At 50.3% G+C, this 141,668-nt stretch overlaps 3 protein-coding genes and 1 non-coding gene across 8 annotated transcripts; 1 reads left to right on the top strand and 3 right to left on the bottom strand.

Moving 5' to 3' along the window:
- Positions 1-32,846: 32,846 nt before the first annotated feature.
- On the bottom strand, positions 32,847-64,332 carry UACA (uveal autoantigen with coiled-coil domains and ankyrin repeats). Its single transcript, XM_030497790.1, has 19 exons — positions 64,203-64,332; positions 50,052-50,185; positions 49,463-49,551; positions 48,452-48,516; positions 47,845-47,902; positions 47,271-47,341; positions 47,054-47,160; positions 45,926-46,107; positions 45,463-45,500; positions 44,968-45,054; positions 43,732-43,839; positions 42,672-42,704; positions 42,083-42,181; positions 41,851-41,887; positions 41,144-41,196; positions 37,039-39,726; positions 36,332-36,484; positions 35,425-35,490; positions 32,847-34,699 (listed from the first exon to the last, which is right to left on the bottom strand). Exons 1-19 carry the CDS (start codon positions 64,257-64,259, stop codon positions 34,628-34,630), a joined length of 4,197 nt encoding a protein of 1,398 aa, XP_030353650.1. The 5' UTR covers positions 64,260-64,332; the 3' UTR covers positions 32,847-34,627.
- Positions 64,333-77,486: 13,154 nt separating this feature from the next.
- Positions 77,487-98,872, bottom strand: MORF4L1 (mortality factor 4 like 1). 5 transcript variants are annotated; one of them, XM_030497442.2, is made up of 14 exons: positions 98,700-98,843; positions 95,538-95,584; positions 94,038-94,105; positions 92,195-92,260; positions 91,688-91,774; positions 91,072-91,152; positions 88,497-88,559; positions 83,250-83,275; positions 82,581-82,669; positions 82,196-82,297; positions 81,294-81,382; positions 80,329-80,501; positions 79,909-79,993; positions 77,487-78,138 (listed from the first exon to the last, which is right to left on the bottom strand). In XM_030497442.2, exons 1-14 carry the CDS (start codon positions 98,737-98,739, stop codon positions 78,054-78,056), a joined length of 1,101 nt encoding a protein of 366 aa, XP_030353302.1. In that variant the 5' UTR covers positions 98,740-98,843; the 3' UTR covers positions 77,487-78,053. The 5 variants fall into 5 exon arrangements, with proteins under 5 accessions (XP_030353302.1, XP_030353303.1, XP_030353305.1 ...); XM_030497443.2 differs by having other exon boundaries at positions 92,195-92,221; XM_030497445.1 differs by lacking the exon at positions 92,195-92,260 and having other exon boundaries at positions 98,700-98,872.
- A 158-nt stretch (positions 98,873-99,030) lies between these two features.
- Positions 99,031-99,103, bottom strand: TRNAK-CUU. Its single transcript has one exon. It is a non-coding gene; the product is annotated as a tRNA-Lys (tRNA).
- Positions 99,104-99,663: 560 nt separating this feature from the next.
- On the top strand, positions 99,664-139,243 carry ADAMTS7 (ADAM metallopeptidase with thrombospondin type 1 motif 7). Its single transcript, XM_030497441.1, is given in 24 exon segments — positions 99,664-99,756; positions 100,364-100,716; positions 102,058-102,229; positions 104,320-104,516; positions 105,541-105,624; positions 106,278-106,402; positions 107,360-107,509; positions 108,321-108,464; positions 111,897-112,041; positions 112,200-112,292; positions 113,163-113,308; positions 115,700-115,869; positions 116,094-116,227; positions 116,980-117,100; positions 117,604-117,848; positions 120,342-120,483; positions 121,842-121,968; positions 122,804-123,017; positions 125,059-126,861; positions 127,431-127,583; positions 128,000-128,173; positions 128,835-128,981; positions 129,134-129,293; positions 137,545-139,243. Coding segments are annotated over 24 exon segments (5,433 nt in total). The 5' UTR covers positions 99,664-99,680; the 3' UTR covers positions 137,703-139,243.
- The last annotated feature ends 2,425 nt before the right edge of the window (positions 139,244-141,668 follow it).

The raw sequence follows: 141,668 nt of genomic DNA, 5'->3' as shown, positions 1-141,668 counted from the left end.
CACCTCAAATAAAGGCTGGTGAGCCCAGGGGTTGGCTCCTGCCCTGTTGCAACTCATGGGTGCAATGCAGGAGCCTACCCGCAGCCCGGGATACAATCACAGAATCCCAGACTGGTTTGGGTTGAAGGGACCTTAAAGCTCCTCCAGTTCCAACCCCCTGCCATGGGCAGGGACACCTTCCACTAGAGCAGGTTGCTCCAAGCCCCATCCAGCCTGGCCTTGAGCACTTCCAGGGATAGCAGATCTCTGTGTAGACCAGCAGCATCCAAACCCATTTCAAACACGCCACCTCGCCTCCAGGGCAGGAATACTCACCACCCTTCTTTTTTGTTTTATTAGAGCAGCAGTGCACGGAGTTTCTGGGAAGAGCCACGTGCGCGTTATCCCTGCTCAGGAGCCTGCTCTTGGCTGCAGGTAACAACCTGTGCCCCGAGTTGGCTCAGCAGGAGCAGCACCCACTTCAAAACAGAGGCTGTGCTGGCATTCAGCAGCACTGCCCCGAGCAGGAGCCGAGGAGCCTCTCCCCCTCCCTTCACCTCCCTTTCTCTGTGTTAACCTTTTTGGCTCCTTTATTAAAGCAACTGAACAGTTTAGACCTTTTTTTCCCTCTCTCCCCTTTCTCCTGTGTGGCTCTCAGTGTAATCTGCTTCGAATATTTGATGTGGAATCCCTCGTGAGAGCAAGAAGTGTTTTTATGGGCGCTGGAGGAAAACTCTTGCAAAGCAGAAGTGGTAATGAGTACCCCTGAGTACCCTCTCGCTTCCACAGCCGCCTCTGTTTAAAAATGAGCAGGAATTGGGCAAGTGGTTCTCGCTGGGGAGCGGAGCAGCCTCTTGCTCCCAGCAACGCTCTGCCTTCCAGTAGCTCAGCACAGGCGAGCAACGCTTGTTTATTCCAATTGAAGCTGACACCAGCAGCAGTCCAGCCCAAGCAGATGAGCTCATGTGTGTCTTGTTTTATTTCCAACACAGATTAACAGCACCTCTTTAATTTCTAATGGCCCGGCCTGGGAGTTGCAGGCAGTGTTCAAACCACATCAGGGGCTGTGTCTCCGCACACCCCTCCGTTCCCATACCCACCCTGTGACCAGCATGGTGATTTTGCACAGTGCAAGAGCTCTCACCCCAATTACACGGGATGAACTCGCAGGAAGCTTTTCATCACACGCACACGCATGGGTGTTTTTCACCTCCAGGTCTCTGAATTTAACACAGCAGACACAACCCTCTCCTTTTCGAAGGCAAGATATTCTCTTTCATTTCCAGACCCCTTGTACATCACCACCCAGAGTGAACTCGGTGCAGAGCTGCACAGCAATGCTGTGGCTCGGTGTCAGAATAAAGAGCTTTGACAAGTCCTGGAGGTGTCTTGGCTCACCTCAGATGGAGTTTGCCCCCAAAAGCACACACCTCGGATCCTTCGAGGGCAGCGGGGTCCCATTGCCCTGGGAAACCCAGTGAAAACATCGGAGCAGCGGATGCTTTTCAAGAGCCATGGCTCATTCATAGGGGCAACTGCAAACCAGCCACAGAGTGTGAGGAGAGGCAAACCCAAGGGAAAAATGAGGCCTCGCTGGGGTCTTGCCAAAGGCTTCTTCCTACCCATACCGCCTGCAGGAAGAGCCAGAGCCAGGGCTCAGTGCCACGGGGTCGAGGCACCGCGGGCAGTGCGGCACGCTCGGCTGGCCTGGCCAGGCACCGAGGGCACGGGTCTGTTTGCACACAGAGAGTTTCACTGTTTCAGTGAGGTTTAACAAGGTGATTAGTGCAGGTTGGGCAGGGCCAGGGGGGCTCCCGCTGCTGCTCGGGCTTTGTGTGCCAGGACCCCAGGAAATGTCCCCTTCCTGTGCCTGGGGGGGGTCCATACACAACCCCTCACCCATGCAAGACCCATAGCCCCAGCCCAATGCTGGGATTATCCGCCTGTTCCTGGACAAGCCACAGCTGCTGCTCTAGGGAATGGGCTGGTGGGAGGAAGCACTGACAAAGCCACAGGGCTCATTCATGGTGCCTGCAGCTTCCCAGCCCCTGGTGAGGGCTCATAGAGTCCCAGGCTGGTTTGGGTTGAAGGGACCAACTCAAGCTTTCTCATAGCCCCTTTAGGCACTGGAGCTGCTCTAAGGTCTCCCCTTCAGGAGCCTTCTCTTCTCCAGGCTGCCCCAGCCCAGCTCTCTCAGCCTGGCTCCAGAGCAGAGCTGCTCCAGCCCTCGCAGCAGCTCTGTGGCCTCCTCTGGACTCACTTCAACCGGTCCCATCCAACCCAAAATGATTCTGTGTCCAGCACAGAGGTAGCCCCGTTTCTGCCGACAGCCCCCAGGGCAGCCTGGGCAGCTGGAAGGAGAACATCAAGGATCAGTTGGGGTCTCAGGCAAACCAGCATGTTGTAGCAGCAAGGGAAAGAGCCTTGGTTTCCCCTGAGCTTGCTCCCGTCCCGCACTGCTGTGCTGCAGCAGGATCAGAAAACATTATTAAAACAGTGTCATGTTACCCATCAATAATAAATGACCAGAATAAATTCGCTGCTCTCTGCTTAATAACCCTCCCAGATTTCCATTTAAATATCTGCAAAGAAACGGGTCCTCACTCAATGAGCCTTTCAGCTGAATGCAAGTGCTGCATTCCAGAGAGCCGGCCCAGGAGAACCGAGCCCAGCTTTTAATGGGAAAGAGCTCTTCTCCTGCCGCAGGACTGAGCTGCAGCAGAGGGAGGAGGAGAAGCTTGGGATGGATGAAATCAATTCAATATCAGTGACATGCTCCTGTTTAGATGCAGCCTGAGCTTCCCCACCCTCAACTCCCCATCACGCATTTGCCAATCCCTGGCTCCCTTGGCCAGCATCATGATTTCATGCCTGGGGGCACAACCTGGGGCTATGGCCAACAGCGACGCAGCAGAACAGTGAAGCTGGTCCTGAGATGCTCCCAGCTCACGAAAGGCTGCAGCAGACCCCAGTTTCCCCAGGCCAAAAGATGAAATTAAGCCACCAAACCTCATTTGACCTGCCCAATGCAAGGAGCAGTGATGCTGGGAGAGCACAGTCCATCCTGCTGCACACCAGCACACAGACAACCTCACTGATTCCCAAACCTCACTGTCCTTGGGGATACTCTGCTCCTTCCAGGGCATGTTTCAGCTCAAGTGGCTCTTGGCCTGTGGGACGTGCATCAGAGACACAGCCCCTGGAGACCTCATGAAGGGCTTCACCCTGGTCTTTCCAGCAGGGAAGACATGTGCACAGGTCAGCCCAGATTCTCTTATCTCAGCATTCACATAAATGCAAATTCAAAAGGGAGAACAAATGGCAGAGGGGATCTGGGACTACAAGGAGCTCACCCAAGGGGCCAAGGAAATGGTGCTGCTGCTTTGAACACCAGCATCACCCACACAGCTAATCCAGTGCACACCAAAACTGGGCGAGGGGTGCAGCACGGGAGCATACCAGGAGGATCCTTACCCCTGCCTGCAGCAGAGGCTTCCCACAGGCACCAGCAGCCAACCCAAACCCTGCAGGAAACAGAGCACATTGGGCTGGGATTAACCCCAGACGACCAAAGGGGTTGGTTATTTACAGCTCTTGCTTCTATCTGACAGAAATCCAGATTTGGGAGCTACTTTCTCTCCTTGCTACATGCCTGAACAGTACGAGAGCATTACACTTTCCTCTAGGAGCCTTGTGGTAAGGGTGGAGGACTCCTGGGTGCTCCTCATGGCATCCCATCGCCTGCTCTCCTCTTGCTTCCCTCACCACTCTGCTTTCGAATTGCTTTGCTTTCTTCCTCCCTTCCACAGAGCCTGGGAACCCACACAGGGAGCACAGAGCACCAGTGCTAACCAAGATCACTACTGCAGTGTGTGGTCACCTTACTGGTCCCCAGCAGCAGGGCAAGCCCAGCTCATCCCATCCACCTTGCAGCAGGACACGAGCAGTCACCGAGAGCAGCGTCAGGGACATCCCAGATACAAGAGGAGCAAGCCAGCGGGCTGGAGAGCTGAGCCCCCCCATATCCCACCCATGGCTGAGCCTGCAGCCCATCCGTGCACAGCAGCATGGCAGCGATGCTGTGGTGTGTGCTCTATTTTGCCTTTCAAGCATGTCAAAGCAGACCAATCCCTCCCAGCGCGCTCAGATGTGGTTGGATTGTTTTCGCCAGAACTTCCTAAAAACAAAGTTTCAACCTAAAGCAGACATTGCCCACAGAAAGTTTTCCCCCAAGCTAACTTCAGAGTCATGAGCAAATAAAACTGGAGTTAATAATGGGAAATATTCATCATTCTTGTGCATACGCCTCTGAAGTAAAACCACCCTCGTAGAAGACATCCCTCTCCAGTAAAGCAGAGTTTGGGCTGGATGCTCACTGCTTTTTGGACCAAAGCACATGGAAGACAGGGTTTATTTTCCCTTCATGTGGGCAAAATCTCATGGCAGGATTCAAATCTGCTTTCGTTATAGCCCTAAAAATTGAGGAGCTGCTTTGTTGCAGCCTGTTTTCAAGAGGCCCCCAACCCAGCCTCCCCCAAAAGCTTCCCAGCATAGTCTACCAGTATTTGAAACCCCACCAATTCACAGGCATAGAAGATCCTGTTCTATTTTTCAGTGTTTAAAGTGTTTAAGGCACCCTAAAGCAGCTGCAGGAGGGCGGTGGGATCACACACACCCAAGGAACAGGTCTGCAGCATCCTACGCTTGCTCCCGTTGCCCCTCCACAAGACGAGATGATAGTGTGGAAATATCAATAGGCAGTGAGCATCCCTGGCAGTTCCAATTTGCTAGCTCCCCATCATCACTTCCACAGCGAGCACAGCTTTAATTTGATGTGGTCCTCAACACCTCAGAGCTCTTTGTTCTTCAAATCTAGAAACTAATTAAACCTGACCGAGGCAGGGTTTCAGATTCCCTGCCTTCCTTTTTTTATTGGAAATCAGGAGAGAAACACCACCGAGCACAAACACAGCACAGCCCCAGCAGTGTCGCAAGGGGAGCTTCTCATGACATGCAGTCATCAGACCTTTCCTTAATGCTCATCGTGAAATTGCTTTGGATTCTCCAGCCTCCTCCACGCAAAGCTCCCACGAGAGCAGGGCATAGCGCCTGAGCCCCAGCGGGCAGGATCAGGCAGCAACATGTGTTTGGAACGCGAGACTCGGGTTTTGGGATCTGCTGTGATTTGTTGTGGGACATTGTGCAAGCGATGCCAGGCTGAGGTTTGGGTTTTTCCAGGGAGGACGTAAAGCAACCCCTATTGCTGGTGCTCTGGGAAGGGCAGCCCGAGGTGTGCACAGCCCCACAGAGCCCATCCCCACGCCCCCCCCCCGTGCCCCATAGGCTGGGGTTTGTTTGGGGTTTCACAGTTTGCGGTTTTCACCAGTGCACGAGGCACACCGAGGGGGTTGGAAACAGGAAGAATAAGCAGGAAGATAAAAGTCCACTTCAATCAAGTGTGGTGTACAGCCAGATCTCTCCCAGGATGTAAGGGAGGAAAACCAACAATGCTCCAGGTTATTTTTCTCTCCCAGGGATGTGGAGCAAGAGAGAGGACCACAGCAAGCCGAAACAGCACTGCACGCATCAGGCTCTTTCCAAATACAGCACTGAGGCAGCAGGTTGCCTTGTCCATATACAACCTCCACCCAGCACCCTTGGGCCACAAAGCAGGGAGACTGAGGTGAGCAACGGCCTGATCTGCTGGAGGTGACACTGGGGGCAGGTCCTCATCCCCACACGGACCTGGTTAGTGAGGGGACATCAGGAGGTGCAAGGTTCAGCCTCTCTGAGTTCTGGCTCTCAGACACAGTTTGTGTCATTCTTTCCCAATCGCATCCACCACACACTCTCACACTCTGCCATTGCAGGGACGGGTGCCTGGGGGAAGGTCGTGCTCTGTAACCTGACATCAAGGTACCTCCCCAGCCAGGGAATTTATTATGCTCACTGACAAGCTGTGATCCCAGAAAGACACTTCCCTGTATCCTTCCATCTTACACAGCTCTTCTCTGCCAGCCTGGGAGGTGCTGTTAGATGCTGCCTCTGGTTTAAGTGAAGGATCACACGGAGCGGGTGCAAGCGCAGCTTATGGAAGTGGCAAACCCCTTGTTTCCCCAGGAGCATCTGCAAAGCACAAGCCTCCAAGCAAAGCTGCTCTTCCCCACAAAGGAAGAGAAGGAAAAGAGCAATGCTTAAAAAAACTAGAGCTTCCTTTACAGTGATTAAAAGGGGAAAAGACGCAAAGCATCCCATGAATTCCCAGCTCTCCGAGGCAGAGCTGTGGAGCGAGAGCACACAGCATGGTATGGCACAGTCCTCCGTGACCGGAACGCCTTCTCCACAGAGATTTGAGGCCAATTCATTCCCATGCTGGACACAGAGTTCATTTGTCAGCTTTAAGAGGGACAACATCACCTCCCCCACCGTCAAGCCACGGCAAAGGTGGATGGCTTCATTGGAAAAGCAAGCATCCCTTTGAGTTTGCTGGGATGGATGTGGATAAAGAGGCTCGAAGGAGGGGGAGGAGGCGGTGGGGTGGGCTGGAGAACATCAGCATCCCACTGAGCTCCAGGTTACACTGCTTCTATATGGAAGGGATAATACACATGGCACCGAGACCCTGTGCATGCTGCAGCCTCTGGTCCCTCATCATGTGAAGGGCAATTGCAGGGGTGGGTAATGCAGAACGCAGTCACTGGCCTGGCACTGCCACAAATGATGTTTTTGTGTTTCCCATACTCAGGCTAGGGAAATAGGAGGGAGGATCACACACTCACCCCTGCTCCTTATTCATTTTGGATGTGAGTAACCACTGCAAAACAAGACCCAAGCCGTGTGACCCAGCAGCCCACGGTAACGAGCTTCCCCACATCAACGTTATTCAAGTGAAGGACAGCACAAATGCTCACAAAGAAAGGAAATATTTGTAGAAATCAAGAAATCCAGCCTGTGCATAATGGATCAATCAACAATCTCTTCTTCTGGGCTCGACAAGTGCTGCTCAAAGCAATCAGAAAAAAGTCGTTCATCTCTGATGTTATTGTTAAAATCCACACCAGTTTGTTTTAACAGGTATCGAGAGCTCTGATGAAGACCACCAAGAACAAAGTCTTAAAAAATTAGTCATTCTTTCTAAAGAGTAAGCTGATTTATTACACTTTAATCCTAAAAAGTAAAATAAATCAGAACACTTTGTGCCTCCCTGCCCACGCAGCTTGGCACAAGGAACCCAGTTCAGCACCCATATGTACCCCGAGCATCCACGGCTGATGTTTAATTTAATTGCAGAGAGAGCAATAAACCTTCCTGGCCTCCTAACACATGCATTTAGTTCTCAGCATAGCCAGCCTTGCTGCTGTCTATGTGAGAAACAAGAAGGAAAACCAGCAAACCCCAGGGATGAGCATCAGGAATGCTCTTCACAGGGAGACACCTCTATGGGGCTTGCACATGAGTCCCTGGCAGGTACCACTGTGCCCTCCCAGCCCCAGGCAGCTCCAGGTCTGAGCCTGCCCCTGCAGGAGCTCCCAATTTCTGGGTCCTCCACAGTGTGAGAGGGATGAAGACACCAGTTTGTGGTGGCCACGAGCCATCAGTGACACTCATCCACTTTGCTGACTGCCACAGTCTCTGCTGGGCACTGCAGGCAGCTGAGAGGGGCTGATGGGCATCAGGACCCACAACGTGCTACACATCAGCTCAGATGTGGGGCTCCCGAGCAGTGAGGGGCTTATACAAGCTCTGCAGGCTGCTGGTGAGCGCTGCTGCCTGGGTTGCTCCTGCAAGGGCACCCCATGGAAGCGCTCTGCGTGGTGCTGAGCACTGGCACAGCTCAGCACAGCTTGGCATGACCAAGAACGCAAAGTCTGGGAGCCGGGCCCTGGAGAACAAGCCCTTTATTAACCCTGTCTGTGATCCTCAAGGCATCTGATGGTGAAGCTGTTGTGTGTCGAGGAGGGGATGGCAGGGCAGTGAGTGCCTTTTTGGGCAGCAATCCCAATGGCTGCATTCCTTCCTCCTACCCCCTTGATCCTCATCCCACATGGGCAGCACCACATGCTAATGCAGATGCCAGAACTGTGTAAAATACACGCTGAATTCTGGGGAATTAGGAAATTTCCATTTCAATTCAAATACAAATTAAACGCAAAGTTGTCATCAAAGAAAAGAAGAAGATGAGGATCAAAGTGATGCAACACTCTGGGAAAGGAAAAGATTAAAGAAAGTAAATTGAACAAGATTTTAAAGAGATATTAAAAGGTGTTAATGCAAGCTAATGCAGCTAATGAAGAGAAAGGCAGGCTATTCAATTAACATTTTCAGCAAGGAGAGGAGAGCTTTCTACACCTCCGCTATAACATCAAAGGGTGGATGCTACCTCTTATTAAAAAGGAACATAGAATATTTAAAAGGCAGAATAGATTAAAATAGATTCCAGATAATTATGTCTACCTCCATAATGGCAACAGTTTATCATTATATTCCAAAAACAAATCTAATAATACGTGCCGCATACTGCGGTTAGAAACAGTCTTTGAAGTGTTGCAGAAAAGCAGCAATTAAACTAAAGTACAGACGGGCCTGTGGTTTCTCTGGATAATGGGAAAGTGGGATTGTCCGGCTGGAGCTGGGAACTTTGCCCATCCCCTGGCTCACCTTCCTGGCCTCCTGTGCGGGGTGGGCAGGATGCAAGAACTTGGAACTGGATGGGCTTTAAGGTCCCTTCCAACCCAAACCGTTCCATGGTTCTATACTCCATGAGAGGCATGAGCTGTGATAGCTCCCGCAGAGCGGGGATGCAGCCAGCCCTGCTGCTTGGTTAATGCGAGGTGACGGCCCCATGCTGCATGCTCTATGCTCGCAGGGACCTTCAAGTGGTGTTAAGAGAAGCGCTATAGCCAGAGGACCCCCAGCACTGTCACAGCAACACCGCTGCCTTCCTCCAGGCTTCCCTCAAAGCGGATGGGGAAGAAGGGGGGAAAACCCCAGGGAATACAAGCTGGCAGCCACAGCAGCTCTGACAACCCACAGGAGCGACGTGACAAGCCAAAAGCCTCCGTGGAATCACGCCTCCAGGGTTTTGGTCCTGCACCCACCACACATCAGCAACCGCAGCCGGAGCCGCTGCTCCAACACGGGAGATGTTGTTTGCTTGGTTTGGAGCAATAATTAAAGATAATTTTAGTGTTTGCCAACACCTCAAAACTAACCAGGGCAGGCGAAGGCCAAGCGCAGCGCTATCTCCCTGATCGCGGTGGATGCTGTGGGGATTGGTGTGCTTTACCAGCAGGGATTGCCTGCAGAGCGCTGGACTGCCACAGGGATCCTGCTGTCACAACACTGCAAAGGAAAAGACATGGAAAACCTGTGCCCTGGGAAGAGCAGAGGGCTGGGATGCTCCCACTGCACCAGGAAGCATGAGAGCAGCCAGGGCAGGGCTGGGAGCACACTGGGAAATGGTGGATTTCTGTGCTGGCAGCGTTTGTTAGCTCCAAACTGGAATCTGGTTTAGAGGCTGCAAGCGTGGCTCTGTGAGAAGATGAGCCATGGGCAGCCTGAAGCGATGCCTAAGCCGTGTTCCCTCATCCCAGAGCTGTTTCTCCGTGTCTCTGCATGCACAGTGCCTCCCTGTCCCCGGGATGTGGCCAGAGGGATGGAGGCTGATCTCTGCCTGGCTCAAATCCTCTCCACATTTTAAGTCCTGCAACAGCTCCTCCTGTGCTCCCTCCCCAGCAGCCCCCCCATGGGCAGATCATCCCATCCCATCCCATCCCATCCCTCCAGCACACTCCCACAGGGGAGATGCTGCCAAGGCAGAAGCAAACACCAAAGCTTTTTGAAAGTTGTTTTCTTTCTGGTTAAGGGGGAGACAGAAGCAGACACTGCATTAACCCTCAGGCAAGATGTCTGAGAATGAGAACCGATGTATTTTTAATTTCCTCTTGAGAGGCTCAGCACCATTCTGGCTCCCGGGAGCCGGCGGGCTGCCTGCTCTCTATCCCTGGGTGTGGAGAAGCCAAATCCTCCCAAACCAGCCAGAACTCAGACAAATCTGTCCTCTGCGTCTGGAGCCATGAATTGGTGTCTTCAGAGACTCAGTGTTTTCACTAATTTGGCCAGGAAGAAAAGCAGGCATCAAGGAAGGCTCTGGTTTGGGGATGGGTTTTTTGCTTCACTTCATACAAGTAGCAGAACAGTGGCCTATATCAAAGCAGAGGTACCACGAGCAAACACCACCCAGAGCTGGTGCTTTAAAGATGTTCAGGCCAGCTCCAGTCTTGCTCTCACCCCAGACCCCTGGTAGCACCAGGCAGCTCCTGCCCTGCAATTGCTGTCTGACTCGGAGCTGCCTCCATCCAACAGGGAGGAAGAAGAGGTGGAGTGGTCCAGACTCATTGAGAGCCATGGACCTGCTCCTCACAGCAGGGACACCCTGGACCAGGCACAGATCACCACACAGGGCAGCACTTTGGGCACCTCCTGCATGTGCTGCCCCTCTCCATCTCCTGCAAGGGGCACCCCAGTGTGGTGGCCACAGGGAAGGACCTTCCCCACGCTGCCCATCCTCATGGCATCACTCAGACCCCATGCAGTAAGGAGATGCTCCCACCCTGTGATGGGCTCTGGGTGCAAGAGGTGTCACTGCCTGTCTCACCCCACTCCTCCCCATCCCAGGCTGGTCTGGGAGCTGCTCCTGCACATCACAACCGCTCAGCTGTAGACATGTCCGTAGAGCAAAAGCAAACCATGCCCTTGTGCCACGGGAGCACAGTGGGATTAGGAAACCTCACCGCTAGCACAGGTCCAGTGGCGCGGGTGACCAATCCTCTTCATTGCCTTCGATTCTCCATTCCCTTCTCCCTGGAAATCACGGTGAAGTCCAGCTGAAGCCCTGCAGACAGATGTCTCGCTGCTGCACAACGGGGTGCTCCTGCAGATGAGGCTCTCCAGCCAAGCAAACCTGGGCTTGGCAGTAATTGAGCACTTCCTCAAATGGAATTAGCAGAATCCACAGGCTTCGGGATGCACCACGCGGCCTGACGAGCGCAGGGAAGGCAGGATCTCTCCATCTAAGCAAGGGCATACAGAACACACTGAATTAGCAGAGCTCATTATTTCAAGTGCCAGAGGATTTGGTTGAGATGCAGCAGCTTAATAGCACAGCATTAGCCCGGTGACCCGCTCACCTCCGCCGGAGGAGCGCTCAATCCACTCCTTCCCTGCTATGAGGAGCAGCCAGCGTGGGTCTGGCTAATGACACACCTGGGGACACTCCTGCTAACAGCACATCATCTGCAGACCCTCTTCAAACACTCACCGTGGAAAACTTTCGCCCCTGCTTGGAGAAAACCCCTCAGTTTGGGATTCTTTCACAGGCAAATGTCAGCTCGGATGAAGCATTCAAATTCTCCCATGGGAGATGTCTAAACAAAACATTAACATTTTGACTTAAAATGTCATCTCACTCCGGTTCTCCAGTTAAAAACAAAATGACATTTCAAGTCAAAACGTTGATTTGAAACGGATTTCTCTTTTTTTGTTTTGTTTTACTTTAGAAACCAAACTTACATTTCAAATCAGAGAGACAAGAGAAAGGCTTGTTCAGGAGCGCTGCTCTCTCCTCAGTACCTCCCTGGGAAACCCAAATTCTGGGAATAACCTGGGTTGAGAAAGGTTAGATTTCCTGCTATGGAGATGCTGGTTCCTGAGCTAACCCACAGCATGGCATGAAGGGGAAGGAAAGCTCACTGGGCCGTCGAGGGGGCTGGGATGGTGATGCTTAGCTCCCCACCCTGCACTGGCACACTCCAGCCCTGGCTCCTGGTTGAGGGTAACACCATGATCACAGCCAGATTTTTCCTCTGGTAGAAATAGAGTTGAGCAAAAATTCCTTGAGCAATTTACTGGAGGAATTCCACATCCTTCCCCTGGCCTCTTTTGTTCTCTCTATATAAAACATTATTTTATGTACTACAAAAATACTCTGAAACCGATTTATCCTTAAGCGTTACAAGGCTTTTCTCCTTCCAGCTGCAAAAACATCTGGGAGCAGGTTCAGCTTGTCCCCTGGGATGGCTGTGGTGTTGCTGCTCAGTACCTCGTGGCAATACATAAAGCCAGAGGAAGATTGCAGCCTGCATGGCAGCGGGTGTATCCGCTGCTATAATTTAAACATGGAATAAGCAGTTACCAGAACAAGTAATGTAGATGTTAGAACCTGGTGAGATGTTCACAATAAACTCAAGCCCATGCAGAATCCTCTTGGTTTTGGTGCTCAACCCAGACTCCAGGCTCTGGTTATACTCATCATGGGGTGCACAGAGGCTGGTGTGTGAGCAGACTCAGCCTGCTGGGCTGGCTGTCAGGTGAAGATCATGACAAACTCCACTTTGTGGTGTTTGCACATGAAATTCAGCCACTGCAACCAGGTTTGTTGGGCTTCGGGCTTGTTGGAAAGCAGCAGACCCACCACTGTGATCCTGGTCCTAAGCAGCAGTGAGAACTGGCACCAACACACAGCTTGAGACCACTCTAGATGAGAGGGGTGGAAGGACAGACCTTAGGAGCTCCTCTGGCTCTTCCTGCACTGTGATTTTGGCTTATCTAGAGCTTTAGGATGGAAGAATGCATTGATGTACAAAGACATGAGGTTGTAGCACACAACCTGAAAACCCTCAATGCTTCTATAGAAGTTTGGTAAGAAGGTACCTACACCCCTGCTGCTCCCTCAGAAGCTGACCCAGATGTCTGCTCTGGCCCTCATGGATCTCAGTGCACCGAGGTCCCTGGATATGACAGCTGGGAACACCTAGTCCATGCATCCCGGGATGGAGGCAGACACGAGCCATTCAGCACACAGAGGGTTAAATCGCACATGAACAAGGGCTTAAATTCCAGGTCTGGGTGCTCACAGGAATAGTAAGGCAGTATTTAGACACCCAAGTCATTTTGAGATGGAGTGTAAGTGGCTTCAAACAAGATCAGAGCTCTATGTGGGTACACACAGACATGGGTTTGCTCCAAGGTTACTTATAATGCAAATGTTGGCAAAAGAGTAGAAAAAGTGGCCCAAGGTTGCGGAGAAACCTGCTGGAGGCCACACCAAACCTGTGCCAGGGCAGAGAACAGCACCCAGGCCTCCAGCTCCCACCCCAGGCCCTCGACAGCCGAACCACATCCAACAGCTTCCCAGAGACGCAGCCAAACCAAACCACAGGCTCGGGCAGCGCTCGCAGCTCCCTTTGTCTGAGGAGAACTGAAAGATGGTGAAAGTCAAATCCATCCTTTCCCTGTGGCCCTTCCCAAACCTTCCTTCAAGGAGGTACACCAGCAGAGCCCAGGGGAAGGGAGCACAGGGTCTAGGGAGCAGCACTGTGCCATGCTACAGTCACTGCCTCCAACATTGTGTCTGCAGGCTGATGGCTCCTGATGTCCTGCTTCTTTGTGAGACCTTCCATGCTGATCCAGCACAGCCACAGCCCCAGAAGCTGGCAGGGCTCTCGCAGCCTGGGATTCGTGTCCCTCCAGACAAGGCTGACGGGGCAGCCAAAGGACAGCACCGGCTGATGGCCTCACCCAACACCTCCTCCAGCACCGCGGGTGCTGGCAGCGAGCAGCTCTGCAGATTCCCTGCCGTTACACCGTGTTCCTTGCCGGTGACACGAAGGAGCTGTCGCATTGCTCTAATGAGCCCGTTCAGGCCATAATCAGCTGATGTAATTACTCCGAGGAAGTGATTTCATTTCAGAAAAGCTCGACTGAACACAGCCGGAGCCAGGCTGTCACCAGCAGGAACAGCCACCGGTGCCGACTCCGGCTTTGGATCGTGCCCGGCTGCTTCGCAGGGCCGGCGGAAGCCACTCGGCACACAGGGAACAAACAGCACCATCCTCACAGCCGGAGCAGAGCCAGTGCCCAGCTCGAACCCACAAAGACATCTTCCATCAACAACTTGTTCTGTAGCAAAGGATCAGATCATCCCATCAGTGCAGCTCCATCTGTCGAAAGGACAAGGGGACAATGAAATAATACTGCTTCGTTATCTTTTTTCCCCTTTCTTGATGTAACTTCTACATCTAATCAGCACCAAGCTGTGCTTTAAATGGAAACATAGAGCAGGCGTGCACCGCCCTACAGCTCATTTGTTTCTTCAGTGCAAAAACCCAGCAGTTAAGTGGACATGGTGGCACTCAGCATCCTCCTGCCTGGCCTGGGATGGGTCCTCCCGCTTCCAGCAGGAGCTGGGGCACAGCTGAGTCCCCTCGTGGCTCCTTCCTGTGCCTCTCAGGAGCCTGAAGATGGAAGTGAGTTGCTGGAAGGGACTAGGTCTGTGGAATAGAATCATAGGATCAACCAGGTTGGAAAAGACCTTTAAGCTCATCAAGTCCAACCGTTCTCCAGCACTGCCAAGGCCACCACTAACCCATGGCACTGAGGCCTCAGCTACACGGGGTGTGAACACTTGCAGGGACGGTGACTCCAGCACTGCCCTGGGCAGCCTGTTCCAATGCCTGAGCACCCTTTGGGGAAGGAATTTTTCCTAATCTCCAGTCTAAACATCCCTGGTACAGCTTGAGACCGTTTCCTCTTGTCCCGTCCCTTGTTCCTTGGGAGCAGAGACCAGCCCCCTCCCGGCCGCATCCTGCTGTCAGGCAGCTGTAGAGAGAAAAACTGGCATTGTGGTGCCCAGCTCTGGAGGCTGCAGATGGCTTTGCCGTGGCTTTGAAGGCTCAGGTGAGCCCTATGTTCTGACCCATGGCAGGCAAAGGAGCCTGAGAGCAACATGTCTTCCCCAGCACGAGAAAAGCTCTTTCTGTGTGACCCAGGAATAGCTGCTCTCTGCTGAATGTGACCCGACAAGCACAAGATCTCCCCCGGCCCTCCAGCAGCCTCAGCTGTAAAAGTCTCTGCAGATACCGTGACCTTTGCAGACGGCGCAGCTCTGCGAGGTTTAAATAGCACCAGCACTGCGAGGCAGAGCCGCTGCCAGGCAGCTCCGCACAAAGCTCTCCAGGAACCCTTTCCAGGTCAGAGAGATGAAGGACACACGGTGACCCTCCAACAGGGAGGATGGAAGCGCCCAGAGCCCCTGGCCTCGGGCAGACCTGCCGGAGTGATTGGAGCGAGTGGAACAGCCCGAATCCAGGTCACACCATCTCATTTGCTACCGACAGTTTTGAGCTGCAAATTAGCAGCCAAAAGCTGTTAAGTGCTTGAATTCATCCGCAGGAATGAGAAAGGGATCAGGGACAAGGACCAGACACCCTGTCTGCTCCCCAGAGCATCGCATCAAGGCAGACGATAAGGCATGCATGCAAGGCAGGTCATTAGAGGACATGGATGTTTGCACTGCTCCTTTCCCACAGCCCTGCTGGTGGCGAGGCTTGAAAAATCCCCAGGATGGGCAAATGCCAACTCGCTAAACCGCGGTTTGTGTCACCTGGAGAGGTTTGCAAAGTCTCAGTGATCTGCAAATAATTAAAGGAGAAAGCAATCAATCTTGTTGTTCAACACAGTGATTAGCCTGGGAGAACCCGGCATTGTAATTCCACCGGCACCCAGGGAGGAGATGCCGCATGCATAATGAGAGCTGCTAGTCCTCACAAGTTCAAGGACCACGGGGTGTTCTCCGGTTGTGATGGGAATTTCCTATGCGTCTCCCAGGCTGTGTCATCCTGTGTTTCACAAGTGCTTTACCAAAGGAACAGAGGGACAGCTTTGCTGCTTGTCAGGCACAGCCTGAGTACAAGTGAGCTTGTACACGGCTCTTGCCGAGGACGTGACCCGGAGCTGAGCAGGCAGAGATGCAGGAGGTGCGAGAGGCAGAGCATCGCCAGCCCCCGGGCAGGCTAAAACCCATCACACATAGAGCCAGAGCGGAGAGGGCAGGAGAAGGCTTCCCCTGGGCAGGCGGGATGGCAGTGGAAGTCCTGCCCCACTCCAGAGGGGTGTGCAGAGACAGAGCCGAGGGGAGCAACCTGCTCTAGTGGAAGGTGTCCCTGCCCGTGGCAGGGGCTTGGAACTGGATGAGCTTTAAGGTCCCTTCCAACACAAACCATTCTGTGATCCTAAGAGAAAGAAAAACCCCTCCGCAACCAGGAGAGCCCAACACACACATATGTAGGTCTGTGCAGCACTTCCTACCCACCTTCTGTTGTGCATTTGGATGTCAGACTTTGCATCTGTGGCTAAAGCAACCCGCAGTGATTCAGAAGTGATTGCACAGCGTTTCGTGCAGGGTTAGGTGGAGATGTCTGCTCTGTGTATCATCGCAGCAGGCAGCGGTGGTTTCTCAGCCTCGGATCTGGCCTCACCACAAGGCCAAGAGGAAATTGCAATTATTTGTTGATGGTTTTTCAAAGGCCTCATCCAAGCACAACACACACGGAGCTCCCCTGAGCCCATCGCCAGGCAGCCCAAAGCCTTCCCAAGAGCTGCCAACAGGAGCTCCTTGTTTCTGCTCCACCAGAACCCACTTCACCACGTACCTGCTGCTCCCCAGCACGAGGAAGCACGCTGCCAAGCCAATTCCCAGGCGCTGTGGGAAGACTTCAGCTTGGAAAAAGGTAATATTTCAAAACCAAACAGAAAACACACAAGGGGAGAAAGGTGGAAAATATTCCTTCAGGCGCCTGCCCCTCCACAGCCACTGCTGAAGGGAGGACTTCCCCCAGGAGATGAGGGTTTCCGTGCCCAGATCCACATTCCACAGGGCACAGACCAGGCTTTTCATCTGCCTCCAGCACACCAATGTGCTCCCCCAGGAGCAGGGCTACAGGAATACATGGATAATCGCATTGCACTTGGAACCAGGTCTCACTCTTTCACTCGGCAGCTGTTGCTGCTGCCAGTGTCCCCATTAGGGCAGAAATTTCAGACAAAGCAGGCAGCACAGCAGAGCCAGGGCTCTCTTTGGCACAATAGAGTCTCCCCATGATGGGTTTCTTCCTTCAGCTCCACAAGGGAACAATAAGCCACAATATCTTTACCCAGAAGAAATTCCACCTCCTGAAATCCAGTGCTCCTGGATCAGATCAAGGTTTTGGTGATGCTCGGCAGCACACCCAGCCTCTGGCAGGACCTGCAGGTTGCTTCCAGCCAGCCCTGAAGGCAACACAAGCCTAAGACTGACAAAGCTGACCATTTAACACAGGCAAACCAAGAACACTGCACGTTCACCGGCGCTTTAACACAGCGCCCCGCAGCAAGAAAGCGCTCCGGGGCACCAGAGCTCCCGGTTAGCACAGACTGAGTCAGCTCCAGCCCCACACAGAGCTCCTCAGCACTCCTGGCACCGAAAGGCCTCCGCTCAGCCCCATTCAGCTGCAGGATGCACCGGTTACCTGGCCCTGCCCTCGGAGCACCCCTGAGCTCTCTGCCCCCTGCACAGGCGCTGGCAGAGGCTCCGTGCCAGGGTGGGCACCCACAGGAGCGTCCATGTGTGTGGGTGCAGTGCGGGAGCAGCGCTGGTGCTTGGCACAGGGCAGTGAGCAGGGACGGCTCCCGCTATGAGGAAGACCGTTCTGTGCAGTGTTTTCATTGGGAGGGTTTCACATGCCAACAGTCTCCAGGGGCAGGATTCGTGCCTGCGAGGTTTTGCTTCCCAGCCCATGCCTTTGTGTGATACTTACCCTAAGCTGTATCTGAAAGAATCAGCCTCACTTATTATCAAAGCCACAAACCATCTGGTTCCACTTTCCCGGGGAAAGGGAACGAGTGGAAATCTGGTTTCACTTGGGTTTCCCTTCCCTGGGTTCTGGTTTGCTCTGTGTTTAATGTTGTTACTGCAATGTGATAGTTGGGCAGTGGGTGGCCTGTTTCCCCCATTTGAAACTAATTTACAGCTTTGTCTGGCAAAATTGTTGCTTCCAATCAATTAGTACTGACACAGAAATTAAACCATCCTGGGGGCTCCACGCGGAGGGAAGCAAGTCCTCATTTGTTGGAAGGAATCCTCTATTCCATGGGGAATCCAGTGCTCACTCTTCCTCTGGGCCAGGCTGAGCTTCTTTTTAAAGATCCAGGCTGCATCTTTAAGAGAGATTTAATAGAAAGACTGGGATCCATTATGGATGCTATTCTGGTTTTACAGCCATGACCTTGTTAAGGAGATGGACAAACAAGCCAAAAATGGAACATTAATAAGTAAAGCCTGAATCCATCAAAACATCCATCGCCACCACACACTGCAGGGTTCCCAGCACCTTCCTACCAGCCTGCTAAAGGACCAGCCCCCTTCCCGTCAGACACAGTTCAGTATCTTTCCAAAGGCTTCAGGTTGGTGGCCTGAGGATGGTGTGATGGGATTCACCATCCAGATCCCCTCAGGGCTGCTGTCTTTGTCCCCTTCCAGAAACAAACCCTTCAGTGCCTCCTACTAACAGCACACGGTGTAACCTGCAGCCAGGAATCCAGCATCCACTTCTGCTGTAGCCCTACAGGATGCACCAGCACCAGATATCGACAATGAGCTTTAGTTCAACACAGGACCCCAAACCCCTGCGCAGGGTTTCAGATGGAGACCCAGGGGCTGAGCATCCAGACTGAGCACCCAAGCCCATGCTGAGCATCTGCAATCCCAGGGGAATTCCTGGGTTTGCCTTTCACTCCCTGGGCTGGGGGCACAGCCCCAGGTCCTGGGATATACACGCTGCAGGACAAGGCTGACATTAGCCTTGGCAGGGGACCGGTGGCCCAGGACAGGCTTGTTTCCCATCACTTCCACAGTACCATGACCCTCTCCGCTCCACCTCCCTCCTGCACAAGTGAGATGGGTCCTTGAGCAACCCCAGCCCCATTCAAGGCAGACTGTTCCATCTGGCAATTAGAGCATGGATGTTAGAGCCAGCTCGGGAGCTCTCCTCCTCCCGTGTGCAGGCCGGCACATGAGCCCATGTGCTGCTGCTTTGAGATGCTGCCATATGGCACAAGCACAGCACAGACAACAACTGCAAGAGCTCGGCAGCAGCAGCTCCTTCCCCAGACCCAGCAGCCAAAGGCTGGGGTTTCTAACCCTTCCTGGAGCATTCAGGCCCTCGGCAGCGTGAGGATGGTTTATAACAAGCAAAACAACACAGAAAGAATAACATTTCTTAAAGCATTGAAGTTTTCACAGCTGGTGAGAGCAGCGATGGGGAAGGCGGGAGGGCAGCCCCAGCCAGCAGCCTCTGGCCAAAGGAAGAGCATGGGAGAATACTGAACCAGGGAGGAGATGAAGCAGCCGAGATAAAGCACAAGATAGCTGACAGTGTGCTGCCCATGGAGGAGAGCAGCAGAGCCTCAGAGCTGAAGATGCACCAGCTATAGCTGGGAAAATTCCCTGGCTTTGAAGACCAGCTCTTTCTGGAGACAAACGGCTCTAATCCACACTCCTGAGTAATTCTCTCTTTGGCACCACATCATACCAGCCTGGATTCAAACCTCAGGGCAGCTGCACTGGCTTTAATCTAGGTTTTATTTCTGTAAACTACAGTTTCAAGGAGAACGCTGGCAAAGTGGAGCTGGGGATGGGTGGCAGGGAGCAGAGCCAGGAGCACTAATGTCTGCAGTGGAAACACTTGAGCTTCTTCAAGTACAGGGCCCAAATGTGAAAAGCTTTGATCCTAAAGAGCTAACAGGCCTGTCAGAGAGAAAAGGGATCAACCTCTTCCACTGCTGCTGGGGCAGCTCCCTCTGCTGTCTTTGCTCCCCAGCTGTTGCCCAAAGACGCAGGTCAGTTCCAGATGGGTTCACAGCAGCAATTCATCAACATGTGGCCATTAGTCTCCTCTGTAAAGTTATCACCTATGAAGAAAATTGGTCTCCACAGAAATCAGACTTGAAAAGGAAAATGCCATCCCTGCTGCCCCATTCGGCAACCAGCTGGGCTGGCCACGGAGAATAAATCACATTCGCAGGCTATTGCGAAGCCAGATCAGAGTCGATCCAACATCCCTTTCACACATGGCCCCATCAGCAAGCATTCAGCAGAGGAATCGTGGTGGACACGTGTGGCATGGCAGGAGCACTGCCAATGAGTGTGTTTTGACTAAGAAAGCCAAGTTCTTGGAGGCTGGTTGGGTGCTACCCACAACCAGTTCACCCAGTTGGTCCCAGCTTCCTCCAAGGATGCTGCCTCTGGTAAGACGAGGCCCTGGTGTGGGGGGACATAGCAGGAGGTTTCACCTCCTCCAGAAGAGAAAGGGGCATCTCAACTCTGTATGATTAATGTTTCCCCTTAGGTTGTGCTCAGCTGAGCAGGCCCGCTGGTTCCAGTATGAACAGAGCTTCCATGCCAGGCTTGTACTGGGAGCAGACATCCCCTGCAGCACGAGGGACCAGGGATTTCTTCTATTGCAAGCTGTTGTTGACCCCAAATTCTTACCAGCTGCATGTGCTTTTAATAGGAAAACAAACAAAATCTGACACCTTTGGACATTAAGAGATCGACTGCTTCAGCCTTGTGGTAGCTGTGAAGCATGGCAGAGATACTGCTGCTCTCCAGACATCCTGGCTTCTCAGTGCAAGAATAATTCAGTAGCCTGCCTCACTATCCTTCGTTGTTTTGATCTGTGTTAAACACTCTTGCATTGGGAGATTAATGAAAATGTCTGCAGGGACATCCAGACCTAGGGGAGATGCCCATGAAGCCACTGAAACATGAGGTGGGATGGGTAAGGGGTTTGGTGTGCAACCCCTGGCACACAAGACTGACAGTGGATGTGCTCTTCCTTTAGGTATAACCCTTCCCAGGGCAATTCAAGAGCAAATCTTGCTGCTTTCTTTGCATCCATCATCTTCCACTGCACAGGATGAGGACCAGGACCACTGGTGCTGGAGCACACACAGCACAAGAGTGATGAAGCTATTAAGAGTTATTTTTTATATAAAAGCAGGAGACCTTCTCCCCATCTCAGTGTTGTTTCAATGCTCCTCCTGCTTCAGGCAATATTCTCACCCCGTTGAAGCAGGACGGTTTGTAACAGCTTTCCCTGATCTCCGGAACCCTCTCGGTACAGATTTCCTCTCCATTTCCACTCACCTCCCAGCGTTATCTTTGCCGCCGGGCGCAGCATCCCCCAGGAGCAGCTTTTGGGTTGCAGCACAACCGGGAGACTCTTGTCCACGGCGCTGGCACCATCTGCAGGTTTCGGTGCCATCCGCAGCCCAGGGCTCCGGCTCTTCCCCAGGGACAAGCAGAGGGTGCGTAGGGAGGCAGGAGCTCTTCAAACCCTGCCTTGAACCACAGAGGATTAGCACGTGTGGTAGCTCCAAGCCCAGCCAGCACAGGAGCTGCTGCAATCCGCAATGTAATAGCGTGTGTTAACATGGGAATCACTGCACTGAGTTCATTCAGGGAAGCAAAACAAAGTAAGAGTGTATGTGAAAAGGGCCGTGTGGTGCTTCAGGATGGCTGCAGAGCTCCCTCCGCATGAGCCAGACCCACTTCTATCACATCCAATGTTCCACAAACCTCCAGCGTGTTTCTGCTCCCAAGCCCCTGGAGAGACACAGCGCAGAGTTTATCATCAGCACACAGACAGGGAGCCAAAGCCAGGAGAGAGTTAGGGACCAAAACCTGCCTGCAGTCAGTCCAAAGCACTGAGCATCTCCTTCAGCTTCTCAGCACACACAGTCCTTTGCAGCAGGACAGCCAGGACTGCGCATGAGCATCCTTCAGCGTGGGATAAGTAGATGTTTTCAAAGCTTGTGAGCTTAAACTGGCTTGTAGGAGTCTTACAGGGCTGTAGGTCTGATCCCACATGCCCAGCTCTCACCAGGGTTCACTAGAAGTGCTCACAAGCCCATGACAGTATGTATAAGTCAGGGCTGAAGGATGCCTCACGAGGTTCAACCAGCACCAGGAGGAAAGAACACACCAACTTACAAAGCCTGAACTCCCCAAATCAAGCCCAATGTGGTTTTATTTTCCATCTCCTCTATTCTCATGTCCACAGGGCAAGTGAACAGGCCAGGAAGAAAGCATTTTGGGGAGTGCACGCCCACTGTAACCCTCCCTTTGATCTGTCTCCCCATGGCCAAGCCTCTTTCATGAGAAGGGGCCAAGCCCTCCAGCACCGGGTAGCAGCACGTGTCCATCCCTGCTCCGTGAGCAGGGTTTCACTCACACCATCGCCTGTCGCAGGCCCTGCTGACAAGCCACTTACCAGCAGTTATCAGGCTTTGGCTAGAGCTTGTTTCTCATTCTTTGGAGAGGGAAGGAGCTGTGAGAGTCACGGGGAAGGAATCACGGTGGAGAGCAGCCCCTGGCACAGGGATGAGGAACTGGAGCGGTCGGGAGCAGAGGAAGCCCCGGTTTGCTCAGGAGATGGTGCGGTTGGGCTGGTCTGACCCAGGGCACCTGGCTCCATGCCCATGCAGTGGAGCAGCCCCAGGATTCCCGGCTCCGATGGGAAGCCCCGGCGCTGAGCAAAGCCTGCTGTGGAAGGCAGGATTGTCCCAGCTCTGGTCCCACACCTCGCGCCGGGGTGGGAGCGGGCAGAGGGAATTCTGCACCTCGCTCTTTGGCACGGCCAAGTTTCTCTAACAGCTCCAGGTCGGTTAACCAGCACCTCCCACAAGGCAAAACAAACACACAGACATGCCCCTGAGCAGCTTTTGGCTCCGGTTTTATCATGGAATGTGCTGAAGATTTCACATTTCTAGTCCTGCTTTTCTAAACACCTGTAAGTGCTTCCTCAGGTACCCACTCAGCATAGCTCAGTCCTGAGGAAACTCCAGAGCCGAGACCTGCACCACAGCATCCTGCATCTCTCGGCAGCATTGAAGTTGTTCTTCTGATGATGGACACCAGCCTTAAGAGGCAGAGCGCAAGCATGGGAATGGAAAAAGCCTTCCTAAGAAGCTGTGGCTGCCCCATCCCTGGCAGTGTTCAAGGCCAGGTTGGACACAGGGGCTCGGAGCAACCTGCTCTAGTGGAAGGTGTCCCTGCCCGTGGCACGGGGTTGAACTGGATGAGCTTTGAGGTCCACTCAACCCAAACCAGTCTGGGATTCTGTGATTCATTCCACTTTATCACCCTAAAGATTTCAGCTGTCCCTGCCCCCCCGCACTCCGGGAGCCGCAGCACAGGCACGTTTCCTTCCTGAAGACTTTGCAGAATACACTTTATTTCCAGCGGCAAAATCAAAGCCAGACTCAGCATCAAATGATTAAAGGTTAACTAAGACTTCAAACAAGCATCGTACGATGGGTCATTCTCCAAAGAATTATGGAACATAAACTAGGCTTCACTTTTAATATCTGCATTTAATTATGGCCATGTCTGAAGGCGATGAGCAGAGGAGCACAAGCTTTGTTACAGATGTGCAATCCGCTCTGGAAATCCTTTGGAAAGAGAAATATTGCTGCACCTGCTAGGTGAAAACCACTAATGACTCCTCAGCACCAGGGGAAGGTGTCCTGAGCTTAGAGCGAAATGAAATTGGAATTGGTTTGAAATGAGCAGAAGATTCCACTTCAATCCACTGCTTTTTTTATTCTCTGGGAAACAAGGTCCGCTGGCTGCAGATGTGAGAAGGCAAACACAGAACAGGCTGGGAGGGAACACTGAGCGTGTGGTGCTGCAGATTGCTTTCTCCTCCAGAAACTTGGCCTCTAGAAAGCACAAGTGACTAACACAGCAAAGAGGGGAGCAACCCCCATCCCCAGCACTGGAACCCAGCATCTGCTTCCAGGCACATCCTCTTCACACTTCCCTCCATCCCTCACCAAAGCCTAATCACAGCAGCCTTCTAATTAAAGAGGTGGCTCAATGCACCTTTTTTCCTCTTGATCTGGAGTCAACACGAAACCATAAACCAAGAAATTAAAATACTAATTTATAGCCCGTGGCCGGGCTGGCTGCTGGCTCTGTTTGCCATATTGTACACAACGGCTTCCTGCCTCTGCCAGTGTATTAACTCAATGCAACCGCTCCAAAAGGGGGGAAAAAAACTCAATTCCACCCCCCACCCCCCCCCCCAGCCCTATAAGGCTTCCTCTAGAAACCAGCTCGGAGGATGGGTTTCAGCTCACCCCTCGTCTGATCTGGGGCCAAGCCTTGGTTCCAATCATAACAGCAAACAGAAGATGAAAGGCCGAGTCCTGCTCCTCCGCAGCTCGAGCCAGGTGTACAACTGGCACTCGCAGCTCCGACGGGGCGCGTTCCAGCGAGGACATGTTAAAGCAATAAAGGAAAATGAGGAACATGTGCCTGAAAATGTCTCCTCGTTCCACTTCTTCGCTATAAATGAGTTTTCCCAGGGCAGTGTTTGGGGTTTAGCAGCGCTCGGTCCCACAGGCAGCACGGGGCTTCCGCGACAGCGCGATCCCTGCGAGAGCCCGCAATGCCAGCGAGCACGGCTCCTATAAACTAATAGCCTGTCATTGACTGTTGTGAGTGGCTCAAATTGCTGATTTAAAACCTTCAAATGACAAGAATTCCTCAGAGGCAAGATGCCAAAGTTGAGCAAACAATTTGTATGGTATGTTAAGTGTAGGGGGAAGCCACGGAGCTTGTAATGAAGCCACGTCTGGTGTTTCCAATCAGAGGCAGGCAGGACGAGATGGGTTATGGCAAGCTACCGAGTGGAACAACAGACCACGGGGGGTGGGAGAAGGGGAACCAAGGGTGGATTAAAATAGTATTTGCTGCGGCTTGTTGAACAACATGACGTCGGTGCTCCTCGGTATGGAGAGGATGGGTGCTTGCAAAGAGCACGGAGCCATCTGCTGCTCAGCACATTCCAAAGCACGTTATAGAATCCGGGTGGTTTGATTAGGGAAAAAAAGAGATAATAAAAATAAATCACTTATTTCTGTTGCCCAGCCTATAGAGCAATGATCAAGTGACAGGATGAGAGGAGGGAGTTGGAGCCAGATGAGCTTTAAGGGCCCTTTCAACCCAAATCATTCTGTGATTCTGTAAGAAGTATTGAGGTCAGCCCCCCCGTGACACTTCAGAGCAAGTTTCAAAGAGCAGTTGGAGTGATGGAGATAAATGGGAAAGAGGAGCAGAACCACATGGAGAGCTTCCCCCGCCGCCTGTGCGGGGCTGGTTCTCAGAGGCAGGACAGCAGCAAGGCTCAGCTGTACTCAGAAGGTACCTGGTCCCATAACTCCAGGGAAATACCCACCTCTGGTATAAAAGGCAGTGTAAAGAACACCTAAAAGCAGAGAGCAGGCATTGGAGTGGCTGCGTCAGCCTGCTCCTAGCACACACCAGAGACCTCCACAGCTCAGTCTGGGGATCAACAGGAGTTAACACGGAGCAGGTTGTTGAGAGCAGCTCAAGACTGAGGAGATGAAATTGAGCCGCTGCCAGTGCTTGTGGAGAACAAAGTTTCACAAGCCTGGAAGAGCCTCACCACCCAGGGAGCACTGCAGAGCTACTCAGAAGCCAGAGGAATAGCAGCACTGAGAGTGCAGAACAGCATCTCTGCTGAAGGACAACGTCAGTGTGAGATGAAAACGGGTACAGAGCTGGCCATGAACCAGCTCAGGCCAGAAGTGATGAGCATCTGGGCCACCAAGCAACAAGGAACAACCTCCTGAGAGTGGCTGACAAGGGGGTCCAACCTACAAGGGGCATCAGCACCACATCACCAGAGCCAAACCCCAGCAGGAACCTGCACAACCTACTTGCACCCGCAACTAGAATCTCAGAGATGCTCTTGTGAAGTGCCTCTCACAAGCTCTCCCCATGCAGGAAGGCACACACGTGAAACACTCACATGAAACCTGCACATGGAACAGGGTCAGGGAGGCTTCAGCAGGGCTTTAAGGAGTTTATGGAGCAGACCTGAAGCGTTCAGCCTCAGAATGCTCCCAGCAGCATTGCCAGGGTTTGTGGGAGTCCAAATCCCAGCCATGGGGAGCGTGTCGGAGCAGGCACAATCCAGCTGCTAAGTACATGCCAAGTGTTAAAACCTGTGAGTAATCCCAAAGCACACAGCTTCCCGTCGGCCTGAGCAGCTCTGCTTCTGCCAAGTCAGTGCTCAACCATCCCTCCTCTTCCAGTAGAATCCAATCAGGATGGGGCAAGCTACCTTTAAATCACAATTAAAGCAATGCCTTCCCCTAAGCATTCAGAAGCCCTTCTTTCCCTGAATTGCTTAGCAATGGGAATTCTCATTGTGAGTTTAGAATTATTTCTTTTAAAGGAATGCATCTCCCACTTACTCCCCACCTCTTTCTCTTCATGTCATGCACATTCCCATAGCAAACATGGGAAGCTTTGAAGTGCCAACACGAGCACTTAGAGAAGGATCATCTCTTCAGAACACCTTCTGACCAGAACATGCCATGCAGCACTCTTCTTCCTACGTAACTTTTTCCGCCTGACAGCATTCATTTCCTATTCATTCCCCTTGGTTGCTGTAAGAGTCAGGACATCTGCCACCTTCTTATTGCCTGATACTCCTATTAGGGAACACTCAGAGCACTTCAAACCACCCGGCTCTTCCCAGAAGCTTGAGCTGAGAGCTGCCTGCACAGCCAGGCCCTTGCTAGTCTGAGCTTCCCCTGACCCACAGTTAATGAACAGAGACTTTTCCTTTCCCCTCCCACAAGCAGCATTAACAGAGTTTTCAGGCTTGTTTTGCTGGCCCGGTGGTTTGGGGTATATTAGATCACAGACTCAGTGACAGCCCAGGACAGCAGAAGTCCAACAGCCTGAGCATTAAGCTGGTTGGAGGCATGCAAGTCACAGCCCCGTAGACAAGCTGTGGCTGGGCCAGACCCAGCTCAGGGTGCTGTGCAGCTTAGCACCCATCAATCCCCCAATACTGAGCCTCAGGGGGTTCCACATCCAGCCACAAGAACACCCATCAAACACCGGCCCACTTTCAAAGCTGTCTTACTGTCCAGCTCCAGCCTGTTGTGTTCATTTCTTCTCCTCTTATCCCCCTGGAGCACATTCCCAGGATTTCAGGACAGTCACATACACGCCTTGCAGACACAGGTAACCTTATACCTTCTTGTAGCCAAAGGGAAGTCCATCTGCAGCATTTCTAACCTCTCCAGGGCATCTATTTCAACAGAGACACAAGAGCATCTCATGCCTGAGATGGAAACGCACCAGATAAGCACATTCCTGGGTAAGTGTTTTGTGTTCAGGCAGAGCCAGAACCCTCTCTGCCCAGCGTGCCCTCCCCCGGAACACTTGTTATGCAGTTTCTGCTGTGCTGCATCAGCGCAGAGTGAACACTGGCAATTAGGAAAGGCAGCTGGCACCAACCCCTCACAGCCACAGGGCAGAACAGCATCTCTGCCAGAGCCTGCAGGCAGCAGCTCTGTAACTACACGGCAATTAAATGCATTTGAAACTAACAGGGGGAAGTGCATCTTTAGAGACAAATCTGAGAGGAACCTTGACATGACAAGCAGGATGCCTTCTCCCCCCTCCCCAGCAGTCCAGCAGCTGGAATAGCAGTTTTGCTAGTAAGGGTCTACAGCCCCTTCTAGTTCTTTATCTGGTCTAGAGAACTGTACAGCCTTCCTCCTCCTCCTCCTCCTCTCCCCAGCCTCCTTCTGGTCCCAGAAAGGATGGTTAAGAAACTGTCATCTGAACAATGATATGGCCAAACCCAGCCCTGCACAGGAGAAAGCATCATCTCCAAATCCCACCCAGCTTCAAGGAAAGAATAGGAATAAAACCAGCTTGCAACACACCACCAGAGATGTGCTGCACTGGAGACCCTCTTCAGGGGTTTTCACTCACCTTCCAGCTCTGAGGCCTGACACAGGGTGCACACGTGCCATAAGCACATAGCCCAGAACTGCTGACCCAGTGTAAACTCCCTGAGCCAGTTCAAACACATTCCAGAAGCGTTGGCACATCAACTTTGTCCTGGCAGGCTCTGCGCCAACCCAGGTAACCTCTGTCCTCAGCCTAGCTCTATGTGATTGCAGAGGGCAGGTTATGCCGGAGCAGGTACCATCTGTTATCCCACAGCTGGCACAAGCCCCACGGAGCAGCCTGAGCCCAGGACTGCCTGTTCCAGCAGCCTGACAAACGCGATGACAGGCTCACGCTGGAGGTAGACAAATGTGCGCTGCCAGGTGATGCGACGGCACAGGCACGTTGTTAGTGATCACTAACCCGCAGTGGGAGCACTTGGAGCACAGCCCACGGTGTAAAGCTATTGCAGTGAGCTCTGACTAACCCCAGGAGACAGCACTAACAAGCACAGACATCACTGAGTGGTGGAACTCTGCTACAGAGCAGGGAGGCCAACAGCGTGTTCAGATTTAAGAGGTAGGAAGACACAGAAGAGCAGATCAGGTTGCCCTGACCAGGGTGATGCTCCTCCCTCGGGCTTCCCTCCCTTCCTTCCACACTGGCAAAGGGACAACAGCCAGAAGTGGCTCTGAGGAGGCTTTTCCTTGCTGCTCCTGACCAAGGGCATGGCCGTGCCACAGGAGCTGCACCAGCGACCAGAAGAACTTGGATTCTGGGGTAGGCAAAGCCTTTTGCAAGGGAGCAATCGCAGAAGTGGCTGGCTGAGCAGCCTGGCAGAGATTAAAACCTGACATCTCCTCAGCAGACACACACATCGCTGGATGGGGTATTTGTGGAGTTGTTGCCTTTTGTTTTTAAGGTCAACTCAATTAGAATGAACCAAAATACCCTTAAAAACCCCGCAGACAGTCCGCGTGTTCAAAGGCACAAGAGCACTTCAGAAGCAGATTGGTTTATTTGTTCCATGTAATTTACTTTAAAATGTGTCCCTGGCTTCCCCATCAATTGCAGTTGAGATACTGCAAAGGTGACCTGGGAAGTTTCTATGTCACACGCTCTATGAGATGTCACATGCCACGAGGCAGCCAGAGCTGGGTGTGTGGATCAGGGCTGGGGCTGTGCTGGGGGGACGGCAGGGTCTTAAATACCCCACTTTGGCTTTCCAAGGTCAGGTGAATGCCTGCAGACTGCCTGGCCTGTTTGAGATTCAGAGGAAGCATCTGTAAAGTGGAACAAGACAGACATGTGCAATCTGAAGCTGATGATCTGTTGAAGCCCCCATAGTTTTAAAGCTCTACATCGCCCTTCCTTTATCCCCAAAGTCCTCAGCTCTAGAACAGCTCAAGACAATAAGCAGATTAAATGCTCCTCTAACATTTGCAGGGAAATTAATACTCAGCTGAAGTTGCCCCGAGCAATGTCACACCTCTGTCCTCTCCAGACACATCCCCTGCGAGCAACCCACAGCTCTCATTCAGAAGAGAGGAAAAAACAAGAGAGGAATGCCAGGATTCCTCAAAGCTGCCCAGATTAACACGGATTTGTACTTCCCTCACTCTCCCAGGTAAATCTGAAGCCCTTGGAGAGCCCTGTTCTCTTTTCCAGACCCTGCTCTCTCCCTCCACCCTCACCTCCTGTGAGGTTTGCTTTCCATCAAAGAACTCCCTCTCATCACAGCGTCTCACTACTTAAATGCCCACTGATTTTACCTTCCAGCAACAGTAGGATGTGAGAGACTCAACTGCCTGAGGCTGGAGGAGACTGCCAGCAGAGGGTTACCATCTCGCTGCCTCAGTTCTCATACAGAAATACGCCTGAACACCAAAGGCCCCGTGTTTTCTGAGCACATCACACCCACTCCTTGTGTGTGTGGAAGGTATCAACACAGCACCTCCAGAAAAACCCCCAACAGCTTGAGTGTGTCAGACTCAAGAGCTCAGATGCCTACACACAGTTGTCTTCTATTCACATGTATAGGAATTTGATAACTCTGGTGAGCTTCAGATCAGAGCAAGCTGCCAACAGTCCCAAGAGGAGACATGGCCTTTTTCTTCCAGGCAGAAGACAACAGGGATACCAGCATTTGAACATCCAGACCCCACTGCAGCTGATGCTGGAATTCCTAGCTCCTGCAAGATCAGCATTTAGAGGTCTCACACCTATCACCTACCCTTTAAATATGCACATCTGCAGCCAAGCACTTCCCCTTGTGGTCCACTGCAAAAGCTCCAGGTGTCCTGGCCAGCCAGCAGCAAGGAATTGTTCCAGAGCCCTGGTTTCAGTAGGGACATGCAAGATGAGAGCAGCTCCCTCTTTATCAGGAGGCTTTCTCCCCGCTCTGTTTCAAACTGCTCGTCAACATCCTCACCCCTTTGGAGGCATGACAAGAGAAGCACTGCAGATAAATGCATGATGATACACGCAAGAAGTCGCAGCCATGGGGCAGTGTGTGCACTGCAGCAGTGCTGCTGGGGGAGCAGAGAGCTCCTCAGCAGGAACACATCTCCAAGCAATTAAACTCACCGGCTTTGTGCCTCACCCAGGCACACAGCACGATGCAGAGTGCTCTGCTCTGTGGCTGGTTTCAATACATGTCATGCTAGCATCAGAAAGCACTCATGCATATATTATTTCAGCATCCTCCGAGCAGAAGCAGATATTCTGGAGTCATTTCCACTTCAGATTTGATATATAAAAGGCAGAAGTGGGTGTACTTCCCTGTCTTACTGAAGGAGATTGAAGACTTCAGTATTTCCTCATGTGTTACCATGTAAAACTCAGCTGAGGTTTCCTGTGTTTTTCCAGCTCTAACACACTAGTAGCAATGTTGCATTTCCTCACTGACAAGCCAACGCTGCGTCCTGCTCCAAGAGATGTAGGCTGCCAACTACTTAAACACAACTTGACAGGTCTCTTGGTATCTCCCAACCACCACCACCACCAGAAATCAGCATCTTCACAAGTTTCTCTCGGCTGTGATTGCACAGAAGCAGTCGGAGCAGGGAAGGCCAACTGCCTGTGAATGCTTTCTTCAGCTAAAATTAAAGCTTTCCAGGCTGGGATGGAACCGAGTCCACCCACAGACAGCTCTCTCCTTGCTGCAGCTCTCCAGCCTAGAGGACAATGTTCTCTCTGATTTTAGGCCATGCACTGGTAGCTTTAATATCATACCTCACCACCCATCCTGCTATTTCCAGTATATCCCTGTAACAGCTCACCCACTGGAACATATTCCAGTTTCATTAGTTCAAGTCAGGCCCATAAATACTTAATGGGTATTTCTCAACCCATTTCTTCTAAAACCCTGTCCATTATTCTTGCTTGCAGCAAGTGCTCCTTTTAAGCCCTTGGCCTCCTACACCCACACAAATAAAACCCAAGCCAGCTTTGGCTGTTTCCCTGAAGTTCAAGTCATCCTCATTCTGGAGAGGTTTTTATCCTGGTATCCCACAACTGGCACTTTTTTCCTCCCAAATTTCTACTCCTATCTTTCCCTAGGGAATTCTTCACTGGCAGAAGATCTACTTCACCTCTCCAATCCCTGCTTCCCTCAGAAATACTTATTTTCAGAGGAATTTAGAAGTTTGACTACATCTGCATGGTCAGATCACCCCCTTTTTCACAGTTGTGTTTATAGACAGCTTTCCTAAGCCAAAGGCACAAGTATTTCTACTCATAAAGCTCAAGAGCTGCTTGAAGACAGAGTCACTTGTCCAAGTCTGCCCTGACCAGGCCCCAATACAACTTTGATTTATACTCATCATCTCTTAAGTTTGTCCATGGGTACATAAGCCAGTATCTTACAAGACAAAACTCCAGCAGCAGCATGGCAAGAAAGACACCAACTAGAAGTATTTTTGCACCCAGAATAATTCTTATACTACACCTGACCCTCAAGATGAGAGTAAGATCCCATCTTACTCTGCACTTCCCCCATTACATTATAAAACTCTAACTTGATGCCCTGCTGAGAATGTTTAAAGTCTTCCCCACTGTATCCTAAGAGCACATAAGCACAAATCCCAACATTTAATGAAGTGTAAAACTAATTATTATGAAATAAAACTAGCTGTTCAGCGAGTGGAAAACCTTCACATTTTCATGTCCTATTTTCCTTTCAAATGTATTCCCTTCCCATCATCCAGCATAGTCTGCAAATGTAAAAATAAATACCCTTCACAGCGGAGGGCTGGCTCGAAGGCTGTGAGTCCAACAAGAGAAAGCTTCGCAACTTAATGGCCCTTAAATGTTCAACATCTTTTTCACTTAATGTAAAATCCATCTGATGTAATAGCTGCGACAATTACATGTATGTTTTTTCTATTAAAAGTTAATTTTCTGAGTTGGCAGAGCAATGCAGGCATTAGATTAAGAAAAAAAGCAGTAATCTCTCTGAACTTCCCAGGATGCAGAGAGATTCCAAAGGCAGCTACTCCAAACCTAAAAAGAAGTCACATATTCGCTATAAAAAGTGCTGTTGCATAATGGGAACATTGTGCCAACAATCAGTTATGGGCTGCATTACCTTATTGATGTTGCTTTACTGAGGCATGGAGCAGCTCCCAAAATCCCCCAAACCTCTTGGATGCATTTCATTTACATTAGACATTTTTGTGACCTCTCATTTCTTCCTTCCACTTACCAGCTATGCTTGTCCATGAATACACAAGTATTGACAGCTTCTTCACTGGGGAAGAGATACTTCATGGGTGATTTTACCAAGCACATGGATTATCACTGTCACAGGAACTTCATGGCCCAGGCTTTACCTTCACCTTCATGCATCAAAGTTCACAGGTTCACTCCGAGAACAATCAGCCACTGGAATAATCTCCCCAGGGAAGTGGTGACTCCCCAGCACTGGACGCTGCTAAGGTTCAGCTGGACAGGGTGCTGGGACATCCAGTCTAGGTCATGCTGTGCCTGGAAAGGTTGGACCAGATGGTCCTTGAGGTCCCTTCAACCTGGGATTCTATGAAACTATGAAACTCTGGCAATAGATAGAAAAACCCAATAACCCCACAGTGGACATCTAAACCCCAAATGTGTTACCTGGTACTCGAGAGCATTCAAGTGAGTTCAAGACCCTTCACTACCCAGACTACATTTCTTTGCCTTTTACAGAATTGACCACTACAATAAGAAAAGAAGAAAACATTTTATTGATGATGTAGTAAGGGAGAAACTTAGAAAAACATACATAGAACTCCCTCAAGAAGGAACCATACAATATCAAAATATGCCGGAGTTAGTATATCAAAACAAATGCTCTCTAATAAGAGTTTCAAGTAATGCAATCATAAAAGAATTTGGCTAAAAAGTAACATATATACTGAGATGTTTTCTGTAATAGTCCTCTAAGAAATTAAAGGAAAGCAGCAGTAGATCTGTTTAACTACAGACACATATTTAGTAGATATATTAAGTGTATTTATATAATAAAAACTGCCCTGCACATTCATCCCTATGTCTGCATCCTCCTCCATGTGGCAGTTGTCTCTTCAACTCTTCAAGACTCTGCCCAAAAAGGGACAAAAAAGGAAACAAACATAATACTACTAAAACAATGGGACCTAAGGCCACAGCTTGGTGGGAAGCTCAGTCACCACTCAGCAGAGAACTCCACGCTCTGACTTAGGTCCTCACTTCTCAGGAACATGGAAGAGGAGGTTTCTCTCTTCTGCATCAGGATGCCAGGATCCTACTTGCTGGTTACAAGCAAATGCTTTCAACCACGTAGACTGAAGTTAACACGACTACCAACAGCCCTTACACTGTTGGCTCTATTAGAACCACATACCTTATCAGGCTCATCTTCCAATTACCTCCTTTGAATAGTCTAAAATTTCATGTTTTCTTTCATAAAACTTATGGGAACATCATCCTTCAGTTAGAAATAAAGCCCTGTTTGGTTTAATAGGTAGATTTCAAACAGATCAAAATTCTCCTTTCATTAATCCTTACTATTTGCATCTTTCCCCATAAATAAGATTATAGTACATAATTTACAGCTAAGAGGAAAATACCCTAAACTTCCATGAGATAGTGTTCGAAAATCCAATACCTGAATTGTCTAGTGTGCAGCCTCAGTAGCTGCTCAGTCTGCACCCATAGGCCTAATGAAGAATGAAATTATACAGGAGCAGGACTATTGAGTTTAGCTCAAAATGCTGCTCTACAAACCGTGCCTCTCCAGTCCCACTGCTTTAGCCTACAGTAATCAGTATTACAAAGCATTCCTGAAAAATCTTGGAGGGAAGAGGAGGCAAACATACAAGTTAGTGTTTTGATGGAAAACCTGATTTTAAGTCTTGCAATAAGCAAAAGGCACTACAGCTTGAGCTTATATTTAAATATAAAGCCTGTAACTTGGCCAGCCAAGTTACAACATCGACCTAAACACCTTTCCTCTACCTTTGCAGCTGACTCACTAAACATGTTGTAGTATGCCTTGATCAGCTTATGTGACAAAATAGCCACTTTCTCTTAATCATTAAAGGAGATATACAGCTACAATACTCAGCCAAACTCATTTGAAGCCAGTTTATGTTTTAACCATACCGTGAGAGTTCAAGTTCTAGGATAAACGAGTTTCTGGGTATAGGCCCTGCTGTAATAAGTGGTCAATCAGACATTAAAATAATTTAACTACCATGTCATCATTTTGACAGTCAGCTTGCATTCCAGCTTTAAAAGATGCTCTACATCTTTTATTAATCTAACAAGTGTCAAATCTGAAACTCAGTAGCCCTATTTTACCGTTTTATAAGAAGAAAATGTTTCAGCTTCGTAAGTTGTTTCCTATTTGGAGGTCCTAATTGCAGCTATATTATCATAACTATATAAACCTCATGAAGGTTATCACTAACATAACCACAGCACTCCTACAATGCAGCAGCCTTCACGAGCAATGGCACTAACACGTCAGCAAACAAGTCCCTGCCTCATCCGAATGATCTGTAGCAAAGCAGCTTGGACATCTTCATCCATGTGACCCTGGAGCAAGCAAACAGTTGAAAGAAAAATTAAAATCCCATAAAGTGTCAACTATCCATCAGTAATATTAGGAGATTCTTCAAAATTACCCAAAAGGCTTAAAAATCATTGCTGTATTTTCACCACTCACTGGGAGAATCTGCAGTACTTTAGGAATCCTGTTATTTTTCCCCTCAAATAAGAAGGGGCTGCCTCTCTGACACAGCAGTTTCCTTCTTGAAAATATGATGTGGGGAAAAAATTACTGTTCCTATCCTCTGGACTCCACAGCCTGCTGCTGTGGTAACACTCCCTCTTTTGCATGCTCAAGTATCTGGAGTCATAAGACTGGAATGAGTTGATCAGCTCTTTGTTCAGTGAGAGCCATTGGGTAAGTCTGCACTATGTTTCCAGCTTCTACTGGATTTCTCTTCTCTCATCCCAGCATTACCTGGGATGATGCAGAATTAAATAACTGGCTCACATCACCAGACAGAACCACCCTTCAAAGCAAGTTATGGTTGTATAGAGTTACACATAGATAAACTGTACTAAGATGGCCCAAGTCTAGAGCTGTGGGGTGTTTTCGTTTTTGTTGGATCAGTCCTTTCTAAATTAAAACTCTCAACATCAAAACAGGTACTTGAAGACGTTTGAGGTCTTCCGGTATGGCAGCTAGAAGTGGGTCTCAAGAACCTCTCACGTTGAGATGACAATAAACCAATCTGAACCTGGGACTATCATACCTGTACAGCACTGAGAAGATGTGTCCGATAAACTGAAACTACCTCTTGATGCTGCCTTTTAGCATCCTATAAAAAGAAGAGAGGAAGAGGAGGTGAAATCATCAAGTTTCTTAACATTTACTCTTGCCTATTTCCAACTTTGTGAGCTTGGATTTGTGCACTTACAGACTAGCCAAAGCAGAATGTCAAGATTAAAGTTAGCTGTATCCCCTCCATTAATCAAGAACAAAGTCACTGCTTCGCTTTTGTTACTGCTGATTTGCAGCAAAGCAGTTTTGCTGAAAGGCTCTGAGACACACACTGATCTAGTGCGGTAAGCACACGTGCTACAGTGAAAACTTGTTTCATCAACAGCATTAGCTGGTTGTTTAAAACCACCCAATTTAAGAACACTTTGCCTTACAAGGGTCAAGCTCACAAATACTATTAAAGACATGTCTTGCTGCTGTACAGACTTACAACTAACCTTGCTCACATACACAGCTTTAATTATGAGCTTTACTGAAGTCACGGGGGCCACAAATGTGTTTGTGCAGTCACAACACTTCAAGTATTCCCCTTTACCGTTAGTACCTAATGATAAGCAATACCCTTCACAGTGTTCGCAGGCAAGGGAACACGAGATCAAATCCATTAAGGAAGGACCACCTCACTTTCTTTCTCAGTGAGAAAATACACAGCTGGTGGGTTTTGCAAGAAAATTCAAATGTGGAACTTGCGTATAGAAATGGTCTTGGCATGAACTACAGCAGCATAGCTCGTGAGCACTAATTCCAAATTGCCTGTGTCCTTTTTACGTGGAAAAGTTCCCAATCATTGCAATTCCAATGGGGAGAAGGAAGCAGAAAATTTGGAGAAGCAAGCAGGGGAAAAAAAGAATAGAAATCATGAGATCAGGATTACTTACAGCAAGCTGCTGCTGCAGTGTTTTCACCTGGTTCTGGAGCATTTCAACTTGCTGGTTCTGCCTCTTTGAGGGAATCCCAGTGGTGTATGTAAGCTGAGACAAGCCATTAAGAGCTTGTTTTAACCGCTCCACATCGTTAAGCAGCTCCGTTATCTTTAAAAAAAAGCACAAAACCCCTCATTTAAGGATGTTTCACTTCCAAAAACTAATATTCTTTAACATTCTTCGAAGCCTGACGAATCCCAGACTGGTTTGGATTCAAAGGACCTTGAAGCTCATCCAGTTCCAACCCCCTGCCCCGCGCAGGGACACCTTCCACTAGAGCAGGTTGCTCCAAGCCCCTGTGTCCAACCTGGCCGTGAACACTGCCAGGGATGGGGCAGCCACAGCTTCTCTGGGCACCCTGTGCCAGCGCCTCAGCACCCTCACAGGGAAGAGCTGCTGCCTCAGAGCTCATCTCAATCTCCCCTCTGGCAGGTTAAAGCCATTCCCCTTGGCCTGTCCCTCCAGGCCCTTGTCCAAAGCCCCTCTCCATCTTTCTTTTTGGCCCCATTTAGGTATTTAGACCATCATCAGATACACCAGCAGCACTGGGTACCTAATGCTCAGCACACAAAGTCATGCTTGAACACTGAAGTAGCTGCATTTGCAGTCTAGTTCCTTATCCCTAAACTGCAAGCATCACAAGCTCAACTGACATATCCTACCTTGTTATCCTTGGCTTCCACCTGCTTTGCAGATTCCTGTATTCTCTTCTGCAAGTCCATAATTGTTGTCAACGATTTATCACACCTTTCTTTCTGGTCTTTGATTTCTTGCTCAATACTGCAGCTCCGTAACTGAAGCAATTCCTTCTCATCCTTTAAAGAAAGCTCACTCTTTTTAGCTTGCAAAGCCTCCTCACGTGCTTCCTCATACTTTCTATTCATATTGGACAAGCTTTCAGCTATGCTGTTAATCTGGGCTTCCAGAGCACTCTTCATGGATTCATATTCTGACAGGTCAATCACTTCTTTCCTCTGCAGGTCTGTTAAAGCTTGTTGAGTAAGCTGCATCTCACACTGCAACTTTGAGATTTCCTTGGTTTTCACTTGGTTTTCTTCTTCCTTTTCTCTCAAGATGGTTTTGATCGCTACAATTTCTTGTTCTAACGTTTCCTTCATTTGTGTATATTCTACCAAAGGGATTGAAGATTCTTTTAGACCTGACAACTCCTGCTGCAGTTGTCCTACTTTTAGTGTTTCTTTCTCGTAACATTCCTTCTTATTTCTGAGAGCTTCCCTCAGATCCTCTATAGTGTGACCAAGAGCCCTCTTCAAGGCTTCAATCTGCTCTGCTGAAAGATGCTCGGCCTGCACGGTCACAGGCTGCTCGATGCTCTCTTCCAGCTCATCCTTTTCTTTCTCACCTGTGTATTTCTGCAGCAAGTCTCTCAGTTGCTTATTCAACTCCTCCATTTTGCTTGTGAACATTTTCTCCATTTCACGGGATTTCTCAGCCAGGATATAGTTCTGCTGCAAGTCATTCTGGATGGACAGAACACCGGTTTTGAGCTTCTCATTCTCCTCTTTGCACTTCTTGTTTTCCTCTTCGATTTCTCTGTACTTCTGTGCCTGTTCCTCCAACTGTGCTTTTAATTCTCTCACTGTGGCTTCAAAGCTTTGTTCTCTGTCTTCAAAGGAGGCAACCGGGGCATATTTTGACTTAATGCACTCTTGAATTGTGTCAAGTTCCTTCTTCTGGGCTTCAATTTCTGCATGCAACTGTAAAATTTCTTCTTGACCCCTCTTATACTCAGCCCTAACTGCAGTGTTGTTCTGCTGAAGCTCTTGCATGCTTTTATTTAAAGTAGCCACTGTAGTTTCATGATCTTTTAAACTTATATACTCAGTTTGCAGTTGATTCTGTAAGAGTTTCACCTTATTTTTCAAGGTTCCATTTTCTTCATTCACCTTCATGAATTCTTGCTTTACCTCTTCCATTTTTGCCTTCAGATCTGACAGCTCCTTGTTGGTCTTTTCGAGGGTGTTATTCAAGGCTGTTTTAACCTCTTCATGTGTTGTAGCCAACACATACTGATCCCCAAGAGTCTCTCTCATGGCTGTGTTTTCAGAGACCAGTTTGCACACTTGGGCTTGTTCAGCATCATATTTTTTCTGAAGCTCAGCAAGCTGCTTTTCCAGCTCAATACCACTACATTTTAAAGCTTCCACTTCTTTTTTGTGCTGCTCTGGAGACAGGTACACAGCTTGGAAGTGGCTGATGTTCTCACTTAAGTTGTTCTTCTCTACCAACAACTTCTCAGCTTCTGCTTTGCTTTCGTTGTACTTCTTCGTTAATTCAAAAAGCTTCCTGGTCAGGTCGCTGACAGTCAGATCATTTGTTTTCTTCAATTCCTCGTGGATTTTTAAAGGCACATTCTGGCTTTTCATTTCAGTTTTTAGCATTTGGATTTGTTGCTTAAATACCTTGTTATCAGTCTGCAATCTTTCAAGCTCCTTCTGCAGAGCCTGATTCTTCTGTGACAATTCAGAAACTGCCTTTCCAAGCTCTTCATTTTTCTTCTCAAACCGACTCCTCATTTGCTCGTGCTCCTCTGGCTTTACGCGCTGAGCCAGTTTCGCTTTCTGACTCTCAGATTCCCTCTTCAGAAGCAGAATCTCTGCCTGCAGTTTTTCATGCTCTCCTTCCATCTCTGCTAACCTCCTTGCTTTCACATTCGCTTCGTTCGATAACAAACTCTTCATGTTTTCAAATGTCTCTGAAGTTACCGAGTGGGCCAACTTTGCTGCTGTTTCTTTGAGCTGCCCTTCTAACTCCATGACATTTCTTCCCCTTTTATCTCGTTCCATCTCCAACTTCACAAGTTCCTTCTGCAACCTTTTATTTTCCTCCACTAGCCTGCCTTCATCTCTCTTGAATTCTGCAACCAGCAATTCGTTCTGCTTAATCTGGTTCCTCAGTTTTCCCACTTCAGCAGAGGCTCCTTCATACTTGGCTTTCATTTCTTTCAACTGCTCCTTCAGCTCCTCTGTTAGCTTACTGTTTCCCGAAGCAGCTTCGTTAGTTAGGTGATCTTTCAGAGCAAGAAAGTGGGTCTGCATTTGCTTAACTTTGCCTTCCGAGTCAAACATTCTTTTCTGCACATCTTTTAAAGCATCTTCCAGTTGTTTTATCTGTCCGTCAGATTCCGCCTTGGTTCTTTCACACTCTGATGCCAAAGCTTTACACTCCGATACCTTGTGAGACAGCTCTCGCTGCAATTTGCTGATTTCTTCCTTTGCTGCACCATAGCAGCTCCTCACATTGTCAAGTTCCTTCTTTAAAGTTTCTTTCTCTGAAGTGGGTGATTGGTTAGGCAGGGAGAGCTCCAGGGGTCTCAGCATAGACCTGGACTGAAGATAAATTGGCGCAAAACAGATACACATTTACAGGTTTGACAAGCCACATACATAACTGTCTTAAACCCATGGTGATGTGAGCACAAAACAGGCCTGAGATTTCTTTGTTCCTTAGAAACACACTCCTCTATTCTTGCCCATATTACAGAACACGTGTATTTCAGCTTTTAACAGACAAAATCTTTAACAGAGCTCTACATTACCATTTCCCAACCATCAGACCCACTGACACTAAAGCACGGGTATAGTATATTCATTTCATTCCCCTTGTTATATTCTTCATATTCAATCACTCATCTACTAGAAGAAATTTCATTTATTATGAGATTTCCCCTGGCCCTCAAGCATGTGAAAATAATTTTAAAAGGAATTAGAACAGACACTGTCATGGCTGATGGAACCTTCTCTCTAAAAACACTGAGGAATGCACTCATTTAATTTACTGTCCAGGAAGGGATCTCCCAAAATGCAGCTCTGCCTCCTGTTATGTGGTTTTCACTACCACCCTTCACTTGTTCGTGTTCCAAGGGCCAGAAAGCACTGTGTTGCTGTCAGGCAGGCTGGAAGCTAGGCTTAGACTAGCTTAAAGCACATTAATTCCTGCCTGTGACATGGTTTGGGTTTTTGGGTCAGTTGGCTTTTGTACCCACCCACCCCCTTTTTCCTTTCTTTTTGGTTTTGTTTTTTTTTTTTTTTTTTTTTGTGAAGAATTACACATCAACTCATTTCAAACTGCAGTTAAGGATAAAGAAATCCTAAGACCACAGGATAGCCTTATGTGAAACATGGCAGAAAAGATTGGATTTTTCTGTGTTAGCAGCAGAACAGCAAAAATACATATATCTGAAATCTGGCCAGAAAGCCCAGGATGTACAGCTTTATTTCCAGCCATCACTCACCTCCAAAAGCATTACTCAAGTGTAAGAACAGCTTGTCACTTAGGACTAGCCCCTGTCATGTATGACTCACTGTCAGGGTCTGATGGATCTTGTTTATAACTGAATTGTTGCTTTAAAAGGTAGCTAGCTATCAGCAGCCAAAAGTGTCAGGAAATTGTTGTTTTGCCGGCAGGAAAATAAAGTTTCCTGAATTTTAACTGAATTTAAAGTAGAGAAAAATTATGGAGGGTGAAAACCAAGTGCCCTTTACACTGACTGTTGATCCAGCAGTGATTGAGTTGTAAGGATGCTCATTACAGACCATTCAGCATCCAGCAGTGTCGCAGCACTTAGAGCTATGTCACATGTGTAGCTCTAGAGGGCACCAGCACTTAAAAATAAACGTAACCAAGCAAGTACTACTGGAAACTGTATTCAGAAGCAATGGTTAATATACAGACATTTATAACTACATTTAGCTTTCCCAAGTATAAATATCTTAGAACTCTCCCAAGCAGTAACATATTTATTACCTGTGATTCCGCAGCAAACACTTGCCCTTGTTTAAGTAATAAATCTTCTTTTCCTAGATTTTCAAAGCAAAGAGCACTTAGTCTCTGGTTAAAAACAGTAACACAGTCACCAAAACTACGATTTTCCTTCCTCATTTTATTCTGTTCAATGGGACGATAACGGGCTCAGTAAACCCTTCTGCAGAAGTCATGAAAAGCACCATGAACACACCAGGGAAAAGCATCCCCTTGCACTCCAAATGAATGATCCTTCCCCACAGGCAGGCAAACAGCTCTCACAAGGGCTCATGACAGATTAAGTAACATTTTTAAGTTAGACAAGTGCAAGACAAGCCTGTGACCAAGCTGGATGCAGAAGACCATGGTTTTCTCATCATAAGCTAGACATGAGTGTTGTTTAAGATATGAAGGACAGACAAGGGAGCTCGGTTGGGAGCACAGATCCTGCTCAGCTTGTTTTTCATGTTATCAGAAGATGCAGGAGAGTTACAAGACCAGTCACTCGTAAGCAAGACTGATCAACAGTGCCTCACGTGCAAACCCAACTGTGCCCAGCTGACTGGATTCTGAGGTCTCAAGTGCAGACACACATTGTGCTTGCCTACAGTTAAGACCAATAAAAGGAAGAGAGAACAGGAAAAACACACCCTTTATCTATATTCTAACACTGCATCATGCATGGCAAGTTTTAATAACTAAATACTTACTATTAGCAAAGTTACTTCCAGATCCCACAAAATCAACCTAAAGGCAAACAGAAAGAAATACAAAGTAAAGCTGAAAATTCATTTCAAATTTTTTTCTCTATGTTAAACTAGGGATTAAAGGGCAGGGAAAGCTTTTATAAGGAGATAACCATTTAAGCCTTTCAACAGTCGCTTAAGTATTTACTACAGTAAATACCAATTGCTGTATTACATTTCAAATCAATTCACATACTTCGTAATACTTGAGTTTAGCTTTGAGAGCTTCGATAGTCCTTAAGCTTTCCTCCTGCTGTTTTTCCTTGGTGGTTAGGATTTTCTTCAGCTCATCCTTCTGAAAGAGAAAGAGAAAAAATGCCAAGTAGCCAAAGCCACAAGGAGAGACAGACTTGTAAGAGCTCAAGCAACTTTTATAAAGTTTAGGGAGAACTTCAACCAAGACCAGCACTGAAAAGGATTCTTAAATGGTTGATTCTGAAGTTCTTCCACTGCTCCTCCACAAGAGGAGTCTTGAACAATGAGTCAAGGGAATAAGCACCATTATTTGCTACTGTTTAACTTATCACATTTATTAACCTTGCATTACTGAAAGTCACTAAAGACGTATTTATAATATTAAAGTCTGCTGTAAAGGTGCCATAGGGATTACATATATTATTTGTAGTAACAGAAGTGCTGTGCAGCTGTATAAGCTGAGCACGTATCAGTAGATATTTCATTTAGCATTTACAGATAGCTTTGCTTTTCTCTATAAATACCATTACTTAAATGCGATAGTCGCTTCCCTACTTCCAGTTCTATCACACTTGCAGGTGATATCGTACCTCATTCTCAAGATCATCTGCAAACATTTGCTCCTGCAAAAATAACAAAGAAAATCCCCCCACAAATCATTTCTGCAATGACGTTTAAGGGGCTCACACACAGTTCAGCAGCTGACAAGTCTACCCCAGTTTTAATGCTACACACTTCTGACTGTTCCCCTTTGCTTTACCATCTAACCTCTGGAAGAGAAATAAAGACAAACAGAAGTTCAGGGTCTTTGACAGAGCAATGTCTCTTGACATGCATACAAGACAACTGGACTATCTTTAGGTATCTAAATCATACACTACTGAGGCAGAGGAGTACAGTTTTTCAGTAGAAGTTAGTTGATTTTGGAAAGTGAGTATTAAGGAGTTAGTTTTACAGAGGCAATGTTTAAGAGAACAGTTCAGATAAGAATGATTCCAGTAAGAAATATTCTTTCTATCCATGTGCTACATTGAGGGGAAGCTGCACCCTCTTAAAATGTACCTCTCCAAAAGCACAATTTGGGAACAAGTGTGAGCCTCCACAAAGGGGAAAAAATCCTGGTTTTATTTTCTTCCTTAATTGTACTGATCATATTTACACCTTTAAGAGCAGGGAACTTTTTTAAAAACAGGGTTTCAAATATGGGTGAGAAACCCCTTATTGAAACCTTTGTTTCTGTTTTTGCGAATTGAAGATTTTTCTGTTTCCACTTGAAACAAGCGCTGTAAAATGAGCAGCGGCTATGATAAAGTGTAACACCACCTACATTTAGTTGTGCAGGTGAAGTTTACTCTCTATTGCAACTTGCCAGAACACCTCACAGTTCACATTACACTGTGAAGTTATTGCTCAAATTTATGAGCACCAGTGAATGACACTGTAACAGGTCAGATCCCGAATCCTCAGATTCTGAATATTATTACAAGACCAAAGGCTTTTGCAGCAGAAGAAAATGATGGTGACACAGAAATGATTCACAGGAAAGCAGCAAAGACCACATCCTTTCCCTTCTACCTCTACTAGCCTCCTCTGTCAGCACTGGGTGGTTATTACAGCTTTCCAGTCAGGTTATTCCAACACTAAGCTTACCTCACTCAGTTGCAGTTGCAGCCCACTGATTCTATCCAGCAGCATCCTTTGCTCCTCTTCCACTTCTCTCATTCGATCTTTCAAATCTTGATTTTCCAACTCCAACTCCTTAAAAGTCAAAATATGAAATTAAAACAAAGCACCACACGACACACACACTGGGAAAACTAAAGAATCTGAACCAGCAGATTTAACAGTCACTAAAGACACCAAGCCTTGCCTAGTGAATCCCCTAGTGATTTTGGGGCCTTACTCCAGGTCTGGTTCATTCTGAAGGTTTACATATGCACAAGCTCCAGTCTTTAAGCTTTTCAGTTCCAGATAGCTCATTCTCTTACAAGGGTACATACAGGTTTTGAAAGTATGAGCAGAGCAAGATTGCATTCGATGCTGACAGCCCTCAAGAGGCTGCTTATCTGCTGTCTGTTAACAAGTATAAATAGCTGACGTTAAAACAGTTCCTCAAACCTGACTGCTGCAGCCAAAGGTGTGATGAAAAAGCCTCACCAGCACGAAGCACAGCAACCCTCAGGTGTGCTAACTGTTCCAAACAGCCCCAAGAACCACCCTAATAACAGATAACAAACCCAAGCAATAGGTGTGTGCCCCATCAGTCAGTCCAGTGCTCACATGCAAACAACAAAGCCTCTTTAACTCTTGCCTGATAAGCGCCACCTTAACTGGGGCAACTACTTTAGCTCAAAGCAGAGAAGTTGCCTTTAGAGATCTTTATCCTTTAATTATAAAGCATTTCAGAATGCAGGCCTCAACTTCTCAGCGGTTTGTTCCCCAGAGCTTAAAACGGTGTTTACCTTTCTGAGAACTGTAATGACACAGTAATGAGATGAGAAAATCAATACTGTTAGTAGAACCATTACAACAGGTTATTTTTAGTCAGACACTGAGAGAATGTTGAAAAATAAACCCTCCTCATTTATGATTCTGATTTTACTGCAGGTGGAAGTAGACAAAAGGTTTAAGAGTTAGGAAAAGTTAAGACATGAAGAGACTTGCAACTATTTATTACACAAACAAGTATGTTTTTCCTGAAGTTTACAGCTTATTTGCACAATTGCCACATTACACAGTTGTGCAATTAAGTTTTAAGTAAACAGCAATATATATGACCTTTAATGGAATCACTAATGCTCCCTTTGCAAGCACATCTTGTCTTTAGTGTGTCTGTTTCATTATACATATGGGAATATGCAAGTCAGAGAAATCCTTCTCGCTTACCTGAGCATTATGTTCCTTCTGATACAGCTTGACATTCACCTCCTCCTGTGCATGCAGCCGATTCCACTTCTGTGACACATTAGTAATCTGTTATTGCAACAGTAAAGCATTAATTTACATTCCTGCTGTGTTCTGCAGACATCCATTTCTGGGTACAGCGAGCTCTGCCTCCATCCCAGCTCCCGCTGGGGGGGCAATACTACCAGCATTTGCATTTTGACAGATTGCTTCTCAGCAAGAGGTCACTCATGATCTCATCCAGACAGAAAATGGGATGCTTGTCAAAACTGTAATCCCAAATACGCACATCATCAACTATTTCTCAAATAGAAATAGCCACCCTATCTGATTACAGAGGGAATCTTCTCAGCTACAAATGAAGTTAAGAATTCAAAAACCACTGAACTAGTTTTGCATCACAGCACAATCTTAATCACCCTCTCAGCAACCCCAGGAATATACTGCCTTAGAGAGACATAGTACAAGCAGACTTACCTTTTGTTCGGGCTGCCCCTTCTTCATGGTATCGCTTCCTAAAAAGACATCACAAAAGCAGGAAGTTAAAATATGCATTTCAGACTCCTGCAACACCAACAGCTGATTCTATCCATTTCTGATAATTTCACCACCACCCCAGTTAATCCAACATGGAAACATTCACAAGTACAAAGTTTTTCTATAAATGAGCCTAAATAACTCCTATGATCAATACTGCAATGCCAGGTTCAAGCAATGTTAAAACCTCGAGGCATCAGAGCCTGCATTTACCTTAAAAGCTGTACTAAAAAACAAAACCCCAAAGCCCTCTTTCCCCTCACTAACAGGCAGTTTATCACCTGTGTGTTCAAAGGACTACAGCTGCCCTCCAAAAACATAGTTCCTGCAGACATAGCAGTGGGAAGATGCACAATTCAAATGAAAGACTAACAGCAAGCTGTTGTAGTCACGTTGTTCATACCTTTGCTGGAATCCTCAACGGCAGCTTTTATTAAAGCCAAAATGTCAATATTGTCCCCAATCCTGGCATAGTAAGCACAGTCATGACCAAGGCCATCAGTCAAACTAACATCCGCACCATTTTTGAGCAAAACTTCCACTGCATCCCTGCAGCCGTATTCACAGCCTAACATTAAGGCAGTCCTGAGGATGGAGAGAAAGAGTGTTCAGAGACTCAGGGAGCTCATGCTTTAACAGAGCAATCACAGAAAGAATCCTTCATACACTTATGTCTAATCACAGAAGCTTGAGTCAAGGAATCTCTCCTCTATCAAGACAGGAAACTAATCTTTAAGAAGTTATTTGGTCAATGGATAAATATTTGTTAAAAAGCAACCAAACCCACTGTAATAGCAGTATTTTGATGAAACCCAACATAAACCTACTGCCTGCGGGAGAGCCACCCAGTGTTTTGAATTCTTATGACTTTGGCTTCCTCTCTATTTAGATAGAAATCTCAACAAACAAGACAAGAAGTTTAGACAAAGTTCAGGGTGGGCCAAGTTCAGCTTGAGAGCCCTGGCAATGCCTTCCAAACACTTGCCAGCTTCCAAACGCACAATGCAAGTACCCATGCTTTGTCCCACAGCAGCCTTCTGTCCACTGGCCACCAGGCAGTCACCCTCCCAAGAAATAACTGGCAGAAGCAGCAGCTACAAATAGAAAACCCTTCCCCTGGCCCCTTTCCATAAACATAGAAGCAAACATTTCAAGGCCTTTAGGTCCCTTTGGACCTCCAATGGGACTCAAGTACTTCTTGTCAGAGTGGCACCTTTGTCATGACCCATTCTGCATATTGATCCCAATGGGTGCAAGATGCAGCTTTGGACAGACAAACCCTTAAAACAACCAAGTGCAGTTTCTCTGCTGGCAGCAACAAGCCTGTATGTATTTAGGATGCAAGAACAAGCAGTGAAATAAGGCCATGCGTATCTGCGTTATTGAACTGGCACATGTACCTCTGAACTAAATCCCGGGTTCTTTTCCACTGAATTTAGCATATTTATTTTGCAGCCTGAAAGCCGAGTGACAGCTTTTTATTACCCTTTAAATGTCAGCAGGCACTCTGGCAAGCCTCTGCATGCATTACCTGTTCTGTTTGTCCCTGGCATTAACATCTGCTCCTCTGTCTAGCAGAAGCTGGCAAACGGTGGGACGACACATCTGAGTGGCCAGCACCAGCGGTGTCCTCCCATCCTGAAGAGAGGAAGGGCAGAAGAAATAAGGGAAGGAGGGAAAGCAGAGAAAGCACAAGAACTCCAGTAGAGTTTGTGCAGGGAATGCAACATTTATTAGCAACAACTTACTCCATCTTTTGAATTCACTGAGGCCCCGTGATCACACAATAGTTGTATGCTCGAGGAACAGTCTGACATAGCTTTCAAGAGAAAAAGAGCAAGTTACACTGCTGAAAACAGCCTTTGTGAAACCCCAACCACCTCCTTGGGTCTATCTGCTTCACAGAAATTCACACAATCAAGTTAAAGCATGCCAAGGCTCTACAACTTAATTCTCACACAACCACCTCAAACGTGCATGAAAGAAATCAAACGCAACTGTTCAAGATGCACATGAGGATGCAGATAATCCACAGTGAAGGTATCTCAACCTACTAACACCACTGCTCTAAAACACTGCTCAGGATACTTGCTTAAGATTTTACTAGACAATTCATGGGCACCAGAAGAGCCTTCCAGACCTATAACCTCTGCTGAGACTATTAACAGGTTTGTTAGAGGACCAATATCTTGACAACATAAAACATTTTCTCCTACTACAGTCACAAAAATGAAAAGAGAAGAATTTGATCCATCTGAAAAGTAATCCCTTAACTCAATCTAGATTTCATAGTACAGTTACCAGAAAAGCAAAACCGTTCACCTGCATCATGCAGAGCAGTTCTTCCTTGAAGATCCACATTCTCCGTTGGACAGTTGTACTGTTAAAATAAGCAACCCCAGTTATCCCTTAGGATTCAGATTGCACTTCCAAAACATTAAATGTTTTGAGGTTTGAATTAAAGCATTAACTAGTGATTGAAGAAAATTTCTATTTTACAAATACAGTGACATAGATAAAAGAAAAAGCTATGGGTACATGCACTTCAGTGCTCTGAACACACTGATCAAGAGTTGTAGAAGTAAATTAAGACTATGCAAAGAAAATGCACAATCCCACACTGACTTTTCACAAACACTTTCAGATGTTTCAAAATCTATGGCTAAGATTCTCCGCTACTTGTCGTTACTCCTTCACTACCGACGTCGCTACTAGTTCTGGCACTCCACAGAAAACGTGCCATGTATATCTGCACACAGACATGCATCATACAAACACAAAATGAGAACACATCAAAAGCTAAAGATTCAAATGAGCACAAACACCTAAGACAACTCCCCAATATTGTTGCATTAATGAAATTTATTAAAAGCACCTTTTTCCCCCCCTCTCAAGAACAAAAGCAACAGACAAGCTGTATTTCCAGTACCTGCAACAGCTTCTGCAAACATAAAGCATGTCCGTATTTCGCAGCGAGGTGCAGTGCGTTTCTACCTAAAAAGAGATCAACGTCAACTCAGGATCTATGTTAACATGCATTTAGAAACACCACACACAAGTTCAACATGCCTGTGCTGCTTCTCAGGAAGTCTGTTACTAACCTTGCAACAATCATTCATAAGACGTTCATTTGTACTTCACTAAAGCATTATCATTTCAGCTACAACAGTCCTCGTGCCCCCCTTCAGTTCTGCCAGTGCTATAACCAAGTCATCTCTCCTGTATTTTCTTATTTTTTTACAGTCTTCTCTTGCTTTGGAGAAACTGCAACCAAGGAGTCAAGTTTTGTAACGAAATCAATCTCAAAGTACTGTAAATGACTCCATATAAGCATTTACAAAGCTGATGTGTCATATGAAAGGAGCAGGCTGCGTTATTTCAGCTACTGGAGCTGAAAATAAGAGAATATTCATTAGCCATGTTAAATAATCCAAGGCAAAATTAGCACCTTTTTAATTACCTCTTCCCCAAGACCTTCACACAAACTCGATACCACACATGCAAATTCCAAAGAAACACAGCACAGACATGCTCTGGATTTTGGAGGGCCCAGTATGGGTGCCCAAACACCATTTAGCTCCAATCCTCATTGTGTACAGCACTTCATAAGGCTCAGTGAAATACACTTAGTATTTAAATGAACACAAATCCATTTAGAACTGTTCCTATACAGTGATTCTGAAGCAGAAATGCTGATCTCACCAGTGAGTCTGGTGCAGACTATATTTAGAGCAGCACAAACCCAAAGTTCATGAATGCAGCAGAACTCAAGAACTTACAGGCCAGGACACGACAGTTTCCTCGAAGCTCAGCAATAAGCCACAATCATTGCTACAGAAAGGAGGAAAATCTACCCCAGAGTTCAGCTTGATTCTACTCCAAAATGAAAACCAAGCCAAGAACTGCTGCAAGCTGCACTGGGATGCGTGAGGAAGCCTACCTGCAGCATCCGTGGCTGTGATATCAACTCCATGAATAAGGATAGTGTTCAAGCAATCCAGGTTTCCCTTTGATGCTACAACATGGAATCTACAAATAGAAAATACTTTGTTGAAACCCATCTGTTTTATAGACAAAAATGGTAATATTAAGCAGGGAAGTCAAAGCTGTATACTGAAAGCATCACGCAGTGCAAACCCAGCTTTGGACAACATCCAAACCCAGCCAAGAGTCTTGCAGATACTACTTGCAGTTCCTACTTTAAGGAACAAGACAGCTTTCTGAGAAGTAATCATTGAATCAGAGAACCAGAAGAAAACCCGATATGCTTTCCATGTCTCCTTAACATTCAAATCTGGCAAGAGCAAGTATTTAAATGCTCATCTTCACGTTGAAGTGAAGATTGCTTATGAAAATTTCACATTCTGGCTATCTGGTATTCTAATCTGGATGAGATTCTAATCTAAGATGATGTATTACACAGATTTATGTATTAAAAGAAGAGGTTTTAGAGCAGCAACAAGATTTAGGGATTAAGTGGCTTTCGGTGGCTTCCCAGCACCGTTACTGGAGCACTGGGAGTTACTTACGCAGATCTCCCTTCCACATCCAGTTTGGTGGGACTGACTCCTTTTTTGGCCAGGATTGATGAAACCTTTTCCACATCTCCCCTTTCAGCTGCTTTCATTAACCTGTCATCATATTTGTTCCAGTCTGTGTTCAGCTGTGTAAGAGAAGAGAAAAGCAAGTGAGCTTTTGGGACACTATTGGTCTACTAAAGGATTTCAACGAAAGGCTGAATCAAACGCAATTTGGGGGATAAGCAAAAAATATCTTTATTTGCAATTAGAGTTGTACCTGTTCAAGATGTTTAGAGTTATTTATGTACAATGTCACTGTAGCATTTCAATCAGCCTGTTTGCATTGGATGTACAGTGCTCCAAGACAATCTGATTAAGTCGCTTTGGTCCTAAAGGAGACCTTGAGGATCAAGCCTCTGGTTTTCCTCACTCTTTGTTCTGTCTAATAAGACTAAAACTAAAGCCACACACAGTACTTCCCTATCCTCATTCCCAAAGAAAGTTTTCAGATGGTTTCTCATATTAGGCTGTCTTCAGCCATCTCCTTCTAGCCCCTGTGTGTGCCACACAAAGCTGCCTGGACAGCTGTCTTGTCACTGCATCTTTACTTTCTCTCCTCTCATCATGAATACTTCCATTCTGACCAAAAAATACATTCTCCTATACATGCTGCATAGGGCTGTGATGAACTAAGGACTTCACACGGCACAGGAAGGGCTACCATGTGCACTTGTACATATATACAATTCATAGAAGAGCAACTTGTAGTATCTCAAGAACCCCACATTGGGGCTAGGAGAGACTTCAGAAGTCCTGCGCAGAGGGAGCCCCACACAACATCACCTGTAGCCTGGTGCTCACCTACCTCTCAAGAGCTCCACTGAAGGAAGGGTAGAGCATCCAAGGACACCTGCACTTCAATCCTTCATTCACTGTGTCAGAGAACATCTTTCCTAATGCCTAGTGATCACAGTTTAATCTCTCCACTCTGCACATTAACAACTCCCCCCTCCTTTTCTCTGCAGCAGCTATAGATTTGACAAGCTTTCTCCTCTTTGTCTCATGCCCTTCAGGGAAGGCACATCAACTGCTCTCACATTAGCAAGGCAATTAACTCCATTAACTAAATGAAGACAGGAAGGTTTCCTGTTCATCCTTATTGTCAGTTACTTGACTTGCAATAGTCTAAATAAGACAATCAAGTGTTTCACTTCCATCTATTAAATATCTGCACGTGCCTCAAAATTTACAAATTAATAAACAAGATGCACCACAAAGGAACAGATAAGTGAGTAATTGCAAGTAACAGAGCCCAAAATAGTACTGCTAACAGCTTCCAATCCAAGCCGTCATCTTCAGTCTCAGCTTTTCAGTGTTCATTACAAGTGATTTCATAAGGAAGTGGGCAGATAAACCACAGCTGCTATAGTTTCCCCTGTCAACCCTTATATAGTGAAGGTATCACAGAGAACTCAACAGGTGAGCTTGGTATGATACTTAAACAGGACCTTATGAAATATGTGTAATCAACAGCAGATTGGTTTCATGAATTCAGCAAGATATGAAATATGTACTAAATTTAGCCCTCTAAACCAGTTCACATCTATCAAGAACAGCTGAGCCTCCAGCTTTAGTGAAGTCACACTGGTTTTCATGTCCAAAACCTAACTAAAAATCAATGAAAGCACCAGAAAAGCAAAAAGCAGAGCCCCAGTTTCCACTTTATCCATTCACAGAATGTGCTTTTCCTCAGAAATGCTTCCATCCACTCACAGGGTGCAGTTTGCTGCTGCTTCCCACCCCACAGACCCACAGGAAGCTGCCAGGAAGAGCATCCCTTCACTCCCCTGTGCTTCACATGCCTCAGATCTGATACCAGACCAGACCCCAACCCTGCACAGTACAAAGCTGAATGCCAAAATGCTGCAAGTCATCATAGATACACACGGCATCAGCACAGAAATGTACTTACTAACTGAACTCACTGAATTTGGCCAGTCTCAAAAGCGGATCTGAACCAGCTCCATTATGTCCCAAGCAGGTTTCAGATGTTAACATCAAATGGATGTGCTAAAAATACACAACAGGACACAGCTTTTCCTGACTGTGTCAGACTGTTCCGCTGGGCAAAATTTACCAAAGTGTGCTATTCAAGAGATGAACATCAATTGAGCTGTTGAAGAAAGAAACCTCAAAGTTTATAGCTTTAAATTGCCTGCCATTACCAAAGCAATGTAGAGTGCAAAGGAAGCACAAGTCAGTTATAAATAGACCACCGCACATCCAGCCTCAGACATTCCTCACCCCCCACTTACTCCTTGTTTACTTCAAATGTAGAGATCCAGGCCCTAGGCCAAGCATCCCACCCCAAAACACGGAGCTGCTTCTCCTCATTGCCAAATCCCCTTTCTGAATGGCTTTATACTCTTCAGGAAATTCAGTTCTGTGACGGAAACCTCACAGCCAAGCTGGACACTGATGACTTGATATTCAAGAAGCTTTTAACAGAAGAAAAAGGCTTATGAAGGAATATTATATTCAAATATAACTCCACATAGCAAAAGAATTTACTGATAAGAGTGAGACACAGGCAGCCTGCAGGTGCATGAAGTTACTCATCACTGTGGATCACAAGTTCCACACCTCACTGAAGAAAGAACATTAAAACTGGTAAACCTAATCATTTCCAAAATAGAGCAGCCAAAGAGTAGCTGAACACACATTTGTTTCTTGCAGTGAGAAAACAGCCCATCAACCCTGTATCCTTCATGCTGGGTTCATCATAACACCCTCCTCTGCCTCCTTGAAGTGCCAAACCCACTATTCAAAAGTCTTCACAGTCATCATATGAAGACAAGAATAAGAATAAAGACCCCAAAAGCTGTGTAATTTTCATGTTAAAAAAAAAAACCCAAAAAACCTCACAAACAAACAAAACCAAAACCAGTGACATTCCATCAAGACAGAACTATCTTTCCCTTAAGACTTTCTTACCAGAAAAGACCAATATTTTACAGGATTTAACACAATAAAGCCTGGAAGACCCACAAAGGACTGTGCCAATGCCAAGTGGACAGAGCCCAGAGCTGCACAAGGTCTCACCTTGCACCAGAGCCAGGCTTTGCTAGGCAAAAGAGGAGATATAGAAAACAGCAGCAACAAAACCCCACCACCAGCCTGTAGAATGATTCATGTTACAGAGCTGTAACCGTCATTATCCCTATTCCCCATCCTCATGATAAAGAAAGATTACACTAATCATGAAGCCGCAGCAATCACTTATTCAGTACAATACTTGCTAAAAGTGACCTGAAGCAGCAAAAATAGACAACTAATGTAACTGCAAGCCCCAGCGTTACCCAGCTAAGTGCAGAACCCCTCTGTCAATCAATGAAAACATGCATTAGGTTAAAAGCCAAGCCAGCCTGCTCGGTGTAACGCAGGATCGCACCCGCCATGTCACTGCTCATACACGGTGCCAGGGCAGCAGCATCCCTCCCAGCCTCCAAAGCCTCCTCTGCCAGGCTGCTGCTTGGGCAACGTTCAGGTTTTATTGTTAAACACCTTAGGAACTGTACATACCAAGCACCAAGCTCTGCACCTCTGAATTCTTTCGCATGTGATGCATTCCGCATCCTTGGAGGGAAGCGATCACATCCTTTGGGTTTGCTACTGGGTTTAGATTGCAGAGTTCCAACTCACAGCTTACACCTACTAGCAAAAACTCATACAGATCTGTAACAAACCCTTCACCAGCCATTCCTTGATCCCATTTCATACATCTTCAGACGAAAAAGAGCATTATTTAAATAATAAATCATCATCTTAGTGTTTTTTCCCCTTTGGTTGTAACATTTAAGTGAATTGTACCATTTCCTATGATGTACTATATCAAATACTGTCACCAAAACATTTCACATTTAAGGAAAATTCCTCACAGGACTCTCAAACAGTTACAAAACTCAAGCTTTTGCATTTCTGCAGTTGCAAACTACTGCCACTGACATGAAACCCAAGATACCTACTGTGTCTTTAGCTGCACAAGAAAACCAACAAGTCATCATCAAACCCACAGCGTCTTGCTGCCAGGAGCAATCAGTTTATCTCGCATCAAGTTACAAGCCAGGGCAGCTCACAAAGCACCGAGGCAGAGTTCAAGCAGGCTGCTTTGAGAAACGTGCTCTCTCCACTGCCCTGAATTCATCTTGCTCCATCCTTCACTTCACTTGGACCCCCAGGTAGGTTTTCCCCATCCTCAGGATCATCTTCAGACTTCATAACTCTTGGAGAAACCGGGGCTAGGGGCCGGTGGAGCCCTCCGTGGTCCAGCTGCCTGCTCCAGGAGAGCCCTGACGGAGCCTCCCTCGGTTTTTGCGTTGCAACAGACTGCTCAAGTGACTCAGACTCGCAAGTAAATGTTGCCCAGACCCAAAATATCTTGTAAACAATACGTAGACAGTCTCATCAGCCCAGATCTATTTCTGATAGAGCAGTACTTGATAGCCGAGCGATAGAAAGCAATCGCTATTAATACATTCCCTGCATGCTCATGCCCTGAGTAACGCGTTGAGATTTCATGTTAACTAACGAGACAAGCATGCAGGAAACTGTACTACAGTGTTGTTATGATCTGCAGACATGCAAACACTCACTCTAAAATAACAAACACGTTAGTCAAATTAAGTGTCCGCTGACATTAACGAAGGTCATGCTTAGCACCACTAATAACACAGGAGGACCGAAATACTCGCAAGAGTAATTTTTTCCTATTCCACCGCACCACAAAGCCGAGACCAGACTCAGGATCAGACTTCAGACAGTTACAATGCGGAGCAGATGGAATGCATGAGCCTATTTGGACAGAAATGTAACTGATTTTAAATTAGAAAACACACATGCCTCTGCTTTAAAAGAAATTCTCTTTTTCCAGCACTGAAACCCATCCGAATAGAACCCGGTTTCAGCTTACTGCTGCTGCCAGTCTGTCTCCCAACATGTTCTACGAGAGGAGTCGCAGAGGCTGTGAAAACATTCACTAGACAGCATAATGATTAACAGGAGGAGGATGCAGAGTCTGCTTTCACAAGTTTTAAATTTAAATGGAGGTCTCCCCAGTGCCATATTTAGAGGACGAGGTCAGCGTGACAAGCAACGTGCTGTTTAGTCTGCAGAAGAGAAACATGGTGCACAGCCAGAGAAACCACACACATGAGACTGGAAGTGACCCAATAAATGGATCTTCTCAGGGAAGATTTTTAAAATCATTCATTCGTATTTGCACAAATTCACTCTTTCCCTGTAACACAATCCCAGACTGGTTTGGGCTGGAAGAAGCCTCAAAGCTCCACCAGTTCCAACCCCCTGCCCCGCGCAGGGACACCTTCCACTAGAGCAGGTTGCTCCAAGCCCCTGTGTCCAACCTGGCCTTGAACACTGCCAGGGATGGGGCAGCCACAGCTTCTCTGGGCACCCTGTGCCAGCGCCTCAGCACCCTCACAGGGAAGAGCTTCTGCCTCAGAGCTCATCTCAGTCTCCCCTCTGGCAGGTTAAAGCCATTCCCCTTGGCCTGTCCCTACAGACCCCTGTCCGAAGCCCTTCTCCAGCTTTTCTTGCAGCCCCTTTAGGTATTTAGACCATCATCAGACATACCAGCAGCACAGATCTCGGGAGGTGCTGAACTGCCAGACACACCACAGAGGTTTAGCTAAGGCCAATATTGCCCATTTGCTATTAACACGGAGCACCTTCCTCCCAAGCTCAGCCTGGCAGGAATTCTTCCCAACTCCAGGTCTCCAATGATAAAGGAGCAGCCCATCTGCACCATGCTGCTCAGCCCAAAAGCAGTACTTGTTCCTATCAGCTTGTACCTGGTGTGCTCTCAGTTTCAGGGCTGTGTATGAAGCAGATACTCTGGGTGTCTGCACGCACTCTGTGCATCCATCTGGGACTGCAGCGCCTTCGGGAGCGATGCGGAGACACGTTCACACCAGCACGCATAGAGAGAACATCAACTGAACATGCACAGAACACTTCTCCCAGTGCTCTCCTCACTTTCAATAAATGATTTAAACTTCCTGGGCTGGAGGGATTCTACCCACATGTTTCATATTTCTGAATGAATTGCTCTATTATCCAGTTTTTCCTCAAGTCCAAGTCAGCTTTTAGCATCCTCGACACCCTTTGGTAAGGAACTGTACAGCTTTACTATGTGTTGCATGAACCATTACCTACTTCTATTCCCTGAACCTGAAACTCCTTATCTTGCCATGTATTTAGCAGATCAGAAGTCAAGCTACTTTACCTACCTGCAGTTCTCATCTTGCAGTTATCTTTGGACCACCACATCACACTACTATTACTACATCCTCCTACCCTGTGCACTGCAATACTCTCCACCAGCACCAGTTCAGGCAGCAGATAAACACCACTCTCCGTTGTTTATTGAGTATACAGCATAGTTCAGACTCAACATTTATAGGACACTCTTTAAATTACAGCCTTTAAAAACAAGTCTGCTCCTCACCCATCATTACAATTAAGTATTTAAAGATGAGAGCAGGGAGAGCATTAGTGACAACCAGCAGAGGTATTTACACTCGGGGCATGTTTGGTACCGAGACTAATTGCTCTCTCTGAGCAAGATGTTCTAGTGCTACCGACAGCAGTGAAAGGACACACCGGGGCTGGCAGTGAAAGCCACTTTTCCCTCTCAACCAAAAGGGGAGCAGGTAGTGTCCTGAAATGTGCAGAGTTTTCCTGCACAGACACCACCCACCCTGGTGTGCCCCCCCCGCCAAAGAACTCTGAGCAAGGACAGTGCTTTAATAGTGATCCCGAGACACAAGAGGACAGAATACAAGGGTTATGGGGGCCCAAACAGGACGGACAAATGAGGACCCCAAGCTGAAGGCCTCTGGAAAGCAATCCCCAAAACCCTTTAATCCCAGCAGCTCTTCTGCCAAGATTTTCTAAACCCAAATATTCTCCAGAGTGAAATCCCAGCAGCCAGAAGGGAACTCACAGGGCTCCTCATGCCACCAAGAGGAGATAATTGTAGTTATCAGTCTGAGCACAATCAGTGAGGTACAACTCCCGTTTGAGAATACACTCGATACACTTTAAAAAGACAATACAGGGCCAGAGACACAAGAAATACAGGTCTTAATGTTGCAGCGAAAAATATTGTGACAAGTTAACTTGCTGTTGAAATAGTGTTGCTCAGGAAGCATCCACCTGAGCTGGAACTGCTCATCCGGAGCCTCCACACACTTTCGTCCATATAGCTGTGACAGCAACTACATAAACAGCTTATTTAAATAGAGCATAGCCAATCTTCAGCAGTTATCCAGCTCACTTCAGAAACACCAGCTGGAATTCAAAGCAGTTCTTAAACCTTTCAGCCTGGAAGCTGACACGAACCTGTGAAAGTGAGCAGAGCTCCTGAGCACTGCTGGCCAGCACATAATCCTATTAACGAAACCCCAGTGGGACACATCCTCCTCTAATGCCATTAGCGGGGGACATAAGCACATAAATCACTGGGAGCAAAGAGCTCTGGTAAAGCGCTGCCATCACCACCCACAGCAAGTGCTCACAAATGAATGGTCCTAAAAGCTCTCCAGGCAAAAGCACCAACATCATAATTTATGGAAACAGTTCTAAAACTGAGAAGAGGGCTCAGGGAGATCTTATCACCATGTTCCAGCATTTAAAGGATGGCTACAAAGAAGACTCCCGTTTTACACGTGGTCACATGGAAAAGACAAGGGGTGATGAGCACAAGTTATTCCTGGAGAGATTCCAACTGGACACAAGAGGAAAATGTTTCCCAATGAGAACAACCAGCCACTGGAATAATCTCCCCAGGGAAGCGGTGACTCCCCAGCACTGGCCACTGCTAAGGTTCAGCTGGACAGGGTGCTGGGACATGCAGCCTAGGTCATGCTGTGCCTGGAAAGGTTGAACCAGATGATCCTCGAGGTCCCTTCAACCTGGGAATTCTATGAAAGCTGCAGTTTCTGAACTCTGTGAAGACCATTAGATAGAATAATTCTTACCAGAGAAGGCCCATCTTTATCTCAAGATATTAATTTTCCCAGGTCAGGTCTCATGCAGTTTTCTCACAGAGAAAGACACTCACTGACAAGAGAGAGTGACTCGGCCAACAGAGCTGTGTCACCCCAGCAAGGTGAGCAGGATAAGGGCAGACCTGGCACTTCTCTCCACCGGCATGTTTTAGTTCTCCTGCTCTTTCCAGAGGTCAGGGTGTATTTGTGCTCAAACCAACGTCAGAACAGACACACCCTGTGACAGTTGCTTTTGAAGTGGTTTGATTTAGTTAAAACCTGCACAGGCCGACAGCATGAAAGGCTAAGTTAGACTAATGAAACTGTTCTTGTCCAGATATTCCCCAGGCGCAGCTTCCCCCCACGATACAGACACACAACAGCCAACATCCATCTATCTTGTAGACTTGGGCTTATCAGCAACTGCCTAGACAAGCACTGCACACTCCAGGTTTGGGGAAGGATTAGCTCAGTTGGGGAAAGAATGGCATTTTATATCTTATAAACATATCTTATCAGGATGTGTCTGTATTCACACACAAATGTGTTGGAGCTTAAAAGTGCACAGTAAGATGCACCGTTTAGTCTGCATAAGGGAAAAACAGGATGAGCACAGGGTTCTTGTTTCACCCACAGGTTCCCACAGGCAGCACATTGTGTTATCACCTCATTTACTGCAATTTCTCCATCATGGAAAAAATCACTGAATGCTACAGAGTGGGCAAGGCTCAAAATGATCAAAACTAACAGCCTTCCTAGGACAGCTCTGGGTCTGCGCTGCTCAAAAGGCTCATATCAAGAAGGCATTCAACAGTTGTGCTTCTTTAAATGTAACTGCAGCCTGTAATTAATCCAGGTAATTTACTCCTAACAAACAGGCTGAAGCAAAACAAACAGTAACCATCTGTAACCTCAAACACTGCCGACTTCACTCTGTTCCTACCCTCCCTAGTACAAGTTAGCATATCCCTTCAAGAGCTAATTACTAATTAGCAAGAAAGCATTCAAGTTACTCCTGGCTCTCTATGTGACATGTCAAACAGTCCTCAAAACCATCCTAATGACTTTTAATCTGTGTCAAATAACACATTTCTTTCTACAAGGAGTAACATGTACTGAACAGCACAACCAGTTGCTCTTTCCGCAAAGTTAGGAGGAAGAACCACCAGCACCAACTCCAGCAGCACACGCACTGCAGTGGAAGTGTCAAAGAGCTCCACACACACCTCCAGAAGGAGGCAAAGTCTGCTAAAAAGTTTAAAAGTATTCTCTGTTTTGTTTTGAACAACTTCCTCGTGTCTCATTGCCAACATAGAACTCACGTGCACTTTCTGCAAAAACATCCTCAAGTTCTCAGCCCTGAGATACAGACCACCTCAGGCACTAGTAAAAGTGATCAGAACTAGTTACGTGCTCTTGGAAACAAACCAGTAGCTTTGCAGCTGCCTTTAAAACACTCTGTTAAGTACATCTTAAGGTAACTGGGACCAGACTTGCTACACCAAAGAACATTGCACCCCTTTACAGCAATGAGAGCATCACAGCTTCCACCACAAAAGAACGGGGAGCCCCAGAGTCCTGCTGCAGCCCAGCGCTGCCCCTGACATTAGAACACGCCTGAGGGATGAATTTCCCCTTTAAGCAGGGAGAAAGCAGCAGCAGGTCAGAGTCCAGCTGCCTTTGTCTGCATTGAAAGCAGCAGATCACACACAGCCCTTCCTCGGGCAGCGAGGCCAAACATTAGCTTGAAATTACAGGCTCCCAGGCGAGGACCGATTGATTTTACTTCCATTTATTAATAACAAAGGAGCAGAAAGTGTTAGGGGGGAATGAAACACAACATGACTGTTCCATTCCTGGAGCAGGAAGCAGCCTCAAGCACATATGCAGAGGGAAGGGAATACCACATTACAGCCTGACTCGATCCTGTTTGGTCACCATTCAGTAATGACACTATGGAGAGAAGTCCAGTCCCTCCAATATCATAAGCATTTGCTTGCTGATAAATACTAATATTTAAATACTGACAGAGTACTACAGAAGTTGTATGTGAGCAAAAGGCCAGATGAACTTAAACCAGATAACCAGCCTTATCTGCAGAACTATGCCTGCAAACCACTAAGGGTATTGAGCCTGCACACAGGCACTCGCTGCACCTCCCGGTTTTAAAATATTTTTAATAGCTACATTCCAAAGTGAATTGCATTGATAAATGCTCCTGTCAGAGGAGCCTGAAAATCACAACGCACCTGGAAACAGGCTGCACCACAAAGCTGCTGCTGAACCACAAACTATCTTGCCTGACCTGGTGTTTCTCCAGCATCAGCCACAAATATCACATAAACAAGCACCTAATTCTCTTTAAATGCAAATGAATCTCAAAGTTGTTTTTCCAAGGAACACACACACATTACCGTGAGCCTTAATAAATCCTCCTGGAACGCAAACAGACTCTGAAGAGTAACCAGTCAGCCTAGGACCTGCCATTTGAATATTACAGTAGCGCTGATTGTGGCCGCCTTGCCTGAAGATGGCATCGTCCGGTCACCCGAGGCTGCCCTCAGCAGGCACAGGGGCAGGGGAGGGAAGAACGACTCTGCCTCAGCCAACAGCGGCGATGCTGGGCAAACTCTGCTGATGGATCACAGCGCCGTGACCGGGGTGGCTGACAGAAACCACCGGCTTTGCACAGGGCAGAGGCGCCACAGAACACCATGGAAATCTTGTTCGTTTACAAACAGCAGCACGAGTTGTGTCTTTTGTTTAAGCAGCTCAACACAAAAGTGATCCTGAATCTTTGGTTAAAACTGGGTTACCAAGCATCTATTTTTTACTAACTGAAGGAATGAAGTAATGTGTATTCCACATCACACAAATAATTGCTAACCAAGTTGTTCTGCTGCACATAGAGAGATGGAGCGTTGCTGATTCAGGAGGCAATTCAGACCCAAGCAGCATCCTTCCATTCCCTCAGTGAAACAGTCAGGTCAAACCAGGAGGTGGTACCTTCCCTCTGCTGCTGACGGGGCAGTAGTAGCTGTTTAATTGCATACTGGGTCAACCCACAGAGTTTCACTCCTTACACAGAGTTAAAGCCACCACTGGACAGAGCAGAACCTTAAACAAGTTCTGCTGTCACTAACTCCACGACTTGCTGAGCTATGACATGAATAACCACAGCTCCTCATACCAGGGCAAGCGCTCAGATGTCTGCCTTTGTTTCTTACACCATGGTTTCCACTAATTACACACAATGTTCAGTTTCTCTTAATTAAAACAGAACCCAACATCACTTTTCGCAGAGGAGAAGGGACTGGTGGAAGTTCTTGCATGGTTTTACTGCTCATTCTCATTACCTGCAGGTGCTCCAGGCAGCGCTGCTGATCTCGGAAGCGCGTGTGGAGCTCGCACCAGCTCCGTCTTTGATGCCATAAATTAGGATACACACAGCTCCAGAGAGATGCAACCTGCTCAGTGACACAGCTTCAGCCCTGCTCAAAGCACTGCCGGGAATCCTGTATCTCACAGTAAGCAGCATCCTCTAGCAAGCCAGCCAGAAGCCCCCCACTTCTGGAGGGGGGACACCTTCCACTAGAGCAGGTTGCTCCAAGCCCCTGTGTCCATCCTGGCCTTGAACACTGCCAGGGATGGGGCAGCCACAGCTTCTCTGGGCACCCTGTGCCAGCGCCTCAGCACCCTCACAGGAAGAATTTTGCATGTACTCAGCATGTATTCTGGACTCTCAGAAATAGCAGCAGCTCACGGCGCTGTGGTCACCCCAACACAGCCATGTTAATTAAAATCTACCTTGTAAATACTGGTGAATGAGGCATCACCTCTGACCCAAAGCGAGGACCATGCCCTCAAAGTTTTGTGCCCCACAGAATCTGATATTAAAGCTTCCAGCCCACACTACTGCAAGCGACAAGCACTCCTCTCACTATTGAGAGCACTGAAGATCCTGAACAGGCTGCGCAGATTATTTTCCAGGCCCCATCAGCCAGCTGGAGTTGGCAAAACCAGATCATTCCGTTTTCAGACACAACATTCTGGATAGTTGTGGAATTGGTAATAACGATCACTTTGATTTCCTGCTGCTTTTCATGGCTCCCCTCCACCACGAGACAGGCAAAGCCATGTCCAGCAGATCCCCACTGGAAGACAGAGGGCACAGAACTACCACCTTAACCCAGAGGAAAACGTTCAGAGGCACAATGAAGGGATTAAGTTTCTCTCCACCCCCCAGGAAATAGCACTGGGTGGGGACAGGAGGGAGGGATGAATTTCTCAAACAGGGAACTCTTTTACACTGGATTCCAGCAGGACCCCTGTGGCTCCTGCTGGCAGGATTCCCACCCACTTCCCCTCCTTCCCCAGCAGTTCGAAACAGAGACCTGGCTTCACCCCATCATCCCCCTTCAGCCTCACTATTAACACCCACCCATGGGGGTGAAGTCTCCCCCCCCCCATACAGAAGGTTTTAAGCTGGTGTTTGATGAGCTAGTGGAGTGATCACGTAACCAAAATAAGAAAGAGGGGAAGGAAGCGTATCATGGGAACAAACCCGGTTTTAAAGGATCTCACTGAAATAGAGATTTCTTTAAAATAACTTCAGTTCTTACAAGTATTAAGATTGCTCAAACCTCCTTTGAAAGGAAAGCCTGTTGAGCCTTCCCCTATGAAGTGAAAGATCCCCATGCCTATTCACACACAAATAGGGATCTGTTTGTCCACTTAATTAGTGTAAGCTTATTTTAAGCTAATAAACAGTTCTAAAGTATAGGACAACTAAAGAATAACATAACCCAGCGCCAGCCTCCACAGTACAAATTATCATTACAGCCTTGTGAATCACTCCCCTGCACGGGGAAGTGCTGGGCACGGTGATGCTTCCACAGGAGCTGTCATCTTGTCAGAGGGGTTCGGTCAGCAGTTTACAAGCCTGAGTAGCTACATATCTTTCAAATGAGCTATTATATTTAAGTAATAGCTTCGGATCCAAGACAAACGTGCAGGAGGATTTTAAAGATAGCTAATATATTAAGAGAGGACTGATAAAAGCGTATCATATTAACCTGCCCTTTTCTGCTATCCCATGTAGCCAGCGGCAAGGTTAGCAGACAGCAGTAAGCTACAGAGTGCAAGTGCCCCAGCAGACTGCCAGGGAAGGATTTACGGAGCGGTCACAATTAAAGATGATTTACCACACGAAGTTATTTCCGAGTACAGCTTCCTTCGGTTACAAAGATCTCTCTCATCAGAGGCCATCGGCAGAGATGAATGAAGTGAAAACCAAAAAAGCCATTTAAAGCCGGTTAACGCTGCCCTGAACTTTAGAAGCCACCGAGAAGGCGGCACAGCCAACTGCACCATCACAAGGGTACCTCGTTTCCAGGGGCTGCCACTCCCCCAGACCCAGTTTTACAGACTGGATGCTCACAAATCCCAAGTATGTAAATTCACCAGCCGCTCTGAAAGCTTTCTGTCCGCTTCCTAAGCAAATGCTCCTCCTGTGCGCTGGCAGAAGCGCTCCGATTTTGCCACAGAAATCACTGATGTCGAACAAGCTCCTGGCAATGCCATGCACACGTACCTCGGCAAGCCCCAGGGCAGGCTGCCAGCCGGAGCTCACACCGGCTCCAAGGCTCTTACGGGCTGGGAGGAAGGTGTTAATGCCTGCCGGGGCAGACAGCAAAACCGACGGCAGCCGGAACGTGCGTTTGCTTGTTTCCCGAGCCACCGGTCACCCCGGGCAGCCTGAGCAGGAGCCTGGGGCACGTGCTCCTCCCGCCTCCCACAGACCAGCGCTGGGACATCCCCCTGCACCCCGGAGTGCCCACCGGGGGCTCCCCGCTCCCCCTCACCGCCCGGGACCCCGCTCCACGCCGACCCCCGGGACCCTCCGCCCCCCTCAGCCCACCGTGGTCCTTCCGACCTCCCCGCCTCCGAGCTGCACGCCTGCGGAGCGCGGCCCCGCCGCTCCGTCCCCACAGGGCTCGGCGCCCTTCGCCCCCACGGGAGCCCCGAGCCCGCAGCCCCCCAGGGGTAGAACTCTCCCCCCCGCTGCCCCCAGCCCAGCCCTGCCGGCACCCACCGCGCTGCCCCCGATGACCGCTTCGTGCTTCTTCAGGCGGGACTTGAGACTCTTCATGGCGCGGCGCGGCGCGGCCCGGGCGGGCGGGCGCGAACCGGCCCCGACGCGCACCCGCCGCCGCCGCCACGGCCGGGACGGGCCGGCCCCCGCCCGCCGCGGCACCCCTACCCGTTCGCTCCACCCACCCGGCACCCCTCAGCCAATCACCGCCCGCCCGCGCGGGCGCCGCGGCCAATCACGATGCGGAACAGCGAGGGGAGGGACTTCCTCCGTTTAAAGCCCGCCCAAGGGGGGTGTGGCAGGAGCGGCGTGGCGGGGTCGGTGTTACCCTGTGCGGAGCCGCCCACCCGGCAGGGGGCGCGCCGCGGGCGGGGGCAGAGGCACGCGAAGGGCGCGGGCGGCGCTCTGGGCCGGGGCTGCCCCTCCGGGGTACCACAGGGAGCCTGGTGGTGCCGTGATGGGGCTCCTGAGGGGCTGCCCCGCCGTGTGTGCCCGTCCCCGCGCAGAGCCGGTGTCCCCGGGGACACACCGCCCCCACCCTGCGGCCGGGCAGGGAGCACAGAGCCCCCCAACCTGGTGGCAGGAGGGAGGGGAGCAGGAGCCTGGCACACGCTTGCCAGGAGCAGAACATGCAAACAGCCTCCCTGTTAATAAAGGAGGCGTTTATTCGCAAGCCGAGCAGAGGCAGCGTTTAAAACAGTGTAATTAAGTCCCTGCTTTGCGGAAGGAATGTCTGAGGGTGGCACTTTGCTGGTCGGGTCGCAGCTGTGCCCAGCCCCAGGTCTATTGAACATCTTTTCCCCGCGTTACTCAGAGCCCTGTCACACACCGCAGCGCTGCGCTGGGGACTTCTAAGGTCGTGCGGGGTTTGAGACTGGTTAATTACAACCCATGGCTTGTGTTTAAGCTCTAAAACCCTGCTCGCTTGAGCTGTTTGGTGTATCTAATATAGGCAGAGCTCATGGTAAATGTCACTGCTTTTTAATCGATTCAGGTAAGCCGTGTGCTCAAACACTGGGGTTTCTCTGTAGCTGGTCTGTTTAGAGGGAAAGGTAACTGTCTTTAAACATACACTGTAATTCCATGCACGTCAGGGTCACCGGGAAGCATGGAAATCCCATAGGATCCAAACCCCAGCCTAACCTCATCCAAAAGGGATTAAATGCAGGGGTGAGCTCTTCAGATGCTCATGCTCTCAATGCCATGTCATTGTGGGGTTCTCCTCCTAAAGAGCCACGCTTAGGGGCAACCTCTCTCCTTCCAGGAGCCACCTCCATTCCCCCCAGATGCTTCCACGCTGCCACGGACTGATGGAAACTCAACGCTCAGCATCTCTTCAGAGCAGGAGCTGGCACCTCTCAGCACCTCTGTCCTGCAGCCAGCCTCCAAGTCCCCCTTGAGCGCAGTTCCAGCACCCCAGCCTGGCGCTGCCACCCTGCCACTGCTGACAGAGGCAATCCAACCCTGCCTGGCACAAACCAGAGTGACGCGGTGGGGGAAATGACAGCAGCAGCTTGGAGCGGGTGCGATCAGGATCCCCCCGTTGATTTCTACCCATGGCAATGGGCTCTCTTTAGCCAAAGGTGCCAAATTGAAAACCAAATTCCTAGAGCGCACCCAAGCCACGGCACCTCCAAAGGGCGTTTGCGTGAGGATCTGCACAGACATGAGGCAGCAGTGATCGCGTCCACGCAGGAATCCAAGCGCAGAGCTGAGCCCCAGCACCAGCCCAACCTGGGGCAGATGAACTGGTTTGAGTTGTTCAGATCGGAACCACTGGCTAACGAGTTGTCACAGAAAGTAGTTGGTTTGCCAAAAATAAGTTTTCATTACTGAAAGTTTCGGCTTTATAAAATAGTAACTCTCAGGATGGAGCTAACAGGAGTAGCTTTCTCCTGCTTCCTTCCACCAAATTTATGCTGTTTAAAGGAAGCCCCTTCCGAGTGACTCCAGGACGAGGGAAAGCAGTAACTCCTTGCTATCATGTTGGAGTGAGGAGCTGCACACAGCAGCTCCCAGTGCTCACCCAATTCCAGAGCCATTCCCTGTCCCCAGATAATCACACATTGGTCTCTGCTCTTTGGAGGCTGCGGTAAGAGGATGGCATCAGCCTCAGGAACCAGCTTCCTCCTGCTGGGTGGATGGTGGGTGAAGCTGGTCCCAGTCACACCGTGTTCCTCCCTGGCCACCTCTGTGCAGGGTAAAGCAATGGGTCAGCGTGGAGCCTCCGCTGGTTTTCCCCGCTGTTGAAGCAGCGAGCTCCCTATCTGAACACCATCTTCCAGCCCCAGCGCTGCACGTGTCAGCGCAAGAACAAGATGTTTCACGTTAAATTACTAGGGACTGACTTGCACATTTGACTGGCATCCAGGTCAGCCGCACTCAGGAGGGATCCCAGCTCACCTCACTGCCTCTGCAGCACACACTGCAGCTCCCACTGGGGACTGCCCGGTCCAAGCCAGGCCATAGCCCTGCAGCCTGCGCAGATGTCCATGCTCCGTCCCTGGCCACGGCGCCAGAGCTGTTCCCTGATTCTGGACACATCTACAGCCTTTTTCTCTGGACTCCTCTCTTTGGTCTCCAAATGAATTCAAGCTGCTGCTGCTAACATTCTTGGCGTGTAGTTCCCACCACATCCCCCCTCCCCGCATCCCATCCCCTCTCTGCCTATTAGCTGGATATATCCTCGCTTGCTCTGCAGTACGCTCTCACCATCACTCTGTTACTGGTTCTTGGCTTCTCCCGCCTCATTGTCTGCGTAGGCTTTCTCCCAGCTCTCTTGTGAGACAAGTCAACACAGGCCAATCTGCTACGGCTTGTGTTTGCTTTGCCTGGGCACAAACAGCAGAGCACAACCTGAGCGTGCTTAGATAAAGTCACCTCACTGCTGACAAACAGAGACCAAATGGAAATTTGGAGATCTTGCTGGAGATTTGTTCCACTGTCTCCCCAAATCAAGGGAGACCTCGTAACAGTCTTCCAATACCTAAAGAGGGCCAAAAAGAAACCTGGAGAGGGGCTTTGGACAAGGGCCTGTAGGGACAGGACAAGGGGAATGGCTTTAACCTGCCAGAGGGGAGACTGAGATGAGCTCTGAGGCAGAAGCTCTTCCCTGTGAGGGTGCTGAGGCGCTGGCACAGGGTGCCCAGAGAAGCTGTGGCTGCCCCATCCCTGGCAGTGTTCAAGGCCAGGTTGGACACAGGGGCTTGGAGCAACCTGCTCTAGTGGAAGGTGTCCCTGCCCATGGCAGGGGTTGGAACTGGATGAGCTTTAAGGTCCCTTCCAACACAAACCAGTCTGTGCTGTCCCCCCACCATGGGTGGCCTGAGCACTGCTGGGCACGGCCAGGCTGCACACACTGGGACACACTTAGTGCCCTTTCAGTAACCATGGCTAAACCTGATGTAAACAAGCAGCTTATGTAGCCCAGAAACTATCACACGCTGCATCTGCTCTAATGTTTCATTTCTGTGACAACCTGCCCTTACAGCAGCACAACAAGGAGTGTGTTTATTCCAGCAGTGTTTGTGATAAGTACTGAGTTAATGGCACACACAATTTGCTGGCCCGTCCTCTAACAGGCCTGGGATCTAATTAATCTCTGGCAAGTCCCTCTGAAACAGCAGCAGTGTTGGCCTGCACATGCAGCAGTCGAGACAGCTAATTGGAGCCAAACTGCACAGTGAGATAGGAGGAAGGAATGGCTTCACTGTGGTGGAGGCTTTTCAGAGTCACACTGCCAAAGTCAGCGTTTCTGCTCATTAGAAGAGCAGCATTTGTGCAAGTCTCTTACCCGCCATCAGAGCTCAAGAAGTATTTGAATGAGCCACAAACCAGCCGAGGTGGTCACACACTCCACAAAGCAGGGTGACACCAACTCTGAGCCTGTGAGACAGCGGAGCAGTGGGTTTCCATAGGGGCTGTGGCTCCGGGACCTCCACCCTGCTCCAGGACCTCTTCCCTGCAGCCACACAGGAGCTGGCTGGGAGCACCTCCCAAACAAACCAACACGTACCCAGGAAGAGCCTGAGCAAGCTTTGGTCTCAGCTATTTCGTAAGACAGAAGAGCAGATCAGTCTGAATGTGTCGCCCTTCCCCAGGCATTTCACTGATCGATCAGTTTGTAACAGGGCACAGAAATCAAACCCCAACATGCCTGAAAGGGAAACGTGCTCCTCGCTTTCTGTTCCTACCTGGGTCACCAAATTACCCAGCTGCTTCCTGCATCACTTGTGCCTTCATCACCCAGATAAATTAACCTCCATGCCAGACACGCATGGAGGAAGATGTAATTTTATCTCCCTTTGCTCCGTGAAGAGTCACAGCCTTGGCTGGAAGGGCGCAGCGAGGCCTTGTTCTCTGAGGGCATCCTCCACCCCATCCCATGGCCAAGGTCAGCACTGGACACAGCACACCCGGCAGCAGCACACTTCTCCCTCCGGTGACACGGCTGTGGGTACACACAGGCAAGCAGCAGGAAGTGTCCAACAGCACACAGCCACAGCACCCCGGCGCCCAGGCTTTCATGTCACTCCTTTCACCCCTATTTTGCTCTGGGTTCCAAGAGAGGGAGCAGGGAGGAAACATGTTTAGACGGAAACCTCCGTGCAGCCAGTGTTTACACACTGTGCTCCTGGGCCAGCCTGGCCTGATGCCGAGCTTAGGAGAAAACAAAGCGTGTGCCAGCCTCCTGGGAGCCAAATTTGACAGGAGCCCGGCTGCCAACTTGGCTGCTCCCGGGTATTACGAGCGGCTATTTCAGACAGCGCCTGGCAGGCACGGAAACGCTCAGCCCTGCACATGGAGCACGAGTGCTTGTCATGGAGAGCTGCCTGTGCACAACCGAGCGGGCAGCGATGGGAATGGGAACAGGTGGGATGTGACTTTCCAAAGCTGTACATCAGGTCAGAAGTGGGTGTAGAAACCAGGGCTGCTGCCGAGACAGCCAACAGAACAGCCTGTCCTATGGAGTCATTACACACCCCGAGAGAAAATAACACCCCAAAGGAAGGGAATCTGCTTTGGCAGCAGCAGTGGGTAACGCGCAGGTTGTGGATGAAGGCTGAGGCAGAACAGCTCTTCCCACACACACGTGTTTGCAGGACAGTGGTTCATTTAATTTTCATGACTCCATGGGGCTCGAGTTCCCATTTTAAGGGGAAGATTTTGGAATATCACTAGGAAAGATTTACACAGAAAGCTTATCTTGGGTCTCCAAGCCTTGCCAAGCACCTCCGCTGCTGCAGGAAAGCAAATATGTTTTCAGGGAAGTGCAATTGTTGTGATGAGGCAGCAGCTCTGAGAGGCAGCCAGTAGAACTGTGTTATAGCACGGTGTTAGAGCACTGTGTTAGAGCACAGTGTTGTAGCACAGTGTTGTAGCACAGTGTTGTAGCACTGTGTTATAGCACTGTGTTACAGCACTGCGTTCCACAGCATCTGTGTGATGAACTGTATTAATTAAGCAGCACATTCCAACAAGCACAAGGGAGCTGAGTTTCCAAGTCAGTGTCACACAGACTGCAGTGCTCACCCCAGAGCTGTGCTTGGGCTCTGTGTAACACACACTGTAGTTGTACCCGAGGATGTGAAGGCTGTGGGGACGGAATTAGAAACAGAAGTGGGTGAAGTGACATGCCAAAACCTCCTCACATTCACACACGCATCAGGAAATCGCTGCCACTAGATTCTGGTTGCCCACAGCACAAACACAAGTGGGGTTTGCTGCTACTTCTGTTTACCAGCAATAGCAGCGGGAGCTTCAATCAGACAATGCAGCAACACAGCAGCTTGTGTCCGGGGCTCCGGGATGCCACGGTACCCTGGGGGATGGCAGTGAGTGGAACAGCAAACACTGTGCAGAGAGAGAGCCTGGTGGGCCAGCAAAGCACTTCAGGAATGGCTCTGGAGGCAGAAACATGAAACAAGCATCTGGGAAGGTGGAGATCCTGAGCTCATCCTGTAAACACTCCCTGACAAGCACTCATCGGTGGGCTGGCTCATCACAGAGACCAGCCCCAGGGACTGCTGCATCCTGGCCTTGGCTCAGAGCAGAGGCAGAGGGAACCTCAGCACCTCCGTGCCTGGACCAGTGCTTCTGGGGTGGTACCCGGTGGAATAACAACAGTGGGACAAAGCAATGGACTGATTTGGTCACGGAGATAAAGCTGTACCATAAATATGGTAACTGGGAGGACAAATAGGAGGGATAATGGGAAGTGATAAGGAGCCTAAAGGAATGTGGAGATCAAATGGAACTTAACCAGCCCCGAATGCCTTCGTGCTCCTGATAGAACAGGCTAGCAGGGAGTGTCCACACTCCAGTTTAACAACTGATTCATTTGTGGTGGAAAAGAGAGAAAAATGTGTCTGCAAGGGAACACAGAGCATGCAAATCCACCTGAACACGAGCAGAGCTGCAGATGGGTCTGCAGAGGGACAATGCTCTGCCTGTGCGAGCCAGCCCAGCCCGAGGAAACATCTCCAGTAGCTGTTTGTCACTGGCATGTCTTGCTCCATCCCTGCTGGGTTGGTTTTACTGGCTGCATTGGAAAGCAGAGCTCCAAGGCAACGCAAATGCAGTTTCCAAAGCTTTAGTGATGGAATCAGTAGCGAAGGGAAGGCTCTTCCTGAGCTTCTAATCCTTGTGTGTATGATGTCCTGGGTTGGACCATCAGCAGCTCAGAGCCTTGGTTAAGCTCAAATGGATCAAGAGTGAAACCAGAGCCCCCTGACCTTCAGTAGCTGCCTCCCACTGTGCCTCTTGGGAACTCCTGTCAGCACAGGAGAGATCCTTGGTTCATTTTTAGGTGGATGAGGAGCAAAGCAAGCAGGGTCTCAGGTCAGCAACCATCCAGGCATGGATTCGCAGTGTACTAATAGCAACCACGGCGTCTCCCACAGCAATCCTAAGCAGCAGCATCTCCTGAAGCCAGAGAAACACCACACAGCTCTCCTGACCTCGCCAAACAGCTTCATTGTCTCTGCCACACTTTGCTCTCCATCTGGTCTGGTCAGCAGGGAACCAGGGTTTGAATCCTGCCTTCTGCTGAGGCAGCAGCAGAACCTGCCCCAGCAACACCAGGGCAGCCTGGGGGGCACAGGAGAAGAGGGGATGGTGGCAGGGGATGCACAAACACAGGGAGAACAGGGAGAACGGGAGTGCCTGGGGTGACCTGCAGGGCTGGCACACGGCTGCCACCTCGCACTGGCACTGCCCAGCTCCTGCACTTCGTGGTACTCTTTGTACATGGTACAAAATACATCTTGCTCCTGCTTTACTGCTCCCTCTTGGATGCTGGCCGGTGGTAACGGGTGTGAGTTTCCTGTGAGTGGGACTGGGTTCTGGAGAGGAGCTCTGGCTCATGCTGGGCAGCAATCTGCGCTCAGATCCAGGAGCTGAGCTGCTGCAGCGCAGGCCGCAGCCTCGGAGCAGCCCTGGGTGCGGGCAGCACGGTGTCCCGCTCCTGTGCCTCCCACAGCACGCTGCGGACAGAGCGAGCACCGGGCACTGAAATACCTGCCCGGTGGGTTCAGGAGCGGTGTAACAGGAGCCTGCCCTGCGCGGGGAGAGCTATTCAGGGTGCAGTTTCTCAGTCTTGTCATTTAAAAGGAGAGGGAAAAAAACACCCATGGACAAAGCATCCAAAGAGCCTCAGAACCGCTGTGAAAGGAGCCTTTTCCTCTGCCCTTCACGTGCTTCATGTGCAGGGCTCGCTCACAGCACACACCAGGCACTGTCCCGACAGTCAAGAGCTCCTCCAGCTCCCCAGGGAGAACGTAACCTGTGAGCATTCCACTGGCTCTCCAAGGGCTCACTTCCCTGGCTTCTGTGCCTAAATTCAGAGCTTAGGACTGCTAAATTCAGGGCTTGTTTTAGCTGGGGAGATTCCAGCCCCGTTAAACAGCGTCAGTCTTCACCTCTCTTGCATTCTGTTATTTGAACATGCGTGTTTGCTCACTCAGGCGGAGTGAGCTGCGTTGCAACTCCATTGATAAAATAACCTGTGTCCTGCTAACAGGGCAGCTTCCACCCTGCAGCTGCTCACGTCCAGCCCGGGGGGTGTTCATACGGCCTCTGCAGCAAGTGCCTCTGCGTGCCCCGTGTGTGACTGCACAGCACCGCTCCTGCTCCCCCTTGCATGGTGCAAGGGGATAGGAGCCCAAATAAATCATTGCAGTAAGGAATCCGTAAGGATTTCCCTCACGTCAAATCCCACTCTGCAGCAGGCAGCTCCCTGGCCACATCCTCCCTGCACTTACAGCTGAATGGTAACAGGAGGAGTGTGAGTTCAGTATTAACTACAAAGACTTGGTAGATGAGGGTCAGGATAAAGCAGACAGTGAAAGGCATTGAAAGCAGGGACTGAACAGCCTAATACAAAGTGATGATAGTAACTTTCCTTTCCTTCTGCAAACTTGTGCACCACAAGGCAGCCCCTGCAGCGCGGTGGGTGCGCAGTGTCCGTGTCCACACAGGTACCTGCTGCCTGTGCTGATTCACAGCTGCCCTGTATCCTGGCGTTCTGCTGTTGGTACTGACGAGGGAGAGAAAACCACTTGTATGTTAGAGAAAAGCTGAAATCCTGGAGCACAAGACCCAAACATCAGGAAAAGAGCCTGTTGCCACCCTAATCCCAGCACAGTTAGCATTCCTGTTAATGGAATTTGGACTACAGCAAATGCTGATTAACATTCCATCTTATTTCACATAATCTTCTCCCCGGCTGTGGCAGTGACTAGAAACACACTGTTTGTACTTGCCCCATCACTGATGAAGCGTGCTTTCCCAGCCCTGCCAGCCAGAGCCATGGAGAATGAAAGGCTCCTATGTTTAACTGATCCTAATACGGATCAATTCCTGAATGCAGGAATGGCATCCTTTCCCTATAAACCTCCCCCCGGATAAGCAGAGTTCGATGGCAGGCTAATCTTGGGCTGGGAGGACGGCGGTTGGCATGGAGCAGGGCAGGCAGAGCCCTGGATGGAGCACTGGTAACCGCCAGCCCATAAATAATGCAGCTAATTTTACACCTGCACTCCCTCGTTCCTGCGAGCGGGGAGCTCAGCGCGGATCCACGGCAGCCAAAATTAGAGCAGGTTACAGACATGATCTTCAACGTGATAAATTAGAGACATGCCGGTGGGTGCCACGTCCTCATCAGCCCATCGCACCGGGCACCGGCAGCGCTCGGTTACAGGGTTTGGGCAGCACGGCACGACCACGGCGCCCGTGGAACTGGATGAGCTTTCAGGTCCCCTCCAACCCAAACCATTCCATGGCTCTATAACTGGGCTGCAGCCGCAAGACATGAGGTCCCCATCCTGCTGCCCCTTCTTCCAGCACCAGCCTCCACCTACCTGCTCCTGTGGCAGGAGCACTGATTTCACCTCCTCAGGTGCTCAGAGGAGTGGCTCAGCACCAGTTTGGGATCATTCTGGGCTTTCCCTTCGTTAAAATAAATCCAAACCACCTTCTGACACCCCATTTGAATCACAGTTAATGTTTATGTAGCATTAATTCTCCCAGGATGAAAAAACCCCAGCACTGGCACGTGAAACTGCATGTGTTTGCACTCGGAGTACCTCTGCTGTGTGAAAAGGAGAAGAGTGAGTGCTGGAAAGCAGAGGGGCCCTCACGAGCAGGGGATGAGATGAGCTCTGTGCACCCTTACACCCCCTGCAGATGTTGGTTTTAGAGCCGTATTTTATTCATCTTTAATAAAATGAATAAAATGATGAATAAAGATGAATAAAAGAATGAATATGAAATGACTCCTGACCCGTGGGAGGTGGGGTTGCAGCTGCTGCACGGGTTAAGCTGGGGCTAAGAGACACATCAGAGCAAATTACGGGGAAGAGCTGGTGATGTGGAACTCCCGTGAGAAAGAACCAGCACGAGAAGCTCCTCCCGGCCGCTCCCAAGGGCTCCTTGCTGCGAGTGACGGACCAAGGAGCACGTGGGGAAGGCCCAAGCAGGGCCTGATCCTGCCTCGGGAGGAGGATCGGCGCTGGGCCAATGAACCAGACCCAGGGACCAGAGCGAGGAATGGCTGGTTTGAGGGCACCACAGCAGCGCCTTTCAGCATCATCTCATTTCGCTATTGAGGGATCCAGAACCTCCTCAGCCAGGCCCGTGTTCACCAGTGCAGCCCTGCTGCTGCGGGGCAGCCCCTTCCCCGTGCTCTGGCTTCCTGCAGGGAAGCAGGTTTGGATGGACCCTGTCCCGCTCCCCAGCTCCGCCATAGCAGCAAGCAGCTTGGCTCTGCCCCCTCTGCCGCACACACCAGCTTTGTCTCTGCGCTCTCAGAGCTGGTGTAAGGTGCCAAGGAGAGGGGAAAGGGAATGCCATGGAAGTGGAAACCTGGCAGTGCCAGCAGCAGCCATGGCAGGATCCTCCAGGGAGGTGGTTTCTGGCAGCCCCAGGCCCCCCCTGCTCCTTCCCGGCCCCAGAGCAGCCGCAGCAATCCGATTTCCATGGAGAGAAGCTGATTATGGCTCCTGACACCCAGGGAGGCAGCAGAGCCCTCGGTGGGACCAGGAGGCTTCGGAGCCACCTTCAGTGGGGGCACCGCGGGTGCTCTTTGCATTTCTCCACTGTTTTACTCCTTGATTGCACTTTGTGTTACTAACAGGAGCAGGTCGGGCCAGGCTTTGGCATGATCCCCACATAGCACCAGAGTGCGTGTAAAGCCAGCAAGCTCCCAGGTGCAAAAGCCTGTTGCTGTTAATAGGAGCCACACATCCACTTAATGGACTTTGGCTTGAGCCCCACAGGGGACCTGTTAGCTCTTGATTCCCAGTGTAAGCCCCATCTTCCTGGCACGGAGGTGACACGGGCAGTGCCAGCACCCGGATCCTGCCCTCACCACAGCAGGACTGAGACCCCACACACGAGGCAGCTCCAGTGCATGAGCACAGCCACGTGCGGTGCCACCGTGTGATGTGCCAGCACCAACCACAGCCCCGAGGACCAAAGCACTGGGGACACCAGGGACCCGCTCACCTCCAGGGATGCCATGGCCGAGCTGGGGGAAGCGCTGGGAGCACTCTGCTGCCTCCTCTCCTCTCCTGTCCTGCGGAGCCAAGCTCGGTGTGAGCAACTCGCCCTGAGGATGGAGCAGCATTAAGATCCCATCTGACACAAACGCTGTGCTGGGCAGGGTCTAAATGGCAACAGGAAAACAAGGCGAGGATGCACCCAGTCCCCGCACCCTGCGGCACAGGAAATCACCCTGAGAACGGAGCAAAGGAAGGAAAAAGGTGAAACAATGTGTGGGGCAGGATACGCGGCTGAAACAGCCACTGCGCAGCACTGCCTTCCCCCCGCAGGGCCAGGGTCACCCCGAGGGGCACATCCATGTCCACTGCTCATCCACAGCCTCCTAAAACCCATTTTCCATCTGCAAAAGCACCTTCTGCAGCAGGGACCGTGGCCAGTGAAGCTCCTGCAGGTCCATCGCTCGTGCTGTGCCCTGTGAGGGAGGCAGAAGCTGTGAGTCTGTGATTCCACCTCTCCAGGGATATGTGAACCAGACACACAGGTACTGGCACAGCTCCACTCACTCTTTCCCGTACGTAGCTCAAAAGAGACTTGTCTAAGGAAGGAGATGGGTCCCTCCAGTGGTCTGGCCTCTGAGCTGTGGTTGCTACACCCCTGGGACAGGCCACACGGGCCCCACAGCATTTGGGGCAGAGGATGCTTTCATCTGAGCGGGTACAAGGCACGTTTTGTAGCCTCCTCCTCAAGAGACACAGCAGGGATTTAACTGAGCTTAGCCTGAAACTGCTGCCTGGAAGGGGACCATTAACACCTCAGGCCGGGAAGAGTTCCCCCTTCCAGGAGGAGCTGTCAGGAGCAGGCAATCCCAGCCCATGGGGAGGCCGAGCACCGCGGGAGCAAACCCTGGAACCCTCCGCTCCTGCCCCCAAAACATGCCCTGCACGCAGCACCCCGGCTGGGCACACGGGGCCGGGGCTGCAGCGCTGGCGGAGCCTCTGCCAGCGCCCCCGGGCCGGGCCCAGGCACACTCCGTGCCCCGCGCCAGCCCTGCAGCCGGGCGGTTCTCGCTCCCCAGATACTGCGGTTTCCTGCAATAACACAGTGATTAAAGCCTGGGCTTTTGCCTAGAAATAGCAGCGGCTCAGACCACAGCCAAGTCATGCAATGCTTTTAATAGATCTGACCAAAAACCTCATTCCTCGTTCCCAAACCACGCTGCGCTCTGGGCAACAGGGGCAGAGGGAGCTCAGTGCCCTGTTACCCACAGGAGATGAAGCTACTTCCAGGGGAGCTCCAGATCCAGAATCCTGCTAGGAAAGGATGTGCCAGAGAGAGCGAGCCTCATGTAGTTAACTGGGTCCTGCGAGTTCCCTTCATGTGGGGCTGGGGAATTAGCTGTAAGTAATGAAGCGAGCCGCAGAGCTCACACATTGAGGGGGACTCTGGAAACCTGACCTAAAGGAGCCCATACAGAGGAGTCTCCCAATAGGCCTAAGGGCAGGAGGAGACGCAGCCAGAAGACCTGAATGGGAGATGGCTCCCACACGTAGAGGGCTGGAATAGCGAGTTCCCAACGTCAGGCTGCCCCAGCACAGCCAGGCTCCCTTAGGAAATACCCAGGGAAGCAAGGAAGAGAAACAAAAGGCAGACAGGACAGATGTACACAATAGGGTGAGGCACATACTGTACTCAGAGCTAATGCCTCTTCCCAGAAGAGGTGTGTAAGCTCACAGGGAGCTTGTAGCATCGAGAGGAGGGATGAGGGTTACACGCCTGACACCGTGCTCAAAGCCAAAAGCAGCACAAGTCTGCCCATGGCAATAGCACACCCTGACACCAGGGTCGGACCCTCAGTGTCGGCAGCAGGTCATGTTGCTCACAGCCTTTTCTTTACCTCCTTTTGCCACAGCTCTTCTTGCAGCGTTGCCAAGAGAAGAGTCGGGAGTACTGGGAGTGGCAACGGCTTCCAGAACACTGAACAGGCACAGCCTGAGCAACGCAAGTCACAGTGACCCCCCCCGGCCTCCAGCTTTCCACAGGAGATGGAGTTGGAATGGGAAAGTAACCGACAGAAGATCACTGCTTATGGACTGAAGAGTGATCCCAGAGAACGCCCTGAACCCGCTGGAGCTGAGTGTGTGGCTTCAGCTACTGCTCCTTTGAATTAAACCAGCATCTCCAGGTCAGCACTGCAGAGCTTTGTACCACACTCAATCCATCGATCCCGCTCGATGGGTCACTGCCAGAAGGGGCCGAGTGATGCAAATACAACTACCCAAGATCTGAAATTAAAAAAGTTTATTTGAAGGTTTGTAAAACAGCTTCTGTGAAAGACCAACATTTCCAAGACACTACAATGAGAATGCATTTTTCTATTGTTAGGATATAAAAAGTCACAGTCCTTCAACTACCTAAATTAAAGCACACGTTTATGGACCAAACATTTCACTTCCAACACTGAGAAAGTAAATGGGTTTGAAGTCAGATGAATCCATAGCACCAGCACTGGGTGATGAGGGTGGTGAAATCCCCACGGGTCTGAGCCTGGCTTAGTGGGGCAAACCTCCCCGTCAGCACAGGCCTACGAGCACGGCAGAGCCCACACAATGAGTTTCACAACGCATCCTTTGTACATTCCACGGAGGCAAACACCAGCAGTGAGCCAGAAACACCAGAGAGCTCCCGTTAACTCCCAGCTTCAGGACAAGAGGTCCTGAGACCCTGCACAGGCCAGCTCCATTTTACACACACAACTTTATTCACTTGACGTCTACATAATTTGTGCAAGAGGAGGGTGAAGGGGGAGATGTGGAAGTGGGCAGTGACAGGGAGCCGGGTGTCGCTGCGGCATTATACGGCTTTCCGGTGGTACTCGGGAGGAGCCACTTCATAGTCACTGGCACTGAACAGAGCAGAGGAATTCTTTGCCAAATACCTATGGAAAATAATAGCAAGATCCCATTACCTGCTTGCCCCAAGTCTGTGGTGTTCAGCACCACGTCAAGCGTTTGCTGAGACCACAAACCATGCTTTCCAGAGCACAAATCTAACGAGTATCTACCAAGGAGTCAGCTGTGGAAAGCAAAGAAAGATTTGACAGCTCCTGCCAAGAAATCAATCCCAAACAATCGTCAAACAGCTCTGGTGAGCACAGCGGGGTTATGATCAACAGGATCAAACAGTTCACGTCTGAGGTCAGTCAGCTGCTGTACCAAGAATTAATTTACTACTGCTTGTACTCAAAGGGGGTAGGACACAGACTAGGGCACCACAAAGCTCTGTCTGCACAAAGAAGGAGCCTGAGTGGCTAAAAGAAGGACAGCCAGAGCAAAACAAGATGTCAATGGAGGGCAGCAGCAGAAGACAAGCATGAGAGGCCATTCCTTCTCACCGAATGGATCTTTAAGGTCCCTTCCAACCCAAACCATTCTATCATTTGGGGATTTCTGGTCACTGGCTTCATGTTTCTGTCTCGGCAGCTCTTAAGCACTTGTGTTTACTTCAGATGACCCAAAAGACAAGGATTACTCCTGACTCTGGACCACCCCTGGGCAGGTTTGCCCTGTGCTCGGGCTGTCCCACCTCCAGCTCCGCTGCAGAGCCACCTCCGATTTACTGAGGGGTTTCTGTATCAGCTTCCAGTGGCTCAGCCAGTCACACAGAGGCAAAAGCTGCTGTTCACTGGCCAAACAGCTCAATGCTTTGTTGCTCGATTTACAAGCCAATGTTTCCAGCCACTGTCAGTGGGCAGCTAAAGCCTCGGATGGAAACACAGAGTCACACACACGACACAGTCACACACGGAAGTTCACGGCTTTAGTAAATTTGACCAGGATGTGCCAGTACAGCAAAAACCAAGAGCTGCAGCGATGCCATGAGCTGGCACATGGCTCAGTGCTGTACCACACCCCTGCCCCTCATACACGTGTAAATACATTGCGGAAGCACAGCATGAGGTTCCACCAGTGTGGAACAGACGTGTGGAAGGCGCTGAAGGCTTCCAGGGGGGGGAACACGGTGCAACACCTCAGACACTAAACTCAAGCTTAATTCCAGTTTAGGATCTCACACAGGAAACATCTGCAGGTGAACTGAGCAGCACAGACCCCACAGATCCTGAGAGCAGCGAGGAAGCATTCCATCACCTGACTCAAGTCAAGTCTCTGATTATTTGTTTTAGAAACATTTCACATTAAATCTTGTATTTATGGTGGAGTTTTCATCCTGAATACAGCAGGTCTGCAGCACCACAGGGACTGAAGCGACAGGCGCTGTCTGCCCCAGAAATAACCTTAGTAAGGTTCATCAGTTTCTAACATTTGCTCAATTGTTGTTGAGTAACTGTTGTGTAATGTAATAGTTTGCTGTAATTGTCATCTGCTTTTTATAGCAGCTACAAATAAATGTTCAAGCATTTACTTTGAAACAAGCAACAGGCTTGGACAGTTTAAAAGTGCAGACTAATAGATATATAAACACACATTTAACTAGCAATAACCTCGGTGTAACTGCAGAGGAATTAAAACCAGTCTTAACAGCTCACTGTACAGCAGCCTGAGAAAGCTGGGCTGAAATCCTAAGGGAAGACACCACACACAGGCCCGGGATTATGTACGCGGTGTATACACTGAAAACAGGCCACACCACAACAGCCTGTGCCTCCTGAACAACTTCCTTCTTGCTGGAAGCTTGTATGAGTACTTACTTTAAGAAGTCATGCAGATAGTTTAACAGCAAAGCCAGACTCTTCTCATCCAGAGGAGTGTAAGCAAGCATAGCTCCAATTCGTACTGTGTCAAAAGAAGTAGCACTTGTTAGTCAGAAACAACAACTTCACAAGTATTTCAGTGCAGGTAGAACTGTACAGGTAGCGTATAAAAGCAGCCCAGGAATCTATTCCAGTATATACAAGCTCACCCAAAATAACAAGACTGTTGGAAATCCATTTCCATTCCAAAGCCCTCAATGGCTCCAGACATGGTACATGGAGCAAGGAAAGAATGAAACCACAGGTTTCATAGTGACCTGCCGAATGTCTGCAGTTCACACCGAGACTCAAGCCAGGACAAGGAAGTGTTTGGGTACTTGTGGCTGCTGCTCTTCAGTCCCCGGAGGTGCTACTCACCAAACAACCTCAGGAGGTGTGGGGCCCCATACACTTGAGACATGGGAGCATCCGGGTGATCTGCCAGGATTTCAGCATACTGGGGCCTCTCAAACTTGTAGAGGAGCTGAGTTCCCAGCATCACATTGAAATACTCCTTAATTCCAGCCACAACTTCATTGACAGCATACTCCCTGGGCAAGAGAGAAAACACTGCAAGGAACTGTACCGGAATTAGCAGCGACACTGCACAGCTGAGGAGTACAACCCTCACTCCACCCTGCAAACAAATTTACAACAGACATTAGGACAATTGGATAAAAGAACATTCAAACACCGTGACGAGTCAGTAATGTGCTTCCTCTTGAATGGAAGAAAATAGCTTCACACTTCTCGTTTGTCTCCCTTCAGAGCAGGAAAGCTTCCTTCAGGAATAACCGCACCTTGTTTGTTGTCAGGGCTGGACTGCTGCGTAATTACAAACAAGATCTTCAAAGCTATCACTCAAAGTAATTAGCTTTGCCCAGCTGATTGCTTTAGGAGTCATTGTCTACCTCCCTGACCCCCACCCCTCTGCCTCCACCAGAGTCCACCCATACAGAAACACGTTGTCATCTGCTTGGTAGCTCTTCTGAGGAGTCTGTTCAGCTTGTACACAGCGAGTGCTGCCGAGCGTGTGTTCACCCACCACGGGGAGCCTGAGCTCAAATGAATGGGTGCAGAATTACTCACTGGCTCATAGCAGCTTCCCTTAGGAAAAGGCTTAGGGAAAGTGGGGGAAGCAGAAATAACATCCAGGAAGCAGAACTGCATTCTTGAGTTGCCTCCTCACAGATTTCTACACTCCATGTTGCAAGACCAAGGTGATGGAGAAGCTGGACGTGGGGCTGGGACGTGTTTCACAACCTTACTAAATTTTCCATGAAATACAAGTCCAACCACAGCAGCAGAACAAGTATTTAAGGTTTGAAATGGCCACTGCTTACTTGTTATCAGTGTTTCCTCGTGATTTCTTGTAGTTTGCATAATCCTCTAAAATGGAGTCCACGTTCTTCTTGGCAGGAAGATAGAAGAGCTACAAAAGAAGGAAAACAGAACAAATACAATGGTCTAATTTATGCAGATATTTGTATCTGCAAGCTAAATTTAAGCCAATGCACATGAGGATGAACTTGCTCATCCATGTAGGACTTGAATAGATTTTTGTGTCTGGGATTGCAAGAAGAGAGACAGTACCTGGGAGTAGCAGTAAGTTAGAGCATGCACCTGCAGCCTAGCAAGCAATGAAAACCAGTATTGTTTTCTGTGCTTCTTGCCAATTTTAGTAGTGGTTTCATACAAGAAACAGTTCATGATTAATACATTTTATGTTCATGAAAATGTCTTATGCTTTTAAAACAGAAAGCAGAGTTTAATTCACTCTATCAGGAAGATTTACATGGATCTGGCAGAAGTTAAGACACTCTCCTAAGTGACAGCTTGCTGTCAGAGCTGTGGAACAACTCAAGGTACCTGCAGAACTTGGCAGTGAGTGACAGGTAAACAAGGCAGAAAGGAGCTGAGGTAAAACAGGCACCGCATGTGATGCCTGTTCAAAATGTTCAAAACATTCCAGTGGCCAAGCATGCATAGACTGAACACCATTAAAGCTTAAATAAGTAGTTAAAATGATTTGCCTTTCCAGCTTGCGCTTGATTAGACCAAGCCTATTCTACATGCAGCTATGCTGGGCCACAGTCCTACTCACAGGTGACCTTTGGTTAAAATCCAACTGGTATGAGAACTGCCGAGTAAAGCCATGAGGCTGCTGTCAAACTCCACAAGAGATTTCACTACACAGCACTTGAAGAGGAGATGAAATTCTGGTGGTGTTCCTCTGACACATTACCTGCTTTTGCCTGGTGATCAAGTCCCAGTCATCCACCAGCCACGGCTTCAGCTCTTCTGGGATTTTCACCTTCACTTCAACTCTGTTCATAAATGTTTCCTCCTGAAAACAGTGAAACCAGACAAATGACTTCCAGATAACTGCCCAAGCTTCGTGTCACCCATATTCCTTGTTCTCACAACTGAAACATACAACTGGACTGTGGAATTCCTCCAGTCATTCCTGTAGGCTCCACAGGGAACAAGGAAATAGCTTGGATTTTTCAAGGCCACTTGGGAACCTTGGTCCTGCAAGTTGTAACCCTCCACGCTGCAGGAGGAGGTGCTGCTGCATTTCTGAGCAAAGCAACCTTCCTGCAGCCCCCTGTGAGATCAGGGATACGTACACTTTCAACCGTTGGGTCAACTCGAGCCCTCTTCTTCCTCGGAGGCTGAGGAGTCTCACTGGTGCTGCTCCCCTCTCCAATCCCTGGAGCTGTTCAGAACACAGACATTACACTGCTTAAGAAATCAGGCAAGTCAGTTGTAGAGGAAGGATTTAAAAGTAAGGCTGAGATTTCTCTCCGGTCATCTTATCACTTGTTTTTTTGTTCTAAATATTACTTACAGTCTGCAAATCCCATGTATTTGTGACAGTTTAAACTGTTGTGCTTACACTTATCTGAAGATGGAGGTTTCTGCACTAAAAACAAACCAATGTCAGTATCTGCAGTGTTCTTGGGAAGAACTTTTGGAGCCAGCAGCTCAGCTTTGCAGATGTGTCACGTCTCCATCTCAGTAAGAAAGCATGAATTTGACTTACGAAATTATTTCAACAGATCCATGGCTCTTTTGATCTTTGCTTTTATTTGCAAGAGCTCTGAACCAAGTAGTTTGTGTATGGACCAGGAAAGGATGCATTCCTCCTGAGCGAGAGGAAGACACAGCTCAAGTCCAAAAGGAACAATGCAAGGTGAGAGTAAGTCAACTTAGCTGGAGTAAGACCTTAAAGCTGCCTCAAGCAAGAAGCCTTCCCTACGGGTATCCACTTACATACGAAATAAAGACATACTTACTTTTCTGTTTGTTCTTTTTTGTTTTCCTGCAAGAAGAACATAAATTATTGCAAATATAAAGATAATGGTACTTAAAAGAATCAAAAGTATAAAGCCAGAAAAACTGACTGCTAAGTTCAGAACAATGAGCAAATGCCCAGTGGCCTACAGGGTATTTAGATAAAAGCACATGGAAAATGTCAGCTCTGACTGAGCGTCACAGTTATGACACTACAGGATTTTTCATGTAACGGGTGAGAATTCACCATTTTTTTGGGGGGGGGAGAAATCACTAAACTTAAACCTAAACCCCCCCGAAAGCATGCCAGGAATGCCTGAGTATTTAAAACCAGTACGGACACCTTGCAAGCAGCATCTACAGATGTTTCATACTTTCCAAGTGCTCTTGTGTGGAAAACCACACCAGATCTGGAGGTGGTTTATTTCTGTGTTTCAGGGATCACTTAGGGACAAGGGCTGGGAATTGTCAGATAAATCTCAAGGCAACTGAATGAACTGCAGTGAAGCACTGAAAACACCCCACACAGTTCCACTGCTACAGCAGCAGAGGGAGGTTTAAATAGAACTACCACCAGAGTTATGGGCAGGAAGGTTACAATTCCAACATCAGCTTTCGGGGGGGCGACAATTACACTTGCCACTTATTAGGAATATCTGGAACAACACTAAATAGCCTTGTCACTAATTTGTGTCTTCCTCCAAATGCTTCTCTCAGCACTTACTGTTTGCAATTTACACACTTCGCACTCTCTAAAGTTTCTATCCTTAACCCTTATTTTTATTCTAAATTAAGAGCTGTACTTCCAAAAACTTAAGGACACCTGAAATACAATGCACACGACATGCAGATATTCAGGTAGGTCAAGAGCATTAATGACAAAATTAAACTCCCTTCACAGGCATTTTTGTTCTTACCTGAACTTTGTATATTTCCTAACCAGAATGTTTTAATTCAGAGTACTACTACTAGTCATGTTTCAGTTTGCTATTGACAGGAGCCCAGTTAAACCTCTCCCAAAGTTGCAGATTGTGTGGATAAAACTCTTTACCAGAACAAGATTATTTATTTCCTTGGGAATTCACCACTAGCTCAAGTGACTTTTGTATCCAGGCTTTGAACTGGGTTTATCTGGGGCAGGAAGTAGGCAGTTTCTAGGAAGGTCTGAAGATAGGAAGTGTCAGGCTTTTTTCAAGCTTCAAGTCAAACAAGCGCTAATTAGGCTTAAACTGTGGGCAGAATAAAGATCATTTCTCTTCAGGAAGAAGGAACAATTGCCAAGTTAAGTCACTGATAACGGACTTGTGTATTGAAGAGAAAGTCTTTTCTTCCAAACCTAGAGCAAACAAGGAGGAACAGGGAGTTCTTTCCAGAAGTAAAATCACAAGATAAAAATGTCAAGCATTAGCCTAGAAGCAGAGTCTTAAACTGGAACAGACAGGCTATATACAGTACTTAAAGAACTACTGCAATTAAGATAGTAAACCACATCTACGTTACTGGAGCACAAAGTCTAGCATAATCCATTCTAGACGGTTGCTTGTGCTCTCCCACCTCATTCCTCACATTTCAAGTCATATGCCTCTGCTTCCAGTCAAAGCAGCCATCTGTCTGCAAAGTTTAAAAGACAAACTGAGTTAGGGAACAAGCCGAAAGAGCTGGGGTTAGAGAGAAAACATCAGCATGCGGCAGGCTTGTGCAGGCTGCCTGGAATAACACCCTCAGGAGGTGAAGGCTGCTGTGCAGGATGCAGGGTGCTGTGTGCACAGCACCAGAGGCATGGCAGGAGAAAGATGCAGCATCTGTACCTCGGAGGTTACAGACAGCCCCACTGATGGAGCTGCAGCCTGACAAGAGCAGTGCATCCCAGATAACTAGATGCCATTAATCACACCAGGCAGCCTCTCATTTTGAGACACACAGCCAAAGAGCACCAGCACATTCCTCACGATGGGAGATAATGCCTTCCTGCAAGGACAAATGGAATGCAGGTCCTGAAGTGACACAAGATGAAGCGTATCTGGGATAGGTTACAACACATCCTTTTGTGCCCCTTCACAACCACGTTACAAACAGCAAGCCTGATACTGCAGCACAGAAGCAGCATCAAACTTTCACTGACTTCTCTATGCAGCAAGCACAGCCCAGCTCAGCTGCTGTTCTTCATCCACGTTTCTCCTCTGACTGGCATTTTTCACTGCAAACTGACAACTAAAAAGCAGCCTGGGAAGTTTCAAGGAAGCTTCTGTGGAAAGAGTGTTAATTAAAGACTGAGCAAAGGTGCAAGGAGCAAAAGATCTCACAGTTCAAACGTGAAGGGTGCATCCCACTGCAGCCAGACATCACCTCCTCAAAGCAGGGCACTAGCAATCAGCGCTGGCAAGAAGCTAACCCAGCTCTCCTCAAGGATTTTATTTTAGCAGGGCAAGACATAGCTCTAAGAAGAATATTCAAGTATTAGGGATCAACATGTGAGGCTGAATTAGAAAGCCAAAAATAACTGAACTACTGACATAACCATCTGAAATTGTGTAGAAACAAGAGAAGCAGTAGAAACCAGTGTTCCAGCTCACAGAACAGCTCACAACAGTGAAATGTTGAGTATCAAAGGGGTCAGGGTTAGAGAAGGAAAATAAGCAGCCCATGCCACAAGGGCATAATACTGAAATTCCAGTCTCAGCATCCAAACCAGGACTGTGTTCATGATCAAATGGCGAGACTGAGGAGGCTGCCAGAGAAGACAACATACTGCAGACTGCACTGCACCCGTCTGCAGATCAGAGGAAGGATAATCAAGTATCTGTCACAGAACCTCGGGTACCACCTCAGGAAGGTCCTTTCCAACCCTAACCATTCTGTGAGTCTATAAAAGAGGGAGTGTTGATGCTCAGAGCTCTAAACTGAAGTGTCTGAAGTGTCTCCTGGGACGTGTCTAGGGAACTGGCAGCAGGAAATAAAAATAGCTTTGAAAATAGATACAGCACAGACAGACAACACCAGGAAAAAGACCCAAGGCTCTGGAAGGTTTACTTACTCCACAACAGGCAGGAGTCCATGACCAGGTAGATAAACACGTTGTGGACAGTAACAAGTATTTTACTCTGCCAAAATCCATGTGCCTTTTAAAGGGACTTGAAGGCCTGTTAGAACCTCCCTGCAACAGCTGGTTTAGTACGAGCAGCAGAGAATGAAGGTAGCTGCCACTTGGTCTCAGGCATTTGAGTTCAGTAATGCCAGAAAAAGGAGATTAGGCACCAGTTTACTGATAAAACAAACTGAGTTATATGAAATCAGAAAGCCTCTCCTCATAGAAGGTGTATAACAATAAAAAAGTACATTAAAAGTGAAAGAAGTATGCTGGAAAAAAGCACGGTATCAGCTACTGTTGCTCAAGCAGCTTGGTCACTACCTTAGCTGTGAGAAGCAGGACTCCTATGAAGATTCAATTAAACACATTAGTAGCTAAAGGATAAAAACCAGAGTCAGATTACATACACACGTCTCCTGTGCCTGGTCAGGAACCTAACAGTAGAAGGCACACAGTAAAATGAGAAGAGGTAAAGAGAACAAAGAATAGCTGGTAGTGTACAACAGCTTCTATACCAGGAGTAACCAGGCAGACAAGGGCTTTCTCAAGGTGACAACTGGGCAGGAAAGAGAGGGGAAATGCAGCAGAGGTGAAGCTTGAAGAACTAATCAATCTTTCCTCAAGATAGATGGAAGACCACCTGAAGCGGCAGGCATTAAAGAGGCAGGAGGAGTCATCCTCTTTGCTCCCCTCTTCAACACAGCACTGAATTAAAATGAGAACATGCTGTGACAAGGTGATGGGATGCCAGAAGTCCAAAGGGTTCAGAAGTTAATAGATAAACCTAAGACAGTCCTACAAAAGGTTATTAAACCCATCACACGGATCCAGCCTCCAGCTCTGAAGTCCCTTAATTACAGACTGCTAGAAGCAGTAAGAGTATATGGGGGAGAGCACCATTCCAGACTTGACTCGCTCCGTTATCCCTAAGCACATGTTACTGGTGACCATCAGAGAGCAGAAGAGGTGCGGAAAATCTCCAGCTTGAGCCACTGTCGTGTTGTTACAGCCCCAGACAACTGGCACGGAGGCAGTGTTCATATGCTGCTTGACATTTAGAGGACTTGAAGTAGCTTGTGAGCGCTACTAGCTGTGCCAGAGATAGCAGAGGATGCCACGAGACGTGCAGCAGGAGCATACGCTTTTGAGTAATATGTTCAGATTAAGAACGAGACTTCTGTTACAAGAAAAAACAGTAACTCCCAAGCTGAGATGCTGTTTTGAGAGCATCTCGGATGAGCCTGCTTGCAGATAGATCATTTAAAAACAGATGCTGTTCTCAGATTTGTTATTCAGTGCCATATCTTCCCTCTAGAACACTCCCAGTTGCCCTTCTTATTTGCCAAGCACCCATTAACTCTGACTGCTTACTGGTTTTTGCGAGTTAATCACATTAGGCCCAAGAAAGGTACCAGAAACTCTCAGAAGCTGGAATTCAGCAGAGCTACGTGTAAAACAGTCTGGATGTGCCAGTAGCTGTAGTGTTGTATTTCATTTTTGGCAACCTGCTATAACCATACAGAAGTTTTCTCTATGATAGCTTCTCATTATCATAAGATGAAGAATGATTTTAAAACCAAATGTACACAACCTGCATTTCTTGCATACTTGTTTGTTCCAGTATCGCTTACAAACCGACTCAAAAGCTGCTGAACAGACTCAAGCCAACAATAAAAATACAGCACATTAAGGAGCAAGTTCACACCTCATAGTGCTAACACTGGGTCCTGTAGCAGCCTCACTCCAAGACTTCCAGAGGACTGTGTTGTTTGTCACTGATTTCCATGGAAGCAGAAACCAGGCTGCATGCAGAGCAACGCAACATTCTAGAGCTACCCAGTTTCCAAAGCTGAAGTCAGTTGTCCTCACTGTTTAAAGAGTGGACACACCGAATGCATTTGACTCCTCATATTGTACCCTACCCCAACTGAAAAGGCAGACGTTTCAGAGCAACTGAAGTCTGGCAGTCCATACTGGCTTAAAAAACCAACACAAAACCACCCCAAAACGACACACTGCAGTACTTATAATTGTTAACAGCTACCAAAGCTTACATTATTACAACTTAGGACTTTAAGAGTCTCTAAAAGAAATCTATGAAAGGAAGGAGATCTGGATTTCAGGATGCAAATCCTGGTTTGACAATCCATCCTTAACTCACCGCGTCGATATTGTAGGGGTCTCCAAACAGCAAACTGTGTGCGCTCCATCTCGTCTGAAAAATCTAGGCACAATGGGGGTTGAGTTAAGGAAAGAATGTCAGACCTCGTGTTTAGCCTTAAAGAGAATCTATTTAAGATTCAAAAATTTACCTTTTTAGCAGCATACTATAGTCTTACTGAACATTCCTGGAGGATAAGTTGTGCTTAGATTGTTAGTTCCTTTCCATTACTATTTGGCTATCTGAAGAGAGAGTTTCCAGCTCTAAGTTACCTTTCCCCTTTGCTCCATCCTCCAAGAATGCTACAAAAGGTAAATTTTGAGGCCCAAATAGAATAGTTGCATGACCAGTTTCTCCCCCTCCCCACCACCAGTACTTTATGTATCTACAATGCCCTCAGATTTACAACAAGAGAACAATCCACAAGTTTTACTTTGGAACTGGATTTTGAGATTCCTCAGAAGCCATCTTGCCTTTAGCTGTAAGCAGGACGTAAGCACCAACAGTTTGGTCAATAATACATCAGTATCTCAACCCCGCATCACTGCTAGGGTAAGTCAAAGTATTTCCTCTCCCTCAGCCTCCAAATAAGGAAGAAAAATAAGGAGACTTTGTGGAAAGAAGCACAGGTCTAATTTAGAGGGATGCATTGGATGCTGGTAATGGCTAGAGACTAGGAGCAAGATCAGTGCAACAAGCATATGGGACCCTGTCGTAAATGACTTTCCCAACACCAGACTGCTGTTCTAGTGACAATAGTTTTCCTTCTTCCCCTTTAAAACTCTGAAAAGCCACCATCAAGGAATTAATTTTTCCAATCAACATGAAACAGAAGTTTCAGAGAGTTAACTTAGTGTCTGGTTTGCTGTGCTGGAAGCAAAGACCCATGCTCAGGATAGTGACGACAGTAAAAAGCACTCCCTTTCCCCAACTGGTTTCAACCAGAGAGTAAAGACAGTCCTGGCAACGTGCTTTTAAGCTTTATAGTTACACAGAGGCTTAAGTCCAAGTCATTTTCACTGTGTGGGTCTCCCTTGGATGCTATATTATTAGATGTGGTTGAGGAGATGAAGCCAACTTTGGTTCCAAGCACAGGTTAACATTTACTCAGCCAGAGAGAACAACTCATCCCACTGCAATCAATCTGCACTACCGAGATGACTAACGCTGGCAGCATGGGGAACCCAGTCCTGAAGCTACTATCAGGATGCTCTCTGCAATGCAAACTGTAGACCTTTACAACTGAGTCATCACTAATGTGTCAAAGCTACACATGAAATTAATCCTACTCCCGCTGACTAAAATGCAGACAGCTCAGGTGCAGCAACCCCTTAAGCAGCCAAATTAGTAACAGTCATAATTTAGACCTGTTTTAATTATATTTTAATGACATTAATTAGGAACTGCCTAAACAGGCATTTGTTTTGTTTTTTCAGCCTCAAACGAAGCCAAACGGGCTCTGTCAGCACAAGCCTGTGCTGACGGAGCACCCCAAACTGGTGCTGGTAAAGCACCTCAGCACCCACAGTGACAGACCACAGGGGAGCATGCACGCAGCATTACAGCCAGATCCATCACTCCTCATTCCACAACCAAGAGCCAATTCCCAGCCTTGCTCAGGCTGTCACTAATCCCAACATGACATCTGCATTCAGGATCTAGAGCACAAACATGTATGTGTACCCACTATCAGATCAACCATACACATTTCAGAGCATAAAGTTGCCCATAAATGAGCCTGGAAATCTGAGGCTGCTGCCAAATGCTCTTCATAGGAACTGATGTCATTTCAGCAGCTTCCTTATGAAGATGAAGTCAGGAGTTTAGAACATCACAATAGTAATGATGATGATGATCAAGTGAAGTACTACCCAAACAGAAGAGTTTCATGGCACATGAGTACAGTAGAGCTGTACTGATTGTATGAGACTCTACACATCACACCATAGAAGCCTACTCTGAAAAACAAAAAGGATGGAATGAAAGAAATCTGAGAGTTACATCCTGAGATTCCTTTTTCTAAGAAACGTCTGAGCTTGCTTCTGGTCTCTTAAGATTCCAAACCATTTTTAATAGCACAGAGGTTTAGTTTTGTCAAAAACAGCAAAACAAAGACTCTTGAAATGCAGTTTTAACAACTGTACAGTAAGAAGGCAAGGCATTAAGGATTTTATTCCAAACTGCTTGCACAGCTTAGAACAACTGTAACGGTCTATATAGAAAGGGATTTCACTGAGATACACGAGTCTTATGAGGACTCACCACTGCGAGTGCCAGTTCGCTAACTTAAGAGGAACAGAGTGCAAAAAAGCAGTGTTAGTGTCTACTCAGTCCCTTCATTCAGCATTGAACACTGCACAACCTAAGAGAACAGTTTTAGTAAAATAATTCAAAGGCCTTTTGATATCACAAAAGTGAAACACGGCTTTTGTGTGGGTTGTGTCTGAAGCAATGTCATTCAGCCTGCAGAACCATTCTAAGAAACATACTATTTAAAGATCAATAGTAAAACTGGCAGGTAGAAGTTTGGGAGGGTTTTGGCTTTAGGGGTTTTTATAAAACAAAAGCTTCTTACACTTCAACATTTTTCTGCTGCAGCCCAGAAGTCTTCTTCCCCGGAGCAGCACCTCTCATCTTCCCCTCTGCATATTGTTCCCTTCAAAAAGAATTAATTCAGAAATAAAACTTTAATGGGAAAAGAAGCTTTTTTTTCCCCTCCTCAAAGGAAACCAGGTCATGCAAAACATTTAGAGAACGTGTAGTAAATGGCTTTGTGAACCAGTGTGACATGAGCAAGAACAAATTCAGTTCATTATCAGAAAGATTTAGGCTTCTCCATACAATACTTGGCAGTGTGAACAGCCATTTCCTACCACTCCCACCATCCTCATTCTGAATCATGTGGAAGCAGCACGCTGCTGCTGAAAAACAAACTAAGCTCTCATTAAAAGTATTTCTATTAAAGAAACACAAGATCAGCATTCATAAAAATCAAAGTATTTATAGGTGTCCTGAAGCTGAGCGGAACACCTCTGTCAGCCAAAGCAGCTCAACAGTAAACGAACACGGGAACACCTCTTGAAAGCTTTTTATTTTTAAGCTCACTAACTTCCCTTGATATACAGCTGTTGGATTGAAGCTCTATAAAAAAAACCCTATTTACTGCCAAGGACTTCTAAAAACATACTCACTGATTGGCCTTTTGAAGTTCTTTTTGTTTCTGCAGATTGGTATCCACGTATTTGAGCACTCTGCTTTCTGGAACCCATTCATCCCAGCTGAAATAAGAATCAAGAAATCAAACCATCATTCAAAACCATGACACAATTGCATTCTACACGCAACAGTTAAGTAAAAGCTTCACAGAATTGGAGGCTGAACTCTGCTTTTGTGCCAGGTCATGGACTGGCACAACTGGAAGTGTAAGTTACCAAACGTATTCCCCACTGACTGAAGCTGTAACGTTTTCTAGGGAAGCGTGACCCTCGGCCACTTCCAAAGTTTCCCAAACTTGAAGGATGGACAATTTAGGAGGGAGGGGAATGTCCTTCATTTAAAAGAAGCATCTTAGGAAAGAAAAAAAATAATCTACACTTACTAAACGATGGACACCTGCAGCCATAACTATATTACGAAGCAAGTTTCCTTTATCTATTCCAACATTTTATAGGTTAACAAATTCAGCAATAAGATCTTACTGTAAGAAGAAGAGCTCTGATTTCTGTCTGTGAAGGAAACCAAGATGGCATGAATATTTGAAGAATCTGAAGTGAATGATTTAAGAGAACACATGTTGGGGAAATTGCCATTAGGAGCAAGAATTCCACTTGACAAAGAGTGGATCATCTCAGCAATCTGACAATTTATTTCAAATGGAACACATTAAAAGTGGCCAAGTTCTTTAACATATGCAAGTTAAAGCTCTGTATGTAAAGAGTTCTTTGTCATTTTCATTTCATGGCAACAACTCTCAGTCTTGGAACACCAAGGTGGTAAAACCAATACTACTACAGGAGTACAACATCTTCAGGAGCATTAAGGCAAGACAAGCTTAGCAGAGAACCCCCCATCCAGCTGTAGCCCCCTCAGACTGAGCGTTTAGGACAGTGCTTTAGTTAGATATTTAAGGCACTTATCTTACTCCTGCCTGCACAGCTGCAAAGGACCTCCACAAGAAGTGCTATATAACTCTGGCACATTATACTCTATGATGGAGAAACTCTTTGGGATCCTAACTGTTGATATTGCAAAAAAAATTATTAGGTCAAGCAATTAACAAGTAACAAAGGACCATAATTACAGAAACCAAAGTTAAGGATACACCTCGCGCCAGCTGCCTGATCTTGCAGCAATGCCACTTTTAATGCCGTTAATTGGAAGCTTGAAGGCAAATAAACTCCAACAGTGCAAGCAAGAAAAGCGGGAGTCACGGCATCACTTACAGCACCCTCCATCAGAGAGGAACAGGGGAGGAAGGATCCCATTTATGCTGCCCCACTGACAGACAGCAGCCTCCAGAAGAACCGATTACACTCCCTGTAACTGTAGGTGTTTACAGTAAAACATCTATCTGCTGGCAGGGCGTGCGGGTGCATTTAAACACGCTACACACTAAAACATGAGGGGCAGCTTTTAGCCGTGGCAGTGAGATCGAGACACCAGTGACTGAGAGTCTTGACGGGAGCCTGCAGCACTGAAATGAAACAAACCCAGAGGGAGGTGCTCTCTGAAACACTTGTAGAGTCTGAAGAGTTGAAGCTTTTAATTACTAAGAAAACGACTCCACTTTTCCTAAATTCAAAACCTCGTGGCAGAACAGGATTCAAATGAAAGAAAAAAAACCCACAAGTACATAAATGAAACAAGCTCATGAAAGTGTTCACCTTTAGTGGGCTCAGCATTTATTTCATGGAGACACCTTTATTCAGCAATCTCTCACCTAGAATCCTACCATTCTGCAGAGGGGAAGAGTATCTTTACTTTGGCATTAAAGGCAAGAACTGAAATACAGGCTAAACCTGCTCCTGTGAAGGGATAAACCAGAGAGCCTTTCCCACTCTGAATACAGCCTTCTGTAAGGCATGTTCCTCCAAACCCTTGCTGGCAGAAGTGGTGTAAGAGTAAAGTACACTGTGTATCTGAGTGGAGAGTTTTGCTCCACCTCAGTAGGGGTTGCCTCTCCTGCAACACATAACAAGGAAGTTTTTGTACCAGGTATTTCTGCCAGGGGGAATTACAGTGACTATTTTCAAACCAGAACAAACAGACTGCTATAAAGCATTCCCATCGCTCTCCTGATGCCCTGAGCTGGTTTGTCTCTACAAGCAAAGCTCTGAAGGAAATGGTTAGTTAGGCAATGTTTTCTTTGTGTTACTATAAATCATTGGCTGAGGAGTAAAATCATTTAGGTCTATTTCAGAAACAAACTCCTAACAGCAGGGACACAGCAGGGCTCATCCATCAAGCTCGTGTTCAAACTGACAAAGCTTCATTTTCCCATACAGGAAATGAAATACTGCTTTCATTTTATGCAATACTTACTTTTTATTCCAACCACTGTAATGGATAAAGTATTTCACTTGCTTGTCCTTTATGGCAACCTTTACACACTGGAACAGAGAAGAAAGTTCAGTCAGTACCAAAGAGAACAAAGAGATCTGAATGAATTTTGCTTTTTTAGCTTTCAGAGTTCAAGCATGCAGAGATTTCCATGCAAGTGACCGAAATATCAGCAGCTATTTCACAGTCAAAAGAAAGTTCTCTAACACAAGTTAGTGCCTGGGTACAGATCTGGAAGGGCTGGGTGGGCACATGAGCAACGGCTCAGCCATCCAAAGGGACACCTTCATTCACAAGAAGGATCAGAAACCCCTGAGGAACACCGGAAGAGTAAACAAGTCACTTCACTACCCCCAGTTAGCCCAAAGCCATTCACTAGAGGGCTGGTTCACATGCAGGCCCTACCTCACAGGCAGGTAAGCTGGCTGAAGTAGAGGAGTCTTCGAAAGTAAAATAAATGATATGGATCTCTACAGCCACAGAGCATTCAGTATTCAGTAGGAAGAGTTGCAGTAGAATCATAGAATTGTTGTGTTGGAAAGGACCTTAAAGCTCATCCCGTTCCAACCCCCTGCCACGGGCAGGGACACCTTCCACTAGAGCAGGTTGCTCCAAGCCCCTGTGTCCAACCTGGCCTTGAACACTGCCAGGGATGGAGCATTCACAACTTCCTTGGGCAGCCTGTTCCAGTGCCTCACCACCCTCACAGTAAAGAACTTCTTCCCTACATCTAACCGAAATCTCCCCTGTAAGTTTGAACCCACTGTCCCTTTTCCTATCACTATAGTCCCTACCCTCTGGCATCCTTGTAGCCTCCTTCAGACACTGGAAGCTGCTCTGAGGTCTCCACGCAGCTTCTCTTCTCCAGGCTGAACAGCCCCAACTTTCTCAGCCTGTCTCCATACGGGAGCTGCTCCAGCCCCGATCATCCTCATGGCCTCCTCTTGCTCCAACAGCTCCATGTGCTTATGTTAAGGACACCAGAACTGCACACAGTGCCCCAAGTGGGGTCTCAGAGAGCCAAGGGACACAATCACCTCCTCTGACCTGCTGGTCACGCTTCTTTTGATGCAGCCCAGGACACAGCTGGCTTATCTTCTGCACTGGAGTCCCATGTGAAGCCCACTGATGGTACTCAGCCACCTACACCTCTGAGGAAGCTCAAACTGCAGCTTACTAGCTCATGCATTAGCACCAGCAGCACATCCTATGGGCACAACTGCTTCCCAGCATTCTGGGACCACAGGTTTAGGGGATGCTGAGCACACAAGCCCACCCAGTCTTTAGCAGTTCACCAGCATAGCTGCATAGTACCACTGGGTTTTCTGAAATAATAGAGAGCTGCAGGATTTAAAACTTATTTTCTACATTACCAGGTTTTCATTCATTTTAGTTTCAGTCCTTAATCCAATCTAGTGAGGTATTCCTTATTCTCTAGGGGAGCAGTGACAACCATCTGCAGCAGCAAGTGAGCACACATACCTTTGCTTCATAAAGGAGAGGTCCATGAAACAAAGCACCCCGTTCACCTGAAAGAAAGTTTGCAGACAAACATCTTAGACCACCACCAATGTGCCATTTCTGTAAACAGACCAAGTACAACACAGAATGAATCCAGCATCAACCTGGAAAGACATTTAAAGGCAGGTACCAATCTGAGAAGCAGGCTGGTGTTTGAGAAGGCAAATTCCACTCTTGTGCAAGAAGAGGATCAGAGCTCTGCTGAGGCGCTGGCACAGGGTGCCCAGAGAAGCTGTGGCTGCCCCATCCCTGGCAGTTGTTCAAGCCAGGTTGGACACAGGGGCTTGAGCAACCTGCTCTAGTGGAAGGTGTCCCTGCCCGCGGCAGGGGGTTGGAATTTCCAAACCCAAACCATTCTATGGTTCCTATGATTCTATGAAGTGTTCCTTAGTGCTCCTTTTCCTGCAGGAAGTTCACCACCTGGTATTTCTAGTTCAGTGAGTCAGGAAGAGAAGACCCCGACATTGTTTCTCCATCCGACTTGTGGGACAGAATGCCAGGTTTGTGCAACGGCAAGAAAAAAAATGTTCTCTTTGTGGTTTTTAAGTAGGAAGAGATTGTTCTTCAGTCTGTTTTCTTTTCTCCTTAATTGCAAGGTCTTATTGTGTGATTACATTGTGGGAATCTGAATGTACTTAACACAGGAATATCTGGAGTACAGATGTTTCCTTCTGGAAAGCTGGCTGGACCCTCACTCTCAGAGAGACAGGCTGGCGTAATACAGTGCCCAGGACAACTCTGGACAGAAGAGGGCCGTGGCAGTCACCATGAGCGGGACACACACGCAGGTACTTATTCAGGAAGGCAGCCTTCAGAAGAGTCCATCTAATCAGTGACGGAACACTGCATGCCCTCTTCTTGTGGGAAGCCTCAGGAATGACAAGGTTAGAGGAAACGACCAGTTCTTGGGCTACAGGTTTAAAACTACCCTCCACTGCAAATTTAACTGTGCTCTTCAAAAATGCTTTCTGCATATTGAAGGGATAAACACAGGCAGTGGCACTCAGCACCATTAACTTCCACTCTTAAATCCTGTACTATTCTGGCTTTATTTGCCTCTCTACACCACAGACACACACCAAAACACTGATGAAAGGGCTCTAAATAGAGACTCACCCTGCAAACAGAAATTGAACGTCCCCTACCAATGAAGCCTTCTCACTGATGTCAGGCTAACTACCACCTTCAGAACAGACCAGAAAACACTGAATTCTCCTCAGCAGAAGACAAAAACTACCTTAAGCAACTCGAAGTTGAATCTGACATCTGAGACTCTTCTACTTGCTTTAAAAAAGAAAGAAGTTGGTGTCACGGTGCAGAACACGTCGAGTACCTATCGCTCTCAGCTCAGCTGCACAATGCTGATCTCATTTCTCACACCTACATAAAAACATCAGTCCCTTCATTTCGAGGGGTGCTCGCACCTCTAGTTTGACAGTTAGGTTTTCCTGGCTCTTACAGGTTTTCACAATAAATTCGGATCCCTCCTCACCCTTTGCTTTGTGAAAAAAGCCAACAGGGACAACTTCTAAGTCTCCTTACTACTCGCTGATGGGCATATAGCTATAAAATCTGCAATTAAAATAATTTCCATTGGTCATGTTGCAACCAAGGGACAATAAAGCATTTCAGTTTTAGGCCTGCAGGAAGATTTATCCACAGCACTTTTCTCCCTTTTAATGTTACATTTGAGATCACAAACACATTTACAGTGTGGAAAAGAGCCTAAAAACATCACCTTCTGTATTAAATTTAGATTACTCATATTCCTACAGCTGTGAACATAATTTCAGCCTGGATTTCTACTTGGGTTTCATTTCTGCAGTTCACTTAATTTCACATTTATTATTATAATGTGAACCATACATTAAAATCTTGATTATTTCTGCAGGTTAACAATTCCTTTGGCATTAGTGCATGGCACGGAATGCTGATGCAGGACTGAACACGTCCCAGCACCAGCAGCCACGAAGCACACACAGTGACAGTGTTGTTCCAGCTGCCCAGCGTGGCCAATTTCCAGTCGTTCCCCTGCAAACTGTGCTTTTAAAGATAAATCACAACTGCGCGGGAAGCCCTGCTTGGAAACCAGAGTGAGGGACGGACAGAGAGGAAAGGAGGATGTTAGTTTTTATTTACCATTGTCTAGCCTTTTCTTTCATATCTAGTACTATCACTCACAACGATTATCTAAAAACCAAATGTGTGCAAAATAAGTCTCAAAAAACGTAATTCCAAGCCTTATTCACCTGAAGAACTGAAATAATCTGGTGCTTTGTTGCAAATATGGATTCCATCATAACCTGTAGTCCAAATGCTGCACCCTTGAATCCTCCTGCATGAGGATCCCTAACTGAGCTAGGAGGGATGAAAAATAACCACGTTTGATACTCAATAAAATAAAAATCCTGGCAGACTGGGGAGATTTCAGCAGTTTTAATGCCAATGAATGCCTGTACCTGCAGGAAAACCATGTCTGTTTAGAATAACAGGGGATAGGAAGGCCCCACCTCTTCTTGGTAGGGACGAGGAACAGGAAGACAGACAAAGACTGCCGGAATTCATTCCCTCCCCACACATTCTCTCGTTGTCGGGGCTGAGCAGTGAGAGCAAACACCCAAACCAGGCTCAGGGTTGGGGAATCACAAGCAGTGGGTGCAAGCCTGGCCCGCTGGGGCCGCGGGCGCTGCGAGGCGGAGCTCTGCGTCCGCCTCCGCTCCGGCACAAAGGGAAGGCCCGAGGGCAGGGCCGCCTCCAGCCCGGCGGGCCCCGGGGCAGGACGGACACAGCGGCCTGCGCGGAGCCTCCTCGGCGGCCGCCGGCCCCGCAGCGCGGCTCAGGCCTAGCCCCGGGCACCGCAGCGGGTTTATCGGGCTTTCCCCCCGCATTAACCCGTATCCTTTGTTTCCTCTCGGCAGACCCACCCCCGCCCAAGAACAGGCGCAGTGGTGGAGAGCCGGGATTAACAGCGAGCGCTGGAGACGCGGAGCGGGACCCGCCGGGCTCCGGGCCCGCCACCGCCCCCTCACCAGACCCGCACCCCGCAACCGCCCGCTGCCCCGCACCTCCCTCAGGCCTCCTTCCCTGCGCACCTCAGCTCCCGCCGCGCCCCCCCACACTCACCCTCCTGGAATTTGGGCTTGGGGTCCTGCTTGGGCGCCATTTATAAGTGCCTCTGCCTCCTCCCGCCCCCTCCCCGCGGGGGCCTCACCACCTCCGCCGCGTTCGGCGCGGCCGGCCCGGCCCCCCCCGCGCCGCGCAGCCGCGCTGCTCCCGCCGCTCTCCCGCGGCATGATGGGGCTTGGAGTCTGCGGCGGGGAGCACAGTGCCCACAACCGCATTGCGGGGGAAACACAGTGGGTTTGTTCTCCGGTTTTGGCTGCAGGGGCCGTGAGGAGCGCGACTTGGGGGAAAAAAGGTACGGATAAAACGGAAGAGGAAAAAAAAGCTATTACGCCCAACGTGGGGCTCGAACCCACGACCCTGGGATTAAGAGTCCCATGCTCTACCGACTGAGCTAGCCGGGCGCTGGTTTTGGGTGTTTCCCCGCGCCGTACTCGGCAGCGCCCCCCGCCCGCGCGCTGCCCGCTCCCCGCGCGGCCGCCAGGGGGTGATTGCGCGGGACTCCCAGCTCATTTGCATACTTAATAGCATCGCTTTAATTAAGCAATATCATCCCCCGGGGCCGGCGGCAGCGGGTACAGCCTCTCCCGGGAACGCCGCGGCACAGGCAGCGCCGCGAGCTGCCCCCGAGGGGTTACTGAATTAGCACCGAATCATCCCGGTTTGTATCTCCCGCTCCTTATCTCTGGGAAATATAGTTAAGGCAATTAACACCTCACACACACACACACACACGCCGCAGGGGGAGCCGCGGCCCCGGCTCCGTTTTTCCGATGAAATCTGCTGGGGGCCCCGTGCGGGAGCTGCTTACCGGCACCGCCAGGGGGCGCCCCCAGGACGCGCCGCGGCGGCGGCGGGAGGCGCGCGCTGCCCGCGCCCCCCTCCCCACACAGCCTGAGGGGCGGAGCCCCGCCCGCCGCCGGCCGCCCGCCGCCACCGGCGTGCCCGTGCCCGGCGCGCCGCTCCGCGCCGCCCGCACCCATGCCGGCCCCGGCCGCGCTCCTCAGCCTCGCCGCCGCGCTGGCGCTGGCCGCGGGCGCAGGGACCGAGCGGACAGGTCCGGGGCGAAGGGGGGAACGGGACGGGACGGGACGGGGCGCGGGAGCGGGCGGGACGCGCGGGGATGTCCGCGGGGCAGCCCGGTGCCCTCCGCGGTGCAGACCGGCGAGCTGGGTAGGGAACCCCAGTTCCCCTCGGTTCCCCTCGGTTCCCCTCGGTTCTCTCGCTTTTACCCAGCTGGGGAAGTGTTCAGTGCCGGGGGGTGCTTTTCCTCCCGGGCCGGCGCCCAAACGGCGTTTCAAACCCGGGATTTGGGGGTTTGGGTGGTTTTCGGCTGGGTGGCTTGGGTTGGGTTCTTTTTACCCGCAGCTGTAATGGAACAAGGGGAGTGTGTGTGTGGAAACGGGAGCTGCGGGACCCCCGTTACCCGCCTCCATCCTCCCCAGCGCGGACCCTCACCCTCTCCTCGGGAGCCCAGCCCTGACCCAGCGGGGTCCCTGCGCCCCGTGGCTGTGGGGCTCTGCCTGTCCCCCCCCAGTGGCACCGGGACACCAGTTAGCAGGTCCAACTGGTGTTTGGGTGCCAGACCCCACCGGGCTGCCCTGGGGGTTCAGCATGAAGGGGGGATGAACCCCACGGTAACCACTGAACCCCTTCCTCCCCAGAGCCCACTCCACCGTACCCCAGCAGCGACATCGTTCATCCCATCAAGGTGGACGAGAGCGGCTCATTCCTGTCCTATGACCTGTCCCACCGAGCCCTCCACAGAAGGTCCCCTTCCTCCAGGAGCAAGTTTCTTGCCTTCTACAAACTGCATTACAAAGGACAACCCCTGAAATTCAACCTGAGCCTCAACAACCACCTCCTGGCGCCCGGGTTCGTCACCGAGAGGCGATTCGGGGGCATCGCCAGTGCCAAAATCCAGTCTCACACCTACAACTCCTGCCATATGATCGGGGAGGTTCGGAGCTGGGCGCTGCAGGGAGGTCCGGCCGCGCTCAGCACCTGCGATGGCCTGGTGAGTACAGATCCCTCCTCCACAGGTCATAGCAGGAGCTGTGGGAAAGCCTTTTTGCTGCTGAAAGCAATAGCAAAGCTCCTCCCGACAGCAGTGAGTTGGGATCCTCATCCCGTAGGTTTGGTGCAGCTGTGGATGAGCTGACTGTATATTTCCCATGGATTCCAGCGGTTTGGGAACTCTCTGGGAGTGTGTTTCCTTGTTTGTGATCAAATTCCCAAAGAGCAATTCCCATTTTGCCTCCGCCTTCTAGTACTAAATGTAGGATGATGAGGAACACATTGAGAGCAAGGTGCTGGGTGCGGGAGGGTGTTTAAATAACACAGCTCGGGTGTGCAGGGAAACCACTTCGTGTTTTGTGAACACCTCCACTGCCCTGTTCCACCACAGATGTGTTTGAAGGTGATAGTGACCAAAAGGTGAACTGATTTGCACAAGTAAGGCTGTTGTGTCAGCGCTCAATGAGGGAAAATCAGGACTTAAATCATAGAATTGCAGAATGGTTTGGCTTGGAAGGGACTTTAAAGCTCATTTCCCCCTTCCCATCCCATTCCAGTGAAGTCCACGCTAGCAAACAGCTCGCTTGGCTGGAGACAGCTCCTTAAAATACTTTGTATATATGTTTTATAAGCAGGTTCCCTGTTGGAAAAACAACAGTATCGTGCAGATGCTGGGGATTAGTATTGGTTTTTAAGAAGTGGAAAAATTTGTTCACTCACTAAAGGCGTTAGCACCAGGTTGTGAGAGGGTCTGCGGCCCATAAACTGTGAGCAGAACTCAGCCTGGAGTTGCTTTAAACCTTCTCTACCCAGGCTGGAAATAACCATGGCTCTCTGTCAGAGAAGTGGTGGTTCAAAAGGCCAGAAGCAACTGGCTGCATCCGAGGAGGTTTTCCTCAGGAAAACACCTCTGTTGGTGCAACACTTGCTCAGGACACTGGTGCTGCACTGTAGTCAGAGCCATGATTTGGGCTCCCCAGAGTGTCTCCAGGAAGGTCAGGAGAGGTGGAGGGAGAACGGTCCGAGACTTTATGTGTACCTGTTCCTGGTGTGCTCTGGTTCTCTGGAGAAGGCATTTCTCAGCATCCCTGTATTCCCTGAGCTCTGCACTGTCAGACACCCATTGGGTTCACCACCCATCTGTACTTTGTGATGGGATCTCTTTAGCTTTTTCTTGTCTTACTGGTTACTCCACGCTGGTTTGTTCTCTTTTGTCTGGGAGTTTAGAGCTTAAAATAGCCATAATGCCGGTTGCAACCCCTCTCCCATTCCCAGGTTCTTCATGTGGGTCTGTGCTTGATGCAGGTGGCTTCATGGTGACAACTTTGTCTCTCCCTGCCAGAAAGGCGTGTTCCGGCTCATGGATGAGGACTACTTCATCGAACCAGTGCCCAGCACCTTTTGGGAGGATGGAGCAGCACAGCCCCACAGGATATACAAGCGCCAGGCACCCGAGCTGGGGGCAGAGCCAGGCAGGAGGCCACCAGCTCCACGGGAGACCTGTGGTGTGCAAGGTATGGTCCTCTTCCTCCTGCAGGTCTGCAGCGAGCTGGCAGCAGCTGGGTCCTGTGGTTTGTGTGAAGCACATTATAGAAAGATAAAGGGAGCAGGTCCAAGCCTTAGCCCCATGCATTGCCTCCACAGACTCATTAAACCTGGCATTCAGCTCCCATCTCAACCTCCAGCATCCACCAATGACACCGACTGCTCTTAGTTTGAGTTTTGCTGGAGGTTCCCTTTGCCACGTAGGCTGGCAAGCAGGAAAACCCTCAGCCCAAAATACTGAACCACCACGATGCTGCTGGTGGGTGAGTGTCTGACGGCCTGGAGCTGCTCGTGGGGAACAGCCCCGTGGCCCTGGAGGTGCCCATGCAGCCGTTCCACAGCAGCTTTATCCTGGGAGGGCTCATTTGAACTGCTGGTCAGGAGAGCTCACCCATGAGTCACGGGCGTCGCTGCACACAGGGTTGGGGTTATTTTTCTCCTGCCAGTTTTGATTTGTTTGCTTACGTTTCTCACATACGTGACTCAGCCCGTGCTGAACCTCAGGCCTCTTGCTCTCATCTTCTCCCCCCAGCCCTGCTGCAAAGCCTCCTGTGATGTGGAGACTGAGGGTTTGTTGTCATTTCCCTGCAAACGCTGGTTTCTGACCTGCCAGGGCGTTGGACTTCTGGAGTGAAACCCAGTCACTGCCCCAGAGTCAATCTGTGTGGGGCAGAGGGTTCCTGCTGCTTCCTGCTCTTCTGTCTAGAGCAGATGGGTTGGAGAAACTCCCAAAGCCAAGATTTCAAGCCCTGGGGAATTCAGTGCATCCCCAGCAGCTCACGGGCGCTTTACTCCTCATCTGCATCAGAGGAGCTGCATCTTCACACAGTGCATCTTGGTTTGCACATTTCTTGGAGCTCTCTGCTTTCAAAAACTGGGGGTTTTGGTGTTTTGTTTGGGGTTTTTTTCCTATAATCAGGTTATTTTCAGGCATTCTTCTGTTAATCTAAGTTTATTATTTAATTATGGTAACAATCATAATGGCTCCTTCTAGACTTTGAAGTCTATTCATGGCAAATGAATTCACTGGGTATAATAGAGCCCATGTGGATCCCTATTGCAGTCTGGGCTAGCAGAGTGGATGTAAAGTGTGCCCTGGGAAGGAAACCAGAAGTCTGCAGGACTTTAATTACTGCAAACCTTTTGTTTTGTGTGATGGATTGCTGGGTTTCTTTGCGAAACACCATGCAGGCAGCTGGTGTTAGGCTGTTAGGTGTTATTTAGCTTCTGTCAATACCGAGGCCAGGCTGTGTGTGCAGCTGGGCAAGAGTTTAAGAGGGACCTCAAAGGGAAAATGCCTCCCTGGGACCCTGGGAGCCCTCTGCCCCATCCTCTCTGCAGTACCTTCACGTCCTGGCTGGAAGCTTAGCAGCAAAGGACACAATGGGAACCAGCTCCAAGGAAGCTGTTGCGATTAATCTGTCACAGTGGTATTAGCAATGCATCAAATTATCGAGATAGTTGGGATTTTTCAGGCTAGGGGATAAAACTTTCTTTCACAGCTAACGTACAGTATAGTCCATAAAATGTAAAAGTCCATTGTTAAAGTGAGGCTGAGCCCGTAGAAACTAGTCATAAAAGCAATTCCCACTGTGTGGGATGTGGTTTGTAAAGCCTTTACCCAGCTTGGGGCTGACCCTGACCTTGATCTCGGAGCAGTGTCACAGGAAAAGTCTCTGCTTGAGAATTCCCAGTGGCTGGTGTGCGTGAGGAAGCATCGAGCTCTCCTCCGCTCCCTTTTCAGCCCCATGAATGTTCCTGTTGTTTCTCCGCGGGAAGGAGCAGAGTTCAGTCTCCGTGTGGCCGAAGGATCTCTGTGCGGCGCGGCAGCACCCCCGGCCTTCCCAGACACTGATGATCCCCTGGATTTGGCTCAAGGCAGAGTTGATTGTACGGGGAACTGTCTCTGCCTGCAAACTACAGCTTTGGGGTGGCCAGTCCAAAATGTGGGGTTGTTTCTCGGTGGTGCACACTCAGGCATCTCTTGATGATGTTTTACCAAAGTGCAAACATTTTATCCCAAAAAAACAAAGTCTTTTTTCCTCCTTTGATCCCTCAGAATCCCAGGAAAGCCTGGGAAAGGTCTGAGAAGCGAAGAGAAGATGGGAACAGAAGCAGCACAGGAGGAGAAGAATAAAGCAGCGCTCCATCAGCAAGGAGAAGTGGGTGGAAACGCTGGTGGTGGCGGACACCAAGATGATAGAATACCACGGGAGCGAGAACATCGAGAAGTACGTGCTGACCGTGATGAACATGGTGAGTCCTGGTCCTCCCAGTGGCGGAGCCACCGGGTCCCCGGGGACGTGGCTATAAGACATAAAGGCCACTGTGCTTGCCAGGACTCATCCCTGGTGGGACCTCAGCAAACTGTCCCCAGACAGGCCATTGCCACCCACGCGGTGGCTTTTCTGCATTGCTCAGTGCTGCATCCGCTGCAGGAGGATGGGTTGGTGTCAGCAAGCCCGAGGCCTGAATCTCAGTGCAGGGGGAGCTTGGGCACAGGGATGAAGCTGAAACCACCCTGAAACCTGTATGAGGGCCACCCATGACCCTCTGCATGATAAGGAAACCTCCTCGCAGAAGGAGAGACCCACAGGGACCTGGGAGCTTTGGCTCAGAGTACCTTGAACTCGGGGCTGGCCATGCCCGCAGAGGAAGCCAGTGCCAGCATTAGCCTGGTTAGCAGGAGAGACAGGAACAGCGTTCCTGGGAAGGTGCCACTTAGGGCAGTTAAGGGAAGGAGAACCAGATTGTGGAGGTCTGCACTGGGAATCTGGAAGGATCTGCTGGTGCCATAAAACAAACAGATAAGTCAGTGTGAGTTGGTTTAGTCTGTTCACCCTTCTCCTGCTGTGGTAGCACTTATTTGCATTTCAGAAGAGAGCTTTGGTTGGTGGCCAGAAAAGAGGGTGGGATTGGGCAGAGGACCTCAAAAACATCCCTGGGTTTCTGGGGTTGATGAAGGCACCCAGGGAGCTCAGGCTTCCTTTGAGATGTTAAACACCTCCGTTACTGAAAGCAGAGGTGTTCCCCCAGGCGCTCCTGGTTGAGTTTCAATGTGTTACACAGGTTATATCGATTTTATGTGGATATCATCACACTCCAAGTGCTTTAGTCCAGGAATGCATCTGGTCTTGTTCTGGGGAATTCCCAGAGATGATGTCAACAACCTTCGGTGGCTTCCCCTTGAGCTGTGTTCCCCTGCAGATGTCCTTCCCAGCAGTGACACAGAGCAAGGTCTTTCCTTCAGGCTTTATTTCTTTGGCTCTTGCTGTTGCAGGTGGCGGGTCTGTTCCACCACGCCAGCATTGGGAACCCCATCAACATTGCCATAGTGCGACTCATCCTGCTGGAGGACGAAGAGGTAAGAAGAAAACACAGTGACTCACCCTCAGCCTGGCGGCCAGGCTGGGATACACCAGGAGCCAGGCTGGGATACACTGGGAGCTGGCCTTGAAAGCCCCTCACCTCTCTCTTGTGCTGTCTTCATGGCCTGGATGAGTTTGCATAAGATAAATGCGGGTGTCTGTGCCTTGCTTGTCTTTGCGGGCTGCAGCCCTGGTAAAGGTCAGGGGCATGGCCAGAGGAGCTCTGAAGTCTGATTCCCATGATAATTCCTGGTAACTCAGCATTGCCACCGGTAGCAGGGGGATGTGAATCACTGGTTGTTTGTGTTCCCAGCTGCAACAGGGGCTCTTGGGGAGCCTGATGCCACTCAGATGGGCTCCCAGCTGCATCCTTTGCCATCAGCCAGGATGGGATATTTTCCTGCAGTGTTTCTTAACCCCCATTACCAGATGATTTAATGTTTTGGTTGAATCACAGATGAAAAGAAAGCAGAGAGGGACTGTATTCCCACCCAGCCTACAACCTATAAATGTGGAGCAATTCCATCTGGATGGCAGTTACTCCCAATTCCACTCTGCTGAGTCTGAGATCAGACCCCTCCCCACTGCATCCTAAAACTCAAACAGATCCAGCCGCAATGTCACAGCAGACTTTTATTTCTGTTGGCAGGAGGATCTGAAGATCTCCCACCACGCAGACAACACCTTGAAAAGCTTTTGCAAATGGCAGAAGAGCATCAACGTCAAAGGAGATTCCCATCCGCTGCATCACGACGTCGCCGTCCTGCTCACAAGGTTTTGTGCCCATGTGCTAATTTTATGCTAGAAACATCTGCAGGCAGGGGAACATCTCAGTGGGAGCTGTTGAAAACTTGCTCTCCATGCCTGAGCCCTCCCTGGACACCTGCACATCAGATTGTACATGAAATCTGAAGATGACACGGTCCTGATGGCTGGAACTGGTCTCACATCTCAGGTTTAAACCTGGAGACAGCTCCCAGCTGAGTAGTAGTGGTTTCCAAACCAGATTTTCACCATGGCCCTGTTGCCAAGCCCAAGAATGGCTGGATCCTCCCAGGAGATGTACACAGGGATTAACTCTCCTTTTCCCCTTGGAGGCTAATGCTGGGGTTGGCAGAGGAGCCTCTGAGAAGGCCCCTGACCTCCCATGAAGCTTGCAGGAATTCATACCTCTGGCCAAGTTTCTATACCTTACGGTTAAGGAAAAGCAGTTTGATGGTTTCAGGCTGCAGGGACTTGGCTGCTGGAGGTGTCCTGGTGGTTTGTGTGATGATTCACAACCCACAACAGTTTTATCTTCTTTAGACAATTTGCTTTGTAGCAGAAATAAGGCACTTAAGGCCCTGTATTTCAATGGAGTTGTTCTTCCTGGGTGGCTGGAGCTGCTCTGTCCTGGACCCCAGCACTCCTGGGATGTGCTTCCCCAAGCAATGTAGTAATTGCTTCATTATTCCCAGCATCAGCTTTATTTACACAATGGAATAACGTAGCCAGGCTGGCTAGCACTTCCCATTAATCAGGCTTCATAATAAGCCAGGGATACTGGGAGAGTAAAGGGGAAGGGAAAGGTCGTAAATCTTTCCATTGCGGAAAGACGTTGGATGTCTCCATTCTCACTTCTGTTTGGCCCGTGTCCGTGTGTCTTCCTCATGGGCTGGGATGCATCCCGTGCTCCTTCCCGCCTCAAACCCCCTCTTTGCTCTGTGTGTGTGTGTGTGTTGGTCACCCAAGGAAGGACATCTGCGCAGCGATGAACAGGCCCTGCGAGACCCTGGGGCTGTCCCACGTGGCGGGGATGTGCCAGCCCCACAGGAGCTGCAACATCAACGAGGACACGGGGCTGCCGCTGGCCTTCACTGTGGCGCATGAGCTCGGACACAGGTACCACCAGCTTCCTCCTCCTCTCCTCTGGCCTCTGTCCTCTGCGCTGCTCAGTCAGGGCTTGAGAAGGCACGGGTGGAAGTTGGGAGGAGATTGCCAAGCGGTTCCTCACTGGTGCAAACCTTCTTCCTGGGGAATTTTGTTTCAGACTTAAGTTTTTGGTTGCTCCAGGTTTGATGAAAATCACACAGTGCAAGGCAAGCTGGAGAAATTGCATTTGTGTGTTATCCTGGGTTGCTGATGCTGAAGGTTTTGTAGAGGAGGGTTGCCCATTAGGAAGTTTTAAAATAGGATCTGTGTATAGAATCAGCAACAGAAGTTTGCTTGCCATAATTTCAATTACATTTTGACAAGATCACTCGAACATAGTAAATAATATCGTGGAATCATAGAGTCAAAGAGTGATTCGGGTTGGAAGGAACCTTAAAGCTCATTCAGTTCCAACCCGCTGCTATGGACAGGGACACCTTCCGCTAGACCAGGTTGCTCCAAGTGTCTTTGTGTGGTAAAAACACACACCCAGTCAGTTTAATGAACTTGATCTCATTCCATATTCCCATTGCTTTTTGCTTGGCTGAGTTTTCAGTAAGAAAGAAGCTGAACTCAAAGCATGGGGCAGAGTTTGGAGCAGTGTCCCTGCTATCACTAAGATGTCCCACACAGCCAGGGACGATGTCAGTGACCGAGTCCCCAGAGCTGGGGTGGTTTGTGGTGGCCGGTGTTGGGTGTTGGTGTGCTGGGAGCAGAGAGGCTGCGCGGTTGTAGCGGCGTGCGGCTCACCTCTCCTTTGTGGGGCTGTGCTCTTACACAGTTTTGGGATTCAGCATGATGGAAGCAGCAATGACTGTGAGCCAGTTGGGAAAAGACCTTTCATCATGTCTCCACAGCTCCTGTATGACACGTCCCCACTCACCTGGTCCCGCTGCAGCCGGGAGTACATCACACGATTCCTTGAGTAAGTCTCCCCTTCCTCTTCTTCCTCACTCGTGGGGTGCTGGGGGTGGCTCAGGGCTTGGGTCTGTGCATGGGAACTGACCCAGAAGTCAGGGGGTGCTTTTTTCCCCCTTGGTTGCCTCGGTCCTTGCTGTGAAGGATGGGGTTTGAACACAGCAACAGCACGAGTGTTTGGGCAGTGGCACACGGCTTGGGGCTTGAACAAATAAAGCCAGAGGTTTTCTTCGATGCTGTGTGCAGTTATCTTCAGTGCTCGCAGCTGATGTTTGCATGGAGGCAGGAGGCATCACGTGAGGAAACGAGACTGAGCCAAATTCTTCTGTGCATTTGTTTATTTTTAGCACCCCGTGGCTGAGTTTTCAGCCTGTTGTTATTAAGTTCCTAGGAACACAGCCCAGAGATTTATGTTTCTCAGCCAGTGGCTTGCACTGGGGAATCATTTTCCTTCCTTGCTACAGGAAAGTAGAAAACAGTGAGAGCATCAGCAAGAAACAGCGATGGGCAGAGCTGGGCGAGGGACCGTGGGGAGGCTGCCCGGGGCCGAGCTCCATTTCCAAATCCCATCCCGGAACACGTGGGCCTGGCTCCACGCAGTGGGAATGATTGTTGATTTGTGGCTCTTGGTGGAACGGAGCTTTCTCATATCCACAGTGTTCTTGGCCTTCTTCTCTTAACCTTCACTTTGGAGTTAAGAATTTCCTGCTTGCGATAACCTTGGGCTGCAATGGGGAGGAAAGGGAGCAGCTGGATGCTTCTCCACTTGGGTTTGGGTCTCTTTGTCCCCACAGAAGGGGCAGCTCTTCCTTGAGAGTGGAGCAGATCCTGGCAGGCGTCTTCCACCGGCTGTGACATCCCCCAGGCGAGGCAGAGGCTCCTTGCCAGCACAGACATGAGTGCGTTATAATAGGATGTTGGCAGGAGAATGGGAAGGAGTGAGCCAGAAAATGAGACCCAGCTGACCTGGGGTTGCTGGATGTGCTTGGAAGGGACCTTGCGTTTGAAAACAGAAAGTGCACTCGGATGATGATGATTATTTTACAAAAGGTTATTATTTTACAAGCACATTTAAGCATCTTTGAGCCCTTTTTGGCATTCCATTGTTTTCCCCTCTAACCCTCGGAGCAGCCAGAGGATGCTGTGAGGCTTTTTGCTCTCCACCCTCACAGTGACATGAGCTCCTTCCCAGCCTGGCTGGTGGAATACCCTTACGAAATGGGATCCTGTATCTCATGGATGATACCCGGCCTGCACCACAGGCACGTAATGGCACGGAGCAGCCTCCATTCATCTCAGCAGCAGCCTTGGCACAGCTGCAGGTTGTCTCATCTCCCTTCAGTCTTTGCTCTAGATCAGACAACCAGGTTTTCAGCCCCTGTGCACAGTGCTGGTGGTTTTCTTCCATCATCCTTCCACAGGCTCCTTCCAGGCACTCCCTGGAGCCTGGGGATGACTGGTCTTCCCCTGCCTTTGAGTTCTGCCAGATTCCCTGTTTGTGCAGCTGATTCTTCCCAAACTCCACTTTGTTTTTATTGAATTCCGTCTTGGCTTTTTGGACCCTTCCTTCAGTTCTCCGAGAGCTTTTGGAATGTTAATCCTGCTCTCAGCTGTAGCTGCAGATCCTCCCTGCCTGCTCCCATATGGAGATTTAATCATCCTGCCATCCACTCCATCACCCAGCTCATTAATGAACAACTGAAGCAGGCAGACCCTGCGTGGTTTCAGTGCACAGTGTGGTTTACTGCACACCCCTGCCAAGCCACAGGGAAACTCGTGCCAGTTTTTGCTGGCTCAGAAATGTGTTTTGGCCAATTGGAGACACCAGTAGGATGAGTGTAGAATATTTAATGAAGAAATAGATTTTGAGCATAGCACTGGAGAGCTGACAGCAAATCTAAATCACCCCCCGTGCTGGGACAGAGACCTCTCCGTGAGCTGGGGCAAGACAGAAAGTGCCTCAAAGCAGATCAGAGGACAAGGAGGGTTTTGGGGTGGTGTGCATCGCCCCATGTGCTGGTACCTGAATAGGCAGTTGGTGAGCTCGTCCTGAGGAACACCAGTGTCACAGAACCACGGAATGGTTTGGTTTGGAAGGGACCTTACAGCTCATCCAGTTCCAATCCCCTGCCGTGGGCAGGGACACCTTCCACTGGAGCAGGTTGCTCCAAGCCCCTTCCAATCTGCTTGGGAGAGGCAGGATGCTCCCAGTGTTGTGAACTTGGAACGGAGACTTTTGAGCCCCTGGGCTGCTGGAAGCAGCCCGTTTACTGATTTTTTCCAATAGGGAAGCTGCTTATAAAACTATATGCAAGATATTTTAAGGAGCTATCTCCAGCCAAGTGAGCTGTTTGCCAGTGTGGGCTTCACTGGAGTGGGATGGGAAGGGAGGAGTGGGTGCTGGTTCTGCTGGGCATCACCCCATGGCACTGCCAGCACCCCAAAGCAGGAGCTCTGCCGTGCTGCTGACCCTTGTTTCTGTGTTGCTGGTTTGGGTTAGAAAAGAATCTTGTTTCATGTTCATTTAAACCTGTTCCCAATCACAACAAGCCCAAGTAATCTAATCTGCTGCGAAACCCTCGCCAGAGACTCTGCCTTGGTGGAAACAAGTTTGTTTAAATCAACACTGAAAGTTAAACTAGTGACAGTTTCTTGTGTGTTTGTGAAGTATCGTAGCAAAAGCACTCGGAGCAGAGAGCCACGGCCAGGGCTGTCCCTGCGGCTCCGCAGCCTGGCTGCGGGCCACCAGCCACCTCACTGGCTCGGCTTAGCATCTCTTTGCCGTCCTGTCCAGCACAGTTTGAGCACGGTTTGTAGCAGCAGATCTGAGGGTGAGTGCGTTTTGCTGCGCACAATCAACTTCATTTCTATCAGCAGGGCATTGACACACGGGTTGTGGTGTCCATGGGGATGTTTCTGGGGTCAGGGTGATGTAGGAACGTGGGGACAGCATCTGTTTCTGAGCAGTGACATGTTTGTTCAGCAAAACCTTTCCCCTTGCATGGTGAAAGCGGCGTCCTGACTGAGGGCCTGTTCACAGGGCAAAAATCCAGGGGGCTATTCCCAGGAAAAATGATATTTCTGGCTTTCTGTCAGGGGCACAGGGGCATCTCAGGGGGAAAAAGGGAGTGTGCAAGGCACTGGCCTGGCAGCTGCATAGGGCTGCTGCTGCTGCCTTTGCCCCTTTGCCTTCCCCGTAACCCTCTATCCCCAGAGGCTGTGGGGTGATGGCTCTGGGAGCAGGTACCCCACATGCCCATCGTGTGCTGGAGCAGCTCTGGGGTTGATTTGAGAGCCAGGGTCATATCAGCAGAAATACTAATTGCTCCTCATCGTGGTAGGACGTTGATGAGATGTTTGGTTCCTCCATTAGCCACCGCTGGAGCACTGTACGGGTGTGCGGGGCTGGTGGTGATGCTGCCCTCACTCTCTCTTTCAGCCGGGGCTGGGGGCTGTGCCTGGATGACCCCCCGGCCCGTGAGGTGCTGGACTACCCCTTGGTACCCCCGGGTGTCCTCTATGACGTGGGCCACCAGTGCCGGCTGCAGTACGGCGCCTACTCCACCTTCTGCGACGACATGGACGTAAGCAGTGGGTCCCCCTTGACATAACAGGGTGCACAGCAGCTCTGAGGGGCTCTCTGGGGGTGGGGGGCTCTGTGGCCTCTCCCTGCAAGTTAAACTGCTGCCAATGGGCTGGCTGGCACAGTAACTGTGTCCTGCACAACTGTGTTTTCCTGCAGAGCGTCTGCAACACGCTGTGGTGCACAGTGGGGAACACGTGCCACTCCAAGCTGGACGCTGCTGTTGATGGCACGGCGTGCGGGGAGAACAAGGTAATGGGGAGCAGGAGACCCCTGGTCCTGCACACAGGGATGGGCTCAGCTCGCTGAGCCCTTGCTCTGCCCAAACCTCACTGCTGCTGGGGAGGGACTGCCTCCAGGGAAGCTGAAAATGCCGTGAGAAGGTGGAACCCACAGTTCATTACCATGGCAGGAGAGCACAAGGCTTGTCCTGCTCTCCATTTGCTGCAGTGGTGGGTGCTCATCTCCAGGATTTGCATCCCTGCAGGGGAAGCACCTCTCCCAAATCCGGGGCATGGAGGGTCCAGGAGCACCCATGACAGCTCGGTGGGTGCTGCATGGGGTGTGGAGGGGAGCAGCTGTCTGCAGCCAGCTCTGGTCACCCTTGCATGGGTGATGATGAACCACAGCAGCCCTGGAACAGAGCTGTCACACGTTGCTCTTCCAGAACAGGGTTTTCCTGCCCAAGGTAGCATAACACTACAGGGTCACAAATATGTCTGTAGATGTCTCTCATGGGTAGGTTCAGTGTCCCCTCCCCTGGCCCCAGAGCACCAGGGATGACCATGGGCTTAGACACTGCTCCTTGTGAAACCTCTACTTTGCCTGTGGCTGTGCCTCGCTGGTTCTCCCCTCTGGGCTGAGGGGTCTCAGGGCAGGTTTGGCTGTGTTCCCCCAGACAAATCCTCTAAACAGCCCAATATCTCTGAATTTCCCACTGCTTAGAGGTGTGCCAGCCTCTGGCAGATCCCAGCTGACCCCAGGTACCTCTGTGTGAGTGAAGCACGGGTGTTCATGGGGCAATATGGGTGCTGGGCTTCCGTGCTCCCTGCAGCCAGGCTCTCTGAGTCGATGTCAGTTATTGCATCCTTAAACCGTGCTTTCTCTTCTGCCCCCTTGCAGTGGTGCTTCAACGGCGAGTGCGTGCCCGTGGGTTTCCGTCCCGATGCCATCAACGGTGGCTGGAGCTCCTGGAGCTCCTGGGCTGCCTGTTCCCGGAGCTGCGGCGCGGGCGTGCAGAGCGCAGAGAGGCAGTGCAGCAGCCCCACGTGAGTGAGCCCGTGCCCCTCCATGGGACCCCGTTTAGGAGAGGAACCCACCGCTTCCTTATCACCCCATAAAGCATGGCAAATCCCTCTGCTCTGCTCTGGGGAGACCCCCCCTGCAGTCCTGATCCAGCTCTGGGGCAACAGCGCAGGAGGGACATGGAGCTGCTGGAGCGAGGCCAGAGGAGGCCCCGGAGCTGCTGCGAGGGCTGGAGCAGCTCTGCTCTGGAGCCAGGCTGAGAGAGCTGGGCTGGGGCAGCCTGGAGAAGAGAAGGCTCCTGAAGGGGAGACCTTAGAGCAGCTCCAGTGCCTAAAGGGGCTCCAGGAAACCTGGAGAGGGGCTTTGGACAAGGGCCTGTAGGGACAGGCCAAGGGGAATGGCTTTAACCTGCCAGAGGGGAGATTGAGATGAGCTCTGAGGCAGAAGCTCTTCCCTGTGAGGGTGCTGAGGCGCTGGCACAGACTTTTCCCAGAGAAGCTGTGGCTGCCCCATCCCTGGCAGTGTTCAAGGCCAGGTTGGACACAGGGGCTTGGAGCAACCTGCTCTAGTGGAAGGTGTCCCTGCCCATGGCAGGGGTTGGAGCTGGATGAGCTTTAAGGTCCCTTCAACCCAAACCAGGGTGGGATTCTGTGATTATGCACTTATTGGTCTGAGTGATGTGCTTTTGAAGTGCTATGGGGATTCCAAGGTTATCCCACCACTGGGCAATGGACGCCTCTGGAAGGGCAGTTTGCTCTGTCTCCTTCCACTTACAAGTCACTCCCTCTCCATGCAGGCAGACAGCGGTTGCAATGTGACTCAAATAAAGAGCAAAGAGTCCCTGCTTCTAGATACAAAACATATCCAGTGTCCTTTGGTGACAGAAAAGAAAAACAGTCGTTCTTTGAGCCTGACTCAGAGCCGTTTTGACAAATCCTGCTGCTGTTTATCACCCCATTGCATTCCATGGGGGATTTTTGGTCTGTGCCCGGCCGGAGGCTGCCTCCACCCAGCCTGCTGCCGCCACAGCCAGCGCTGGCTCTTGCCTGGAAGCGTCCAGGGAGTGATGAAGGAGCAGCCTGGTCCATCCCAGGATTTTTAGGGTGACCCCTCTGCTCCCCACATGTCCCCTTGGTCACCAAATCACCGTTGCATTGGATTCAGCCAAAGCCCCGGCTGTCAGAGCACCCTGGGATGGGAGAGAAAAGGGCTTTTGAGCAACGTGCCAGTGGCGGTGGCTTTTCAATGGCTCGGGGAGCTCTGGAAGCTACGAGAGCAGGCTCTCTAGCGAGCCCAGATGTGCTTTCTCTTCCTTGGGTGCGTTGTTTTTAGCACATGCAGTTGAGCTGTTTAAAGAAGCGCTGTGTCATCTCGGTCCCAGGTCAAGAGCTGGGTTAGTGTTTGACAGGAGTTTTGTGGCAGAAGTGCAATTGTAGTTGATGGAGTGTTTGGAACACAGCTGCGGGCGGGCAGGAGAGCAAACACTGGAAGCAGCAGAACTTCCCTGGGCAGTTGTTTGCTTTGGCCACTGTAGCTAAATCTTCAGCTTTGCCTTTTGGATGGAGTGAACAAATGTGTGTGCTGGGCAGCCTCCTCCCGCAGGCATTTCCTCGGGCAGGGTATGTAAACACAGCCCTAAAATAATAATTAACTTTATTCTCTTCAGCAAAGTGTGCCCAGACCCTACTGATCAGGGGAAAAGTAATCTTCATCTGGTCGTGGGGATGTGGGCCATGGAGAGTGTTGTGACAGAAGGAAAAGGCATCAAGAGACAGTAGCAGTGCTTTGAGAGCCTGTTGGCATCTGAGAAAAAGCTATTGTTGCTTTTGAAGTCCCCCCCCTGCAGGAGGGACTTGAGGAAGAAGGACATGGGCCATGGCTTCCGCGTGTTTCAAAAGCTTGCTCTGTGGTTTGGGGATCCTCCTGGGGTGGATGTTGGGTTCACAGCCAGCCTCCTTCCATGAACACTGCAGCAGGGCGATGGGTGGGTTATAACTGGGAGAGCTCCCTGTTGACTCCAGGTGGGTTCAGGCTTGATCAAACCTTAGCAGCAGGTACAAAACCACCCTCCCTTAGCTGGGAATAAAAAGGGAGTTTCCCCTTGTGTGTGGTAGGTCTTTATTTGATAGGACAAGGGCAACAGGTTTAACCTGCCAGAGGGGAGATTGAGATGAGCTCTGAGGCAGAAGCTCTTCCCTGTGAGGGTGCTGAGGCGCTGGCACAGGGTGCCCAGAGAAGCTGTGGCTGCCCCATCCCTGGCAGTGTTCAAGGCCAGGTTGGACACAGGGGCTTGGAGCAACCTGCTCTAGTGGAAGGTGCCCCTGTCCGTGGCAGGGGTTGGAGCTGGATGAGCTTTAAGGTGTCTTCCAACCCAAACCCTTTGTGACTCTGATTTCCCTTTTCCCTGTGGACAGGCCGAAGTACGGGGGCAGGTACTGCCTGGGGGAGCGGAAGCGGTTCCGGATCTGCAACGTGCGGCTGTGTCCCCCCGACAAGCCCTCCTTCCGCCAGGTCCAGTGCAGCCAGTTCAACCCCATGCTCTACAAAGGGAAGTTCTACAAGTGGACACCGGTGCCCAACAACAGTGAGTCAAGGGCAAAGCCCACTGCTGGGTTTCTGTCTGCACCCCAATGAAAAACCTGAGACAGAGTCTTGCTGAGGGCTTGACTTTGCCGTTCACGTCTAGGATTTGCCTCGCAGCGTGTTTATGCTGTATTGTGCATTATGTCTGGGCTTGCAGGTTTGGGTTATGTTTGTGGCGATGCCCCCCAGCTGCTGGGGTTTAGTTTCTGCCTGTTGCGTTCCCAGTGAACCCCTGCGAGCTGCACTGCCGCCCGGAGCACGAGTACTTTGCGGAGAAGCTGCGGGATGCGGTCATCGATGGGACACCGTGCTACGAGATGAACGCCAGCCGCGACCTCTGCATCAACGGCATCTGCAAGGTGGGTCCTGCACTGAGGAGGCAGCCCGAGGACCCCCCGGGCTTGAGAAATGAGGTGGATACTGTTATCCGTCCCTTAGGTGAACACCATCCCCTCCTCGTGCGCACCAATGGGCTGAGCTTTTGTCATTCACCACTCCTGAGGTTTCTTTATTTCCATAAGATATGTAGTATGAATGTATTTCATCTCTGTGCTGGGATGAGGAAATAGAGCACAACCAAGGCCAGGTTGGACACAGGGGCTTGGAGCAACCTGCTCTAGTGGAAGGTGTCCCTGCCTGTGGCAGGGGCTTGGAACTGGATGAGCTTTAAGGTCCTGCCAACCCAAACTATTCCATGATTCTGTGATTCCATCATTTAGCATGAGGTGTAGTGAGTTTTAACAGAATACAGAAAAGTTTTTTGGGAAGTGTTTTGAAACAGAAGTAGCAGCGCCAAGGACCGAGGGGCTTTCCCAGCTTGGCTGAGTACATAATGTGTGCTGACAGGCTCTGCTGCCCAGGAACTTGGGTAGGAAAAGGTAAAAACATGATTCTTATGATCCTCATTGTGTATGAACAGGACAACAGGACCATGACAATACGTTAGAGAAACCCATACTGCAGCTGATGTGGCTGTATCCCAGCCCATCCCATGTTCTTTATTTCCCACCATTCAGGACCAAGGCTGGGCCTCCTCTCCCTTGTGGGTGGCTGTCGTGGGAGCGGGGCTGGGGGTGCACGGGCAGCGGGTGCTGATGGGGCTGCCTTGCAGAACGTGGGCTGCGACTACGAGATCGACTCCAACGCGGTGGAGGACCGGTGCGGCGTGTGCCACGGGGACGGCTCCACGTGCCACACCGTCCACAAGACCTTCGAGGACAGCGAGGGGCTGGGTAAGGGTGCTCAGTCCCGTCCCCAAAACACTGTGTTCCACACAGAGCCAGGCTCACTGCTGCTGTTTGCAGCCTGGATTTTAACCCCAACTTCTCGATTTTGATGGGATAAGACTCAAGCAGCAGCATGGGGAGATGTGGCATTGGCATTCCACTTCTTGCTCCTTGGAATAAAAATGTTCCCTTTCTGCTCTTTGTGTCTGAAGGCCTGAAAACAAATCTGTGCATGCTGGAGCTGGTTTGGAGAGGTTTAAGGGATTTTGTGTGTTGACAAGGACATGTTCAAGGTGTGGTAAATGCCTTTCCAGTGCTCATGTGGGAAATGTCTCACTCTGCAATGGGCTCTCCCAGCAGGGAACCAGCCGGGCTCGGTGCAAGGTGGGGTTTGGTGCTGCCTTACAGAGCTGTAAGGATTGGCATGATGCTGGCACCCAGGGGACACTAGCACCCACCTAAAGGCACAGATCATCTCTGCCACGTCTTTGACTTGGTTCCATTCCCAGGTTATGTCGATATTGGGATTATCCCTGTGGGAGCCCGGGAGATCCGGATTGAAGAGGTCGCAGAAGCTGGGAATTTTCTGGCGCTGCGGAGCGAGGACCCGGAGAAGTATTTCCTGAATGGAGGCTGGACCATCCAGTGGAACGGGGACTACAGGGTGGCAGGAACCACCTTCACCTACAAGAGGACAGGGAACTGGGAGAACCTGACCTCGCCGGGGCCCACTGTGGAGCCTGTGTGGATCCAGGTACCATCCGGGCAGTGCTGGTGGTTGGGATGCATGGGGAAGGGGACAGAGCCAGTGGATGTCCTGCCTTCCCATGAGCTGTTGTGTTCCCCCATGGCACTCCCCTGCCATCTGAGGGAGTGTTTCTTTGGGAGCCAACGTTGGGAGCAGCCAAGCACACGTTGCTGCCCCAGGCAGTGTTTCCAGCCCACGCCTTGTCCCCTTTGCAGCATTCCTCAAAATATTTACACAGGAGAGAGAGCATGAGGAGAAAGAGCTTGTTTCCTGAGGCCTTTCCCATATCTTATCAAGAGCAGGGGGAGAGCCTGTGGTGCTTCTGGCAGGGCTGGAGGTGGTGAGAGCTGGGAGCTGTTGTGGTGACAGAGGGTGGCCCAGCGGCTCCATCAGCCGTGCTGGGCTCCCACCAGCACCGTGGCAAGGAGCTCAGCCCCTGGGGTGATGCTCCATGGTCCAAACCCGGGTGCTGCAGGTCAGTTTCTGATTCCTCACAAAAGCCCTTGAGGCAGAATGTAAGAATCCAAAAGGATCATTTAAAATCCTCTGAAATCCAGAAATTTCAAGTTTTACTCTTTTTCTGCACGTTTGCTTCCTGCAGCTGGGAGGCTGCTCATGGTTTCTGAAAGCAAAATTGCTTCCCCAGGCTTGGGCAGCTGCCCAGGGGCTGGTCCTGCTCCGAGCCCCTTCCCTTCTTGAATTCCCACCTGGTGCATCCTGCAAACGCTTTTCACATGAGCCCAACTCGCCCGTCGCTAATCCCCTCCTGCGCTGCAGCAGCCGCAGCTCTGGGGCTTATCTGGAAATGGCTTTATTTTGGAAACTAATCCTGCTCTCTTAATTTTCACCTTGTATCCATGGAAAAGAGTTGCCTGGGGAATCACTTTTCAGCCTGGCTTTATATTTCAATGAGCTTTGCAGAGCTTTGCAGGGGTTATAACTGTCAGTGGGGGGGAGGTAGTGGGATGGCAGCGCAGTGTGAGGACTCTGGGCTGTCTCTGCAATTCCTTCCCCTGGGAATCACCACTGCAGCGGTCAGGGGTGAGGGATCTGCCTGTTAATGGCTGTCAGGAGCCAACATAGACTCACAGAATGGTTTGTGTTGGAAGAGACCTTAAAGCTCATCCAGTTCCAACCCCTGCCACGGGCAGGGACACCTTCCACTAGACCAGGTTGCTCCAAGCCCCTGTGTCCAACCTGGCCTTGAACGCTGCCAGGGATGGGGCAGCCACAGCTTCTCTGGGCACCCTGTGCCAGCGCCTCAGCACCCTCACAGGGAAGAGCTTCTGCCTCAGAGCTCATCTCAATCTCCCCTCTGGCAGGTTAAAGCCATTCCCTGTTGTCATCAGCATCAGCCCCTTCGCACGAGCTTGGCCACGTTGAGCAGCCAAAGTCTTCGCCTCTCGCATGTCTTTCAGTAGAGGCTCAGGGTGAAATGTGAGCGGGATCCTGGGCTCGTCTGTCGCCAAGTGCTGCTGGTGCTGGGAATGCTGCTGGTGCTGGGAATGCTGCCGTGCTCAGCACCCACAAAGCACTTTGGGGGATTCGTGAGCTAATTAAAACCTTTTGACAAAAATGTTTCAATATTCATGAAGAGGTTTTGGAAGGACGCCCTCGCTCCTGCCACAGCTCCAACAACAACAAAGCTTTGGCAATAATGGGAGCGCTCAGGCTAACAAAAACACGGATAAACTCCCAGCCTTTGGGAGCGGGTGCAGGAGGTGCTTGGGCAGGATCTGTGTCAACCGCAGGAGCCGCTTCGTGGGTGTTGAGAGCAGCAGGAGCCCACTTCAAGTTGGGGCAATTAAGGAGATTCCGTCAGACTTGTGTCGCCTTCAGCCATCGCTGGTGTTTGCTCCCTGGCACACGTGGAGGCGAGGGGATCTGAGTCCTCCTCTGCTGGGCTGGGCTTGTGCTGCCATCCCAGAGGACACATCACAGTGACAGATGTTCACCTGAGTGTCCATCCATCCGGACCAGCCGCCATCTGCCCAGCACGTGGGGCTGGGAGCAGTCAGAGCCTCCCTTCAGCTGTACCATCCCTTGCTGGAGAGCTCAGGAGGAGTTACGGGTGTTGTTCAGCATGCTCCCGACCAGCAGGAGGGTCGTTCCTGCCCCACGGCTGCAGCATGGGGCAAAATCTCCTGACACAGCTCTGACTGCAGGGAAAGGGATGCAGAATGGGATGTCTGGCCATCCAGGGCCCTTCACCATGCTCAACCTTGAGAAGGTCCTTGGATAGGGTTGCATGCATCAGTGGGACTGAGTTTACAGGGGAATCCTTCCAGGCTCTTCATCGGGGAGACATAAAAACAAAGTCCTGGTGGTTCTCAATGTCCTCACTGTTATTACCTGATGTTTCCCCAAGCCCAACACTCTGAGCTTGGGCAGCTCCTCCACTGCTTCAGCCGTTTGCTGACCCCGCTGATGACATGGTCATGGGCTGCTGCTGGGGTGCAGGTCCTGCAGCCACCTCCTGACCGTTGTCCTCTCCCACAGCTGCTGTTCCAGGAGACCAACCCGGGTGTGCGGTACCAGTACACGATCCAGCGCCCCGCCGACAGCGAGAACGACATCGAGCAGCCCGAGTTCCTCTGGCGCTTTGGCTCCTGGACCACGTGCACCGCCACGTGTGGCACTGGTGAGTCCGGCTCCCGTACTAAGGGGATGCCTTAGAAATTCCTGCATCTTCGGTTTCAGGAGGTCTTGGATGGGGGGATAAAAAGGCAACATCTGCTGCGGTCACTGTGCTGCGGTGCTGGGACCCCCGGCTTTATCAGCACTTGGCTCGGTGTCCTGTTACCCTGCCGAGTGCTCCTTGGCATCAGGGTGATGGAGACAAAGGAGCTATAGAGAAATCCAGGGAGTGTGGAAGGGCTCCTGCCTGGCTGGGCCTCTCCAAGGGGTATCGTTTACAGGGGTTTATGGAGAGAAACATGGGAGGGTGCCTGGTGCAGGCAGAGCGCTGGGGTCCTGCCCTGCCCTGTGCTGTCAGACACTTTTTTCCCCTCCATTCAACCCCACTGGGCATCCTGGGGTCCCCAGGGCACCTTTTGGGGTGGCCAATGGAGGGGGATGGTCTGAGCATGCTGCAAGGGGGAGGCTTGGACCAGTGAGTGCTTCCTCGAGAGCTGCTGCCGCTGAAAAAAAAGGGAATTCAAGGACACTCACACTTTCTAGGTAGCACAGAGTGCCAGGAGATGTTTTCTGCCTGTTCCTGGGAGATAGGAGTGGATTCCTATTTAGAGCAGGAGGATTGTGGTGCGGCATGAGCTGGTGGGGTGTTTTACGTGCATTTATGCTGAGAGTTTGTTGCTGTGGGTTTGTGTGGGCGCTGCAGTGTGGGAAATTGAGGAGGATGGGAGCTGAGAGCACTTGATTTCATTTAAAACCAGCTTTCCTTCACAAGGTTCGGCTTCCAGAACAGGAGGGAAACTCAGGAGCAGGTCAGGCAGGAGTTGGATGAGGATGCTCATCCTGTCCAGCTGCAGGCGAGCAGCTGGAGTTGGCTGAGCCCCTCTCCCTGCGCTGGGTGATGGTGGGAGCTGAGACATGGATTTGGGAGAGCTCAGACTGACCTGATTCTGCAGGGCCAGCCCCAGGGCTCCAGCCCCACTGGCCCTATAAGCTCTCAAGAGCTTGAGCCCAAGCACAACTCAGCAGCTTCAGCAGGGCTGCATCAATCTCAGCTGTTGGCAGTGGTTAATAGCTGCAGCTCTCCCAAGTCAGGGGTCAAGCACGTGTTGCAAAAGGGAGGACAGAAGCAGGCAGCATGTTGAGGGGGAAATGTCGCCCTGTAAGCACTGCAGATGGGGACACGAGGCTTTGGCGGGTGATTTATCCGTGAGCTGGGGAAGAAGCTGCCGAAAGGAGCTGTGCTGCTGCCAGCTGGCTCCTCTTCGGGGACAGCCCCAGAGCCTGTGTGTGCGCAGGGGTGTCCTGTCGCCCGCTGGCAGGGGATGCTGGGTGGCAGCTCTGATGTCCCCCGTGTGCCCGCAGGGGTGCAGCGGCAGGTCGTGCACTGCGTGGAGAAGCTGTCGGGCATCGTGGAGGAGCGGCACTGCGACGCGCTCACCCGCCCCGACGACCAGCAGCGCACGTGCAGCGAGGAGCCCTGCCCGGCCAGGTCTGCTGCCCCTTGTGCTGCTTGGCCAAGCTTTGGTGTCCAAAGGGGTGACCAGAGTGGGGGGAGCTCGGTCGCTGCCACGCTGGATTGCAGGGTTTGCTCCTCTCCTCTCCCTCATGCTTGAGAATGGGTCCCAGACCCTGCATTGGTTCATGAGAGCAAATCCCTGTGGCTGCCTCACCACCACGGTGTGTTCCTTGTCCACATCCAGGCAGGGCCTCTCTGTGTAGATAACCATCCCCGGCCCAACATGGGGGCTAATCCATTAGTCTGGAGAAGAGAAGGCTCAGGGGGGACCTTCTCACTCTCTCCAACTGCCTGACAGGAGGATGGAGCCAGGAGGGGGCTGCTCTCTGCTCCCAAGGAACAAGGGATGGGACAAGAGGAAATGGCCTCAAGCTGCCCCGGGGCAGGTTTAGATGGAGCTGAGGAACAATTCCTTCCCCAAAGGGTGCTCAGGCATTGGAACAGGCTGCCCAGGGCAGGGCTGGAGTCACCGGCCCTGCAAGTGTTCACACCCCGTGTAGCCGAGGCCTCAGTGCCATGGGTTAGTGGTGGCCTTGGCAGTGCTGGGGAACGGTTGGGCTGGATGAGCTTAAAGGTCTTTTCCAACCTGATTGATTTCATGATTCTATGATCCCTGCCCCTCGGTCCAGGTTCCCTGACCTTGGCCTGGAACACAAGCTGCACTTGGGATCATAATTAATTCCCCCATAGCCTCAGCTGATCGTTACAGGCTGCCAAAGCCCATGTGCATCTCACGTGCATCTCCTGGCTCGGCGCGGTGGGTCCAGGACAGAGCCCGGCTCAGACGTTTCCCTTCCACATGTGCCAGGTGGTGGGTCGGTGAGTGGCAGAAATGCTCCGTCACCTGCGGGCACACGGGGCTGATGAAGAGGACGGTGCTGTGCATCCAGAGCGTGGGGCTGGACGAGCAGAGGGCCCTGCAGCACGCGGACTGCCAGCACCTCGCCAAGCCGGACGCCACCGCGCCCTGTCACCGGGATGTCCCCTGTCCCTCCCAGTGGGCCGTGGGGAACTGGTCCGAGGTGAGAAGGAGCAGCGGGGGGGTCCCTGTGTCTTGCAAAGCTGGTGGGAACTGGGGACTGTGTTGCTGTGGATCGGCTTAACCATGGGTTGAGGGGTTTAACCAGAAAATTACAACTCCTGATTTAAGCAGTGGCTTCCAAAGCGTTCAGCGTGAAGACAAATACCAGGAGAGAAATGTGAGCCTGGGAAGCGAGCTTGTTGCTAAGAAACAAAGGGAACCAAAATGTGAACAGAAAATTGAAGGTTAAATGGGAGCTGGTTAGAAATATTTTTCTAGGGGCCCACAACAGCCACAATTGCAGGGCCGAGGCAGCACAGAGCCAGCACAAGCCACCAGTTGTCCTCCGTGGTGTTGGCACTGTTGGATCTGTGAGCCCAGGCAAAATGTGCTCGAGAGCTCGAGATGACAGTCATTTTTCTGTCCTTTTTTCACTTAAAGTGAGAGCCCTCCTTCTCCTCCATTTCCCACCACCAGTGATGGAAATGGAGAAGACTCCGTTTCTCTACGTACTCTCTCCAGTAAGTAGAGAAATTTGAAGGTCTTGGGAGCCTCCCAGAAGCGTGGTCCTTCTGTCCAGTGATCATAATAGGGGATTGTTGCTCTTTTCCCACTTGCAGACCCTCTGGCGAGGCACCGTGTGTGCCTGTCTGGCACCAGCAGCGCCTGGGCAGCCTGCAAAGCCTAAAGGGTTATTTGAGGTTTGGGTAGCCCAACAAAGTGCTTACACTGGCACTTAGGGCCTTCAGAAGGACCCTAAAGCAATGTCTACCCAGCTTTATGGACTTGCCAAAGAAGTTTATCAGTGCAGGCAGGAGTATTATTTGTTGTCCATTAACACACAGACAGAGGCATCTGTCTCCTGGCAGGAGCACGTACCTCCTTGCAACCTACTGTGATGCCTCTGGATAGCCTCTGCCTGGAAGGAGATGTCCCATGGGTGGACACCCACCCGGGAGCCCATCAGGATGGGCACAGGCAGTGGTGCAGGTCCCAATGACTGAGCAAAGACAAGAAAGACTCGGAACACAGCAGCGTGCATGGCCTGAGGAGCACATCTCCGGGCCAGCCCAGGCAGTCCACCCTAACCTCTTAATTTCCATCTGCTGGTGGTTGTGCATCAAACCCTTGCCTCAGCCCATCCATTTTCATCCAAATAACAGGGATTTCAGCTCCGCTGGGTTTATTTGCCTTGCTGACCATTTGTTCTCCTTGGCTGGCTTGTCTGAGGCGCTTTGATGTACGTGACTAATGCTCTGTGCCTCTGTCACCACAGACTGCAGGGGCCTGTGGCTTGTGCAGCCCACATGTGATGTTAGTAGCACTGGGATTTACTTATCCAGCAGCAAACTTTGCTGTCCTCCCCTCCAGCTTGTGGGTTTCTTCTGTTCTGAACGATCTCAGAGACCCTTACGGTGTAGGAGGGGTTGCCCTCAACAAAGCTCCTTATTTACCCTGGCTTTTTCCCTACTAGGACTACACCCATGTTATTATTCCCCGCTTCACAAAGTTCTCTTCTGCAAGAAGAGATGCAATTCATGGTGATAGGTCACACAAAAGACCTATTAGATCATCTTACCCCGTGCCCTTCACAATGGCCATCTCCCAGGAAATTATTTCTGGCTGGAGCGCAGGGCAGGGATCACCCTGAGCAAAGTACCCCATGGTTCCAGCCCTGCCTGGGATGGTCTCCAGTGTGGACACAGCCCCGGGTCTGGATACGGCCAGTAATAACACTGCTTACTGGTGTGACCAGTACCTCCTGCTCCTGATTCCTGGTGCAGGAGACCCCATGCCATCGGTGGGACTGGCACAGGAGATGTCTTGGGACCCAGGTGGGTGGTGGGAGCATGGCAGAGGGACGTGGAGCCCCTTCTCCCTGTGCCCAAAGCGTTGTGGCACGTGGGATGGTTGAGCACCCACTTTGGTATCTCAGAGGGGAGCACCGGCGAGGGGCATGGGCTCCTTTCCTGCTCCTCCTGCTGCACCCTGCACTGCCTGTGCTCCCAGCCCTGACACTGGTGTCTCTCCTTCTTTCCCAGTGCTCTGCCACGTGTGGCAATGGGACCCAGAGGCGCCCTGTTTACTGCAGCAACAGCACTGGAGCCGCCTGTGACCCTGCAGAAAGACCCAGCTCGGAAACTGTTTGCTCCTTGCCACAGTGCTGGAAGAAATTGGACAGTGCCAACACGGACTGGTCTGGCAGCGGGTCCTCCAGCAGGGAGATATTTAATGAAATCCATTACATTCCCAGCAGCCACATTCCTAAATTTAACCCCTTAATTCCAAATATTCCAGAGTCCAATGATGTCAATATCATCACTGAGGAGGACTTCTCAGCCAGAAAGGGAAACGTCTTTGTTGATGATTTTTACTATGATTATAATTTTATCAACTTCCATGAGGATCTGTCTTACTATCCCTTCACAGAGAAAGAGACCAAAGGTGAGGAGCCTAAGCCAGGGCTGAGCACCAACGATGTGGAGGGGCCCCGTGAGCTGCCAGCTGATGTCCTGCACACCACTGTCCTGGGCAGAGCAGCAAGTGAGGACCATCTGACGTCCAACGAAGCAAACACTTCTGCTCCTGTGCATGGTGAAGGAGAGACGGAGCCTGAGGGATTCGATGTGAATGACCTCCTGAGCATGGTCCCTGAGGATGCGGAAACTGCTGTTCCCAGATATACCATCCCTGACTTTGTGGGTGAGGAGGAGGATGTAATGCTTGTGCCCCGCTCTGAGGAGCACCCACCCACCCAGAGCACCACGAGTCATAGCCATGACCACCCGCTCGTGGATGAACCCTGGGGAGCCGTGCCAACAAGGACCAGTGCTGGGCAGGATGCTCCAGCCCATGGCCTCGCTGCCCAGGCTCCCTCCCCAGCTGATCCCTCCCCACCACTGCCCCCTGGCAGGAGCAGCGCTGGCACAGGCACGTCTGACAGCCGTGGGGAGCCGGGGAGCCGTGGTGAGGGGCCTGTGAGCAGCGAGGGGACGGGTGACACCAGCAGTGAGGAGCACCACGTGGCTGGTTCTGCGGGGAGAGCCCATGGAGGTGCAAGGGAAATGGATCTTGTCATCACCGGTGATGCTGATGGTGCTGCCCCCGAGACCACGGAGCAGGAAGGGTGGGAAGAAATGCCGAAGGGGACAGCGGGCACACGCACCATGCCAGCAGCCGATGAGCAATCCCGTGGGACAGAGAGGGCAGATCTTTCCTTCCCCACTCCTCAGGGACCACGGTGGGAGATGGAGATGGGAAGGAGTGCTGGCAGCACCCATCTCCCTGCAAGTTCCTACCCTGTGGGTGCTGATGGTGGCTCCGCAGGGCAGGCAGAGCTCCACACCCCTGCCTCCCTGACCTTGCCCCCCTTGGTGGCCACTACAGCCTCTCCAGCAGCAGTGTCCTTGTCCCCTGCCATGCCCGGACCAGCCACCCAGCTCACCTCCAGCGGCCTCACCCAGCAAGGTGTCTCAGCACCAGCTGTGCCCACGGCTCCAGCTCACAGCCCTCCTGTGCACCCAGCAGGAGCATCGCCCTCTGAGTCCCCCCCGGCATGGTGGACCATGGGGGTGTCCCACCACCCGGAGCTGGGATCGCTCCATGAAGAGCAGAGCTCCCACGGGGCCCCACTCAGCAGCACCGTGCCAGGAGAGCGCTCACCATGGGCAACCTCAGGGACATTTGCTTTCCACGATGGGGAGCATGAGTTATCCCAGCCCACCCCTGTCCCGCCACCGCCCTGGGGGGAGGAAAAGATGGAGAAGGAGGAGGCTTTGCTTCCACCATTGACCACCATGGGAGCCACTGCGATGCCCAGCTGGGAGGTCGGGAACTGGAGCGAGGTATGTGTTGAGTCCTGTTAAGTGTGATATGGTTGGGATGGAGGTGAGAGACCTGTCCCTCTCCTGGCTTGTCTCTGGGGCATTGCTTTTGCATGCAGAAAACGTGTATGGCTCACACTGGCACTTTTGCATTTTCATAGAATCATAGAACCATGGAATGGTTTGTGTTGGAAGGGACCTTAAAGCTCATCAGTTCCAACCCCCTGCCACAGGCAGGGACACCTTCCACTAGAGCAGGTTACTCCAAGCCCCTGTGTCCAACCTGGCTTTGAACACTGCCAGGGATGGGGCAGCCACAGCTTCTCTGGGCACCCTGTGCCATGCCAGCCAGTGCTGAGCACAGCATCTGGGAAAGCTCCTTTCTCTACATCATCCCACAGCCCCGCTTCCGCACGCCCCAGTTCTACTGGCACCCTCCCGATGCCCACGAGTCCCCAGGGACTTCTCTGCTGGGCCACTGGGTTCCATCCTTGGCCAGAGCCAGCCACAGGGCATTGGGGACATCAGGGGGCAGCCCCGCTGGGGCTGGCAGGAGAGGAGAGGAGCAGGGTCCATCTCATGTGTTGCAGTGCTCAGTTACGTGCGGTGTGGGTGCGATCTGGAGGACCGTGCGCTGCAGCACCGGCAGTGACGCCGCCTGCGCCGCTGCCAACAGGCCCGTCCCTGCTCGGAGGTGTTCCCTGAGACCCTGCTCGTCCTGGCGTGTGGGGAACTGGAGTAAGGTAAGCGGGAATGCAGCCGGGGGCAGGGTCCTGGAATCCCACAGAAAACATTCCTGCCACTCTGCACTGCCAGGGGCTGTTTGCAGTGGGGTTGGGTGAATCTGGTGGGTTTAATGATGGGGAACAAACCTTTCCCTGGGTGGCTGCTGTTTCTTGGGATCATTGGATGTCTAATGCATACTTTGTTGCCATTACGACTGGAAACCAGTTGTGTTCAGAGGGGTGGTAGTGACAGGATCAGAGCTGCATGGGCTTTTCTCTAGCTTGGACTAGAGGAAGGTGAGAAGAGGTTGAGCATCAACCCAATCCAGCCCAAGGCAGAGCGTGTCTCTGGGGTCACCTCGAATTGATGGCGGGATCCGCCTGCACCAGCCATTGCTGCCCTTCCCTGGGCTGATACTCATGTGGTTTTGCAGTGCTCCAGGAGCTGTGGTGGAGGCACGAAGGTTCGGGACGTGCATTGCATTGACACCAGAGACCAGAGGCTGCTTCGGCCCTTCCACTGCCAGGCTGCCCTCTACAAGCCACCCGCTCAGCTCCCTTGCCAGAGCTCGCCGTGCCTGGACTGGTACATGTCCTCCTGGAGAGAGGTAGGGGCTGCTGGGCAGGGGGATGAGTCTGGGGGGGCAGTGCTTGACCAGCGCTGGGCACATGCAGCCTGCATGGCTGCGACACCCGTAGTTATTTGTCCTCTCTCCCTGGAAGCATGTTCAGCCAGTGCTCAGCGTCTGCTTGCCCAGAGCAAATCACAGAACCATAGAATGGTTTGGGTTGGAGGGGACCTTCAAAGCTCATCTAGTCCAACCCCCCCACAATGAGCAGGGGCATCTTCAACTAGATCAGGTTGCCCAGAACCACATCCAGCCTGGCCTGGAATGCTCAGTATCTGGGGAAGAGCTGCCTGCAGTGATGGGCCTCGCTGGAGCCCATCAATCGTTGCTGCAGGCACGCAGCAGGCTTAGCCTGTCCCTTCACACACCTGCAAGACTTCAACAGCTATGGCAGCGGGAATGCCGGATCCTCCTGCCTCCAGGAACCTCCCAAGCAGTTTCAAGCACTGAGAAGGAAATCACCCACTAGCAGCAGGGGAGGCTGCAGAGCGAGTGCACCACCTGGGAAGTGGGGTTTGTGTATCTGCAGCATGGGTTTGCAGTGTCCTTCAGACCCCAGTGTATGGAGCGTGTTGCCTTTCTGTTGTGCTTCCCCTTCCTCTGTGGAAGACTTCCCCTTCCATGGCTCGTGTCTCGGCAGTGCTCGGAGGCGTGCGGCGGTGGGGAGCAGGAGCGGCTGGTGACGTGCCCGGAGCCGGGGCGCTGCGAGGAGACGTTACGGCCCAACAGCACCCGGCCCTGCAACACGCAGCCCTGCACCACCTGGGTGGTGGGCTCCTGGGGAGAGGTGAGCGCAGCGCATGGAATGCAGGGAATGGGGGCGAACCCAACCCTCAAATCCCAACCGGGGGCTGCTGCGGGGTCTGGTAGCACTGGGGGTGGCTCTGCATGGTGTGGGGCAGGTCCCCTGGGGCTGACGGGGCTGCCCTGCTCCCGCAGTGCACAGCTCCCTGCGGTGGGGGCATCCAGCGGCGCCAGGTCAAGTGCATGAACACCAAGACAGGGCTGGCCGAGGAGGACAGCAGCCTCTGCGACCACGAGCCCTGGCCTGAGAGCACCCAGAAGTGCAACCCGCAGGACTGTGAGAGCTCCGAGCCAGGTAAGCAGCACCCCATGGCCCTTCTGCCCATCCTGAGAGATGAATGTTTTGTCTTTAGTGTGGTTACACTCCCCAAGAGCTTGCGTTTGGGATAAATGCTCCGTTTTCAGGACATGGAGATAGTTGTGGAGATCAGTGCGAAAACCACCCAATCTCTCAGTTAATATTACCTGCAGAGTGGGTGGCTCCTCCATCATCAGCTTTACGCTTGTCCTCCATCACCATCCTCTGCCATGGTTGGAGACATTTGTCCACCACGCTGCACCAGTGAGGGCTGATGCAGTGACACCCGGTTAGAAACTCGGGTGTGCAGTGTTGTCACTCGTTGTGGGTCACCCAGCAGTGTGAGAAGGCACGGAACAGTGTTACCTGGTGTGTGGTGTGTGAGGGAGGTTTAAAGGGTGCCCTGGCAGTGGGAATTGGGTTGTTGTGCTGTGCATCCATCTGCTAAGTCTCTTTGAAGTTGTGCTGTGAAACGAAGTAAGGGCTGTGTAAGAACACAGCCCAGTTCCGGGCCTGGTGGCTGGAGATGTGTTTTCTAGCCAAGACTCATTCGTTATTTTCCTCTTCACTTCTTTATTTTTACATTCTTTATTTTCCTGTCACTTCTCGGTGCTCCCGGACAGTCTGGAGGAGGATGCTGGCAATGACTGTCTGTGCTGAAAGACAAGCCACGCTCAGTTCATTCTTCCAGGGCATTTTTCCAGCACGATGCTGTCCTGCTCCCACAAAAGGGACCCCAGGAAGGGCCGTGCAGCAGCACCCCGGGGTGGGACAGTCTGGGTGCCATGGCCAAGCCAGGGTCTGGGCCCAAGGAAGGGCAATGGAGTTCGAGGTGCTGCCCAGTGGGGAACTGGTGCCACCTGCAGCAAGGAAGGTTATGGGAGGAAGGAAAAACCAGTCAGCAATGTCTGTGGGAAGATGGAGGGGGTGTTTTATATGTGAATTGTGTAAGGCTGGCTTGGCTAATCAATAATTAAGTGGGAATGTTATAACTGTCTATGTATGTCCGGAGCGTTCGGGTCTCAAGAGGCTGAGTGTGGTTTTTTACTGGCACGAGTGTGAGCTGGGATGTGCTTGTCAGGGCAGTGGTTCTCCAGCGTCTCTGGGTCAGTCTGTGCAGTCTCTGCAGTGAGTTGGTCCCATGAGAGCCATGCAGAGTGCCCACCAGCTTCGTTTACCTGCTCTGGCTGCAGCCACGGCGCTTGGCCATGCCACACGTACTCACTTGGCTTCTCCTCTTGCTGTTGCTCAGAGAGGTAGATCCCAGGGCACCAGGCAGTTCCCTGTAAGCCAGAAATCCGTGGGCTGCAGGGGGTTAACAGCACTTGGAGGGAAAGCCATGTAATGAGGGGATTAGATGTCATTGATGCTAGGATGCACACCTCCATGCGGGTCCCTCTCTGCAGCCTGCGACATCCATCCTCATCCTTTCAGCTATTTTTGTCCTGTATCCAGCTGTGTTTCCCCTAACACCTATCCTGGAAAGGGCAGAACCATTGGCTTTGGTTAACTGGGACTTGGAGACTGTGGCTGCTGGCCATCAGGATGCTTTTAGCTATCAAACCACTCCTGTTGGTTTGGCTGCGTGTCCCTCCTGCGTTTGCAGGTCTGTCGGGGAGTTCAGCGCTTAGGAAATGATTACTCAGGCTCGCTCAAGAAATGATGTGTGGTTCCGGCTGGTTTTGTCAGGGGAAGGTTTCCGTGCCGGGTTTGATGAGGGGAGCTGTGGAGCCACGCAGCGCAGCCAAGGCTGAACCAGAGAAACCACTTAGATGTGTAGGAAGCACACAAATAAATGGGAAAATCCTGGATTAAAAATGACATAAATGCTCTGGCTGTAGCCCAGGGCAGGAAACGCCTCTTGGAAATACAAACATTTCCTGCCAAAGCATGAAGAGGAACAAAACTTTCACATGGCAGGAAATCACAGATGTGTAAATCCACAGGCAGAGGCTCCCAGAAAAGGCATGAACATAAACCCCAGCCCTTTCCTGTCTTCTGAAGGATCCTTACGGCACGAGATTAGTGCAGGCTGGAGTGATTCATGTGTTTGTGTTAGAAGCATAAGGAGCCTCTATCTCCTCTAACTTGGGGTGCACTGATACCAGCAAAATCATCTATTTGCCTTCGTGAGCAGTTGTGTTCCTGCAGGACACAAATGCAAGACCCCCGGTAGAGTTTAAATGTTACAACCATTGGCAGCTGGATTTTTGACAGAGATGGAACAGATTGAGCATAAAGGAACATCTCGCTGGCGATCAGCTCTCCTCAATTAGAGGAGGTCAGAATTCATTAGAGCAGGATCCTGCTCTGTTCCCGGCATATAAATTAACTGAAGATTACACAGAGGTTGTTTTTAAATGTGCCTCTCATTTTACAGCTGCATCCAGCTGTGAGCAGAGAAAATGGGCTTGGCTGTGTCCTTAGATGGCTCCTGAGGACCACTGAGCCCATCAGGTACCCAGATACCTCCATGTGATGTCCTGGCGAGGCCTGGGACATTTCCCTTGCTCCATGCTAAGACAAGGAGCTCGAACAAATGCAACTCCAGTGCAGGAAAATCTGCACGAGGGCTGAGAGCCATTGCTCTCCCCTTGCTATCAGGAGCTGGGAAAGCCTTGCAGCTCCTCACTGGCATCCAGGGCGTGAGGAGGACATCACTGCCCCCCCGCCAGCACAGCCAGGGCAATGGGAGCTGGAACAGCTTTGCTGGAGCTCGGGCAGGGCTGTGGGGAGATAAGAGCAGCTCTGGCTCAGGAAAGCCTGTTGCTGTCTGATTTCAGTGTGCCGAGCACCAGGCCCGAGCAGGGCTCTCACACCCACATCGGTCACTCCCGTTACCGGATCATTTCTTGTAAGTCAGAAAGCTGGAAGAAAGCCCTCACAGTGTGTTTATTTCTGTGCTAAAGTATTACCCCTTGGTTTATGGCCATCTTGGAAAGGAGCTGAGCAGCAGGTCCCACATGAGTGCTCAGAGAAACCGGTGCTGGTTCATCCAGCAGGTCAAACAGATCTAAAACACAGAAGCAGCAATTGCTTCACATTGGAGGAAGATGAATGGACAGGCCAAGGGGAATGGCTTTAACCTGCCAGAGGGGAGACTGAGATGAGCTCTGAGGCAGAAGCTCTTCCCTGTGAGGGTGCTGAGGCGCTGGCACAGGGTGCCCAGAGAAGCTGTGGCTGCCCCATCCCTGGCAGTGTTCAAGGCAAGTTCACCACCAGGGAAAACCCCTAGTGCCCTTTTCAACTGCTGCTATTTGTGCTGCTCTGGGCTCCTGATTCAGGCTCTGGTTGTATTTCAAGCCTAATTGGCAATTAAATGTTATATTCCTGCTTGCTTTGAGTAGGGAAATGAAATTATCCATGGCTCTGCCTGTAGCTGCGTTTGTCTGCAAGGGATATGTGCTAGAAGTAATTGCAGCAAATTCCAACTTTCTCTGTCGTTTGAGCACGTAGGTCTGTGTCCAAGCGGCAAGCCAGAGAGGTGCTGCTGGAGTTAAGTGCCCTTTACTTACTGCTAACAACAGGTGCCAGTGGAAAAGGGATGCCTGGGAGAGATTCCCTGGGGTTTGTTAAATGTAGGAGAAATGGTGCTTCTCCCATTGTGTAAATCACAACTGACCTGAGCAGAGTACAAGAATCTGCTTCTTTTCTGCCTTGGGTGCTGGCGTGTGGACATGGAGCACCCTGTGCAGGCACCCGAGGGACCCTGGAGCTCCTCTGCCAGGAGCCTCTTGCCCAGCCTGGCAGGGAGGAGGCAAAGCCTAATCCCAACTACAAAAGATTAACCCTTCCTTAACTTTGAAAACTCTCCAGAGTACATCCAAGGCATAATTTTCAGTGCAGAAGACAGACCTTCAGCAGAGAGGATGGTGACCTTGGCCTTGAAGTGCTACAAACAGAGAAAGCAAGGGCAAAAGTGAAGGAATGGAGCAAAGGTACTTGGCTGGAGGATGAACCGTGCTCAGCCACACAATCACACTCTGGGGTCCTGCCTGGAGTCGGTGTCCCTCGGTGTTGAACTCGAGGAGGGCTCAGTGCTGCTGCCAAGCTCCGTTCCCCTGCCCGGTCTGTGTGGTTAGGAAAAGGCAGGAGCAGCAAAGGCTCCGTCGGCGGGTCCTGGAGCTGGAGCCCGGTTGCTCTCACGGGGCTGCTGTGGGGAGCTCTGGCTGCAGCGTGGTCAAAGCGGTTGGGGATTCTGCAGAGTCAGGCAGGGTCATGGTCAGCGACCCGTTTCAGAGAGCTGGCTTTTTCTCCCCCTCCCTGCAGCCATGCGAAGGAAGGGGAAGACAATGAGGAGCGAAGGGAGAGTCCTGGCGTGGCTGCAGCTCTTTGGAAATGAGAATTTCTCTCTTTTAAATCCAGAGACTCTAAAAACTGGATAATCCCTCTCAACATCTTAGAGAGCACCAGCATTTCCCCCTCCCGGGTCTGTCATCCCCAGGCTGGATGCTCAGGGGGGTCGGTGGGAGCTCTGTGATGGTGCTGAGCGAGACGTGCCAGGAGCAGCCGGGCTGACACCACGCAGGCAAACCTGGCAGCTCTAGTGCTGCCTTCGCCAGGGCTCATTCCCAGGGAAGGGCACCGCGGCTCCGGAGCAGGAGCCTGGGATAATGCTTGTTAAACTGGGCACTGGCTCTGGGAGCATCCCCAAGGGCAGAGGTCAGCAGCTTAACTCGCTGGTTGTGCTTAGCTCAGCTCTGAGCTCAATCTATCCTTGTTTTCACAAAACCTGTTCCAGGAAGTTTATTTTCCCCCAGCACAGAAGTAAATGCTTTAGGTCTGGATGACAGAAGCTTAAATGAAATTTAAAGCGACTGCCACGCCAACTTGAAAAAACAACCAGAAAAGTGGGGGGTTCAGTCTCCAATCTGCTGACTGAGCCTGGATTCTAAAGCCCTGCTTTAAGCTGTTTCTTTAGACTAGAATTTGGCATAGACTTAGAGAGCACATGTTCAAATGAAGTGTTAGGATTGCATAAAAAAAATTGTTAATAGGAAAAAAATAGCAGTAAAGGGATTAAATGCAACTTGGGTCAGTTCTGCAGGGACCTCTGTGGAGAGCTGACAAATGAAGTGCTTATTACAGCTTCCCTTGTCCAAGACCAGATTCCAGGGAGGACTCAGGAGCCCAGCCAGGGTTTCAGACCTGAGCGTGACCCCGCACGCATCCAGCTGAGACGCTGCATCGGACCAGAGCCTGGTCTGGGACAGCAGCTCCCCTTGACCTCGTGTGATGGAAGCACGTTGGGACCCGGTGTCCTGCTGCGGGTCTCATGGAAGGTGACAGAGGGGTTGTGGCAACACCTCCAGCTGCGAGCGGTGGCTCTTCCCCACCCTGTGCTCAGCCCAGCCCCGCTGTTACTGCGCAGTAGGCTCATACCTCTGCAGATAACGTGGTGTGCAAAGAGCAGTAACTCCTGGCAGGTCACCGACAGGCTTATTTACACTGTGCATGGCTCCAGGTAGTGCAGGTACCGAGCTTCCTATGGGCACGCAGGGTTTTGTCTCATTGGAAAGGGATCAGAGAAGAGCTAACCCATCACCTCTGATCCTGGAAAGCAGCGAGAGGCCCCAGCAGCTTCACAGCTCTTTCAAGGGAAGGCAGGAGGCAACTTGGTTGTGATCCATAAATAGCTTTCTAGGAAGGCTGCTGCGATAAGGGAGGGCTGGTGAGCAGGGACCGGCCCAGCCAGGCACAGCAGCAGTGACCTTCAAATCCTGCGGTACTGGCGGGGGGCAGGCACTGACCCCCCGGAGCACCGGCGGCATTCCCAGCCTTCCGTGAGGGATTTTTAACTGAGTTCTAAACGCTGGGGAGGCTTTACCGCTGTTACACTTGTTCCATGCACTGCAGTGAATAATTAACCCCCTGGAGCATGCCCGTGTCTGTGCCTGCCAGGAGCCGTGGCTGAGTTCTCTGTTTTCCTATTCAATATTGCTTCCAATCCCAGCAACCTGAACCACCACGAGTTTATAAATCCCATGGGAAGTGCAAGCTGGGCAGGTGGGGGTTACCCAGCGGTCATGCCCTGGTGAAGAGTAAATGATTACTGAATGCTGCAGGAAGGGAGGGATGGCTGAGGTCAGTGAGCGGTGCCAGCGTGTTTCAAGGTTTTAACCTGCAAATGGGAATACATAGAGCCATGGAATGGTTTGGGTTGGAAGGGATGTTAAAGCTCATCCAGCTCCAGCCCCCTGCCACGGGCAGGGACACCTTCCACTAGAGCAGGTTGCTCAAAGCCATGTGTTGGTCTGCTCCAATGTCCCAGTGCAAAAGGGTCCTGGAGGTTCAGGGAATGCTGTGCAGAGCCACAGGGATGCTCCCAGGGAATTCGGTCCCTGAGACCCCAATGGAGCATCACATGAGCAAACTCTTCCCTTTTCCTGAGCGGCTCTGGCTGTGCAGTGATTTCTGCTCAACCAGCAGGATAAATCCACATTGTCCTGCAGCACACGGGGCTTGGAGCAAACCCCCAGCCCGGGAGCGAGCTGCGGGGCCAGGATCCAGCGCTCGATCCCAGCAGCTGTTGGATCCAACAGCACTGGCAAGGAGCAGCTTCTGTGTTAAAGGGTTTGTTCAGGGCACAGAGACGCTATTGCTGGGCAGAAAGAGCTGTCGCTGGAGAGGAGGAGAGGAAATACCTCTACTGAAATAGAAGGTTAATTTTAGAGCAGTGCAGTGACCTCCCTGCTGAGGGGCTGGGGGGGGGAGGGCCGTGATTGAAATCCCAAACGGGGGAAAAAGTCTCTGCTCTGCATCTGCTGCATCCTTCACATCAGCCGCTGCGGCCGGCTCGTCCTCGTGGGAATCGGGGCAGCAGCTTTTCCCGGAGCAGAGCCTTTGTTCACAGAAGGGTGATGGTGAGGGGTGATGGTCACTGAGAGCTCCCCCGGCTCCGTCCTGGTGCTTCCCAGCTGGAAAGTGTCCTGAGAAAGAGAGAAGCCCATTTTGCCCCATTTCTGTGTGCGCTTAGCATGGTCCTGGGCAGAGGGTGCCCAGGGAGAGGCAGTGCAGGGGGTACCAGAGGATGCTGGCCCTGGGGAGCACCAACTCTGCCCTTTTTCAGAGAAGAACTGTCATTTATTTCAATCACTTGTATGGGAGGTAAAATCAGACAGAGCTGATGTAGGTTAAATGAGCCTCATACAATGGGATGAGGTGCTGGAGGCTCAATGAGGTGCACAGTCTTTTTGATATAAAGAAGAAAAGGAGGAAGTTAGAAGTTAAACTAAACTGATTCCATGTTCTTATGAACAATGCCAACGGGGTGGTGGGTCGCTGTTGCTAAGCTGAGCTGCAGCCTGATGGAGCCTGGCCTGGCTGGGATGGAGCTGGGAGCTACTGGGGCTGACACCTGCAGGAAGGGAACCAGACGATGCAGGCTCTCAAAATAAACACAATGTGAAGGAAAATGAGTTATCTCCTTTCTGCCGCTGTCTGCCAGCGCTGGGGGGAGGCCTGGCACTGGGAGGAGATGGCATTGCAGTTTGTCACCTCTCCCCAGCCTCCAGCATGGACCCTCCTCACCAGGAGCGAGCCCTGGGCTCAGCCCCACTTCCCTGTACTCAGTCCTAGAGAGGCCACATCTGGAACTGTGTCCAGTTCTGGGCTCCCCAGTGCAAGAAGGACAAAGAGCTGCTGGAGAGGGGCCTGTGGAGGCCACAAGGATGATCATGGTCTGGAGCATCTTTCTTATGAGGAGAGATAACAGGAGCTGGGCCTGTTAGCCTGGAGAAGAGAAGGCTGAGCGGGGATCTTATCAGTGCAAATCAGTATCTCTTTTCGGTGGTGCCCAGTGACAGGACAAGGAGCAATGGCCATAAACTAAAACACAACAAGTTTCACCTCAACATGAGGAAGAACTTCTTTATGCTGAGGGTGGCAGAGCACTGGAACAGGCTGCCCAGGGGAGTTGTGGTCTCTTTGGAGACATTCAAAACCCACCTGGGTTCCTGTGTAACCTGCTCTGGTTGGCCCTGCCTTGGCAGGGGGGTTGTACTGGATGATCTCCAGAGGTCCCTTCCAACCCCGATGATTCTGTGATATGGTTTTGCTATATCAAACCCTGGGAAGATGCTGCAGAGCTGCAGCCATCAGTGCCGGTGCAATTAGAAATGATGAGGATGCTGGTACCCAGGTGAAGGTGGGCTCTGCATTTGGTGCTGTTCATCCTTGTCTCTGCCAACCACTGTTCGCATCCAACACCGGCCACAACTCTCTTCTCTCCTCCTTTGCCTCCCTCCAGGCCTCGCCTGCGAGCGCGATCGCTTGACGTTCGGCTTCTGCCAGACCCTGCGGCTCCTGGGCCGGTGCCACCTCCCGACGGTCCATCTCCAGTGCTGCCGAAGCTGCCGCCAGCACGGGCCCCGGGACCGCGGGGACGAGCGGGCCTCCCGCAGGTGACAGCACCGTCCCCACGGACCAGGAGCGCCCGGACTCGTGGCGGCTCCCGGGGCAGCGGAGGAGGGAGCTGGGTCACACCAGGACTCACGGCTCTGCCGGTCGGTGCTCTTCCAACCCGGGAAAGGCTCGATGCTTGTATCTGTGCTACACTAACGGTGCTCAACCATCCGTCTGACAGTAAGGTCTGGCATGGGCGGGTGTGCGGGTCCCACTGGTCCCACGGGAGGTGCCGGGGCAGCCGGGACCCTCCGCTGGGGTCAAGCTGCTGCTGGGTGACCAGCGGGAAACGCATTGGGGATGGGAAACTGAAAGCAGCAATAGTTGTGGGAGACCTCTCAGCAATGCTCATGGTGCTATCATTCGACACTCTCAGCCTCTCGATGGTGTTGGCAGGCCAGCACGAAACCCTTGACTTCTATTGTTATTTTTATACGTCTGAAGGAGCACCCAGCGCTCCAGCAGCACGGCGGCCGCGTGGGTTAGAGTACTGCCTTTATTCCTTAAGGGACTTGAAGCTGACAACCCATTTCTGTAACTTGCATTAAAATGTTTATGCACTGAAGCTAAACAGCCGTAATTTAAGATGTGGCGACAGAGCAGAGGAATAAACCATCAGCTTCAGTTATCCCCATGAGGCCAGAGCTCGTGGTATGTGCAGAGGCTCCATCCCCTCATCTCCCCACTGCTGGCTTTCTCTGCTGAAGCCATTGCCTGTATCCTTGCCTGGGCATGGTCAGGGACACCAGGGCACGAGTGAGATGACAGTTGGGTTTGGAGTCCCACAGTGGGTGTGGTTGTGGAGGAGGGGAACGCTGCTCTGCCCCTGTGGTGAGCAGCAGAGCACCCACATGCCTGGATTTCTGTATGCAGTTACGGCGTAGCAGTTTAATGGTTGGTCAAGGTGTTTTTCTGTGTTCTTACAAGCTAAACCCCTTTTTCCTGCTTATATAGATTCACCTCTGTTAAGGTTAGCTGATTCTTTTAACTAGATTATCCAATATTGTATGTGGAATGGCATTCGTCCAGCACAGCTCTTACCGGGAGTGCTGTGTGTTAAGCCCTCCCTGTCTTGGGGAGGATTTGCTCTTGGGTTGGTCCCCAGTGGAGGGTCAGGAGCATTTAGGTAGGAATTCCTTTCCGTATTACTCTTCAGGTTATGAGAATGGCCAAAACTGGGAGTCCCTGAGGGGAATCCTGGTTGTATTGAAGGCCGGAGCCCAGCATCGGGCCCGCAGCTCAGGGTGCGTTTCTTTGCTGGTGCTGCCAGGAACAACATTCAGTCCCAGAACGGGAAATTCCTGTGTGTAGTTTGTATGTAAAACACAAGCCATGCCTTCACCATTTGTGTTTTATTCCTTTCCAACGTGGTGTAAATTTGTACATTTCAAGAGCCCGTGTTCAGTCGTTTTCCTTCGCACTAGCTCCATCCGTCCCATGCTTGTGTCACACTCCCAGGTCGTGCGAAGGGACAGCCACTAACTGTGTGGGGGTTAATGGCTGTAGCTCACGGGTGTGTTAAATTAAACAGTTACTGAAGGAAAGAGCAGGGTTTCAGCCTTTCTCTTCCCCTGCGGGGATTTTTCCCTGAAAGCACAGTTAAGCACAGCCGGTTCAGGCCCTGGCAGCAGCAGGGGGGTGATTACTCTCTTCACTGCAGCAGAAAGGGGCAATCAGTTTGCATCTGAGCATCACTGGAAGCTGTGGTTTGCAGCTGGGGTTTGTGTGGTTAAAACCTGAGTTGGGTGGATGGGGTAAATGCTGACGGACCAAAAGATTTCAGCCTCTGTGTTGCATCCTTGCCTCTAATGGCTTTGCAGAACAGTTCACTGCAGTGGTAACCACCCTGGTGAGCATCTCCTGCAGTACCTGTGTGTGCAGGGCAGGTCGGGGCTCTGCAGCACAGGGAATGTGGTGATGTGATCACGCTGAAAACACGTGTGTGTTTGACCGGAGACCCCGGCAGAGCCTTCCCCTCCACGCCTCCCAAAGAGCCCAGACAGAAGGGAAGCCCTAAATCATGCTCTTCATTAGTGGTACAGGATGCGTGGTGACCAGGACCATTCACTTTGTCATTCTAAGATACTTTTGGTTCATTACTTCAGAAAGATCCATTGAAGACCAGCGCTGCAGAGCTCGCATGCTTCATTTGGCACACAGTAAAGGGGGGATTCCCCTCATTGTGAGCTCTAGCAATGGGGGTGTCCAAGTCTCCCCGACCTTTGGCCGCTCGGTTTCACTTGGCCTGTTTGAAAAACAGTTGGTTTCTCCACTAAGCTGTGGGAGGTTACAGGGAATTGTGTTCTTGCAGCCCGGTTGCCTTCTCCAACTGGGTTAACTGGTGCTGAGGGCTGGGTTTTGAGGCAGGAATGTACATTTATACAGATTTTAAACAGCCACCTCGGCTGGGTGATGGGGAGATGGGTGACTGGCAGCAGCATCCCAGCAATCAGCATCAGGATGATGTTCACAAACACTTTGAGATGCCTCCTGACTGCAGCATTGCAGAAGAACCTGCACAAGGTGTTAGGGCAGTTACCTGTAGCTCATGTTTTGTTGTTCTTTCTATTTATTCATCCGAGAGGAGCCAGAAGCTTTGGCTTCAGATTAGAAATCAGACCTTGTGCGTTCCCGGGTCACCTCCAGCCGTTTCCAGAGCTGGAGCCAGGAAGGAACCATGAGCTCGTTAGTTGGGAAGCAGCACTTTATGGAGGAGATTGTTTATGTCTCGTATTAACAATAACACTTGAACTGCTTCCGCATCTCCAGCAGCATCTGGGTCACCCTGTCAGAGCACCTGTGTTGTGCAGGCCCTCAGCCCTTACCCCAGTGCTTCTGTCCGGACCAGATGATCCCAGCTGGAGCGTTCTAATCCCCAAAGTGCCAGAGGGGTCATCAGTCCTTCGTCAGCTGCAACAACCAGTTGGACTTGATGATGTAAAAAAAATCATTTTCCAACCTAAATGATTCTATGCTGGATGAGGGATGTGGACCCGAGCACAGGAGGAGGAGGCAGAGACCAGGAATAGCTCACCACATCCATCCTTGTTTAACTTCCCGTGTTCTTAAACCCTCTAGGCCTGTGTGGCACAGAAAGATTTTACAAGCGCAGCCTGGAGGGTCAGAAAAGCAGAGGCAGGACAGCAAGGAAAGGCTTTGAAGAGTTGAGCTGGTTTATCTTGGTTTGGCTTTTCTATGGCAGCCGATGGCTGCCAGCAGCTTGGGGTGGGGAGTTCGGGCAGGGAACAGTCACTGTCCCACCGCTTTGGGGTCTGAACCCCAGCAAGAGCTGCTGGGCCATGCCGGGCTCATGCAGAGGGATGTTCCCATGGGAAGTAAAGCAGCAGCAAACAGGATGAAAGCAAGAGGAGACCAATGAGCTGCCTCATTCCCTGGCCATGTAGCTGATACAAAGGCATGGCACGTTCTGCTCGCTCAGAGCAACCACTTCTGTTGGGAAAGCAGATAAAGCTGCTTCACAGCGTGTCGAGGGAGGGAAGGAGAGGAAGGACCCCCAGGGCCCCAGTCAGAGCTCACACAGCCACCGCTCACATCCCCAGGACCCGCAGCTGCTGACCTGCATCTGAGCTGTAGGAAAGCTCAGACAACTGCCTGTAAATATTTAGAAATATCTATATGCTAAAAATAGCCCCGTCTCTATATGCCACGGCTCTGTGCTGGCTGTAGGGAGTGATAGTTACACTCCCACAGAAAGCTTTTGCAGACACGATCCACTTACTTACACAGCCCTGCTGCCATCCAGGCAGGGGGAGGCCTCCCAGGTGTGAGCAAGCAGGAAGAGAGGACACAAACAGACCCTTTGGGCTTGCAGCCTGGTGCTCTGGGGCTGGAACCCTGCTTTCAGATCTGTGATGTCCTGCCTGGAAAACCAGAATCATAGAATCACAGAACCCCAGACTGGTTTGGGTTGAAGGGACCTTAAAGCTCACCCAGTTCCAACCCCCTGCC

Source organism: Strigops habroptila, chromosome 9, assembly GCF_004027225.2.
Source record: "Strigops habroptila isolate Jane chromosome 9, bStrHab1.2.pri, whole genome shotgun sequence".
Classification (NCBI taxonomy): Eukaryota; Metazoa; Chordata; class Aves; order Psittaciformes; family Psittacidae; genus Strigops; species Strigops habroptila.
This window is presented reverse-complemented; position numbering and strand designations above follow the sequence as displayed.

Excerpts from the sequence above, each read along its gene's own strand:
- UACA (XM_030497790.1), bottom strand. The coding sequence starts at position 64,259 with ATGAAGAGTCTCAAGTCCCGCCTGAAGAAGCACGAAGCGGTCATCGGG. Across the intron at positions 47,161-47,270 it reads CAGTGAATTCAAAAGATGGA|GATGGGAGGACACCGCTGGT; the intron begins GTAAGTTGTTGC and ends TCCTCTCTTCAG. Across the intron at positions 45,055-45,462 it reads AGGGGCAGCCCGAACAAAAG|ATTACTAATGTGTCACAGAA; the intron begins GTAAGTCTGCTT and ends TTGCAATAACAG.
- MORF4L1 (XM_030497442.2), bottom strand. The coding sequence starts at position 98,739 with ATGGCGCCCAAGCAGGACCCCAAGCCCAAATTCCAGGAGG. Across the intron at positions 94,106-95,537 it reads CTCTCCTTTATGAAGCAAAG|TGTGTAAAGGTTGCCATAAA; the intron begins GTATGTGTGCTC and ends TCTCTGTTCCAG. Across the intron at positions 91,153-91,687 it reads GAACTTCAAAAGGCCAATCA|GGAACAATATGCAGAGGGGA; the intron begins GTGAGTATGTTT and ends TTCTTTTTGAAG.